This window comes from Thalassophryne amazonica, chromosome 16 (genome assembly GCF_902500255.1).
Source record: "Thalassophryne amazonica chromosome 16, fThaAma1.1, whole genome shotgun sequence".
Taxonomy (NCBI): domain Eukaryota; kingdom Metazoa; phylum Chordata; class Actinopteri; order Batrachoidiformes; family Batrachoididae; genus Thalassophryne; species Thalassophryne amazonica.
Genome location: NC_047118.1, coordinates 45,331,586 through 45,475,764, shown reverse-complemented (window position 1 = coordinate 45,475,764; position 144,179 = coordinate 45,331,586). Strand labels below are relative to the sequence as shown.

At 42.6% G+C, this 144,179-nt stretch overlaps 1 protein-coding gene, 1 long non-coding RNA gene and 1 pseudogene across 2 annotated transcripts; all 3 read left to right on the top strand.

Moving 5' to 3' along the window:
* The first annotated feature begins 12,813 nt into the window (after positions 1-12,813).
* On the top strand, positions 12,814-26,145 carry LOC117528714 (ornithine decarboxylase 1-like). Its single transcript, XM_034191352.1, has 7 exons — positions 12,814-12,915; positions 13,040-13,212; positions 13,305-13,521; positions 13,633-13,716; positions 23,264-23,411; positions 23,574-23,695; positions 25,894-26,145. Exons 1-7 carry the CDS (start codon positions 12,814-12,816, stop codon positions 26,143-26,145), a joined length of 1,098 nt encoding a protein of 365 aa, XP_034047243.1.
* A 29,129-nt stretch (positions 26,146-55,274) lies between these two features.
* Positions 55,275-75,997, top strand: LOC117527210. The gene is made up of 3 exons (XR_004565469.1): positions 55,275-55,427; positions 72,587-72,594; positions 75,987-75,997. It is a non-coding gene; the product is annotated as an uncharacterized LOC117527210 (long non-coding RNA).
* Positions 75,998-76,385: 388 nt separating this feature from the next.
* Positions 76,386-142,356, top strand: LOC117527209 (annotated as a pseudogene).
* Positions 142,357-144,179: the final 1,823 nt, after the last annotated feature.

The window sequence follows — 144,179 nt, the reverse complement described above, 5'->3', positions numbered from 1 at the left end:
GAGTCGTCCAGCCCCTCGTCGGAATTCCTTTGTCTGAGAAGTTGCTGAGAGACTGGCGCTTTGTTTGATCAAATTTTTTTCTAAACCTGTGAGACACATCGAAGTGGACAAAAAAAAAAGTCATACATTGGGATTTCCAGATTTTTTTATTTTTTTTAGATTATGTCTCACAGTGGACATGCACCTAAGATGAAAATTTCAGACCCCTGCATGATTTCTAAGTGGGAGAACTTGCAAAATCGCAGGGTGTTTAAACACTTATTTTCCTCACTATATATATATATATATATATATATATATATTAGTGTACTTCTCCATAGGACAAGTAACCCTGACAGTTTACTTGTCCTATAGGAAAAGCTGGTTGTCCGGACAAGGCGCAAGCCAAAGGTGTCACCTAGGGGTGTCCGGGCGCATGCTACTGTGGAAGTACTGAAATTGCACTTTTTCATAAACTGCTTCTCTCCTGTGTGGGAGATAAAATTCAAATTTCAGTGGTTTTAGATGCATTGAAAGCAAGAATAATAGAAAAAAAAAAATTACATTTATGTTGTAATATCAAAGTTCTTTTTTGTATTATTCTATCTGTTAAGAAAATAACATTGAAAAGTTTAAAAACACAATATTTGATGGACATAGCACGTGCTCTCTTCTTTAAAAATGACACACTGTACCTTTAGTCCAGTAAGAGTCCAGGCAGAGTTTGTCTGTCATGTTGACAGAAACGTTAATGTCCATGGTAGAGTAAGGATCAGTGTTCACTTTGGTCCTGAGATGGTCGTGGCTCTGATTGTCAGATTTATTTGGACAGCAAGACATAACTCACATACTCAGTGATTTCAGCAAAGGTCTTGGGATGAAACTATTGTGCGGATCAGTATTTAACAAAACTACATATTTTATCTATCATTTGATAAAACATTTCAGTCACTTCTGTTCCCTGGTATAATATTCACCCAATGGCATTTCATGGAGAAAAACTTGGGATTTTGCCCAAACAACAATGAGATGGTGCTCTTTTAAAATTTAACTTCATTACCAAGTTGTGGTTGAGGGGGAGGTTTCTACAGCAGACATATGTTAGCAAGATGAAAACCACACCCAAGTGCAGCCTATCATATTGATGATATAATTGTTGTGCAACCAGGCAAGACAAAACACAAACAGGAAGCCCTCACAGAGGTTAGTACATCACAGTCTTATAATTTAATCTTTAATGAGCTTGTATTTACAAAGCTAATGTATTCATAAGGATCTATTCAATTTGTCTGTATTTGCAGTTTCTTAAATTTATGTTGTACTTTATTGGCTTTTTATCGACTTTTTCATTCTCTGAAATATCCAAATATTTCTTTGTCTCATATAAAGTACTTTGCATCACCACTGGCATCAGACTGCTGGGAAGAAAAAAAACAAAAAAAACATTGGGACACCACAGGGACTGCTGTTTCAGTCTGTCATTGAAAGTGAATCAGAAACATTTTATTGCCATATGAGTGAACAAGTTCACAACATTAGGAAATTGCTGTGGTACGTGGTGCTAACATAAAAGACAATTCTGTGCAAAAAAAAAAATATAAAATAGAGCAGTTAAATAATATATAATCAAAACTTTACACTATAACAATGTTACAAAATGTACAGAATATATAATATATATGAGCTAAGATAAATATATACACAAGGTTGGGTAGGATTACTATATATATATATATATATATATATATATATATATATATATATATATATATATATCCATGTGTGATCCATGCAAACAGAGTACATAACACAGGGTTGTTAGTGGTAATGGCAACAATCTAAAGTTCTAAAAGTTCTTGTTGACGAGGCCAACGGCAGAGGGGAAAAAAACTGTTCTTATGGCAGGAGGTTCTGGTCCAAAGGGACCGCAGCCTCCTATCCAGGGTGAGAAGGATTAGCTTTGATCCGACCTGAACGCCCCAGTGTCCTGGAGATGTACAGGTCCTGAAGCGATGGAAGGTTGGAGCCAGTGAAGTGAAGGGCTGTGCAGGATATATATAAATTATATATATTAAAATTAATTATTTAAAATCATACAATGTGATTTTTTTTTTTTTAAACTGATTCTGTCTCTCACAGTTGAAGTGTACCTGTGATAAAAGTTACAGACCTCTCCATTCTTTGTAGGTGGTAAGACTTGCAAAATCGACAGCACCATATACGAGGGCTGTCCATAAAGTATAGGTCCTTTTTATTTTTTTCAAAAACTATATGGATTTCATTCATATGTTTTTACGTCAGTCATGCTTGAACCCTCGTGCGCATGCGGGAGTTTTTCCATGCCTGTCGGTGACGTCATTCGCCTGTGAGCACTCCTTGTGGGAGGAGTCGTCCAGCCCCTCGTCGGAATTCCTTTGTCTGAGAAGTTGCTGAGAGACTGGCGCTTTGTTTGATCAAATTTTTTTCTAAACCTGTGAGACACATCGAAGTGGACACGGTTCGAAAAATTAAGCTGGTTTTCAGTGAAAATTTTAACGGCTGATGAGAGATTTTGAGGCGATACTGTCGCTTTAAGGACTTGTCATGGTGCGAGACGTCGCTCAGCGCTCTCAGGCGGCGTCATCAGCCTGTTTCAAGCTGAAAACCTCCACATTTCAGGCTCTATTGATCCAGGACGTCGTGAGAGAACAGAGAAGTTTCAGAAGTCGTCGGTTTCAGCATTTTATCTGGATATTCCACTGTTAAAGGAGATTTTTTTAATGAAAGACATGCGGACGGGTCCGCGCGTCGGGACGCAGCCGGCGCGGTGCGGCGGCACAGGAAAAACACCTCCGTGTTGATAACCATTTGTAAAATCCAGGCGGCTTTTGATGGCTTTCAGTGGAGTGAGTATATGAGAAATTGTTTAACAGCTGGACATGTTCCAACTTGTCCTTAAGGCTTCCAACAGAGGTGTTTTTCCTGTGGCGGAGCGTCGCGGCGGCTGCGAGCCGACGCGCGGACCCGTCCGCACGTCTTTCATTAAAAAAATCTCCTTTAACAGTGGAATATCCAGATAAAATGCTGAAACCGACTTCTACTGAAACTTCTGTTCTCCCACGACGTCCTGGATCAATAGAGCCTGAAATGTGGAAGTTTTCAGCTTGAAACAGGCTGATGACGCCGCCTGAGAGCGTTGCGCGACGTCTCGCACCGTGGGAAGTCCTTAAAGCGACAGTATCACCTCAAAATCTCTCATCAGCCGTTAAAATTTTCACTGAAAACCAGCTTAAATTTTTCGAACCATGTCCACTTCGATGTGTCTCACAGGTTTAGAAAAAATTTTGATCAAACAAAGCGCCAGTCTCTCAGCAACTTCTCAGACAAAGGAATTCCTACGAGGGGCTGGACGACTCCTCCCACAAGGAGTGCTCACAGGCGAATGACGTCACCGACAGGCGTGGAAAAACTCATGCATGCGCACGAGGGTTCAAGCATGTCTGATGTAAAAACATATGAATGAAATCCATATAGTTTTTGAAAAAAATAAAAAGGACCTATACTTTATGGACAGACCTCGTATATACAAAAATCATCTGTATTTTTCCTTTCAGCAGTCTGAACTCTAAGATCTTCTAAACATCAAAATTATTTACTGCATTTGGATGTTGTTACGATTTAAAGCCAGGAGCCGATATAGGAAGATCCCCAATATGCAGACATCTGAGACTCAAAGGTGCATTCAAAAAGGAAGGGATTTATTTACAAATGGTTAAGTTAAACTCGGGAACAGGTGAGTGTCACAACAAAATCCAGACTAACCCAACACAGGGTGAGGGATTCCAAAGAGAGCAGTTATACAGATAAGTGTCTTCCAAAAGCAGATTTAACTCCACTCTGGGAGAGGGATTCTAAAAACCGCTGGTGTGGGGATGGTTTCAACAAAATACAATCTACTCGAAAGACAGGGTAAGGGAAAAGGCCAACAGCAAAAGGTGTGTCACAAAAAGGGGATAAACATTCACAAACCCAAGGAAATAAATACTCACAAAACTAACCATAAAAAAACAGAAAAATTCACAACCAAGAAGTCAGTAATTACATACCACTCTGCACAAACAAAACAAGGCAAACAGAGAAGGTTTAAATTAACTGACTAATGACTAACACCTGGGACAAGTTAACAGCTGCAAAAATCAAAGCTGACATGTAATGATTTGACTGAACAGAAGATGGCAGCAGAAACAAGGCATAAAAACAGTAAACAGTGAGTAACTCAAAACTAGAAATTAACAACCTGACACGCTTACTAAAGATACAGACAAATGCCACAACCACAGATAAACAAAGTAAAGCAAAATACGTAATCCACCTAGACCATAAAAACTGAAAGAACCATGAATAACAAAATAACATAAAGCAGAGGCGCACATATGGAAGCAAGGAGGGACATAACACACATGCACTAACGCAGAACAGAGAAGGACGTGACAGACATACAACCCTTGGAAGGAGGGAGTGAAGGAAATAACCAAAAGATTAAACACAAGCTATAAAGACTCACAACCGGGGGAGACAAAGACTGGCTTACACCATATATCCACAGACAACAGAAGAGTGACAGACTGTGAGAACACACCCACATACACACCAACATAGAAACGAGACATGATTGCACACAAGCCAACACACGCACATTAACCACAATGGGGACAACTAAGACAAGACCAAACATCTAATGCACAACACCCGTACGTATGCACACCGGAACAGGGAGGACTGAGACAAAACCCACAGACAACTGACAGCTCAGGGGGTCCGAATACACACAGCGACCAGTACAAATGCAGAACACATAAGGACTCAGACAAGCGACTGGAAAACATACACAAATGACAAACTAATAAAAACCACATACACAGATGACATCACAACAGTTGTCAAATCAGCTGTTTTGAGTGGTATCCGGACATTTGACCAACGCCCATTTGGCCAACAGGCATTTGGCCAAGGGGGGGGGGGCATTTGGCCAACAGACATGTAATTTGTGATGGTGAGGGTGATATAAGAGTGGTTTCTTTTGTTATACAACTTGGTGAGTGTGGCTTCCTTTTTTGCTATATTACATCTGGGTGAGAGTGGCATCTTTTTGTTATACATCTGGGTGAGAGTGGCTTCCTTTTTTGCTATATTACATCTGGGTGAGAGTGGCTTCCTTTTTTGCTATATTACATCTGGGTGAGAGTGGCATCTTTGTGTTATACATCTGGGTGAGAGTGGCTTCCTTTTTTGCTATATTACATCTGGGTGAGAGTGGCATCTTTTTGTTATACATCTGGGTGAGAGTGGCTTCCTTTTTTGCTATATTACATCTGGGTGAGAGTGGCTTCCTTTTTTGCTATATTACATCTGGGTGAGAGTGGCATCTTTTTGTTATACATCTGGGTGAGAGTGGCTTCCTTTTTTGCTATATTACATCTGGGTGAAAGTGCCTTTTCTTGTTATCATACATCTGGGTGAGAATGGCTTTGACATTTAGTGACTTGATCTAATGCAAATTCATATGATTTGAAACTGACATTTTTATCAAATGTGATATTCACAGTATTGTGTGATATTGACAGCATTTTTCAATTTTTATTGTTAACTAACAAATCAGCAGCAGCAAGGGCTGCTCTTGTAATAAAAACATTTATCTTAGGGTATCAAATTTAACAATCAGCTGCACAAGCCCACATTTCCTGGTTAATGTATTACATATCAAAGGACATAGTGAAAGGACAGATATTGTACTTCCTTTTACATGGATAAAATCATCATTATTCTTATCATTATGTGTTCTGTTTGTTGATAATAATAAAAGTCAATCAACAGACAATAAAACGTTGTTATGCAAAGTGTGGTTACCCAAAACATGAATTGAAAGTAGTAAAGAGTATGACATAAAATTGTTGGTTGGCCAAATTGGTGGCCATCATCAATTTAACCCATGACCTACTGACCTAATTTCAAATATGATGTCATATTTGGATTCCTCACTGTTATGTGTCGACGCGAGTTGAGGAGCGGACCTGCGTCTGACTGAACCCAGAACTAAATAACCAGAAAGCGGTTCCAGAAAAACAAAACAATTTTATTTTCCCCTTCTTGTGCAATACTCAGTGTACAACAAAAAGTGCGTTTATCTGGCGGAGTGAAGGACGGCGCGCTCTCCAGCGCCCAAAGGGATCGAATCCCGGCGCTTCTGGACTCACGTTCACCGCCAAACACCCCCCAGGTGGACACGACAAACCGACTCTGTAAAGGATAGAAAAGGTGAGGTAAGTCAGCAGCTACAACTAATATCCTTCAAAGGCACACACTATCAGCAACACATTCAGGTCTGAATTTAAGCTTTATGTAAATGAGCAGCTTCTCACAACAGGTGGAGGATCAGCTGTCCGCACGCCACGGTCGTGAGAAGTGAGCTGCACAACTCTCATCAATAGTCACATATACTGCGTAACAAAATACCAAATTACTGTTAACACTTATTCAGACAATCAATCACCTCTGATGTGTGCTGACAGCATGTGTCCCTCACCCGTCCTCCTTCACAGGCACGATGTGTCAAACCCAGGCGCGGTCCTCAGCGTCTCACAAACGAACATCACAAGGTCGAGTTCCCGGCAATTCTGCTTGAATCATTCAAGGCTTAAATGCAGAACACCATCTCATTATCTGCTTCAGCTGAAAGTCTTTAAGTCTGCACGTGAGCATCATCCACAGGTGCAGCGAGTCATTAGGCCTGCACATGAACATCCTTCACAAGTGCAGCCAATAATGTTGATGAGGGTGAAGGATTCTTCTGCCAGCACCTTCTCCACAGACAAAAACCAGTTTGCATACCACCTGGAGAGCAAAGAAAAGAAAACAACACAAAAACATCCAGCCACCCCCCAACACATAACACCTCACACCTGAAAACCTAGGTATAGACACCAAATTCACAGCCATATCTTGAACAGACCAGGAGATACAGCTATTTTCCGGAAACGTGGTTGGCCCCGTCGGCCATATTGGATTTAAACAGCAATAATGTACTGCTGTGACATCAATCCAACTGGATTATGTTCACCAGCTATTATCATGATAGATTAGTGAAAAAAATATCTGCTTTTCACTTGATAAGGATAAGATTTTAGGTACTTTGGTGGCCATATTGGAATTTTGGCGGCCATATTGAATTTGAGGCAAAATTCAAGATGGCCCCAGGTCTTATTTTAAACAGCATGTCTGAAACTACTAGAATCCACTGAGAAAACCTTGACTGGAAAAAATGGCCGATTTTACCTGGCATGGACCTGTCTATGTACTCCTTGGCCAAATATCCGTTGGCCAAATGTCCCGGATTCGTTTTGGGTGTGTCCTGATTGCTTACACAGACATTTCCAGTTCTGCTGCTTGCCCCCTCCTCTTTGCAAAACATGTTAATTCCTCTCAATATGTGAGAAGTTTCCATGGTAACACTCGGCCCTGCAGCCACACCCGCAGAGGTTGCTACCTGTAATGACAAAAACCAAACTGCCTGTTTGCATGAAGTCTCATCAGCCCAACATACTGTGGGCGCCAGTATGGGCCATCTCTGTGGAAGTAAATCTGTGCCATCAGAGTTTGAATTTGAATTTTTAAGGTTGAATTTTTTTAGCATCAAAACCAGTTTGAAGTTGAATTTCTAAGGTTGAATTTGTTTAGCATCACAATATTCAGCATCAAAAACGTCAGCCTAAACAAATTCAACCTTAAAAAATAGAAAAGCAGGGAATCGTATTGAAGTAATTCTGTGCCATCAGAGTTTGAAATTTAATTTCTAAGGTTGAATTTGTTCAGCATCACAATATTCAGCCTCAAAAAGTTTAACCTAAAAATTCAACCTCAAAACAATAGAAAAGCAGGGAGAAAAAATCAGGCCCTGTCTCAATCATCCAATGTTCAGCAATGTATCACGTCGTCGTCTTCTTCTTTCGATTTGGTCTTGGTGCCACATGACCAGTGGAGCAAAACGTGATTGGTTGAACGTTGAATGATTGAGACAGGGATCGGTTGTCTCTGCTTTTCTATTTTTTGAGGTTGAATTTTTTTTTTAGGATGAAGTTTTGAGGCTGAATATTTTGAGGCTAAACAAATTCAACCTTAGAAATTGTCCATAGTTACAGTCCTTCTCTGGTCCATAAATGGTTCCATCAACTTCAAAACCACATTCTCTGTCTCAGTTCCCTATGAGTCTGATTTTGCAAACACACACTGACATGGGGGTGTGTGCGCTCCACTCACGGGAGGCGTGACTTCCGACAGAAGCACCTGCGGTGATCTGTCATTCTGGACATTCCAGCTACACAACACCTACTGTGTTTGGACAGACATGGACTACCAACTGTGAGGTGCGTGTGTCTGATTGCTGTATTTACGTGGACATAAATAAATACATATATCGCTGTGGTTGTGACAAGCTGCAGCAAGCGAGCACATGCAAGGAGCGGACACTGGCAGCCCCCGAGGTTGAAACAGACCGTCAGATCAGAACATGCAGTGGGCAATCTGACCGTCATGTCACCCACATCGGCTCTGTTCCACATGACACATGTCTGTGTTGTGGCGCGCCGTCCACAAGACATGCGTGTTGGGCAGAACACGCGCGGCCGACTGGATGCACTGGGTCCACTGTTGATATTGCAAGTTTACCACCTACAAAAATTGTACACTTCAACTGTGAGAGACAGTATCTTTAAAAAAAATCACATTGTATGATTTTAAATAATTAATTTTAATATATATAATTTATATATATCCTGCACAGCCCTTCACTTCACTTTCAATGATAGACTGAAACAGCAATCCCTCTGGTGTCACACTTGCTGTTGTTTTGTGATACGTATTGGCAAACAAATGAGTGTGTTTTTCCAGCAGTCTGATGTTAGTGGTGATGCAAAGTACTGAGTGAATAGTGGCAAACAATCCAAACCAGTGACAAAAATAGGGAAAAACTGTCCAAAATTAAAATTAAAATTAATGAAAATTGTGTTAAGGAACCTGAACCTGGAGTAACTCGGAATTAATCAGAACACTAGAACTAACAGGAAAGCACGCAAAGGTAACAGGTAATCTCAGGATACTCACAAACAAAAGCAGGAACTAAAGTGAATCAACTGGCAACTAATTAGGGAACAGATGAAGGATGTAATAACAGGGGTAATGATCAGGGCCATTTGAGTAGTTTCTGTTATCATTATGATTTCAAAAGACTAAACACAGTTGTTTGACAGTAAATGGCTTCACCCAAGCACTAAGCATGAGTGGGGGAAAATGTGTTATCATTCATATTCTCTGAACAATGGCCAAAAAACAAAAATTCTGCAGGGGTATGTAAACTTTTGAACACAACTATAATTCCCTAAAAGTAGGTGGTTACATATGACAAGGACTGACACAAAGATTTTCACTTATTAAACACAAAAATACAGCATAACACATAATATAATGCAACTATGGCAACTCAAAAGGTACATTACTCCAAGTATATTAACCCTTTATCTACGGCGATGGCGCTCACGCCATATTTTCTATATCCGTGTTTTTTTTTTTTAACGTAACTCCGCCATAGTTTGTCCAATCCGAATGATTCAAAGTGCATTGTTAAGCTAACACCAAGGGCTTTCCAATGATATATGCTGTATTACGGTAAACGTAAGCCTGTGACATCATAACGCAGAGGAAAAACACGGAAGTTTCACACTAGTGCGCCGCTGATTCTCATTACCATAAGTTCTCATGTAAGCCCTCAATCTGAAAAATTTCAACACTGACAGCAAGCCAAGAACCCGTGCTTTCCAACAGTATGCTATATGTTGCATATATTATGGTAAAGTGCGTTCGGTGACTTTTGAAACGTGGAAAGAGTATGAAAAAGAGCGCAAAAGTGACAGAAAAGTACAGAGACAGACAGCAAACATAGATGTAGTAATTTTTGAGGAAAAGGCAGGGTGTTAGTGTCATTTGTGAAGGTGTGTGTGCGTGTTTGTGTGGGTGTGATGGCTCCATCAGCCACAAGCCACTGCCTGGTGCCAACAAGCAGAAACCCACCTTGCCAGCGATCCACAAAGGAGCGGCATTCTTGCAAGGTGTGCAAGAGGTCAACCTGCTGGATGTGCAAACTTTGTAAAATTGGCCTCTGTCTTCAGCCAGACAGAAACTGTTACAAACAATACCACACTGACAATGGACTGATGTAGTTTAGATCTAATTTTGATTCTTGGTTATATATTTGTATATAGTTTGACACTTTATTGTTTTATTCATATTGTATAATTTTACACAAAATGAGTGATCAATGAGTGATTTATTACACATTTTAATAATACAGATAATAATTGATATATTTATATATAGTTTTGCACTTTGTTGTTATTCATATTGTTTGGTTCTGCACTTTAAAATTGGTTACTTTTTGCATATTTTCGCCTTGCAAAATGTTTACTTTTGCACTGTTTCTGCACTGTTTCTGAGTTCTAGACACACAAAATGAATTATTTTGATTGTAAACACTTACAGCTTCCTGTTAAAAATGTGAAAACCAAACTTCGTTTACATAACTAGTAATACTGTGAGAAATCTTGGAGTCATTTTTGATCAGGATATGTCATTCAATGCACATATTAAACAAATATGTAGGACTGCTTTTTTGCATTTGCGCAATATCTCTAAAATTAGAAAGGTCTTGTCTCAGAGTGATGCTGAAAAACTAATTCATGCACTTATTTCCTCTAGGCTGGACTATTGTAATTCATTATTATCAGGTTGTCCTAACAGTTCCCTGAAAAGCCTTCAGTGAATTCAAAATGCTGCAGCTAGAGTACTGACAGGGACTAGAAGGAGAGAGCATATTTCACCCATATTGGCCTCTCTTCATTGGCTTCCTGTTAATTCTAGAATAGAATTTAAAATTCTTCTTCTTACTTATAAGGTTTTGAATCATCAGGTCCCATCTTATCTTAGGGACCTCATAGTACCATATCACCCCAATAGAGCGCTTCGCTCTCAGACTGCAGGCTTACTTGTAGTTCCTAGGGTTTTTAAGAGTAGAATTGGAGGCAGAGCCTTCAACTTTCAGTCTCCTCTCCTGTGGAACCAGCTCCCAATTCGGATCAGGGAGACAGACACCCTCTCTACTTTTAAGATTAGGCTTAAAACTTTCCTTTTTGCTAAAGCTTATAGTTAGGGCTGGATCAGGTGACCCTGAACCATCCCTTAGTTATGCTGCTTTAGACTTAGACTGCTGGGGGGTTCCCATGATGCACTGAGTGTTTCTTTCTCTTTTTGCTCTGTATGCACCACTCTGCATTTAATCATTAGTGATTGATCTCTGCTCTCTTCCACAGCATGTCTTTTTCCTGGTTCTCTCCCTCAGCCCCATCCAGTCCCAGCAGAAGACTGCCCCTCGCTGAGCCTGGTTCTGCTGGAGGTTTCTTCCTGTTAAAAGGGAGTTTTTCCTTCCCACTGTCGCCAAGTGCTTGCACACAGTGGGTCGTTTTGGGGTTTTTCCGTAATTATTGTATGGCTTTGCCTTACAATATAAAGCGCCTTGGGGCAACTGTTTGTTGTGATTTGGCGCTATATAAATAAAATTGATTTGATTTGATAACAATAATTTTTCACTAAAAAACTGAAAAAAAAATCAAGTTCGTTTTTGTGTTTTTTCTCATTTTAAATGCTAAAACTTACAAATAATGTGTACAAATAGTTAATCAGGTGTAATATCATTGAAATTCAGGTACTCTTGGAAAAGGGTACCAAAGCACACAAACATAGAACATTATTTCTTAATTTTATTGCTATAATAAAAAATTATAACCAATCATCCATTTATAGCCTCAGTAGGTAAAGGGTTAATAAGGATAACAGAAAATAAGCCCCTTCAACTTCTCCTTTGTTTCTAATTGGGATCGCCACAGCAGATCAGCGTTGTGGAGTTGTATCCTTCTGATACAACTCCACATTACATGAACACACACTGCAAACCAGTGCACTTAACCACTGGGCTTCGACCCCGATCTTGATAAAGACAACAGTGTTGCACCATAATAATGTAAATTCTAAGGATAAGTATCAAAATATCTTCAATGTCCCTTATCAGTAGTCTTCCTGGCAACAAGGAAACTCGACCCTGGGATGAAGCCCTAGTTAAGAATTCTTCCATAGTTAGGGTTAGGGGTAGAAGTAGGGTTAGACCCAGGCCCAGTTCACACTTGGGGCCAAGTTCACACCGGCCGACTCCTCCTGTATCCAACTTCCCGACTGTGGTTATTGTGTCTTACTAAATATATCTGTCATTATTATGCTTCTTTTGTCTAAACATGTCACTCTTTATCTCTTCCAGTGACATCAGAACCTACAAATCATTAGCCATGTCTGTTTCTTTCCAAGACAAATGGGACTTGCATGTCTTAGACAACGGAGCAACCATCTCTGATTTCATAGACAGAAAAATAACAGAGATCAAGTCAGAGGTTGGTATCACGTTCACCGTGGTGGTATTTGTAACTTCTCCATTTCTGTTCAATGTCACTCGATTATGAGACTTTCTTTGAGGTGTAGATGAAAAAGTTGAACATCCAGGAAATGTACAAATATTTCCCAGGCTTAGTAAGCAAGTAGAGAATGATTATAGACTGTCATACCATTGGGATTAAACAAACGGCACTAAATGGACATACACCCTGATGTCTATATTTATGAAATTTACTCTAGGGGATAGAAGTACCCTTCCTTGTGGGGAATCTTGACACTGTATTGGGGAATCACCACCGCTGGCTTCACAACATGCCTCGGGTCAGACCTTTCTATGCTGTGAAGTGCAACCCCAACCCGACCATTATCAGGATGCTGAGTGGTCTTGGTACAGGGTTTGATTGTTCCACTAAGGTAAGAATATATTTATCTCAGTCATTGTCTTTCTTCAAGTGTCTGGTCCCCTCTGTGCTCTACCTTTTGGAGTATGTCGACACTACTTAATGAATTCAAACACTTTTTTTTTGTTTGAATACAGAATGAGATACAGCTGGTCTTGTCCCTTGGAGGGACACCTGATGACATCATCTATGCGCATACAATAAAGCCACAGTTCCACATCAAATATGCCAAAACTTGTGGAGTTGAGAAGATGACATTTGACAGTGAGGAGGAACTCTTAAAAATTTCTCAAATTTATGCCACAGCAAAGTAAGTCAATAAAGTGTGTTGGTGTTTTTGTTTGTTTGCTTTGTTTTTGTTTTTGTTTTTTTATAACATGCCTGTTTTGATTGGTGTGCCAGATTGGTGCTACGAATTGCTGTTGATGACTCCAAATCGCTGTCGAGACTCAGCTCAAAGTTTGGGGCCAAAATGTCAACAGTTGGCAAACTGCTGGAGCGCGCTCGAGAGCTGGGCTTAGAGGTCATTGGGGTCAGTTTCCATGCAGGCTGCGTATGCACTGATCGCATGATTTACAAGAAAGCCATAGCAGATGCACGATGTGTCTTTGACATGGCAGTAAGTTCTTCATTACAAAATTTACATTTGCATATTTTAGAGTATATCCTCTGGTTAATTTTCAACCTTTTCTCAATAAAATCTCTTGTTGTGATGATTGGTCTCTTACAGAATTCAGTGGGCTTCCAGATGAGTCTCTTGGACATTGGTGGAGGTTTTACTGGAAGGGATGACATTGATGTAAATTTTGAACAGGTAAAGAGTTTGACTTTGCTAATCAGAATGATACACTTCAGTTCCAGCTCAGCAAACCTTCAAGTTGGTGCAAAGAAGACAGTTCTGGATAATCTCATGTCACAGAGCATGCACACTCCTGCTAACTCATCACTCACTCATTTTCAACCGCTTGTCCAGGATCAGGTCATGGGGGCAAAAGCTCCAGCAGGGGACCCCAAACTTCCTTTTCATGGGCCACATTTGTCTGGGGAATCCCAAGGCAGTCCCAGGCCAGTGTGGCGATATAATCGCTCCACCTAGTCCTGAGTCTTCCCCAGGGTCTCCTCCCATAGGATGTGCCTGGAACACCTCCCTAGTGAGGCACCCAGGGGGCATCCTCACTAGATACCTGAACCACCTCAACTGGCTCCTTTCACTGCAAAGGAGCAGTGGCTCAACTCTGAGTTTCTCACCCTATCTCTAAGGGAGACACCAGCCACCCTCCTAAGGAAGCCCATTTCAGCCACCTGTACCCGCGATCTAGTTCTTTCGGTCATGACTCAACCCTCATGACCTATAGGAATGAAGATTGACCAGTAGATCGAGAGCTTCGCCTTTTGGCTCAGCTCCCTTTTCGTCACAACAGTACAGTAGAGCGAATGCAATACCACCCCTGCTGCACTGATTCTCAAGCCAATGTCACGCTCCATTGTCCCCTCACTTGTGAACAACACCCAGAGGTACTTGAACTCCTTCACTTAGGGCAAGACTGCATTCCCTATCCAGAGTAGGCAATCCATCGGTTTCCTACTGAGAATCATGGCTTCAGATTTAGAGGTGCTGATCCTCATCCCAGCCGCTTCACATTTGGCTGCGAACCGATCCAGTGAGTGTTGGAGGTCACAGGCCAATGAAGCCAACAGGACCACATCATCTGCAAAAAGCAGCGATGAGACCCTGAGCCAACCAAACTGGAAACACTCCTCCCACCAACTACGCCTCGATATCCTGTCCATAAATATCACAAACAGGATTGGTGACAAGGCGCAGCTTGGTGGAGGCCAACCCCCACCAGAAACGAGTCTGACTTACTGCCAAACACAGCTCTCGCTTTGTGAGTGCAGAGATTGGATGGCCCTGAGAAGGGACCCCCTCACTCCATACTCTCGCAGCACCTCCTACAGTATCTCCCGGGGTAAACGATCATACAGCTTCTCCAAGTTCACAAAACACATGTAGACTGGATGGGCATACTCCCAGGCCCCCTCCAAGATTCTTGTGAGAGTGAAGAGCTGGTTGGTTGTTCCACGATCAGGATGGAACCTGCATTGTCCTCTTCAATCAGAAGTTCGACTGTCGACTGAACCCTCCTTTTCAGTACACTGGAGTAGACTTTACCAGTGAAGCTGAGTAGTGTGATGCCCCTGTAATTGGCACACACTCTCTGGTCCTGCCAACTCAGAAATGCAAAATCATTAATAGGCTGAAAACTGTCATCATGTCTGGGAGCATGCACACGACTCACTGCATCCACCACAGGACAGAACCATTTTGGGTTCTGGATGGCAACCACCCAGGCAGACAACCAATCCATCCACATCTCTCAAAATGAACCATCTATCTGCTGCAGCCAAGTCAAATGTGACTGTCTCCTTTGTTTTCTCAAGCCACTAGACTCCTCAACACTGAGGCACCTACCAATCATGCAAAATGATATAAACCACATATCCAATTGATACTTCTTGTCTGAGTCTCCCAACATAACTATCCATTTCATTCAAAGGCAGTCCAGCAGTACCCAAGGACTCTCTGAAGAGACCTCGTATCTCAGACATTCAGTCATTGCTTGAGGTCATTGGTTCATGTCCCAGTTTCATTACAGTAAGCTCCATAAAGACTTGAACCTTCCTTCTTTCACAAAGATACTGGCATCACCTAACACCTCTGTCCAGCATCATCAGGGCTCCACAATCTCTTCCCAGGCGTGTCTACCTCATTTCACATGTCTTTGGATTAAGGACTTTCTGTCAGATAGCTCACAGAGGCTCCCACATATCCACAGCTCTCACATATTCAGCATCAGTTCCCCCCAAAGCTGCATGCTGAGCCTGCTCTCTTCACCCTCTACACATCTGACTGCACCCCTATCCACACCAGCAACACGTCCATTAAGTATTTGGATGACACCACAGTGGTAGGCTGTATCACTGGAGGAGAATGTTCCACCTACCGGGAGGAAGTGGAACAGCTGACAGTGTGGTGTAGAGAAAATAACCTGCTCCTGAACACATCCAACACCAAGGAGCTAATCATAGACTTCAGGAGAAAGAAAACAGATATTCAGTCCGTTATAATGGGGGAGCTGTGTGAAAGTGTCAGTGACTTCTGCTGTTGTTGACTGAACATCCCCCCCAAAAAATTGGTCCGCCCTGCCTTAACTGCGCATGCGTCATTTCGGACCAGAGCAGCACGTCTGAGTCTGACTGTCTACACCCAAAGTGATCAAAGTGAATAATGTGTTTATTAACCATCAGATGGCAAAGTAAAAACTCGTAAATTATTCTAAAGTCAGTTTTAAGAAAATGAGGCGATAATCGGTGAGTCGCTACTGACGCTATGAAATGACGTAGGCACAGCAGCAGCTCATCTGACTCAGACGTGCTGCTGTGGCGCTCTCATCGGTGCCCCATCTTTTACTATGAAATAATGCTGAATTTATGTGGAAATGATTGTGGAATTATCCACTTCCTGAGAATCCTCACGAAAATAGCAGAAACCACAGATTGCTGGTGTCTTTTTACCACTCTACCATGAAGAGCATCTTCACATACTGTCTCTGTACATGGTTTGTCAGCTGCATGGGGGCAAACAGGAAAGCGCTCCAGAGGGTTACCAAAATGGCAGAGAAGATCACCGGGTGCCCTCTACCCACATGGAAGGACCTTCATGCCTCTTACTGTCTCAGGAGAGCCAACACCATCCTAAGAGCCCCTTCACACATAGTACTAATAAGTACAAATCAGGGCGAATCAAGGCGGAACAGCTCATATGAGCTAACCACAAAAACATTGAGCCGACGGGCAGGCATGAATAATGCCACTGTGACGGTTTTGTGCACGTGGGAACACAGTGCACTCACTTGGGTGATGTGACATTCAGATCGGCCGCTGCGTGTTATGATCTGATGGTCCGTTTCACCTGGGGTAGCCTGTCAATGTGCGCAGCGTGCAGTCACTCGCTTCAGCCCATTGCAATAGCAATATATGTTTTTATGTATGTCCATTGTCCACGTGAGGACAGCAAGCAGACACACGCACATCACAGTGGGCAGTTGTTAGTTCATGTCCGTCCGAACACGGTATGTGTTCTTCAGCCGTGACGTTAAGAACCAGAGATCTACACAGCCACTCCCCTGGGCAGCCACACCCCTGTCAGTTCAGCGCACATACCAACATGTCACTGTGTCTGTTTGCAAAGCCACACTCATGGGGCACTTAAGCCCCTTTCACACCGGGCCTGCTTCCAGTTGCATCATGCGGCATCATGACAACGCAGGAATGTCTGCATGAGGTGCGCACAACGGGGGCAGAGAGGAGGTGAGAACGCAGAGGAGAACCTGCAGACAGACTCAGCTGCAGCCAGTCTGTGTCCCCTCTGATTTCTCTTCTAGTTTGTAAGTCTTGTGCTAAGCTACAGGTCTGCGCTCTGAGTTCTGTCATAGTTTATCTTCTCTGACCGTGAGCTGCATCCACGTGCAGTATAAAAACAATCCTGCATGAGTCACACTTTGGGAACAATGGAACACAGCAGGATTCAGAAATTGGCGTCGGGTAACATTGTATTGTAAGGGTGTGGCTTCCAGTCACGTTGAGTGCTGTTGCTTTGCCCTGACTTGCGTTGAAACTACTTCCTTTCTGTATCGAGCACAGTCTGCCAAAAAATTAGACACGTTAATTTTTGGTGTCTGATTTTGCTTCGTCCTTTGCGTCCCTCATGGTGTTCTGGCATTGAGCTACATTGGCACAGGCAGTGGCTGGAGGAGCCCCTTCTCCAGCTGGTGTGTAGCCTTGCCCCTGGCGCCGATGGTACATGCCCGGATGTAGTCCCTGGTGTCGGCTTCGACTGACACCCACCAGAACCGCTGCCGGACCACTGCCACAGTTCTTCGCACCCCTGGATGGCAGGAGAGCTTGGAACCATGACAGAAGTCCAATACGGCAGTCCGAGCATCTGGTGGGACGTACAGCCTGTTGGGAGGACCACCTCCGGGATCTGGATGTCGCGTCAGGTCCTCCCTGACCACTCCCTCTACGTCCCACGTGAGGGCTGCGACGATAGTGGATTCCGGTATGATGGTGTCCGGTGGGTCCAACAGCCTTGCTCCAACTTCCTCTTCATGCACCCGGGACAGGGCATCAGACCGGATGTTCTTGGTCCCGGGGCGATAGGTGATCTTAAAGTTGAAGTGTCCGAAAAACAGTGACCAGTGGTCTTGTCTGGGGTTCAGATGCTTAACAGTCTGGATGTATTCCAGGTTCCGATGGTCAGTGAGAACCACAAATGGGACCACAGCTCCCTCCAACAGATGTCTCCACTCCTTGAGGGCGTCTTTCACCGCCAGGAGTTCCCGATTACCTACGTCATAGTTCCATTCAGCGGGGGTCAACCTGCGGGAGAAGTAAGCACAAGGGTGGAGAACACTATCGGACTCCCTGCTCTGGGACAGCATGGCTCCTATCTCTGAGTCAGAGGCATCCACTTCAACACTTAACTGGTGGTTAGGATCAGGCTGCACCAGAACTGGTACAGTCGAAAACCGGTGTTTCAACTCCCTAAACGCAGCTTCGCACTGATCCGACCAGGTGAAGGGGACTTTTGTGGAGGTCAGGGCTGTAAGGGGACCGACTACCTGACTATAGTCCTTAATGAACCTCCTGTAAAAATTGGCGAACCCTAGGAACTGTTGCAGCTTCCTACGATTTACCGGTTGGGGCCAATCTCTCACCGCCGCTACCTTAGCTGGATCGGGTGCAACGGAGTTGGAGGAGATGATAAACCCCAGGAAGGACAAAGAAGTGCGGTGGAATTCACACTTCTCGGCCTTCACAAACAGCCGGTTCTCCAATAACCGCTGCAGGACCTAACGGACATGCTTAACATGAGTCTCAGAGTCCGGGGAGAAGATGAGGATGTTGTCTAGATATACGAAGACGAATTGGTGCAGGAAATCATGCAGAACGTCGTTAACCAAAGCTTGGAACGTTGCGGGGGTGTTGGTGAGGCCGAACGGCATGACCAGGTACTCAAAGTGACCTAAGGGGGTGTTAAATGCCGTCTTCCACTCATCTCCCTTCCGTATCTGAACCAGATGATAAGCATTTCTAAGATCCAGTTTTGAGAATATTTTGGCTCCATGCAGGGGCGTGAACACTGAATCTAAGAGCGGTAACGGATATCGGTTGCGAACCGTGATCTCGTTCAGCCCTCTATAATCAATGCATGGACGGAGACCGCCGTTCTTCTTGCCCACAAAAAAGAAACCTGCACCTAACGGGGATGAAGAATTTTGGATTAGCCCGGCAGCTAATGAGTCCTGGATGTAGGTCTCCATTGATTCGCGTTCAGGACGTGAGAGGTTGCACAGTCTGCTGGACGGGTACTCAGTGCCTGAAACCAAATCAATGGCACAATCATACGGTCGATGCGGGGGCAGGGTGAGTGCCAGATCCTTGCTGAAGACGTCAGCAAGGTCGTGATACTCAGCCGGCACCTTCGCAAAATTGGGGGGGACTCTGACCTCCTCTTTAACTTCATCGCCGGGTGGCACCGAGGATCTTAAACACTCCCGGTGGCAGGTTTCGCTCCATTGAGCCACAACCCCAGATGGCCAGTCAATCCGGGGATTGTGCTTAACCATCCATGGAAATCCCAAAATAATCCTGGAGGTAGAAGGTGTTACAAAGAACACAATCACCTCCCTGTGATTTCCAGAGACAACCAAAGTTAAAGGCTGTGTCTGGTGTGTGATTTCTGGTAGTAGGGTGCCATCTAGTGCCCGCACCTTCAATGGTGAAGGAACGGCCACCAGAGGGAGCCCTACCTCCTTAGCCCACCTACTGTCCAGTAGGTTCCCTTCCGACCCCGTGTCGATCAGTGCTGGAGCGATAAGGGTTAAATCCCCACAGAGGATTGTGACTGGGAGTCGTGCACATTTGCGTGGGACACCCGTATGGTTAGTATGATTCACTCTTAGCCCAGTCTCTAAGGTTGAGCCTTGTTGTTTAACCGCCTGGGGCCCCTTATTCTGCGCATGCTCATTCGAGCCGCAGTAAACTCACTCTCCACGTGCCAGTCTCCTTTGTTTTTCCTTTTTCATCACTTTTGCCCTGCTTGTTTCGATAGCAACGTCAGCAGGGGGAGCTGGTATAACGCGGAGAGCCCTGGCTTTGGAGCGGGGAGAGGACGGCACTAACTCGGATCTGGATGGGAGAGGGACAGCACGCACCCGGCCACGCCCCTTCATCTTGCTCCTGCTTAAATTCCTCTAACCGATTGTCTAAGCGAATAACCAGATCAATAAGCTCATCTAAATCCCACGGCTGATCCTTAGCCCTAGGTTGTATCCACGTGGCGTCATCATGACGCCGCACAACGCAACTCGAAGCAGGCCCAGTATGAAAGGGGCTTTAGACAAATTTCACATCCAGCTTGATAGTGACTGTCTGCAGATTGTTGTCGTGCTAATAGCGTGAATGGCCACACATTTTATAAGGGCCATGTGAGCGGTGTTAGATATGCGTGCGTGTCACCTGGAATTTGGCCAGCACCTGCCGTGAGTGGGTTCGATGGGCTCTCACAGCGCACACTCTGTCTTTCAGCTCCTGGTGTGCGCAAATAGTTCTAGCAACAGGTGTACGAAGCGTTGGCGGCAGCTACGATTTTACACATATTGCATATGATTCCTGCTTCATGCGCACTTTGTGCGCAGTTCGACCACATTCGTACTATGTGTGAAGGGGCCCTAAAGGACTCATCCCACCTGGGCCACCCTCTGTTTGAGCTGCTGTCATCAGGCAGACGGTACAGGGCTCTCTCTCTCTCTCTCTCTCTCTCTCTCTCTCTCTCTCTTTATATATATATATATATATGTATATATATATATATGCAATCTCTTTTTTGCTGCTGCATTCTTATAATTTTTTTTTTCTTTTTAATTTGTGCTCTGGACATACCTTTTTCCTTCATCCATCCATCCATCCATTTTCTTCCGCTTTATCCGGAGTCGGGTCGCGGGGGCAGCAGCTCAAGCAAAGCCGCCCAGACCTCCCGATCCACACACACCTCCCCCAGCTTCTCTGGGGGAACCCCAAAGTGTTCCCAAGCCAGCCGAGAGATGTAGTCCCTTCAGCGTGTCCTGGGTCTTCCCCGGGGCCTCCTCCCAGTGGGACGTGCACGGAACACCTCTCCAGCGAGGCGTCCAGGGGGCATCCGGAAAAGATGCCCAACTCAACTGACTCCTTTCGATGTGGAGGAGCAGCGGCTCGACTCTGAGCTCATCCCGAGTGACCGAGCTCCTCACCCTATCTCTAAGGGAGCCCCCAGCCACCCTGCGGAGGAAACTCAACTCGGCAGCTTGTACTCGCAATCTCGTTCTTTCGGTCATGAGCCAAATCTCATGACCATAGGTGAGGATCGGAACATAGATCGATCGGTAAATCGAGAGCTTTGCCCCCCTACTCAGTTCTCAGTTCACCACGACGGTCCGATACAGCGACCGCATCACTGCAGATGCTGCACCGATCCGTCTATCGATCTCACGCTCTATCCGTCCCTCACTTGTGAACAAGACCCCGAGATACTTAAACTCCTCCACTTGAGGCAAGGACACTCCACCGACCTGAAGAGGGCAAAGCACTTTTTTCCGGTCGAGAACCATGGCCTCAGATTTGGAGGTGCTGATTTTCATCCCGGACGCTTCACACTCGCTGCAAACCGCCCCAGTGCACGCTGAAGGTCCTGATTTGACGAAGTCAACAGAACCACATCGTCCGCAAACAGCAGAGACGAGATTCTGTGGTTCCCAAACCAGACCCCCTCTACACCCTGGCTGCGCCTAGAAATTCTGTCCATAAAAATAATGAACAGAACTGGTGACAAAGGGCAGCCCTGGTGGAGGCCAACGTGCACTGGCAACAGGTTTGACTTACTACCGGCAATGCAAACCAAGCTCCTGCTGCGGTTGTACAGGGACCAGATAGCCCTTAGCAAAGGACCCCGTACTCCCGGAGCACTCCCCGAGGGACATGGTCGAACACCTTCTCCAGATCCACAAAACACATGTGGACTGGTTGGACGAACTCCCATGAGCCCTCGAGCACCCGATGGAGCGTGTAGAGCTGGTCCAGTGTGCCGCGACATTCATTCAGTTAAATTTTATTTTTCTTTCTTCTCCAGACTTTTTAAGTCTGCGTGTGGTTTACTCAGGTTTACATTTGCAGTGAATGGCTTGCACCGTAATTTTTGTTGCACTGGTTATAATGACAAATAAAGCTGTTGGGAAAGTGAAGTACACGGACCCACGCCAGGGGGCGTAAATGAACGGCCAATAGGAAGTCAAATAAAAGACAATTTATTATGCAAATGTGAAAACAAAACCAAATATGCTTCAGTCAATCAGTAATCAAAAAGGTGATGCATGGGCAGGCCCAAGGGTAGGAGACTCCTATCCAGAGGAGAGCCGGAAACCACGAAGTTCCACTGCCAACGGAGACCTGCAACACACCAGAGCCGCCAAGTCCTGATTCCCCCAGGTGGCCACCGCTCGTGGCTGTCAGACCTGGTACTGCTGGCAGGAACAAAAACAGGTTAAGGGTGGGTGTGTGAACACACAGCAAACAGTCAGCAACTCACAGTAATCCTCTTGTAGGAATAAATCCAAATACTCCCAGAGTGCAGAGGAAAACTGGAGGACGTGCAGTGTCAATTGTTATACTTAGTAAGTCAGAAGTGAGGAGTGGAGACGCCAACTCCTCCAACTTCCACAAACTCGGCTACAAGCTGCAAGTATAAGTCACAACTGCAAAGACTTCAGTTACAATGAATGTGCGTACGGCACAAAACGGCTGAGTTGGTTTACCTGCGTGGTAAGCTGATAACTCGGCAGAGTTATGGTGTCCTTCCCAGGCTTTTATGAATGGTAGTGATGAGTGATGACAATCAGCTGACAGCCAACGAGCACACCTGGTGACGTCAGAGAGGCCAACTGTCCGTGCGCCCTCCAAGGGCCAATAAGTGCCAGTGTTGCTGGGCGCCATCTGGTGGTGGGCCAGCAGTACCTCCTCTTCAGCGGCCCACACAACAAAAGTATCTGTATCTGTTAATGCCAAAGACCGAGGATCAAGATAATAAATATCACTTCGGCAAGTGAATGACCCCACAAGTTCAACAGTTTTGCCAAGTTTTTTGACAGATGTGCTACTTTAAATTTAGTTGTCATTCATATTAATAAACAGAAAATCAGTTTTGGAAATAGTGTTGATTCAATATTAGAGTGCATGCTTTTAATCAAACTGTCTGACTGTCTTAGGTTTCAGAATTCATTAATGCAGCACTGGATGAATATTTCCCATCTGACAGCGGAGTGCAGATTATTGCTGAACCAGGACGGTACTACGTGGATACAACCTTCACGTTGGCGGTGACCATCACTGGCAGAAAAGTTGTCACAGATGAAGGTGCTGAACACACCAGTGATGCTTTGATCTTTTTTGTTTTTAATCTCTAACTCCACTGAAGAGACAAAAACCAGCTGCATAAACATCAGTAAATGGCTGTTTAGAGAATTGGCTTTCAAACCAGTGGAACATAAGGGTGACAGTATTTTCACTTTTTTCCAGAGAGTGGAGACGCCAAACCTGAACAACAGATGGTGTACTTCATTAATGATGGCATTCATGGGACTGGGAGCTACCTTATATTTGACCCCGCATGTGGCAAACATTCACCGTACCCTCACAGGGTAATTAGTAATGTCCACTACAGTTCAGTGATCTGATCAAAGAAAATAATGGCCACAGTTTATTTTCAGTGAGTGTTTACAATTTTTGTGTATGGCCCATTAAAATGTTTTAAAATGGGACTTAGAATTATTAGTAATATGCTGTTGGTTGCAGCCTTGCAGGACATGCAGTCTGAAAGAGATTGAAGACTGCAAGGTGCTTACAGGGAAGAGTGTACAACCACAAATCAAAGAAATTGGGGACAGTATGTAAAATTATCCCATCCCACCCCATGCCCCCCAGATTGGTGCTACCATGGGGAAAAATATCCCATCCCTGTGTTTTTTCATGACAGCATGCTTTGTCTGTCACAAAAAAAAATTGAAGTGTTTTCAGGCTGTCAGGACCGTTTTTAAGGGTTTAGTGACAATGTGAATCAGTTAGGGTTTAGTGGCAGTGTGAATCAGTCTGACTCTTGAACAGTGTGCCAGTGCACTCTGAATGCAGCCTGTGGCAGTGGTGGGCAGAAAAAGAGAGTTACTGATCCATGTGACATTCTTTGGGCTGTGAATAAAAGTTTGTCTACAATAGGCAATGAAACAAGAGGTGTTTCAGGAAGTAGTTGAATAAAGTCTCTACGGCATTTCATTGCTGATCTGTTCATAGAAAAATTATGAAAAACAAAGTTGAATGCACCCACATGCCCGTTGATTCCAGAGGGTGAAATGTAGGAATGGATGTATATTAACAAATTACTTGAAGTTGACCAGAAATAACATGAAATATGTTGGGTTTATACTGTCTACAATTCAATAAAAGTTAAAGTAAATCTAAGAATCACTGCTTTTTTCCATACAGTCCAACTTTTTTTCTGATTTGGGGTTGTGATAGACAACCTCAGATGGCGGGTGGTAGAATGAGTTTGGAGATTAAGTAGAGTAACAGAATGAGAGATGAATCAAGGATCAGAAGGTGGAAGCAGAAAGAAGAAAACTATTGTGTGAAATAATTAATGCATGTCAGGATATCCCAACAGAGAACAGATTACAGCGACATTTAGGAGGCTTAGGAAGGAGAAAATAACCAATGGGCTAAACTCACAGACAAAGCTAGATAGCTGGGGCAGCATGTTAGCAATAAAAGGTACAAGTGGAAATATGCTGCCAAGGAAAGAGACTTTAAAAAAAAGACTGGTGACGTACTCTGAGGAACTGATAAATAATGAAAATGAGAGGGACAGAAGGTTGGATGATATAGAGAGAGTGAATTAGAAATTGCTGCGGATAAGTGAGGATTAAGTGAAGATTGTTCTGAAGAGTGGAAAGGTGGTTGGTTCACATGGCATACCAGGGAAGGAAGGTATGGGTACCTTTTGGAGAGATTGTAGTGGAGTTCATAACCAGATTGTTGAATAAAATCATAGAAAGTAAGGCAATGTCTGTGGAGCAGAGGAGAGGTGTACTGGTCCAATTTATATGATAAGAATGAGGATGATGTGTCGGAACTCCAGAAGCATAAAGTTGACCAGCCACAGCATGAAGTTATGGGAAAGAGGAGTGGAAACTAGGACGAGAAGAGATGGTGACGATCTATGACAGGCAAAATGGTTTAATGGTGAGACAGAGCACTATGATGCAATGTTTGCTTTGAGTGCTCATGGAGGAGACCTGGAAGGACCTGGGTGGAGGAGGCCAACAAACAGTCAGGCAGACATAAACTTGACCCAAATGATTGATGTTGGCAACTTGCCCTTGATGGCCAATTCCCCTCACCCACCCATATGTACGGTTTTGACCCAGTGAGCCTAACTTTTCCTAAAACAAACACTTTTATGCAGTTCTGGGGTTGACTGTCATCCACATATCATGTTTTGTGGAAATCAGACAAAGAACCTGAGAAGAGTAAGGGAACAACAGATAAACCAAAAGTTTGACATTTGACTCCAATGACCTTGACCTTGAAAGAAAGCCCTTCAAGGTAATTCTGGGGTCAGCCTACATGCACAAAGTAAGTTAGGTGGAAATTGCCCCATCCACCTTGGAGGAGCAGAAGAACAAACTCAGAACTCATATTATGGCATGACAAAGACAAATGGATATGATGCTTTAAATTTTGACCAAACAATAAAGTGACTGTTTTTTTGGTTAATCACAAAACTGGGATAAAGGCAAATAATTGCAACCAGCATGAGTTTTTTCTTTCTCTCTGCTGTATACAGTCTCTGCAGCGCAATGGGCAGACCTACAAGTCTGTTATTTGGGGTCCAACGTGCAGCGGCTTTGACAAACTATTCGACAACTGCTGGCTTCCTGAAGTACAAGTGGGCGACTGGCTTCTGGTCGACAACATGGGTGCTTACACAATTAGTCTTGCCACTGAATTCAATGGGTTTGAAAAGGCAGATGTTTGCACTGTTGTGACCACCAAGACATGGCAAACCCTGAAGCTCATGTTCACAGCTGCAGCATGAATCATTGACAAATGGATGTGTGGAGAGAAATTAAACAATTTTGATTTTTTTAAGATCTTTTATTGGTGATTCAGTCTGTACTGTTTTGCATGTTATTTTATATAGTTTCACTGCTTTAGAAATAAAATGGGATTTTTTTCTTCATTGTATAATTATGGGGACAATCATTTGAATTTCAGGGGCATAGCGAGGGTTTTCAAAAGGTACTGCTGGATAATTATTAATGATTCTAATAAATCATAGGGATTATATTTTTCCTCTCTCTCTCTCCACAGTAAGTTTATGTTAAAACATTCTGACCTGCTTATCATGTAACCTCAATAGTTGACATTCTTTCTATCTGACTTGATGTACAACACTGTTCCTATGAACTAAAAGTGCCTTAAGAGTTGGCTGATGAAATCACAGGTTAATAAATTCTCTGCTTTTACAGGCATACAAATATCCATACAACAAATCAGATCATAGTACTCAATACTGTTGTTTTGTTTTGTTTTGTTTTTCATTATTATTAAACCAAATTACATCCTGCATACATATTCTGTGAAAGTCTGGAAATCTTTGAATTTTAGTCTCAGCTATACGTTCAGACACATTTTTTTCTTTCTTCTTTATACTTACACTGCAAACTGTTTTCTTTTTTAATCAATCACTCCTTTTTGAATGTATCCTTGACAAATGGTTTGGTGGGCATTTTAATATATTTTAATATCAAGTTTTAAATAAATCCTATACCTCTAAGCTTCTGTTGTTCTTTATCATGCAGATATTTTCTCTGCAATTTAACACTGACCATGATTATTTTGCTTAGAACACGAGTTTTGTGGCACACCTCTGAGAATTAAAAACTATTTACTTTTGAAGATTTTTTCCACACTAAATCCAAATTTGCTTGTTGGGGGTTGTGAATTCCTAGGTTTTTCGAAAAAATGCAATTAAAATAAACTAAGGAGCTGGCAGACGTTATCCCATAAGGCACTGTGCTACCAGTGTAATAATGACATAATAATGTAATGTAATAATGCCCTTATTAGCCAGTGAAAGAATGCAGCTTGCACACGTGATCACCCCAAGAAAACAAAAAACAGACTGTTGTTTACAGATTTCAATTATCATTCCATTAAATTTTTTGGAACAGTTCCCCCAACATTAGATGATGCTGACTACATCAGAAAGGCAAAATCAGAAGTTCCTCCTCAAGATATCTACAGTACACACACACACACCGAACTACCCCGGCTGAGTGAGTATACAAAGTAAAAATGCACATAATCGAAAATACATGACCCAGCCCTCAAGTCAGGTAAGACCTGCAAATCAATGAAAATATTAAAGAAAATGTTGCCATTTATGATAGAACTTGTCAGTATTACCTCAATGTGTATTTGTTTTTTGTTTTGTTTTGTTTGTTTTTTTTTTTTTGTTTTTTTTTTGTTTGAGTTTGACTAAAAACACAATATCCTGTAGCTCCTGTGAAATAAAGGGAGGGTTGGGGGACTTCCACAGCAGAAGAACACATCTTCTGGCCAGTAGAGATGAAAAACTAATTATTTCTTTTTGTAAAGAAGTGAACTGATCTGGGGACCCAAAAATGGCAATTAAAGGACAAAGCTGTAAGTCAACTGCCTGCATAGAAAAAAGAGTGCAAAAATAACTTGACCAAAAATTTTGTAATCGGGGGCTGAGGAAAAAGGTCAACTGGCAGCGTGTGTTCAATCATCTACACATTTATCCTCTACCTCCAGGTAGATTTCACACAGTCTTAACTTTGATACATGGACTCTATGAATGACTTTTAACTGTATGAGTGTGAGGGGAGCACAAGACGAAACTGTACTTAGCTCACTAACAACTCTATCCCACCATTCATCACTGAGCCAAAGTCCCAGCTCCCCCTCCCAAGCAGCCCTTAATTTGGAGTTTGATTGATCACAGAGATCCAATATGCGATTATAGATTTCTGAAACATCCCCTCTTTGATGTCTCTCAAAAGAAAACAAGCTCTCCCATGATTGTACAGTGCATCAGGAAAGTGTTCACAGCACTTTACTTTTTCCACATTTTGTTATGTTACAGCATTATTCCAAAATGGATTAAATTCATTTTTCCCCTTAAAATTCTACTCACAACACCCCATAATGACAACATGTTTTTTTTTTTGTTGTTTTTTTTTGCAAATTTATTAAAAATTAAAACCTAAGGCATCACATGTACATAAGTACGTACACCGTTCACTCAATATTTTGTTGATGCACCTTTGGCAGCAAATATAATTATGAAAGGTGATTTCCACTCTCTTCTGACTTGGCAGATGCTGCATTAAACTTTGACAGGCTGTTTGATGGGCTGCAATATAAAACCTTACCACTAGATGTCCTCAAAACCAGCTTCAGCATTGTTAAATGCGCACTACAGCTTCAAGGTATAGATAGCCAGGAGAACAGCTTAAGAGAGAGGTATTTTAGCTACCACTGGAAATCTATAACTCTTCATGGCTCCATGTTGTTGTCAGTGAGCATTAGCTTTTGCACAGTGTTATTTTTAAAGCATGAAGAAAACTAAAGTATTTTTACCTGGGTGTTGTGAATCTTTGTGTATTCAGTAAATTCAGGTCCACACAGTTTTAACAGGAGTTTCTGGCCTTTAGCTTTATTGTGTACTTTGACTGTAGCCTGTATACAGTAGTGTTCAGAATAATAGTGTTATGTGACTACAAAGATTAATCCAGGTTTTGAGTATATTTTTGTTACATGGGAAACAAGTTACCAGTAGATTCAGTAGATTCTCACAAATCCAAGACCAAGCATTCATGATATGCACACTCTTAAGGCTATGAAATTGGGCTATTCGTAAAAAAAAAAAAAAAAAGTAGAAAAGGGGGTGTTCACAATAATAGTAGTGTGGCATTCAGTCAGTGAGTTTGTCAATTTTGTGGAACAAACAGGTGTGAATCAGGTGTCCCCTATTTAAGGATGAAACCAGCACCTGTTGAACATGCTTTTATCTTTGAAAGCCTGAGGAAAATGGGACGTTCAAGACAGTGTTCAGAAGAACAGTGTAGTTTGATTAAAAAGTTGACTGGAGAGGGGAAAACTTATACGCAGGTGCAAAAAATTATAGGCTGTTCATCTACAATGATCTCCAATGCTTTAAAATGGACAAAAAAACAGAGACGCGTGGAAGAAAATGGAAAACAACCATCAAAATGGATAGAAGAATAACCAGAATGGCAAAGGCTCACCCATTGATCAGCTCCAGGATGATCAAAGACAGTCTGGAGTTACCTGTAAGTGCTGTGACAGTTAGAAGACGCCTGTGTGAAACTAATTTATTTGCAAGAATCCCCCGCAAAGTCCCTCTGTTAAATAAAAGACGTGCAGAAGATGTTACAATTTGCCAAAGAACACATTAACTGGTCTAAAGAGAAATGGAGGAATATTTTGTGAACTGATGAGAGTAAAATTGTTCTTTTTGGGTCCAAGGGCCACAGTTTGTGAGACGATCCCCAAACTCTGAATTCAAGCCACAGTTCACAGTGAAGACAGTGAAGCATGGTGGTGCAAGCATCATGATATGGGCATGTTTCTCCTACTATGGTGTTGGGCCTATATATCGCATACCAGGTATCATGGATCAGTTTGGATATGTCAAAATACTTGAAGAGCTCATGTTGCCTTATGCTGAAGAGGACATGCCCTTGAAATGGGTGTTTCAACAAGACCATGACCCCAAGCACACTAGTAAACAAGCAAAATCTTGGTTCCAAACCAACAAAATTAATGTTTTGGAGTGGCCTGCCCAATCCCCGGACCTAAATCCAATTGAGAACTTGTGGGGTGACATCAAAAAAGCTGTTTCTGAAGCAAAACCAAGAAATGTGAATGAATTGTGGAATGTTGTTAAAGAATCTTGGAGTGGAATAACAACTGAAATGTGCCACAAGTTGGTTGACTCCATGCCATGCAGATGTGAAGAAATCATGAAAAACTGTGGTTATACAACTAAATACTAGTTTAGTGATTCACAGGATTGCTAAAAAAAAAGCAGTTTGAACATAATTGTTTTGAGTTTGTAGCGTCAACAGCAGATGCTACTATTATTTGTGAACACCCCCTTTTCTACTTTTTTTTTACTAATAGCCCAGTTTCATAGCCTTAAGAGTGTGCATATCATGAATGCTTGGTCTTGTTGGATTTGTGAGAATCTACTGAATCTACTGGTACCTTGTTTCCCATGTAACAATAAGAAATACACTCAAAACCTGGATTAATCTTTTTAGTCACATAGCACTGCTATTATTCTGAACACTACTGTATATACTGGACAAAGCCTGTGTGACATCACCCACAGGCTTTCAATAGGGACCTGGAACAGTCAATATGAAGCAATATGGGCACTGCCAAGTTGGTAGCAACAGCTGCTCTGATTCTGGCTACATCACGATGAAAAGGCAGAGCGTGGGTGGCTCAGTGTGTGACAAAAGATGTCTGAACACGCTCCATCTTCGAGTTCAAATCAGCTAAGCTAACAGGCTAACCTTGGTTCGGATGTTTATTAAATCATATTTTTGGGGCCTGCGCAATTTTTCTGTGAAGGCTCTCAGTTGTCCAGGTGGTTTCCATAGTAGAGAAGCTTGAATCTTAGACTGGACTGGGTTGCTTGACACGAGAACATTTCGCTTCTAATCGTAGAAGTGTCCTCACCCAAAATTCTTGCTCTGGTAGTCTGACTTCTGTATTGACTCTTGTAAAGAAGAATAACAGAAGCCAGCAACAGCTGGAGTTTTAAACCTAACCAGACCCCTCCTACCGAGATGCAGACTGCTATTGGCTAGTGACTAACAATTGCTCTAATTAGCACCTATTGTGCTCTAGTTAGCACCCTCCTGATAACAGGGCAGCTGTCCCTCCTAACGATGGGACTGATGTCTCTCCTGACAACTTTCCTGATGACATAAATGACTCATTACTATGAACAAAAGACTGAAACTTCTTTGACCTGAGGACCCCATTGTAAACAGGGGACAAAGCGTGTCTCAGAACGCCTCCCCGGTTAAGGCTGGGTTTCAACTGTTTCACATACAATGCTTCTTTTACTCCCCTCTCAAACCATTTCTTTTCTCTGGCTAAGATTTTAACTTCCTTGTCCTCAAACGTGTGGTTAGTGTCTTTAAGGTGGAGATGAACTGCAGATTGAGGTCCACCGGTGCCCTCTCTGCGGTGCTGGTATAGCTTTTCGTGCAACGACTGCTTAGTCTCACCTATGTAGTGTTTGTTACAGTTTTCCTGACATCTGATAGAATACACTACATTGCTCTGTTTGTAGCTAGGGATCCTGTCCTTAGGGTGAACTAATTTCTGTCTCAAGGTGTTAACAGATTTAAAGTAAACTGGGATTTTATGCTGTCTGAAGATCTTCTCTAGTTTTTTCCCTACTCCTGCTAAATAAGGGAGAGACACTCCTCTCCTTCTTGGCTGCATTTCCTGTCTGTCTGGTCTCTTTGTTCTTTGGGACTTTTGCACTTTATCCAGGGACCATCGTGGGTACCCACATACCATAGCCCTTCCATTTTTAGTTGTGGGCATCTGTAGGGCTCTGTGTTGAAGAGTCCTGATCACCCCGAGCTTGTGTTCTGGGGTGATCAGGGCTCAACATTAAATATGAGTTTCCCTCAATGTGAAAATTGCAGCAGGGACATCTCAGATGTGTAATGAAGTTTCACCACACTAAAATACAAACAAAACAGACACAGTCCTCCACAACAGCAAGCAGCCCCATCAAACAGACAATGAGCTACCGACATTACGAGAGGATGAAGACGCTGGGTTCAGCGGCTCTCATTCAAACTGATAAAATTATGGCTTAAATGTCTTAAACTAAGAAGTCAGAAAACAATTCACCCCTCCATAGAGTTGTCATAGGAGGGGGAGACTATCTACACAGTAAAATCACCAGTGTTAAATTAACACCGTCAATGAACATATGGTCCCACTCTGACCAGAGTGGGACCATATGTACACTGGCGGTGTTACTTTAACACTATCAGTGTTAGTTTTACACTGGTGAATTTACTGTGTATAGAGGCCAAAACTGTTTTTGTACCAGGTTGTAAAGTTGCTGATTTCTGCTCTAAAGTTGGACATTTTAAAATGGTCTCTTATGGTAATTTGCTGTTTTGTAGCAGCCTCAAGTGGCAGTGGACACATCACGCAACAGGCTTTTTATATGCCAAGCAAATAACTTGCATGTATGGTGCATTTGGAAAGTATTCACAGTGCTTCACTTCTTCCACATTTTGTTATACTACAGCCTTATTCTAAAATGGATGAAATTCATTTTTTCTATCAAAATTCTACATGCAATACCCCATAATGACAATATGCAAAGGGTTTTTTTTTTTTTTAGATTTTTGCTGATGGCCAAGTAGTTAGTGCACTTGGTTTCAGTGTGGAAGGTTCCCGGTTCAAACCTCACCCCTGCCACATTTGTCACTGTAACATGGAGTTGCATCAGGAAGGGCATCCGGCATAAAACTTGCCAAATCAACATGGAGATCCACCTTGGATCTGCTGTGGCAACCCCGAGTGAAAACAAGCAAACAGCTGAAGGGACTTACGATTTAATTAAAAAAAAACAAACAAAAAAAAAAAAACGAAGGAATCACATGTACTTAAGTATTCACAGCCTTTGCCATGAATCTCAAAATTGTGCTCAGGTGAATCTTGTTCCCACTGATGATCCTTGAGATGTTTCTTCAGCTTAATTGGAGTCCACCTGCGGTAAATTCAGTTGATTGGATATGATTTGGAAAGACACACACCTGTCTACATATGAGGTCCCACAGTTGACAGTGCATGTCAGAGCACAAACCAAGCATGAAATCAAATGAATTGTCTGTAGACCTCTGAGACAGGATTGTCTCGAGGCACAAATCTGGAGAACAGTACAGAAACATTTCTACTGCTTTGAAGGTCCCAATGAGCACAGTGACCTCCATGATCCACAAATGGAAGAAGTTTGGATCCACCAGGATGATGAAAAAAGGCCAGCCTAGAGCTGGCCGCCCATCAGTGAAGCATGGTGGTGGCAGCATCATGCTGTAGGGATGTTTTTTAGTGTCAGGAAGTGGGAGACTAGTCAGGATTGTATCAATGTACAGAGACATCCTGGATGAAAACCTGATCCAGAGCGCTCTTGACCTCAGACTGGGGAGACGGTTCATCTTTCAGCTGGACAATGACCCTAAGCACACAGCCAAGATATCAAAGGAGTGGCTTCAGGACAACTCTGTGAAATGTCCTTGAGTGGCCCAGCCAGAGCCCAGACCTGAATCTGAATGAACATCTCTGGAGAGATCTGACAATGTGCGCCGACACTCCCCATCCAATCTGGTGGAGTTTGAGAAGTGCTGCAAAAAGGAATGGACAAACTGCCCAAAGATAGGTGCACTGAGTTGTGGCATCATATTCAAGAAGACTTGGCTGCAATTACTACGAAAGGTGCATCAACAAAGTATTGAGCAAAGAATGTGAATACTTACTGTAGATACATGTGATTTCTTAGGCTTTTTTTTTTTTATAAATTTGCATAATCTCAAACCGATTGCCTTAAACCATTTGAGTTTGCTAACTTTAAATAAAATAATTTTCAAAAATTTAATTGTTAAAGTTTTCGTAACTTAACAATTTATAGTTAATTAAACTTATGTAAATCTAGTTTATGTTTTTCAATAAAAAAAAGTGACAAATAAATTTCTGCCTAAAGTATTTGCATTACATTTTGGATTCGATTTTTTGATGCATTCTTTGGTTTACGTGTTGACTCTGCGTTGTGTTGTTATGACTCCGCCCATTCGCTCCCCTCAGGACGCAAACTCACGATCTCCGGCATGGAAGTCGGACTCTCTAACCAGAAGGCTTATGAGCTGTTGGGAGTGAGGTTTACGAACTACATCTGCACAGCGACACCTGCTGGCCTCTGTTACATAAACTCAAATAAAATGAGTGAATGGAATGCACTGTAAATACATCACCAACACTTAATTGCCCCAAAACTATAAATGCACTTAAAGGAACTGAGTTGTTATGACAACATTTCATTTTTGAGTTAGTTTAATAAATGGAAATGAGTGACTATAACGTTTTTCAAAGTTTGAGTTACATTAACTTAATTATTGTATTAAAACGGAGTGTTCGGTTTAACAGTGTGGAGTATTGTGTGTAGAATTTTGAGGAAAAAAATGAATTTCATCAATTTTTGAATAAGACTAACATAAAATGTGGATAAAGTGAAGTACTCTGAATACTTTCTGGATGCACTGTACATATTTCCCTGAGAAAGACAAAAATGACCTTTCCTTTGTTTGACATTCAAGAATGAGGTTTATCAACATTCTGGATTGACTGAAAGCGCTGCATTTATTTATCAGTAAAATTAATTCTTAGGAATGCAACTTGCCTAATAACTGTGTGCACAACTGTTTATTTATATATATACTGCAACTCTTCCTGTGACCAGCAGGTGTCATCCTTTAACTCTTGAGCACGTCATCACATCAGCTGAGCTGTGGCGGGTCTGTTGTTTTGCGTTTGGCCACGCCCCTTCGTGAATTATTCATAACCTCCTGTCGACCGGGGGAGGCTCGTGCCACCGGAGCCTTCAGACATGAGCGCGTGCTCATTGCATGAAACAAAAAAATGATGATGATGATGATAATGAAATCATCCGCTTATTGACAGGAAACTGCTAATATCCGGTAACCAGCGAGGAATTTTAAAGAGTGGGAACCATTCTCACCCAGTACGCGACGGAATTATAACGGAAACCACACCGAAGCTTTGGTGTCACCCCGACCGTGACTGACCTATTATCTGTCTGCCAGACGCTTTTCTTCCAGCCGCTGCTTTCAGGACAAACAGGTACGAACGGTTATTGTTCATGTTTGTTATTTTATGAAAACGAAAAGCTTTAATATTAAATTAAAGCCTGTGTGATAATATTTATTATTAGTAATGTTATATGCTAATTTACATAATAGTAAAGCTGATAATAATACATTATCGGCATTACTATTATTATTGTTGTTATATACTTAACACTAATTTACATAATAGTAAAGCTGATAATAATATATTATCAGCATTGCTATTATTATTATTGTTATATACTTAACACTAATTTACATAATAGTAAACCTGATAGCAATGCATTATCAGCATTGCTGTTATTATTAATAATATGTATATATATTTTTTTAATTATTGTTGTTGCAAGCAACATATGTTCTCGTACACGTACAGACCCTGTGTTGACTGTAGTCGTTCATTCACTTTTATTTTTGTTGTGTTTCAACACCAGACAGGAAAAATCAAGTTTCAAAACTGTGACTTAATGAGGCCCCAATTAGCAGAGCACATGATGCCGTCCTTTTAATACAGACTTCAGAACAAAGTTCTGAAGTCCAGGTGTTTCAAAGGTTTCGAAACATTCCGGAGCACTGTTTCAAGTTTGCAATCATTAATTTGCAGTACTGACAAAAAGATCCCAAGCCACACATGCTATTCATTCTTTAATTCTGATTTTATTTTGCTGTTCTGTTGTGTATTTTGTCTCATATTTTCTCTGATAAATTGTTTGATGACTTTGATGTGAAGGTGGCACCCGGTCTGCACCACCTACAATATGTTGATCCTCATTTGATCCACAGAAATTTTGTTTTAATTAAGCTTCTCGAGTGTGAGTATTTTCTGCTCCTCTCTATAATTTGTAGTTGTAAAGTGAAGAATTGGGAACACTTTGGCCTCAGGAGGAAGCTTGTGTGTGTGTGTGTGTGAGAGAGAATGACTTCAGTCTTCCCGCCCTGGCTGTGATTTCCCTGTTTTTGTCCCACATTTGGCCAGACCCACTTTGATTGTACGGAGCTGGATGTCTGTTTCAGCCAGCTGGTGGATAACAGTTGTTTTGGCAGGAAACAGAAATCCTTTGTGTGCAAATGACAGGATTATCTGTCACAACACTATGTCTGTTATTAATCTGCATCACTCTATGTGGCTGTTTGTCTTAAGAAAATCTTCAGTACAAGCATGAAGCTTTGAGATAAGATCTGTTATGGACTGCATGAATGAAGCTTTTTCTCTCCAATTCATCAAGCACATACTCACTGATGACGAATGAGAAGTTTTAAATGTGGACTGGCAACACTGATTAGTGATAGGCAGACAGATCCACAGTCAACTGTTTCATCTGTCAAAAAAACAAAAACTCCCGCTCCCGCTGTCTTTTCAGTTCAAATATGCATATCAATTCACAAAGTCACTGCAGAGGTGGGACTTGGGGCCCTATCTTCCACATGGCACAAGTGTTGTGAGTTTCTACCCAATGCTTTCAGAACTAAATCATGAGTCCACCTGACCAGAGCTGGTTATTTTGTATTGTCTGGCACCACAAAGCATTTGCACCAAAGACCATAAAAACCTGATTTAAAGTCCAACGCAGTGTATTTCTGGTATTAAACGACACAGTAGTCAATCTGCATTCACATGTTGACAGCATACTGGTCGTTATAGCTAATGATGGATGATGATGTGGGACGCAATCATCTTTCTGTATTCTCAAGATGGATAATAACTGACTTAATTGAAAGATACATTACGTTTTTGTGTTTTGCACATAATATTGAAACAGGAAGCTCTGGCTTTGACGGTTGCTTAAATTGTTAACTTATAGGTATGCTACAGCTTCATTTCCTTTCTGTAATATCAAATAATTATTCCTGCATGCTTGATATAAACCCAGATATGTCTGCACTTAAATAGTCCGTCTCTTTCCGCCGGTCTTTCCCCCATCCTGAAAAATAAAACATCATCCGGTTTGTTGTTGCTGTGGCAGGTGGAAAAAGGTGACAAATTTTAACTTTTGCCATGTTCACAGCCATAGACTGGTGTCCTGTCCAGGGTGTACCCTGCCTCACGTCCTGTGACGTTCTGTGACAGCCAGAGGTGGTGGAATTTTCCATCATCCTCTCATTGGGAAAAAAAAAACACCAGGTTTACCATCTGCTGCTGACAGCCAACATGCAAATGCAACATCAGAAAGCACAAAGAAAAGCACAATTTTCACTGCAGACCAAATGACATACCACAGACCGCCTTTGTCACATGGTGAAATTATCAATAAAGAAATCAAATTGCATTTCTGAGACTGCATAACTGATTACCACCATTAATGTGCCTTTGACCAACACCCTCAACCCCCAGTGGATGTGGAGGATGTTATTTGCTGTCAGTGCAATCACCTTGTTGTGAAAGTGTCGTGACACGGACCCACAACAGGGGGCGTTAATGAACGGACAATGGATAAGCCAAAAAGTAACAATTTAATGTTGTGAATCACACAACGACGTACAGACAATAACAATATAGTGACTGTCAATCATACACCAGGTGACGTGTGGGCAGGCTCGACGATAGAAGACGCCTGGCGAGGGAGAAGCCGGATCCACACAGCTTCCACCACCAACGGAGCTGAAGAACACCGGAGCCGCCAAGCCCTGCGCCCCAGGTGGCCGCTGTCTTCAGCAGTCAGACCTGGTACTGCTGGCAGAGAACAGAGACAGTCCAGATGAGTGTGAGGTCGCACACTCAGTAATCCCACAGTCAGTGTTCAGTAAAGGAGGGAGAACCTCCACCTCCAATCACACACTCGTGCAGCTCCTGTCTAACCACTTATCCGGTTGGAGTGTGAAGCGAAGCCGTCGCTGATCACACCAAACGCCAATCCCACAGATAAGGACACACCACAGGATAACGGCTGCAAGAGAAGTTCAGATTATTACTCAACGCTTCGAGTCAGCAGAGAAAATACCTGATTGGTAGCTGATTTCTCGGCGGGGAGGTGGAGTTGCAGTCCGGCCTTTATGGTGGTGGTGATGAGTAGTGGATGAGTGACAGCTGGTACGGATGATGAGTGACAGCTGTCACTCCTGGTCGCTCGGACGCCTTCTCGTGCTTGAAGCCCGCACTTCAAGCAGGGCACCATCTTGTGGTGGTGGGCCAGCAGTACCTCCTCTTCAGCGGCCCACACAACACACCTTTGTTTAATAAAATTTTTAAATCAGAACATGCGTTTCAAAATCACAGACATGTTGACACATAACTTCCAGTTTGGTTTGAATTTTCAGGCTCTATGTTGGTGTTATAGTTAATCTTTTCACTTTACATTTTTCATTTGCCAACAAGAAGTGTTCAACTTGGGCCATTGTGGATTTCACCCCAAAGATCCTTAAACTTGATAATGTAGATCCAGATTCATTTTTTGATGATTCTTTGGACACTGAGATTGCCAACATTTGTGCTTCTACCTTTGGTAGTGAAATGTAATACTACTACTACTACTACTACTACTACTACTACTACTGTTTTCATGAATCCAAAATACTGCAAATAATGAAAGCATGATAAGCATTAAAAACTCAACCAACTAAAACACTCTACTCTCTTTACCTTTAACATTTAGTTATTTGAATGAACAACTGTCCCATGGTTTTACAATAACAGCATGTTCATCAATTCATCATTCATTGATTATTATAATCTATGATGCCTGTGTAATCATGTTTTTGGTAATAAAGGTACACGGTTATCAGGTTTTTCTTCAGCTGGAAAGATGTGTTACTTTCTTTTAATAAAAACAGACACAATTATCTAAAATATTTGTTTTATCTTTTAAATAAAAGCATTTTTCAATTTCAGTTTTGTTCTTTTACTGGCATAATCATGAAAAAACCCACATAATACAGAAATAATAACATACTTAAAGCTTTGCACAGCACTTCACCTATCAACTTACAGTGGCTTGCAAAAGTATTCAGCCCCTTGGTATTTCACATATTTTAATTTGTTCATGGCATTTTAAATACAAAAAGTAAACCAGGCTTCTCAATATAAAAAATTTCTAAAATTGTCTTCCTTAAACTCAAACTGAAAGTAAATCTCTAGAACCTGACATAAATTAATTAAAAATGTAAAAGCCAAGATGATGGTTTGCATAAGTAATGGGCCCCTTTGGTATAATACCTGTAAATAATCAGTTTTATTGCCAGTTTTCTTCAGACAAGTCAGGGGATGGATACATGAACATTTCCAAGTCACTGCATATGTCTTGGACTTACATCAGCTATGAAGAAATACAAACAATATGGCACTCTATGGTAAATCTGTGTGGAGTAGACAGTTCTGAAAAACTAAGTGACTGTGCAAGAAGGAGAAGAGTGAGGAAAGCCACAAAGACACCTAGACAACCCAGAAGTTATAGGCTTCTCTGGCTGTGATTGGAGAAATTGTGCACAGTGCAAGTTTTGGATTTTATTTCCCCAGTTATACAGCTTCATGATGAAGTGGAGCAGAGGAGGATTTTCTTAAAAAGAAGACCTGAAAGTTCACCTACAATTTGCCAGAAGGTACATCTGAGATGCAAACCAAGATTTGATGTTTTAGTGAAAGAAGACTCTCGTCTATATCACTTCATCATGAAGCTGTATAACTGGAGATACAAAATGCAGAATTTGCACTGTGCACAATTTCTTCAATCACAGCCACAGAAGCCTAAAACTTTTTCTGGGTTGTCTGGGTGTCTTGGTGGCTTTCCTCACTGTTCTTCTTCTTGCACAGTCACTCAGTTTTTGAAAACTGTCTACTCTACAAAGATTTACCATAGAGTGCCATATTGTTTGTATTTCTTCATAACTGCTGTAAATAAAGTTCAAGACATATTCAGTGACTTGGAAATATTCATGCATCTATCCCCTGACTTGTCTGAAGAAAACTGGCAATTAAACGGATTATTTACAGGTATTATACCAAAGGGGCTGACTACTTATGCAACCCATCACCTTGGCTTTTATATTTTTAAATAATTTATATCAAGTTGTAGAGATTTACTTTTAGTTTGAGTCTAAGGAAGATCATTTTAGAAATGTTTATATTGAGAAGCCTGATTTACTTTTTGTATGTGAAATGCCATAGACAAATTAAAATGCGTGAAATACCAAGGGGCTGAATACTTTTGTAAGCCACTGTATGCAGTAATGGATTTTTGACACCTGTTATTCTGCCTAGTTAATATTTTTACTACAAATCCTTCAATATCTTTATGCAGGAGGCAGACCATGTTTGTTATTCACAGTTTCTCTCTGATTTTTTTTCCTAGACAGTGGCTAGTTCAGATGAGTTTAATCCCACAATAATCTGCCTAACCCTGTAGTTCGTAGTCTGGGTTTACCACTGCTCTGATTAAATGCCCCCCATCATGTCAGTCATTAGTTTAATTAGATCACTCACAGAGAGTCAGTAGTGCTAATTAAAGGAATCCACATGATAAGAACATTAAAGTCCATCTGAAAATGTCCAGTTAGGGCTGAAACAATTGGTCATTAAAAAAAAAAACAGCCTGTCAGCTCTTTTCAAATCACAGCTGATGATTTAACTTATTCCATCTTGTGAAAATTTGCCTTTTTGTATAATGTAAAAACCTGTAATTTCTTTATATTTGGGGTGGTCTCCTAATATATCATTTAGTATCCCAAAATACTTTGCCATTTTTTTCAGTACTTTCAGACATTTATACACATGTGCACTTACGTACATGTACACTTGTGCTCCTGTGTTTGTGTTGGTAAAACTGAGGTCAGGTGCAGAGCTGGTGCATTCATATCGTCCATCACCAGAAAGCATTTGTGCAGTTATGCATCACAGGACCATGAAAATGAAGAGAAAAATGAACAATGAAATATCACAATAAAACATTAATAACTCTGTTTGGTACTGTATTTTCATGCTGCATTTCTGCCTTCCTGCAGCAGGCGGCAGGTGGTTGAAGGGGGAAGGTTGGTGGGGTTCAGCTTTTATGGGGGCTGGTTATTAACAGAAATATAGACTGCTAATAATACATCTTTAATATGCGTACCAACCCCTGCTTTGACAATCAAAACCAAGTATAAATGCTAATCACACACTCCCGCATTAACAGAAAAAGAAAAACTCACCCAATCAAAGTGCACGACAGCAAACCTTTAGTTTAATACAAAACAGTTTTATCCCCCGCTGGACCAAAGCTCCAAAGGGGGATTATGCCATGGTGATTTTTGTCCGTCCATCTGTCTGTCTGTCTGTATGTCCGTCCGCCCATCTGTCCCATAAAGGGTATAAGTGTTCTGAAATCAACTTCTCACACACTTTTAAGAGGAATTTTGTGAAACTTGGCACAAGTCCTTGCTATAGGTTGGTAATACACACATTTTCATAGTGTACCATTTGACCAGATTAATAAAGACTCCGTCAGTTTCATGCTTGAGTGCCTGCTTTTACAAGATTGGCACATTTTGGCAGAGTTATTGCCCTTGAATAACAAACCAAGACACTGCCAATTTCATGAGCTGGTGCCTGTATTCTGACATCAACTTCTCACATTTTTAGGAGGATTTTTGGGTAACTTGGTACAATTCCTTGAAATGTTTTCAGAATGTATCAAGCACTTGTACCACAGCAGCATTTTCCAGCAAGGGATATTATGCTCTCAGAGCACTCGTGTTACCTTTGAAAGTGGTGCTGGTGATGCATCTTGGTACTTCCATTCATTCAGGAATTTACATGTGAGGTCCACCATCTCATCATTACATATGAGTTAGTCACACTGTCATAACAATGTCCATGGTCTGTCCTTACAGATATGTTATCAGAAAATACTTCTGTCTGAGGTCACTGGACAGAATGACCTTGGTGACAGAGTCACTGGACAGTGCGGTTCTGTGCTGTTGTGGATGCAACTGCAGCACCAGCACATGCTGTCAGACTTGACCTGACTTGCTTAATACCAAAGTGCTGTGCACCTGGTGCACGGTTGTTTGAAGGGAGTGACAGGTGACTCTCTGATTGGTTGAATTTATGTTCAGCTCACAACCTGCTCTTCACTAATGAAGGTGATAAATCCAACCTCCTTGTGCCCACCGCCCATCTTTGTATTCATTTAATGTGCCCTCTTAAAATCAATGAGAACTTCAGCACACCCCAAAAGCATTTGCACCATGCTGTTGCACCATGTTAATAGGAGATAGTATAAGTAGAGCTGACACCGTGTGATTTAGTTCTCCACTTTAATTTTCTAAATGCATGAATGACTGCACAGGCTGCCTGATGGCATCTTTGATGATGTTTTGAGCTTTCTGAACTGTTGTGGCAGCGCTGTGGATATTCTATGGCAGTAATTTTGGATAATGCCCTTACAGTCATTTTGAGGAGTTTGCTGCTGTAAGCAGATCAATGAATACTGCCGTATCAGCATGCTGACACTGTGCTTGTGATAAAGGCACAGCCGGTCACAGTTTACTGTGTTGTTTTATGAATCTAATATGATACAGTGTATCAGCAGAGGTTCTTGAAGTGATTTAGTTTCAGGTCTTCATAATTACTGTAGGGACAAAACATCCCACTGAAAATGAGTCAAGAAGGAACTTCTGTAGTTACTTAATGTAACTACCGGACAAACAGACTTGTGAAAACAGATTTGCATAGTTTGTTGGTCACACATATACTTGTGTCCAGATATGGTGGCATATTTATTTCGGTGAAAGTTGCTGATCAGCACTTATGTGAATATGACGGCCGCTCCCTATTTCACATTCTACATGAATGGCTGCCTACTGGTCCACATGAATAAAACAAGAATATTATGTTCTTGCTCTTTTTGAAATTAAATGAGATGTTTTTTAAACTGTCAAATAAAACATTTTGAACTTGTGATATTAAAGGATTATTAATCAAGTGTGATGTCTGTACGAGGAAATATCAGACCGAGCAAACAACGTTAATAATTCATTTATTATATGGCTATTATATATATAAACACGCAAACTTACATTATTGCCCAAATATGCTGCTGATGGTGTTAAGCTCGTTTGCTTACTTCACCTCCATAAAGAACTTGCTAACAGATGATCTGGTCATTAGCTGGTAATCTTTCAATCCATGTGTTTTTTCTGATGCTGTTTAGAAATTTGTGGAGTATGTTCATGTCCGACTTGGTTTTTCTAATTCTGTTTTTAGCTTCCTGGTTTGTAATGAAAATATGCGTTGCAGACCGATTGTCATGGAAACCGATCCGATATGGGAAAATATCTGACCGGCACACTCAAAAAATGGCTCTTTGGATGACCTCAATTCAATTATGTGTAGGATTTCCATCTAATAAATATATGTAGCCCCAACTCAAATAAAGCACATCCATGCAATATAATGGAATTTAATTGAGTTGGGGCTACATATAGCACATCTATGCATAAACACATCCATGCAAGATAATGCAATTTTATTGAGTTGGGACTACATATATTTATTAGATGGAATCCAATCCAGTGAGCCAGTTTTTTTAGTGTATCACACAAACAAATGACTCATTGGATGAACTCAATTCAATTATGTGCAGGATTTCCATATAATAAATATATGTATAACCAACTAAATTGAATTAAATTATCTTGTGTGGATGTACTTTATTTGAGTTGGGGCTACATATATTTATTAGATGGGAATCCTGCACATAATTGAACTGAGTTCATCCAATGCATCACATTTTGTGTGTGTGTGTGTGTGTGTGTGTGTGTGTGTAATCAGCCAATCAGGGTACGAGTAGGGTCGCAGCTATATAATAATTGGGGCAGGGGTGAATCTAGAGATAAATTCATGGGGTGGCAAGCAGGGACAGGCACTATTATGTGGGTTGGCAATGTAATGTTTATGTATTATGCTATTATAGGTCAGGAATCTGGATTATAGCATCACAAGTCCAAGTTTCATATAGCCTAGAACAGCGGCCTGCAAGCTTTTTGCACCACAGACCAATTTTCATGTAACGTTAAAACAACATTTTTGCAGACCAATATTGAAAAAAACTATAAACAATGTGTGTAAAAAATGCGTGAGTGGAATGGTAATTTCAAGCGCTCCAGTGGGCGTCATAGATCTGTAAATTGTGTTTTCATGGTCACAAAATGAACATTGCTGTAGTAGTGCAGCAGATAACCAAAACAATTGTTCAGTTTGTGATAAAAGCATGAAATGTGGCACACATGGGAGAGGTTATTCCAGACAAAACTTGGAAAGAAATCCTATGCCGGGTTCATAAATCTTCCATTTGTGCGAAACATTGTTTCACACAGTGTAGAATTTTGCATCGCACCCATTACACTAAGGCCAGGCTTGCGAAAATATTTGAAGGGACATCTTCAGCCTGTGACCGTTGTCAACAGGACCCTGCGGATTATTTTCACATGTTCTGGCTTTGCCCGACTTTAAAAAATTTCTGGTGTGAGGTCTTCCATACATTATCTAAAGTGTCTGGTATTACACTTGCCCCTGTGGCGATTACTGCACTTTTTGGAGTTTATCCCTCTCTGCCTGGGCTCTCCCCCGTATACAGGGACATGATTGCCTTTACAACTTTATTAGCAAGAAGGCTAATGTTGTTGCACTGGAAATCTGCTCGTCCACCTACTCACATTCAGTGGATTAGAGATGTATTTCCTTAAGTGTGAGAAAATTAGGCTCAGTGTATCTGGTTTGCAACATAAATTTGTCAATATTTGGAATCCCTTTCTGGCGTATGTAAGTAATCTTTCTTTTCAGAGTGTCATAGTTTGAAAATTTTTTGTAGCATCCCTTTTCTTTTGGTGTGTGGCTTATGATTGTTGCTTTCTTTATTGTTCTATTCAATATAATCTGTGGGCACGTATGGTGGGTTTGGGGTATATGTTCAACTGTTGAATTTTTATATCTTGTGTTTCAGAACTGTATTTGTGTTACTGAAAAACTATAAAGTTGGGGAAAAAAAAGAAATGTGGCACACATATTCTAAATTAACTAATGTTTATTTTCAGATATGGAGACATCCTGGAGGTGACCTCTAATGAGCTACAGGGGTCAATAAAGAATTACACAGGGGTCAAAATATAAAAATTCTCCAATCATGTTGAAAACTATACCACACTATTTGTGTGATCATAAGGATTCCAAAAATGTATAGTTTGGGCTATCCATGACTGAATGTTCTGGAGTTATGGGGTAAAAACAGCAAAAATGGTGACAAAGGTCAGTTTCAGTTTGTACAAGGGTGAAAAGTTAAAGTAACTTCAGTTTTGGTAAAAAGTGATGCAAATTATTGGTTGAGTGAATAGGATTAATAAATGGAATAGTTTTGACTATGTCGAATGCTTGGTCTCCAAAGTAAAGGTCAAACAAGGTTGACGTCCATGGGATTCTATGACATGTGACATATGTTACCTCGTAACATGATAACTAAGCGTGACAGATGGTGCAAACTATTCCTTTTTAAAATACTATTAACTAAACCAATAATTTGCATAATTTTTTACCAGAATTGGAGCAAGTTTAATGTTTGACCCCTGTACAAACTGAAACTGACCTTTGTCACCATATTTGCTGTTTTTACCCCATAACTCCAGAACATTCAGTCATAGATAGTCCAAACTATACCTTTTGGAAGCTGTGTAATCAGATAAATAATGTGGTATCCTTTTCAATATGATTGGGGCATTGTTAAAGTTTGACCCCTGTGTAATTCTTTATTGACCCCTGTAGCTCATTAGAGGTCAGCTCCAGGATGCCTCCATATCTGAAAATAAATATTAGTTAATTTAGAATATTTGTGCCACATTTCATGCTTTTATCACAAACTGAATGATTGTTATGGAAATTTTAGGGTAATTGTATGGTAACGGAATTACAATCTGACCTAAATGTAGTCGTTAGATGCAGTATGTCCAGATTTTGCTGCTGTTGTAATTCCGTTACCATAGAATTGCCCTTTAGCTAAGATGCACCACTATAGTAGAAAACAACATTTAATCAAAAGACAGCAGAGAAGCTGTATGAGTCTTACCTGAGCTGAAGACTCACAGAAACACACCTCAAGGGTGTGTGTATCAGCACTTGTCCTCTGCTCATCCTTATGTACTCTGTCCTCTGTCTATCCTTCTGTCCTCTGTTCATCCCTCTGTCCTCTGGCTTCTGTCCATCCTTCTGTCCTCTGCTCATCCTTCTGTCCTCTGTCTTCTGTCCATCCCTCTGCCCTCTGTCCATCCTTCTGTCCTCTCCTCACACCCTCTTCTCTTGTTTCCAATGTTCCTCTAAATCCACAACAAAGTGTTTTCTCCCCTCAGCAATAAAAAAGTGCTCCACTGTCACGTTATGAAATGAAAGTGAAACCTAAAAAGCATACGAGGTCTCTTAGATAATAAACCGACCCTTTTATTTTTTTTTAACTATATGGATTTGAATGACATGCGATTACACCAATCATGCTTGAACCCTCGTGCGCATGCGTGAGTTTTTTCACGCGTCGGTGACGTCATTTCCCTGTGGGCAGGCCTTGAGTGAGATGTGGTCCCGCCCTCTCGGCTGAATTCTTTTGTTTCACACGCTGCTCGAGACGGCGCGTGTTGCTTTATCAAAATTTTTTCTGGACCTGTGAGGAATATCCGAGTGCACACTATTCGAGAAATTAAGCTGGTTTTCGGTGAAAAGTTTAACGGCTGATGAGAGATTATGGGGTGGTTCTGTCGCTGTAAGGACTTCCCACGGAGCGGCACGGCCTGCATCGCTTCCGGGTGCCGTCGTCGGCCTGTTTCGAGCTGAAAACATCCTAATTTAAGGCTTAATTCACCCAGGACGTCGTGAGAGAACAGGGAAGATTCAGAAGAGGCCGGCATGAGGACTTTATGCGGACATTCCACTGTTTAAGGACATTTTTTAATGAAAGACGTGCGCGCAAATTCGCCGAGTCGTTTCTGTGACGACTCGGCAAATCTGTGTGCGCCGCGACAGGAAAAACACCTCCGTGTTGAAAACCATTTGTAAAATTCAGGCGGCTTTTGATGGCTTTCAACAAGTGAGCAACTGAGAAATTGTTTAACAGCTTGGGCATGTTCCAACTTGCCCGTTAAGCTTTCCAATGGAGGTGTTTTTCCTGTCGCGACCCCCCGCGGTTGGGTCCGGCCCGACATGCGACTCTGCCCGCATGTTCTTTCATTACAAAATGTCCGTTAACAATGGAATGTCCGAATAAACTCCTCATGCCGACTTCTTCTGAAAGTTCTCTGTTCTCTGACGACTTCCTGGGTCAACCAAGCCTGAAATGTGGAAGTTTTCAACTTGAAACGGCGAGACGCTGCCGCCTTGAAGCGCAGATCGCCGTCAGGCGCCGTGGGCCGTCCTTACGGCGACACTACCAGACCAAAATCTCTCATCAGCCGTTAAAATTTTTACCGAAAACCAGCTGAATTTATCGAATGGTGTCCACTCAGTTGTGCCTTACAGTTTTGAAAAAATTTTGATCAAACAAAGCAGCAGTCTCTGAGCCATTCCTAAACAATGAAAAAACGACGAGAGGGTGGGCGACTCCTCACTCAAAGACTGCCCACAGGCGAATGACGTAACCGACAGGCGTGAAAAAACTCTCGCATGCCCACGAGGGTTCAAGCATGTCTGATGTAATCACACGTGATTCAAATCCATATGGTTTTTGAAAAAAATAATAAGGTCGGATACTTTTCTAATAGACCTCGTACATTGCCACACGCGTGCACGGACGTTTGTTAACATAACACGACTTTAAGGTTGGACAAAACATCCCTAATATCTATGAGAGACACGAGTAAAGCTGAAGTCTAGCTACAACAAAAGTTTTGCCGGCTGATGTGACCATTGTTGATGTCCGTCCTTGTTTTCAGTTCACCTGAAACGACGAGGGAAACAAGAGGTTCCGCCCTAATAAAAATACCACTGAAAACTTATTCCTCATTGTTTATTAATTTATACTTGGTGAATGTATCAATTTTATATTTCTTTCTCCGCAAAGTTTTCCTGGCAGCCGTGTGTGCTGGCGTGTCGTCATGTCTTTTAGGGAAAGTTCGGCGTCACAACAGGTGGGGGGGCGTGAAGCGCAGCTTGTGCTGCATTCAAGGGCGCTCAGAGAGCACAGTTTTCGCCGGTTAAAGTCATTCGCGAGGTCCCTTATTTGAAAAAAATGTCACCCACTTCTTATTGGGATGGCAACTGGGGTGGCAAGAGCTATTTTTAGGGTGGCAGTTGCCACCCCATGCCACTCCAGTAGATCCGCCCCTGAATTGGGGATGTTTTTTATATTGTTGGTAGAGGAATAGTTTTATTCACAGTTCATCCTTATGGATGATAAACCTTATGGAACTACTGTATGTGGACATTTATCATGCATTATGACTGTAATAACTGCATTTCAATTTTTCAAATTTTTTTTAATGCTTCAGCCCGACAGAACAAACATGTTCACCTCCAATGTATCATTCCACCAGTGAACAGTATTGCATATTGGGGAATAAAGGTGGGGTGGCACCAAAGAGGGCAGAGCTTGGACATTTATGAAGTCTGTTTGTGCCGTTGCAATATACTGTGCTTTTGGCTCTGACTGAGCTGGGGCATACACTGTAATCAGTGAACTTTTTTGGGGAGCTGAAATGACCATTCATGATCCAATGCTCAAGTCCCTCAATTTTGAGGATCCCAGCAATTGCCAGATGGCTCCTTTTGGCAGATGGGGTGTCTCCCAACACTCTGGGTGGCTGCCATCCAAGAGTCAAGGTGGCTGTGTAGTACACAGTAAAGGAAAATTGAATGTGAAAGTTTCTGACCAAGGTGTATGAACATTTATGTCTTCAACTGTACATGGAAAATAGAAATGCAGTATACAGCCTATGTATTTCAAAGAGGTCATTGCACTTGTTTCCAAACAGAAGGGTCCCGGTTCAAGACTATCTGTGCCCATTCTCCATGTAATGTGGAGTTGCTTCAAGAAGGGCATCTGGTGTAAAATGTGCCAAATCAACCTGCAACTACAACCAACTTTATCCATGTCAGGAATGGTTTTTAATCTTGCGTGAAATCCCTCCATACAGTCACATTTTCAGTTTAGAAACCTCAGTGCAGGTGAGGGTTTGGATTTCTGGGTGGTCCCAAAAATACCAAAATTGCAAAACCATTTCTTCTTGCTGTTACTTGGTGCTGTCATGGCAAAATGACTTATAGAGGCTTTTGAAGTTTTCTTCAAAGAGTGTAAAAGTGAGAACAGTTTACAGTTTGCATAAACAGAATGTAAATGGTGAGCATGTCAGCTGGGCTTTTGTTTTCTGATCTACAGGAAGGCAACACCCACAGGCCACAGACACGCCCCTTCAGTGTGTGGGTTGTTGAATGCGGTCTGCTAAAGGCAACACTGCCTGTATTTTGTTGTTGCTAATAATGTCCACACACCATACAAATTTCAGCAATCTCATTCCATGATGTCAGATACCAACAGTACACTTTTTATCAGGATTGGGCAATAGTACCTGTGGGCATGAAGACAGTAAGAGTTACTTCAGTCTGGCATTTGTCCCCAGAGACTTTGACCTTCACCCTAATGATTGATCCCTGGTTGACTTTGCCTGGGCAATTTTGTGACGCATTTGGTCCAAATCAGGCTGAAAATCAAACCCTGTGACCTTGACCTTTGTCCAAATTAATTCTTTAAGGGCAGTTTTGGGGTCAGTTTGGTAGAAACTAGCAAAAGGACCTGGGAGGCGTAAGTCAACAATCAGACAGGCATGACCTTGGTACCAGTGTTTGATTTTTGGCAAATTTGGTCTTGTTGGACAGTTGCAGAACTCATCTCCATATGTATGCCTTCTTTGGTACAAATTGAATGAAAAACGTGACCTTTGATCAGTGAAAAAAATTTCATATAAATTTGATCTTTGACCCCAGTGATCTTGGCCCTTGCCAAAGCAATCTCTTTAACAGCAATTCTGGTACTGATGGGCATCACCATGTCAAGTTTGGTGGGAATCTGTCAAAGGACTTGTGAGGAGTAGAGGAACAAACAAATAAACATTACTAAAATTACAGACAAACCAAATTTTTTATCTTTGGCAAAAATGACCGTGACCTTTGCCAAAACAAAACCTTTAAGGGTAGTTGTCGGTTTGGTCTTCATCCACATACCAAGTTTGGTGGGTATCCACCAAAGGGCCTGAGAGGGGTTGGGGAATAAACAGAAAAAAACATTTCTCAAATTGCAGCGTCATTCAAAATGAATCCACCCTGCTGTGACACATATATGAAGAAAAGCCAGAAAAATAATGGAATGTTTTGGAGAAACTGTCTTTGAGGTTGAAAGATATTACAAAAGCTACTTCTCTGTGCCAAGTGTAACTCCCCCCCCCCCCCCATGTACATGAAAGCTACACTGGTTAAGGACATGAGCAGTGATGCTCATAGCAGGTGCTGTGAAAATGTTTGTAGCTCCTTTAGCTTTTAAATGTTTTAATTTGTTCTTGACATCACATTTGAAACAAAAACTCATTATGTTAAAGTTGTTCAAATTATGCCTTTTAAACTAACAGTTTCGAAAATCTCATAACATGATACCAAAAATGTCAACAAAAGAAAAATTTGAAAGCCAAAAGGCTTGTGCCTGCATTAGCAAAGTCAAGTCAAGGCTGGGAGAATATGCTGGTACCTCACTTTGTTGAATCCACAAGTCCACCCCGGTAGACATTAGCAAAACACAAGGGAATTGTTGTTTTCACTGGTTTTGTTTTGTTTGTTTTTTTTTAAGCCAAGTTAGGAGATGGATACATGAACATTTCCTACTGAACATGTCTTGAATTTAATTTATATCCAATATTATGAATGCCTCCATTTTCAGAGCCCACAGTTGGAAAACTAAATATAAGGATACTTATTAATACCAGTCCTCATTTTTACAGCCAGTTTTTTGAGACAAGTAAGGGAATGGATACATGAATGCTTCTGTCATGATTCTTTCTCCCCTACACACTTCTTGTGTGTTCCCTCAGCTGTCCTTTGTGTTGATTATCCTCAGCTACCTCTGATCACCATCATTACCTCCCAGTGTATATGTTGACTCTCTTTACTTCCTCCTTGCCAGATTGTGTTGTTTCCATGCTGAGGTTTCCCATGTCTACAGAGTTTTCTTGCTTTAACGTTGCTAACTTTTGCTAATTGACCCTGTTTTTCCCTCTTATGGCCCTTTCATACCATGCACGCCACGCGATCATTCTGCCACATCCACTCATGTTTTTTGCAAAAGTGGATGTGGCAACAACACATCTGGATGCATAATGGGGACAGAGATTTCCACATCACTGTCTGGCTTTTTGAGTGTCCGGTAAACAATGCCGACAATCACCTCATGGATTTACAACAGGAAAAAGCAAAGCACTCAGTCTGCGAGTCATAACCGCAAGATTAGGGGCAAAAAGCAGAAGAATGTGTGATGGACATCACTCTGCTGGGAGGAGCCTTGTTCTGCTACTGTTCGGAGTGAGGCCGGGCAGAGCTGAAGTGGTTGGCCCGGCCAGAGACCCACAGATCCCGTCAGAGAGAGAGAGACAGTCGCTGGTATGATCGAACAAACACACTTAATCTAAAATTCTTCACTTTTGGATATATGTACACAGACCCAGTTTGAGCAACGGAGCTTCTGCAAATTTGTCTGAGGTGAGTGAGTAATCTGAGAAATCAGCGTCACCATACTTCACTCACTCTTGAACCGCATCTGGATGGAGGAACAGGTCCCCAAAGACGGGAAGCAAGGCAGGCTAGTGAAACTACCGAAGAAGGGTGACCTACCCAAATGCACAAACTGGAGAGGTATCATGCTACTGTCAACCGCAAGCAAAGTTCTCACCAGAATACTCCTGAACTGCACAGCTGATGCAATGGATAATGAACTGAGAAACAATCAAACGGGCTTCAGACCAAACTGCTCATGCTGCAACCAGATTGCTACACTACGCATCATTGTGGAACAGTCGCTAGAATTCAACTCACAACTGTACATGACGTTTGTGGATTTTGAGAAGGCTTTCGACTCGGTCGACCGCGAGACAATGTGAAAGCTACTGGCACACTATGGAGTACCACAAAAGATCATAAACCTCATCAAGCTGTCCCACATCAATCACACGCCAAGCAGTGGACTAGAACCCACAAGGACATAGGAGAAGAGGCCGACCAAAAATGTCATGGAGGAGAGGACTACAGAGAGATATCAAATGAGGAAAAATGACATGGGGAGAAGTGAAGGCGCAGGCTGCAAATTGAGTCCTTTGGCGCAGACGTGTTGAGGCCCTATGCTCCAGAGCAGCCGAAGAGGACTATGTAAGTAAGCAAGTGAGTAATCTGAAAATAAAACATAACAAAACATGACAGAACATATTACTGCACCACTGAACACTGAAGTTTTATCGGATAACGTTAGCTTAGTCTTTAGCCTTTAGCTGCAGAATCAATCACTCAGTCGAGCTGAGTGAATGATTTACATTTATAAATTGTTTGATCTGTTTTTATTTTTACCAAATAAATCTACACAATAGTTTTTTAATTGTTACTGCTGTACGTAACTACAAGAACATTCTCAACTTTATGTAACATAGATCTTTTATTTTAATTATTAATTATTTTTAACTATCTAGTAATCAGACCTTAAAGAAAATAGCAGAGAACTGTTTCATATTTCTTTATATTTTAAGAAATATATTTCTTCACTTGTCCCACATCAGGAACATTTCAACATTTGTTGTGCAGAGAACCTAGTAAATACAGATGCACTTCAAAACTTCCAGTGATGGAGCTGAACATCAAAATCTGAGGTCCAGAAGGAAGAAGAGAACAGCTCTGCTCTTCAAAATGTGAGGAAAGTGTCTCCAAAAACTCCACCAAAGAGGTTGAAGCTGTGGAGGAGACAGTCATCTTGTTAAATGTCCTGAGGGTCAGGCTCACCTGTTGTCTTTGAAAACTCACACCTGCTACTACACTTCTAAATGAAACACAGGCCCTTTGAAGAGCAACCATTTTATTATTTGAAAAAGCTGTTTCCTTTAACATTTTAACATTAAATGAATGAATCATTAAACATATCCATGAAGTCAAAGTTCAGTCAATAGGACGCTTGCACAGGTAGAAGCTCCGCCCCATTGTGCATAATTTAAAAGTATTCACAATCACTAGAATAGTCAAATTCATATTTTAGTAATTACTCTGTAATGATTACAGCATTAAAAACAATCACATACTTAATGGGGATGTCATTAAATGTTGAAATGACTAAATTAAAAATGATTTCATCATAAGGTTTATGTCACATTGAGAAATTCTAATTAACAGACACACTGCAGTCATTGTTACTGTTGTGTGGGCCGCTGAAGAGGAGGTACTGCTGGCCCACCACCACCAGAGGGCGCCCTGCCTGGAGTGCGGGCTCCAGGCACCAGAGGGCGCTACCGCATCATGGGAGTAATCTGGGTGACAGCTGTCACCCATCACCAAACACAGCTGTTTCTACTCAGCACCGAGGTATATCAGGAGGACGGCGTCTCCACCTCAGTGCCGAGATATCGCCTAAGACCAAGGTAACATTCTCTGCAGCATATTCTGTGATTGATAAACTTGTTAAACCTTTCAGGACTGGTGACTACTGAGACCCTCCTTCCTTGGATAAGTACTCACCTTCCTGCTGAACTTTGCTAAGAGGTGGAGGCGGCTTCTCCCCTCTCTGTACTGGGTGCGTTCATCCACTCCTGTGTGTTCTTGCTCTCTCCTGCCAGCAGTACCGGATCCGACGAGCGGAGGCAGTGGCCACCTGGGAATTCGGGACTTGGCGGTTCCAGTATTTCCGGGGTTCGGTGGCAGTGGAGATCTGGGTGGTTCCGGTTCGACTGAGACGGACGTCTCCTATCTTCGAGCCTGCCCACACGACACCAGCGGATTCGACCCTAAACATTGTGTTTGTTATACTACTCGTGCTTGTTTCAGTAGTAAATCTTGTTTTTTACTTCCTCCATTGTCCATTCATTGCGCCCCCTGTTGTGGGTCCGTGTTCCTACACTTTCACAACAGTTACATCATTTCATGTTGTGTTTAATAAATAATTATATTTATTTTCAGTGTCTTTTTTCCAGGTTGAAATGCAGATATGAATGAATGAATCTATCAGACTTAAAAATGTACACATTACTTTTCATGCTATTTTATTTGTCTAAAAATAAGTGTCCAAGGTTTCTTTATCAAGAAATGATCTCATTTGAAACAACAACAACAGACAAGTTATGATTTTAATTTACAGATGAACATCAAATATTTCTAAAGAACCTTTTTTTTTACTTAAAGCTATTTTAATTACAAGTTTTCTTATGTAAGAAGTGTTTTTAACTTCTAAATGTACAGTAATCATAAATTAATTTTGAGGTAAAAAAAAATTGTAAGGATTTTCTTGTATTCAAAGTGTACTTATCACAGTACACATGGATAAAGACTGCTAAATGCTGTCTTATCAATAATTATCCAATAGAGATTTGTGTCTCATCATAATCCATTTTTTCTGTGTTCATTCAATAGTGGATCAGCATTGGGTCAATTTCATTTTCAAGCTGGATGGATGAAGTCAGTACTGTTTTAGGCAGGAGTTCTATCCAAACATTTTATGCAGCCCCAGCAGTCACGGTCAAATTTTTCATCATCCTCTGACAGGAAACAGTGATTCATCCAGTGTACAGTCTGTCACATACTTACTTAAGTGAATACGGTATCAAAAGCGCTTTTTTTTTTTGTCATCATCTGCATCATTTTTTAACAGAATAGAACTACTTCAATCATCTATGGAGCCATAAGAATGATGCTCAGCAAAGCAGAAGTGAAGTCAGATCAGTGGATTTTTTTTTTAACCTGAACTCTTCAGACCAGTCTCCAAAGAGCCTAAATAGAGATAATCTGCTTTCAATTGGGCTGAAACTATTCATTGTTAAGGACCGAATGATCTAAACTGCTTCCAAACTACTACTAGTTTCAAACCAGGTATTAGCTGTCTCCCAAATGACTTCACACATTGTTAATCCCCTGGTAAACTGGTTTAAACTGTTTCTTTGTCTTACAGCTGCTCCTGTTAGGTGCTGCCACAGCAGATCATCCAGTTCTATCTCACCCTGTCCTCTGCATCTTTCTCTGTCACACCAACCACCTACATGTCCTCCCTCAGCATATCCAAAACCCTCCTCTTTGGCCTCCCTCTCCTCCAGCCTGGTGGCTCCATCCTCAGCATCCTTCTTCCTATATGCCCTGGGTCCCTCCTCTGCACATGTCCAAACCATTTCAATCTCACCTCGCTGACTTTGTCTTCAAATCGTCCTTCCCGTGCTGTCCCTCTCATATGTTCATTCCTAATCCTGTCCATCCTCATCATGCCAAAAGAGAATTGCAGCATCTTCAGCGATGCCTCCTGTGTGTTTGTTAGTGCCACCGTCGCTAAGACATTACTTGTAAACTTTCCCCTTCACTCCCGCCACCTTTCTCCACCCACTCCACCCTGCCTGCACTCTTTTCTTCACCTTTCTACCACACTCTCCATTACTTTGGATAGGTGACCCCAAATATTTAAACTCCTCTACATTCACCACTACTTTCATCTTTCTGACTATCCCAGTTCATTTTCACCAGCCTCTTCCTCCTTATACTTTTCTGAACATCTCCATTCCACCACCAAGTCTTTGTCTTCATTCCTCTGTTCAGATGTCACATCCGGTACCTTCCTATGGCTGTCTCCCTCACATCTGCAGTATTTTTCCACTTGTCCAAAATCACTTCAGTTCCATCCATTGCCTGTGTCACCTCTTCCCTGAATTTCACACGAGTCTTCCTCCTTCAGCTTCCACCATGTGATGCTTGGTTCTGCTCTTAAGGTCTTCCTCTTCAAAGTAATTCTACAAACCACCATCCAATGCTGTCTAGTTACACTCCCCTGCCACCACCTTATAGTCTCCAATTTCTTTTAGGTTGCATCTCCTACATAGAATGTAGTCCACCTGTGTGCACCTTCCTCCATTATTGTGTGTCACCCTATGCTCCTCCTCAAGACAGCCATTTCTATCCTTTTGCAAAATCTACCACCATCTGCCCTTCTACATTCCTCTCCTCGATGCCACATCTATCCATTACTTCCTCATCACCTCTGTTCCCTTCACCTACACACCCATTGAAGTCCACTCCAGTCAGTCCTCTTTCACGCCTGGGTACGCTCTCCGCCACCTCATCTGTCTCACTCCAGACATCTTCTTGCTTCTTCATCTCACAACCTATCTGTAGGGCATATGCACTGATGACATTCATCATCACTCCTATTTCCAACTTCACACTCATCACTCTGAGACACTTGCTTCACCACCAACACACTCTTAATATATCATCACCTTCCTAAAACAATGGCCTAAATCATGACTTAGGCTATTATTTTAGGAAGGTGACAATATTCTTCCTTTAGAATGACCCCAATACCATTTCTCCTTCCATCCACACCATGATACAACAGTTTGAAGCCACCTCCCTTCCACTTCATCTCTTGAACACATAGTATGTCTGTTTTTCTCCTCTCCATCATGTCAACCAACTCTTTCCCTTTACGTCATAGTGCCATCATTCCAAGTCCAGATGCTCACTTCCACACTTCTAACTTTCCTGATCTCCTTCTTCCTTCAGACATGTCTTCCACATCTTCTTCTTTTTGTCCCAACAGCAGCCCAATTCCTGCCAACACCCTGTTGGACAACAACAAAGCTGGCGGTCATTGTTAAACTGGGTCTCAACTGATCCCATGTACCAGACCAAACGGTCTCCCCCTAACAGTCAGTCTGCTCTGCCTTCACTGCACATGCTTCATTAGCCGGGGTTCACGGATTATCACCTCATTTCTGCTTAAAACTGAACTCCAGTCATCATCTATCTCAGCAACAGATATCTGAAGCTTTTATACAACAAACATTTCCACATAAATTCAGCATTATTTCATCATAAAAGACAGAAGAAGCGATCAGAGCACCGTGGATACACAAGCTACTAGCTGATGTGTTCACTGCACGTCAGTCATTTCAAAGCATCAGAGTTTTGCCTCGTTTCTGCTTAAAATGGCTTTGTTTCTGCTTAAAAGTAACTTTAGAATGATTTAAGAGGTTTTACCTTGTCATCTGATGGTTATAATCCCATTAATCTGTTTGATCGCGTTGGGTGAAGAGACTGTTTTAGACGAGCGGCTTAGCTCCGTAATAACGCATGCGCATTGGAGGCAGGGCGGACCGAATTTTAGGGGCGGACCGCTCGGTCTGTGACACCGGTATGGAAATTCGACTTATAACCTGCATGTTTTATGTGGTAAGATTTATACTGGATACCCTTCCATGCTCAATTTTTTTCGGCCTTGGGAGTGGCACTCTGGCTGTACACCCCATGTGGTTGAGATTTGAAACATTTATAGTGAACACCTGCCTCCTTCTTCCCTCCTCATTTACTGGACTTGGGACCAGCACTCAGAATGTACGGGCTGTATGCTCCATGTGGCTGAGTTTGGTTTAAACTGTGTGTATGTATATGTATGTATATATATGTTCCAGTAATTTAATAATAAAAATAATTGACAACAATGAAGATAATCAATGGCATTGCAGAAGATGTTTCACATAGAAAACACATTCTGAGATGGGAAAAGTTAAAGGAGATCAGTCAGATGGAGGAGTAACTGATGGCAGATGGTGTGTGTGTGTGTGTGTGTGTGTGTGTGTGTGTGTGTGTGTGTGTGTGTGTGTGTGTGTGTGTGTGTGTGTGTGTGTGTGTGTGTGTGTGTGTGTGTGTGTGTGCGCGCGCGTGCATGCACACTGACATATACACACACATGAAGGAGCTTCTTTCCACGTCATCACTGAGTCACATTTACTGGCTGCAGACACGAGTGACTCATAACAGTTTCTCACATCACTTTCAATATTGTGTGTTTCATTCATTCTTTTTAAAACCTGGTTTTATTGTTGGTTTACAGTCAGATCCAAAATGAAGAATAGATTTTGAAATAAAGGACACAGACACAGCCCTAGGACCTTTATTATTGTGATTATTATTATTATATAATGTTTAATTGATTCTATGTTCTTTGTAGTTTTGGGTATAACAGCACCCCACCGCACTTTAAAGGCAGATAAACAAGATAAACAGACTCCCATTCTTCCATATCCACAGGCTCTAGATTGGGTAGTGTTTAGAAAATAGGTGGCTGACATTTTTCAAGGGTGGTAATAAATTAAACAAAGACTGTATAATAAGTTAGAATGGCATGTGAGTCCAGAATGTTTTTAGAACATTAAATGTCAACAACGTTTAGAAGAGAAATGCAACCCTTTTATTTCCTGCTAATTATGTAATTTTTTTTTACGTGAATTTACTGTCTTAATGTATTTATAAATTGTTTAGATTCTGGTTATCATATACACACTGTTATTATTATCAGTATTATTACTATTATTTTATTATTACAGTACTTCTATTTTGACATTTGATTTTGAAGTGGACAACAATGGAAATAAGTGTTCTCACTTTCTTGTGTCATCCATGTATTTGTAACATATTTACAATTATGTGCTTACATTAAACTTACTAAATAAAGCCATGCACGCATGCACTCACACTTTTAATATAAAGATGATTTACTGGCCTCTGCTGGAATGGCATGTGAGACCAGAATGTAATTACCAACATTAGCTAATATCCTATCAACATTTCATTTTGGTGGTGTTTATCCTTGACCCAAAACACATAAGCATGCCAAACTGCAAATGTCAGCTCTCCGCGGTTTCTCCGTGATCGAAGTTACACCCACACAGAGCTTTTTGTCTTTTCTGCATTCTGCCACAAGCAGGTGCTTCTATTTGTAGACATGCAGAAACAGAGATGGCCGCAGAAGACATCAAATGCAATACATTTTCCAATCATGGTAACAGCAACATGACACTTAACTAAACTGACTAAACTGAATGAACCGAACTACAAAAACAATAAAACAATAACACTAATAACACTGTTAAACTAACATGAACCACAATAACATCATTTATAATGCCAAACTCCCATGATGCATTTCAGCACAACATCCATTGTTTACTGGTTTGCTAAAAATGCAAATTTCTCCAAAAATATTAGTCCTATCAACTTTACGTTTTTGCAGTGTTCATCCTTGTTCCAAAATACATAAGCATACCACATGGCAAATGTCAGCTCTCCCCGGTTTCTGCATGGTCGAAGACATACACATGCACGCACGCACACACACAGAGGTCAGTTAGCTATTATAATGTAGATATACCCAGTGGTCTCAGCAGTAATAGGAGCAGTAAGAGCTGTAAACCCAAAATTGCAGGAGTGGCTCCAGTAGATTCTAGGCACAACATCAGAGGTCTCTGTACAGAAGAGTGCAGTCCTAGGAACAGCTAAGATATTGCGCCGAACCCTCAAACTCCCAGCCCCCTGGTAGACGACCCGAGCGTGAGGAACACACATATCACCCTCCCCGGGGGGATATTTTCTTTTTGTATCCTTCCATTTTCTATACCCACTTTCTCTAATTAAGAGTTACTAGGGGAGGGGGAGCTGGAGGCCTATCCCAGCAGTCACAGGGTTCGAGATACCGTACACCCTGGACAGGACGCAGTCTATTGCAGGGCCACATATAGACAGACAAATATATTCACTCACATTTAAAGTGTGCAATTCACCTAAAATGCATGTCTTTGGAAGACAGATGAAGCTGGAGCACCCAGAGGGAACCCACACAAACATGGGGAGAACATGCAGACTCCACACAGAAAGGATCAGGCGGGAAGCAATCCTAGGACTTTCTTGCTGTGGGGCAACAGTGCTAACCATTGAGCCACCATGATTCCCTAACATATTATGAATTTGCCTTTCCAGTGCTCCTGTTTGAGTGGGGTCGCCACAGTGGATCCAGCACCAACCCATATTGTGATTTGGCACAAGTTTTACACCAGATGCCCTTCCTGACACAACTCCAGTTTTACCTGGAGAAACACACACAGTCCCTGGTCTTCCGAAGAGATCTCCCATCCAAGTACTAACCAGGACTCACTCTGCTTTGTTTCTGAGATCTAACAGGATCAGGCTGACACAGAGCAGACTGGCTGCCATGAATGTTAATATACTGTAGTTATTTATAATTAAATATATATTTTAGCCATTACCACACTAAAGAAATGATCAGTAATGCAGAATTTTCTTTAGCTTGATCGTTGCTAATTAAACAGCTTCAAAGAAAAATCTTTTGTCTTTTGTCTTTTTGCATTCATAGAAGCAATCCTGAGTTTTCCTCAGAGAGAGCCTTTACTTTTTGATGCAAGCATGACAAATTATTATTAGAATTATCCACTTCTTATTAAGAATAAATTAAAACGCACACTCACCGTGCACGCATACACACACACACACACACACAGAAAGGCTGTGTTTTCTATTGGTCTCTGTGTCAGTTTCATAGTCAGACATAAAGGGGCCGTATGCATGCTCCACTTTCCCGAGCACTGTCTCATTTGTCTTTGCTGAATTTACATATAAAGCCAACATTTGTTTCTTGTAGACACACATACTGTCACTTTAATTTATGTGCTGTTCAGTCTTGCATGCATGGTTTTGTGCTTTTGTGGGTGCAACCGTGGTTCTAAGACTCAATCCCATCATTCCTGCTCGCGGCTTGCCTGTCATCATGGATTAGCACACTGACACACATTTCCTGCACACGCACAGCTGAGCAGCTACTGTTTGTCCTGTGTTCCGGCTGTCATATCTGCACAGGGCAAGACGACATCTTGCTGTTGCACCTGGAAGTCTTTGTGTTTTTTTCCCCTCAGGCAGAGACAGAGTCTGTTGTGTATTACTGCAGACTAAAAAAACACAGTTATTACAAATACTCTGAGTCATAGGATCATCATATCAGCTGGGTGATATGATCTTTACAGTGTTGTAAAGACTCTATCTTTTTAGGTCCATAGGGAAGCCTATCCCAGCACAACATTAGGCAAAGGATGCAAAGTCATTTTACACAATAGTTATTGCGTTAAAACAGGATTTTTGGAAAATTTCAACATGATGAAAACAAATATCAGATATATAATAAATAACAAATATCACTGAAAACAAGGATAAAGGTATTTAATAAGATCTGCAGCAAATTGCATACTTTGTCTGATCACTTCTCCCATGCGCACGTGCAAACACACGCACATAAAAACAGGATTCATGTCAATTTGTACACATTTTTTTATTTTTTTTGGTGGGGGGGGGGTCATGCTATGCACAGCTATTTTAAACATCTCCATTCTCTTGCTACACCCTTTTTTTTGTTCTAACATCTCAATTTTATGATTGTCATGTGAGGAAAATAAAGCACATCCTCAGACAGCGTTTTTGTTGTGAAAGTGTAGTGACACGGACCCACAACAGAGGGCGCAAATGAACGGTCAATAGATGAGCCAAAAAATAACAATTTAATGTTGTGAAGGTGCACAACGAACATACAGACAATCTCAGAATATGATTACAGTCAATCCACAAAGGTGACGTGTGGGCAGGCTCGAGGATAGAAGACGTCTGTCCTGAGAAGAGCCGGAACCACACGATTTCCGCCGCCACCGAACCTGGTGAATACTGGAGCCGCCAAGTCCCGAATTCCCAGGTGATCACCATCCCCGACTGTCGGATCTGGTACTGCTGGCGAAGAACAAAGACAGTCAAGTGTGGGTGGGTGTAACAACAACGGTGGGAATGCCACCTCCACCTCTCACTCAATATTCTGTAGAGTACCGCAGTGATTCCTCAGGGGAAAAGAGTGCCGTCCTGCACTCACTCAGCTTCCACAGAAAGAGGAACCGGTACTCCTGCAAACACTCACAATATACAGATATATTGCAAAACACAAATGGCTGAGTCTATTACCTCCAAAGAAGTACGATATCTCGGCAACGAGGTGGAGATGACGTCTGGTCTTTATGGAGTGAGATGATGTAGAGTAGATGGGTGACAGCTGTCAAGAGATAATGAGTGACAGCTGTCACCCCCGGCTGTGTCCGTGGTGGCAGCGCCCTCTCGTGCCTGAAGCCCGCACTTCAGGCAGGGCGCCCACTGGTGGTGGGCCAGCAGTACCTCCTCTTCTGGCGGCCCACACAACAGGACCCCCCCCTCAACGGGCGCCTCCTGGCGCCCGACCAGGCTTGTTCGGGTGACGGTGGTAGAAGTCGGCCAGGAGGGCCGGATCCAGGATGAAGCTCCTCTTCACCCAGGAGCGTTCTTCGGGTCCATACCCCTCCCAGTCCACCAAGTACTGGAACCCCCGGCCCATCCGACGGACGTCCAGGAGCCGGCGCACCGTCCAAGCCGGCTCCCCGTCGATGATCCGAGCAGGAGGCGGCGCCGGTCCGGGAGCACAGAGGGGTGAGGTGTGGTGAGGTTTGATCCGTGACACGTGAAAAACCGGGTGGATTCGCAGTGAAGCCAGGAGTTGGAGCTTCACTGCGGCAGGACTGAGGACTTTGAGGATCTTGAATGGTCCGATATATCTGTCCTTAAGTTTCGGGGAGTCCACCTGGAGGGGGATGTCCTTTGTGGAAAGCCACACCTCCTGCCCGGGCTGGTATGCAGGGGCCGGGGATCGCCGGCGGTCTGCATGGGTCTTCGCCCTCGTCCGGGCCTTCAACAAGGCAGAACGGGCGGAGCGCCACACCCGACGGCACTTCCGCAGGTGGGCCTGGACCGAGGGCACACCGACCTCTCCCTCCACCACGGGAAACAACGGGGGCTGATGCCCCAGACACACTTCAAATGGGGAGAGGCCGGTGGCAGAGGACACCTGGCTGTTATGCGCATACTCGATCCAGGCCAGATGTTTACTCCAGGCCGTCGAGTGTGCGGACGTCACACAGCGCAGAGCTTGCTCCAATTCCTGATTGGCCCGTTCTGCCTGTCCATTGGTCTGCGGATGATACCCAGACGAGTGGCTCACAGTAGCCCCCAGTTCCCGGCAGAAGCTCCTCCAGACGTGTGAGGAGAACTGGGGACCACGATCAGAGACGATGTCGATGGGTATCCCATGCAGACGGACGACGTGGTGGACCAGGAGGTCTGCTGTCTCCTGGGCTGTTGGGAGCTTCGGGAGGGCCACGAAGTGGGCCGCCTTGGAGAATTGGTCCACTATCGTGAAGATGGTGGTGTTGCCCTGGGACGGCGGGAGGCCCGTGACGAAATCCAGGCCGATGTGGGACCAGGGGCGATGAGGCACAGGTAGCGGCTGGAGAAGTCCTTGGGACCTTTTATGGTCTGCCTTGCCCCTGGCACAGGTGGTGCAGGCCTGGATGTACTCCCAGACGTCGGCCTCCATAGACGCCCACCAGAAGCGCTGCCGGACAACTGCCACGGTCCTTCGCACCCCTGGATGACAGGAGAGCTTGGAACCGTGACAGAAGTCCAAGACTGCAGCCCTGGCCTCTGGTGGGACGTACAAACGGTTCTTCGGACCTGTTCCTGGGTCCGGGCTCCATGCCAGGGCCTCCCGGACGATCTTCTCCACGTCCCAGGTGAGGGTGGCCACGATAGTGGACTCAGGAAGGATGGGATCCGGTGGATCCGACAGTGCGGTTTTGACCTCCTCTTCGTGTACCCGGGACAAGGCATCTGACCTCTGGTTCTTGGTCCCGGGGCAATAGGTGATCCGGAAGTCAAAACGCCCGAAGAACAGTGACCAGCGGGCTTGCCTGGGGTTCAGCCGCTTGGCAGTCCTGATATACTCCAGGTTCCGATGGTCAGTGAAAACCGTGAACGGCACAGACGCTCCCTCCAACAGGTGTCTCCACTCCTCAAGAGCCTCTTTCACCGCAAGGAGTTCTCGATTGCCGACGTCATAGTTCCGTTCAGCCGGGGTCAACCTGCGTGAAAAGTAGGCACACGGGTGAAGAACCTTATCGGTCTCTCCGCTCTGGGATAGCACGGCTCCTATCCCTGAGTCAGAGGCGTCCACTTCAACCACGAACTGGCGGCTAGGGTCGGGCTGCACCAAAACTGGCGCAGTAGAGAACCGTCGTTTCAACTCCTTGAACGCGGCTTCGCACCGATCCGACCAGGTGAAGGGGACTTTTGGAGAGGTCAGGGCTGTCAGGGGGCTAACTACCTGACTGTAGTCCTTAATGAACCTCCTATAGAAATTAGCGAAGCCGAGGAACTGTTGCAGCTTCCTACGGCTTGTTGGTTGGGGCCAATCTCTCACCGCCGCAACCTTGGCCGGATCAGGGGCGACGGAGTTAGAGGAGATGATAAACCCCAGGAAGGACAAAGACATGCGGTGAAACTCGCACTTCTCGCCCTTCACAAACAGTCGGTTCTCTAACAACCGCTGCAGGACCTGACGTACATGCTGGACATGGGTCTCAGGATCCGGAGAAAAGATGAGAATATCGTCCAGATATACGAAGACGAATCGGTGCAGGAAGTCCTGCAAGACGTCGTTAACCAAGGCTTGGAACGTCACAGGGGCGTTACCTCCTCTTCTGGCGGCCCACACAACAGTTTTAGCAGCAGTTAAGCTTTTCGTTTTATGTATGTTGTGGTCAATAACGTTATTTTCAGACTTAAATCTCCAATATACATACAGTAAAAATGGCTTCAGTGCCTTGAACAACGAAACCAAAAATAGATCAATAAAATGAATAAATAGATTTTAAAAAACACGGGAGCTAAGAAACAAATATCCTTGCTGTGGAGGTCATTGAATGAAACATCCTCAGATCAGCTCATGATGGATACAGCAATGATTTACATCGACCACAAGTTTGTCGCATTTATTTCGGTTGAACACCTCATGTTTATTCAGAATCAAAATATATTTGTGGGGGCTGTTTATCAAAACAATATACAGAGGTGTGCGTCCTTAGAGGAGACAAGAACTCGGTCTGTCCATATTGAGTTATCCACTCACCAAAAGGTTTGCTGTGGCTGAGTGTCGAAGTCCCATTTTGATGATGGATAGCACAGGATCAAAAGCTCATCGGGCAAGTGCTTTTGAGGAGTTTATAACAGCATGTTGCTACCTACGCAGCATGTTTTCTGAGATCAGAGAACGGCAAAGAATGGAATCTATCTGGATTTGGTCTGCTAAAGTCTCTTTCAATCACGGGTGTGTTTTGAATGAATTATATCAATCGGATTATCAGCTAGTACAGTTGATACGGAGTTGGGCTACCAATATGCAGACCTAACTCCCACTTACACTAACTGTCTGTGTCCTTGAACATGACACTTCATCTGCATTGTCGTAGTCCACCCAGCTGTAAATGGGTACCAACCTTGACCGGGGAAGTAACCTGAGTCAGACTGCTGCCCCCTTGAGACAGAAGAACTTCTCTCCATCTCTTTGTAGTGTTCTGCAGTTTTTCCCTTGCCATTGTAGCCTGGATCTACAATCACTGGAACAGATTTTTTTTTTTTTTAAATATCAGCCTTTTCTGTGATACAGCACATACAGGGAACATTCCTCACATTCATGGAGCACTAACCCAGAAGACACTGCACCTGATAGTCTGCTCGTAAAACATGCCACTGTTTCAGTGCTAAGCATTCTAAATTCCAATTATTGATTATGAATGCATTAGGATAAGCAAATCCTATCTCTCTCTTGCTATCTCATACATTTAAATTTCAGCTTGAGTCCTTAGGATTTTACATGCTTAGTTTCTGAAATGCAGTGTAAGGGCAAACAACTCCCCAGAGATTTTCTTCATGTGCACAGTGACACCTCCTTTCCCAACTCTTTTATCTTATCTTCGATCTGTGTGATTTATCGATTTCTCCCATTTGATCCCAGAGGAGAGACCACAAGGAAAGATGTTTCACAGCCTGTACCTCTGTCCTTCATTTTCACATTGCCCTGTTTTGGAATCAGTCTTTCAAGGTTATGTTATGGGAAGACACCAGACTGCAGAGGGAGAAGGGACAAAAGTAATAATTTTGTTGGTCTGCAGAGGGGGACAGAGGTCTGGTATGCTGTTGGTATAAAACCATTGATATATTTATCTCAGTCTTATAACTCTCTGTAAAAATGCTCTTTCTTACACTCACACATGGAGATTTTATTTTTCCTCCAGGGGTTTGTCTGTGTCCGTGTGCATGGGGGTGGGGGCAGGGGTTATGAGGAAGAAGCGTAATTTTCTGCTCTGATGGCAGACTCTTCCAGTGAGTAATTGACTTAATTAAGAGACAGAGTGAGAAAGAGGGCAGACAAAGAGGTCTTTAGTATTATATCCTTTTCATCTAATTTGCTACAATTTTGAGACATAATCCATCTGGAATGTCAGCAGTTTTCTCCCAGAAGGAAGAAATATGTTTACATTTTACAAATTAATTTCATGAGTAGGTGTGTGATGAAAAGTCACAGGGTTATTCTACTACAATCACCCATGATCCAAAAAAGTGCAAAAACAGGATGAAACCGCTTAGTCCGTCTTGCCTCCTAACAGGCTAATTATAAAGTGCTGACCTGGCAACTGGCTGGCTAATAAAGTGCAGACCCTCCTGAAGATGAAAGAAAGGAGCTGCGCCCTCAGCCAGACATATGCTTTACCACAGTGGAACTCGATCAAACACGTTTCAAGATGTAGTCACTACGAATACCCTGTTTAAAGAAATTTGAACATGATTGAAGCCGTTAAGACCATGAATACCTGGAATTTACTATCAACGGTTTCGAGAATTGGAACAGTTCAAAAATTGGATCCCGATTGTGCCGATGATGGTTGTAACTACTACGTATATCAAGTTTGTCCAAGATTGACAAAGATGAATCAAGAAGTTACTCTGATGCTTTAAAAGGTACCCTGAATTGCTGTTCAGGATTAACACCCCTATTCCACAGGGCACTGTCTGATTGCAATCTTCCACGATACAAAAAACTGGATGAAACGGCTTACTTCGACTTGTCTCCTGTCAGGCTGCTTTATAAAGCACAGACCTGGCAACCCCCTCAAAAACAAAAGTAAAGCTGCTCTCGGTGTCACCAACCAAACGGACCCCCTAAAAATCGGTTCGCTTTTTGCATCTGCACATGCGTCATTAGCCGCGGTTCAATCAATCAATCAATTTTTTTTTATATAGCGCCAAATCACAACAAACAGTTGCCCCAAGGCGCTTTATATTGTAAGGCAAGGCCATACAATAATTATGTAAAACCCCAACGGTCAAAACGACCCCCTGTGAGCAAGCACTTGGCTACAGTGGGAAGGAAAAACTCCCTTTTAACAGGAAGAAACCTCCAGCAGAACCAGGCTCAGGGAGGGGCAGTCTTCTGCTGGGACTGGTTGGGGCTGAGGGAGAGAACCAGGAAAAAGACATGCTGTGGAGGGGAGCAGAGATCGATCACTAATGATTAAATGCAGAGTGGTGCATACAGAGCAAAAAGAGAAAGAAACAGTGCATCATGGGAACCCCCCAGCAGTCTACGTCTATAGCAGCATAACTAAGGGATGGTTCAGGGTCACCTGATCCAGCCCTAACTATAAGCTTTAGCAAAAAGGAAAGTTTTAAGCCTAATCTTAAAAGTAGAGAGGGTGTCTGTCTCCCTGATCTGAATTGGGAGCTGGTTCCACAGGAGAGGAGCCTGAAAGCTGAAGGCTCTGCCTCCCATTCATGGATTAAAACCTCACTTCTGCTTCAAACTGCACTCCAGTCATCATCTATCTCACCGACAGATATCTGAAGCTTTTGTACAACAGTCATTTCCACATAAATTCAGCATTATTTCGTCATAAAAGGCTGTGGAAGCAATCAGAGCGCCGCAGCTAAATGAGCTGCTAGCTGATGCGTTCACTGCGCGTAGGCCATTTCAAAGTGTCGCAGAGTTTCTGCTTAAAACGGTCTCATTTCTGCTTAAACTGACTTTAGAATGATTTAAGAGGTTTTACCTTTAACATCTGATGGTTAATAATCCCATTAATCTATTTGATCACTTTGGGTGAAGAGACTCTGTCTTAGATGAGCGTCAGAGCTCCAAAATGACGCATGCGCAGATGTAAAAGGCGGACTGATTTTTAGGGCGGACCGTTCAGTCCGGCTCCATTCCAGCCAGCACTGCATCAAACACTGCTGTTGCTTCAAATTTTTACTCCGATGGAACACAGTCAAACGGGTTTCAAGCTGTACTCACTAGGACTACCCCGTTTAAACATATTTGAATATGATTGAATCTGTTAAGACTATGAACACCAGGAAGTTACCACCTAATGATGCCGATTCAGCGAATCGGAGTGAAATTCAAAACGGGTGTCGATGATGGCCGTGACTACTACGTAAACAAAGTTTTTTCAAGATTGACAAAAGATGGATCAAAAAATTACTGTGATGCTTCAAAAGGTGCCCCATTTGCTATTCAGGATGAAACAGGAAGGAACAGCATTCTGTGGAATAGCCCTGTTACAGAGGAACCGGTCTTGTGACAGATTTGCATTGTGGTCTGTCTTCTGTAGTCCCATGGAAGCAGAAGTCTGCCTCTGAGCTTCTTTATTACTCTTTGTGAGATACACTTGAAAATCTGTGTCAAAAATCCCTGAACTCTTACAGAATACAACAACATAAACAAACTAGATGACAGAACGCAGATACTTCCAGCATAGTTCAGCAGTGGTCTGTTTGTCTGTGGTTAATGGTGCTGAAATGCATGTAGTGGTGCTTCCTCTCTAATGGTATGGTTGTAAGAATTGGATGCTAAGCGTTAACCTACACTGGATGTCTTAGATACTAGGTCTCATCGGAGGATCCTGGAGTACTGCTGGAATGACTTTGTGTCAAACAAAGCATTACTTAGGGGCACTCAGATAAGGATTGCCACTTGCATTGTGAAGAAATGTCAGCTACAGTATCTTGGTCATGTAGCACATTTCTCTGGACGCGCTCAACCATATGGCTTTCTCAGTTTTGAGGACCACAGTGACTGGTAAAGGCCAAGGAGATCCCCAAGTGTCACTTGACTGCAGCAGATAGATAGATCGTTAATTTAGGGAGTTTGGCATGGATGTGTTCCGCATCAGCGCCTGACCTTGACCTTAATCTGTACACATTGTAGATATAACGTCTCTGTCATAAAATATTCTCAAGTAATGGCTGTTGAAAAAACTTCATTCTCATTAATATGCAAATATATGCACCAGATAGCCATAAAAATCTAATCATCTTAACTATTCCCTGGGGTGTGCCTTTGATGTAATTATGAAGTGTCTACCATGTTTTGATATTGGGATCCGTGTTCACAGGAATGAGTCCACACACAGACACACACTGGCAATAACCTTTCATTTCAGCATTAACACCTTCATTTCCCCTTCACATTTCACACTTTTTCTTTCTCCTGTGGTGATGGTGATGAAGCATCACATGTTCAGAGGCGATAGAATATCCACTTGGGTCATTAGATTTTGTCTAGTAGGTACCAAGTGGACGTCAAATCCTCATAAATGACCACAGAAGCATATAACAACTATTGATCAGGGTTTGACACTCTATATTCTCAATAACAGATTGCTTAGCAACAGCAGATGGTTGCCTAGCAACAGTACTGCCTGTGTGCACACAGGGTGTGTTGAGACATCAAGCAGGAATGAGAGAGGTGTGTGTGTATGTGTGCGTGTGTGCCTATGGGTGAGAGTGTACATCACTTTCCAGCCAGTTAACCAAATGAGCTATTCTGCAGAGTCAGCGACTTAACACACATGCAGAATGTAACAGGACATGGATGTGCCTGTGCACAAGCAATGTCAAATTTGAAGCTATCCACATATGGATGCATATTTTGTTCAGATGAATGACAGAGAGGGCGGTAGACATCAGGTTGGAGGCATCATTTTATGTAAAGACAACAAGATTGAGACTGAGTTGGTGGGGTATTTTTAAATGAAAGGCTTTCATCAAAAGACAATCTGTAAAAACTATAAGGTAACAGTACAGGCGGAGGCGGAGGTTGTAATTCAAGGAGCTGAAAGAACTGACTAGAGCCTTATGTGTTTGACACTAATTCATGCAGATTAATTCTTTGTGATTCAGTGATACTGTATTGTACAGTTCTGTATGGCCTTGAAATTTGCTCACTTCTGTCCAAAATTGAACCACTTTATCCTTAACACACAAACCTTCCCACATTTATAATACATATTAGTTTAGCACTGTTTGAATTCTCTTGATATATGAATGTTCATGAGTTCAATGGTACAAATATTTCTTGAGGTGAATTAAATATCACCGGATGAACTATTCGTTCCATTGAAAGAATGACAAAGCATTCATTATTTGTTTTATATAACGGCGAAATCGATCCTTGTCATTTGATATTTTACTAATTTATAAACAACAGAAAAGAGACTTACTTTTTGGTGCTCTTCACTTGTGCTTAACAGTCCAACACAAACTTTAAACAGGAGTCCAAAATTGTTCTCAGTCAATTTGCAAAAAACAACGATGTAGTCCGTGATGCCATTTCGTGTACAGACTGCCGTCTGCTTTCCACACTTCAGCAAAAAATCACATCAGAAAGTTGTTCAGCTTTTCATCCTACCTTCATCGTCTTCATCCAAACAGCTCTTCATGCCTCCAGACGGCTTACAGCATGGTGATTTAGTTTTGTGTGTGTGTGTGTGTTAGAAGAATTAGCACCGTCAATTAGCTCCTTCAGATCATCGTCCACCAGCAAAACAAACTCCACTATGTTTCGCTAAATGCCGGCCCCGGTAGTGTGAGCATGCGCAGTGGTCAGAGTGTGCAATAGCACATTTCATATAGTACAAAAATTGCAGGCTAAAAATAACTATTGCACGGTCAGTGAAACAGTGGCAAATGGTATGAATCAAGTGACAAGGATCCACTCGTTATATAAGTTATATAAGTATTTATATTAGTGTTTAATAATAGCCACAGGTGTATGTTAAATCAATTCTTTATTCTACACATATGTTGGCATTGAACCTAAATTTTGTCTTTGGCATGTGACCTTGAGTTTTAACATCAAATTGCTTTGTGCTCAGATGACTCTCAGTCATTCCACCAAGTTTGATCCAATTCAGATCAAAAGACTTTGAGTTATTTTCTTCAAAAATGGATGAACACTTTGGTCCAAAAACACTGCCCCCTGTAAAACAAATGGTAGAGAGACATCAGTGTCCAGTGTCAGGCCAGGTCTAGGAGCGAAGCATGTATTGGTGCCGCACCTTGTAATATCCACCACACTACGAAACTGTTCTAGGTACCATATGACAACCACCCAGACAGACAACCGGTCCATCCCCACCTCTTGAAATAACCATTTATCTGTTACAGCCAGATGAACCATGGGCAGCAAGAGCACCAGTGGTTCAACGCCATGGGTGGTTAGGGTTTGAGGGCAATGCAAAAGGAAGTGGTCAAAACAGAAAGTGGGAGAGATATTGTGAAACACAAAACAAGAATTGGGGAAGGTGTGTGGGGATATAAAAATCATCATTTATGTTTTTAATAGAGCAAAATGCAATTTAAAATGGGAATTTAAAGTGTATTAGAAAATGCATAGATTTCCATAACTAAAATGACAATGGCATGTTCATATTCTTTATTGTTTTGCACTGACTGTTGCAGAACCAACCAAGTGCACGTTGACCTCAACTACAAGTTTGTGGTTTTGAACTTTGCTCTGGTTTTCTGGGGGACATAATTGCATTTGTTGTTTTTAAGTACATCATATTTTATACAGGTATTTCATCACAAAAGATTAGTACAGCAGAGCAGAGAGTATCATTTTGTGTTTGCTCACAGCTCTGCAGCTGATGTTTTTTGTAGTGCATTGTTTTCTGAAATACTTGTAGCTCTATGATTGGAAACAGTTGTGATACCATCGTATCATTGTGTAATGTATGGCCTTCTTCAGATGCAGAAAGTTATCAAATTTAACAGAATATTGGTCTTTAACTCATTGTTTCTCTCACCAGGTGCTTTTCTGTAGGTGGAATTCTGACCTGTGGTTGTGAGCAGTCATGTTTCGGAGCAGCCTGAAGATGCTGCTGGGTGGGAAGGGACGTAAAGGTCACCACACTGGTCAGTGTAGCCGGCATATAGTGCATCTGGAAAGTATTCAGTGTGTTTCCCTTTTTCCACATTTTGTTATGTTACTGCCTAATTCCAAAATAGATTAAATTCTTTTTTTTTTTCCTCAAAATTCTGTACACAATACCCCATAATGACACCATGAAAAAAAGTTATTTTGGAATTTTTGCAAATTTATTAAAAATAAAAAAGAACCTAAGAATTCACATGTACATGCATATTCACAGCCTTTGCCATGAAGCATACAAATTTCCACTGATCATGCTTGAGATGTTTCTACAGTTTCATCCTGTACAGAGTCCACCTGGGGTAAATTCAATTGACCGAACATGATTTGGAAAGGCACACACATGTCTACATATAAGGTCCCACAGTTGACAGTGTATGTCAGAGCACAAATAGAGCATGAAGTCAAAGGAATTTTCTGTTCACCTCCGAGACAGGATTGTCTCAAGACACAAAACTGGGGAAGGGTACAGAAGCATTACTCATACTTTAAAGGTCCCAGAGAGCACAGCGGCCTTCACCATCTGTATGTGGAAGACATTCAGATCCACTAGGACTCTTCCTAGAGCTGGCCACCTGTCTAAACTGAGGGAATGGGAGAGAAGGGCCTTCGTCAGGGAGGTGACCAAGAACCCAGAGGTCACGCTGTCAGAGCTCCAGCATTACTCTGTGGAAAGAGGAGAACATTCCAAAAGGACAACTATCACTGCAGTAATCCACCAATCAGGCCTGTATGGCAGAGCGGCCAGACGGAAGCCACTCCTTAGTAAAAGGCCAGCCCTGTCTCACGTTTTTTTTTTTTTCGTGCTCCCCTCACGAAATGAGTCAAATTTTTGTGATGGTTTTTTAACTCACTATTACTAACCCTACTCCTACCCCCAACCCTAACCTTAACCATAACCTAATCCTACTCCTTCTCCCCACCCTAACCATAACCACCCCGACTCCCCCGCTTCACTTCTAATTTCGTGCTGCCATCACAAAATGAATTAGAATGAATTTGTGCTGCCATGATGAAAATGAGGTGCTTTTCGTCAAAATATCACGAACCAATAGATTAATGAATATTTTGTGCTGCTGAATCACGACGTGCCGTGAGACCAGGTTGTAAAAGGCACATGGCAGCCCACCTGGAATTTGTCAGAAGGCATCTGAAGGACCTCAGACCATGAGAAACAACAATCTCTGGTCTGATGAGACAAAGATTGAACTCTGAATGAATGCCAGATGGCATGTTTGGAGGAAACCAGGTACTATCCCAACAGTGAAGCATGGTGGTGGCAGCATCAGGCTGCGAGGGTGTTTTTCAGCAGCAGGAACTGGGAGACTAGTCAGGATTGAGGGATGATGAATGCAGAAATGTACAGAGATTCTGCTCCAGAGCACTCTTGACCTCAGACTGGGGTGACAGTTCATCAAGACAATGATCCCTAAGCACACAGCCAAGATATCAAAGGAGTGGCTTCAGAACAACTCTGTGAATGTGGATGAGTGGTCCAGCCAGAGACCAGGCCTGAATCTGATTGAATGTTTCAGCAGAGATCTGAAAATGGCTGTGCACTGATGCTCCCCATCCAACCTGATGGAGCTTAAGTGGTGCTGCAAAGTGGTATGGGCAAAACTGCCCAAAGATAGGTGCACCAAGCTTGTGGCATCATATTCAAGAAGACTTGAGAATGTAATTGCTGCCAAAAGTGCTCCAACAAAGTATGCAGCTAAGGGTGTGAATACTTATGTACATATAAATTGTTAGTTTTTTTTATTTTTAATAAATTTGTAAAAAATTGGGAAAAAAAAAACTTTTTTCATGGTGTCATTATGGGGAATGTGTGTAGAATTTTGAGTGAAAAAATGAATTTACTCTGTTTTGGAATAAGACTGTAATATAACAAAATGTGGAAAAAGTGAAGCGCTGTGAATACTTTATGGGTGCACTGTACATACTGTGAAAGTATGGTAGGGATTTTTTTTAATCAAGGAACGTTACATCACTTGGTTTGTCTTTATAGGTGGCAGTTGCATTGAGCCAGAGATGTCAGATGTCAAGATGATTGAAGGATTCACTCGTTCACTCCCATCTTCACCTCTCCTCAACCTTCGACTGACCAAGAGAACTGGTAAGATCTATCTGTCTATCTATCTATCTATCTATCTATCTATCTATCTATCTATCTGTCTGTCTGTCTGTCTGTCTGTCTGTCTGTCTGTCTGTCTGTCCGTCTAGCCATATTAAAAAACACAGGGATATCACATTTTCTAATACTTTTTCTCATTGAGTAATTTTGAAAAACAAATAATGTAACAATATATCTGGATGTATATACCACTACATAAAAGCTGACATTTCAAAAACCTTCTTCTCTTATTAATTTTTTGATCTCAAACCCAAATATCTTTAGCATAGGAAAAATAAAATGATATGGCTGGCCCTGTTGTTCAGATATTTTTGAGGGGACTGTACCTGTCTGGGGTTTACTTCACATTTCCCCTGTTTTTACTGGAATGGACTTCTGCTTCCCAGCAACTCTAAAATAGGATATGTGGGGATGGATGGATGGATGGATGGATGGATGGATGGATGGATGGATGGATGGATGGATGGATGGATGGATGGATGGATGGATGGATAACTTGGTCAACATGCTGGGTATCATTTACTAGGCAATTAATGGGTCGCTGAAGAACTCTGCTACTTGCAGTATTACAGAATTTAGGTCCCTCATATTGTAGCTGCTAGTTATACACATGCACACGCTCAACTATGAACAAAATGCAGATGATTCTCAGATATTCTAATGATTAGGTAGATAGTGTGTTAACATTTTCCTCAGCAAAAACAATTTTACCTCAGTTACAAAGGCACAAATGTAACAAATGATATATAATACATTATTATCTATGGACATTTTCTCATTAAAAACTCAATGACAAATGAGTATGATTGTATCAGGAAGGTCATCTGGTGTAAAAAAAAAAAAGTCATAATAACCATGCACATCACAAATAGAATTTCCATACCGGATTGGCGAAGCCTGGTTTAACAATGACCACTGTCCTGCGTTGTTGCCCAACAGGGTGTCAGTGGAAACTGGGCTGCTGCTGGGTGAAGAAGAAGATGAGAAGGAGAGTGTGACCAGGGACACAGGGAGAGGAGGAAATTCAGAAAGATCAGAAGTGGTTTCAAATTGTTGTATCATGGTGTGGATGGGAGGAGAAACAGTGTTTGGGTCATTTTAAAGGAAACGTATGTTTAGAGATGGTGGTGCAGGATATGTGCAAGGGCAGTCTGACAGTGAGATGAGATGTGCTGTGGTAATGACAGATGCATTGAAGGTGGAGGAAGGATTACATCAAGGATCAGCTCTGAGCCTTTTCTTGTTTGCAGTGGTGATGGACAGGTTGATGGACAAGATCAGACAGGAGTCTTCATGAACTATGTTGTTTGCAGACGACATTGTGATCTGTAGTGAGCGTAAAGAGCAGGTTGAGGTGAGCAGGGAGACATGGTGATACGTTCTGAAGAGAATGGGAATGAAAGTCAGTCAAAGCAAGACTGAGTAGATGTGTGTGAATGCGAGGGAGCCTAGTGGAATAGTGCGGTTACAAGGAGTAGATGTGGTTACGTAGTGAAGGGGAAAGCCTTCAAGACAGTACCAAGACCAGCTGTTTTGTACTACTTCGAAACGGCAGTGGCAACAAAACGGCAAGAAGCAGAGCTGAAGGTGACAGAGCTGGAGATGCTATGATTTTCCTTAGAAGTGATGAGGATAGCTAAGATTAGGAATGAACATATCAGAGGGACAACACAGGTTGGACAGTTTGGAGACAAAGTAGGAGAGGTGAGATTGAGATGGTATGGACATGTGCAGAGGAGGGACACAGGTTATATACAGAGAAGGATGCTGAGGATGGAGCCACCAGGCAGGAGGAAAATGGTTGTCAAAAATTCACAAAGCCAAAAGTGGCATCTACAAATGTCTCATTTTATTCGACAAATACCCCAAAACTACCAAATATTCAATTTATTGTCATATCAAACACAGCAAATCATTATATTTGAATATGTGTAAGAGCGATTGCAAATATCGTACTCGCCTTCCTGTTGATGAAGACCTTTAGCAGATGTTTAGAGCTGAAGCAGTGTTGATGAAAACTGTAAAACGGCTGTAACACGGTGAAACATAACAGAATCACAAAGAAAAACACTCATAAACACACAGCTGTGACCTGTTACAGTGTCTGGCTGCAGACAGGGGGCACTGACCTTTGACCCTTCATTTGAACATCCCTGTGTGCTTTAGCGAGAGAGAAAGCACAGAAATGTAAGTTAAGCCTCTGCTCGCCTCTCCTGCTGCTCCTCCTCTTCCTCCTCCTCAGGGTTGAGCTAACACACTTCTTAAGCGTTACCATGTGGGGCCTCTCTCTCTTTTTCCTCCTCTTTCTCCTCCCTCTCATCTTCCGTCTCCTGAGTCCCCTCATTTGTTCTTCTCTCTCTCATTAGTTCTGCTCGACGACTTTGGGTTGGCCATCTGTAAATGACTTTTTCCTGAAGTTCTCCAGTGGATGACAGTTGGTCATTTTTCCCTGCTGCTCTACTTTTTGTGACAGCACGTCTTCTTTTAGACTGGATATGGCAACCAAACTTCAAAATATATTCATCTGAAGCAACTAAAATGGACAAAGCTGCTTGGAAACCTTAACCCCAGCATTACTTTTTTTGCTTGTTGTGTTTTATATTATTTTTGAGGAGGCTCTGCAATTTTCCTGAAAGGACAAAACAAGCAAATATCTACTGTGAGTCTTCTGAGTGTCGCTGTGTGTAATTAAAAGCACATTTCAGCTTGAATGATAAAATAATTGTGTTCCAGACTGAAGTGGCTCATATTTAATCCAGTGTGATCTGTGGTCCGTTTTTGAAGCATTTTCTTGACTCCAACTGAGTCTTTCTCCAGCGTTCTTCTCTCTTGGCAGTTTGAGTTTTAAAGTTTTTTGAAGCGTCTATACCATTGCTCGACTTGTAACAGAGGACTGTGCTGAAATCTCTCCTGTGTGTATGTGAGGCTGTGTTTTCGGTTGGAGGAGGGGAGGTATGATGAGACCAGATATGGAGACTCGTCTGTTGAAAGAAGACTTCATGAAACACTTGGAAACTTAATATTCTTCTGAGCAAAGGGGAAAACGTTTAAGAGCTGCATTCTTTATTTTTGTTCTTCATGTTAAGTCGGCTCGACTTATGAATGAAAACAACTCAGCTCTTGACGGATTGGGATAAAAAGGACAAAAACAGTGGATTACAGCTCCATGATCTCTTCTGAGTTGTGTCCAGGAATTAAGATTTTGAAGCTTGAATCACTGTGAGTTTGTGTGGATTCCAGTAAAATTTAAAAAAGCACCTTTACTGACTTCACGGGGTGCTGAATCGGTCTACTGCCTGTGCATATCAACTACAGTTTTTCTGGGTCAGATCAGAAGAATCTGAGGTGCAACTCTTTCAGAGAATATCTTCCCCATCACTTTATCCCTCTTTATTTTTGTCTTACTCTCTCCTTTGTGTCTTATCTTGGTACTGGAGGAGGAGCCTAGCACCAAAAAAGAGGAGTCATGGGTGGTGATGTCATGATGTTTATTTAATTTTTTTTGCATCTTCTCAAAGAAACTTAATGGAGACAAAGAGTAACTCAAGAACAATTCAACAGAGTATTTTGTCAAAGTAATTATTGTTTTCTGGGCAGAACCAGCCCTTTGATTTGACAGTCCTCCCACCCTGCATGGAAGCAGTCCAATCAGCACTCTGCTGGCAGCCATGGACTGCACCGCGGACATTTTGAAAGCATGTGCTCGTTCCAGAGGCAAGTGGTGTCGGCATGAAAGTTCCTCTGTCTGTCACTTGTGGAGACCACTGGGTGGCTGCAGTTGTTATGGAGACATCATGGCAACAGGCATTGTTAGCCGAGCCTGCTTCCCTCTGCGTCGTTTGCTGCATTACATCTGCTGTTGTCTCTCCCATGAGGAGAACTCTGATCTGCGTCGAAATTGGATGGATCATCCCATGGACATAAGAAGAGAAGAGCGAGGTGAGACTAAATGACTCTCTCTCTCTGAGGGGCCAAACTCCAGAATTACTGAGGTAATGTCAGGGTTTGGGGCTGTCAATGTCATATTTTATCTTACACTGAAAAAAGTTAGCGTGATTTAAACATACACATGATCAGAATGTCCAAAAAACATTATTTTCTTAAGTATAGTGCATCCGGAAAGTATTGACAGTGCTTCACTTTTTCCACATTTTATGTTACATCCGTATTCCAAAATGGAAATTTATTTTTCCCTCAAAACTCTATGCACAACACCCCATAATGACAACATGAAAAAGTTTTTTTGTTGTTGTTTTTTTTTTTTTTTTTTTTCAAATTTATTAAAAAAAAAAAAAAAATAAGAAATCACATGTACAAATTTATTCACATCGTTTGTTCAATACTTTGTTGATGCACCTTTGGCCACAATTGACAACCTGATCAACTCTATGCGAAGGAGATGTGTTGCACTGCATGAGGCAAAAGGTGGTCACACCAGATACTGACTGGTATCCCCCCGCCAATAAAACAAAACTGCACCTTTCAGAGTGGCCTTTTATTGTGAGCAGTCTAAGGCACACCTGTGCACTAATCATGGTGTCTAATCAGCATCTTGATATGGCACACCTGTGAGGTGGGATGGATTATCTCAGCAAAGGAGAAGTGCTCACTATCACAGATTTAGACTGGTTAGTGAACAATATTTGAGGGAAATGGTGATATTGTGTATGTGGAAAAAGTTTTAGATCTTTGAGTTCATCTCATACAAAATGGGAGCAAAACCAAAAGTGTTGCGTTTATATTTTTGTTGAGTGTACATTCTCAGGTCTTCTTGAATATCATGGCACATGCTTGGCACACCTATCTTTGGGAAGTTTTGCCCATTCCTCTTTGCAGCACCTCTCAAACTCCATCAGGTTGGATGGGGAGCGTTGGTGCACAGCCATTTTCAGATCTCTCCAGAGATGTTCATTCAGATTCAGGTCTGGGCTCTGGGTGGGCCACTCAAGGACATTCACAGAGTTGTCCTGAAGCCACTTCTTTGATATCTTGGCTGTGTGCTTAGGGTCATTGTCCTGCTAAAAGATGAACCGTCTCCCCAGTCTGAGGTCAAGAGCACTCTGGAGCAGATTTTTATCCAGGATGTCTCTGTACATTGCTGTATTCATCTTTCTCTCAGTCCTGACTCATCTCCCAGTTCCTGCAGCTGAAAAACATCTCCACAGCATGATGTTGCCACCACCATGCTTCACTGTAGGGATGGTGCCTGGTTTTCTCCAAACATGGTGCCTGGCATTCACGCCAAAGAGTTCAGTCTTTGTCTCATCAGACTAGAGAATTTTGTTTGTCATAGTCTGAGAGTCCTTCAGGTGCCTTTTGGCAAATTCCAGGCGGGCTGCCATGTGCCTTTAACTTAGGAGTGGCTTCCATCTGGCCACTCTACCATACAGCCCTGATTGGCGGATTGCTGCAGAAATGGTTGTCCTTCTGGAAAGTACTCCTCTCTCCACAGAGGAATGCTGGAGCTCTGACAGAGTGGCCATTGAGTTCTTGGTCACCTCCCTGATTAAGGCCCTTCTTGACATTCATGGCAAAGGCTGTGAATACTTATGCACATGTGATTTCTTTTTTTAATCAATTTGCAAAAAGTTCAAAAAAAACTTTGTTCACATTGTCATTATTGGATATTGTTGTTGGGAAGGTGTCGTAACACGGACCCACAACAGGGGGCGCAAATGAACGGACAATGGATAAGAAAAGGAGTAACAATTTAATGTTGTGAAGGCACACAACGGAATACAGACAGAAAAATACTGGATGCCAATTGTACACAAGAGGACTGTGGGCAGGCTCAAAGATAGGAGACCTCTGATGATCGAAGAGCCGGGGCCCACACCGCTTCCACCACCAACGGCCTGAAGAACACCGGAGCCGCCAAGTCCTGAGTCCCCAGGTGGTCTCTGTCCTCCGTTGTCGGCCCTGGTACTGCTGGCAGACAAGAAACAGATGACGGTGAGTGTGAGTCCTCACACCCAGCAACCTTTACACACGATTCCTCCGGGAGGGAAAACCTCCACCTCCAGATACGTATCACTCGTGCAGCTCCTGTTTGTCCCTCTTCTGGATGGAGTGAGAGAAGAAGACCGTCGTCTTCTCACTATCCGCCAATCCAATCTCCAAGCAGGCTTTACAGGTATACGGCTGCACACAGATCACAATTTGAAAAACACTGAATAACAGCAGAGAAGAATTACCTCTAGTGGTAGATGATTTCTCGGCGAGGAGGTGGAGTTGTAATCCGCTTCTTATGTGGTGGTTGATGAGAGACAGCTGGTGTGGTTGACAAGTGACAGCTGTCACTTCCAATGGCTCCGGCGCCCTCTCATGCTTGAAGCCCGCACTCCAAGCAGGGCGCCGACTGGTGGTGGTGGGCCAGCAGTACCTCCTCTTCAGCGGCCCACACAACAATTGTGTGGAGAATTTTGAGGAAAAAAATAACTTAATCCATCTTGGAATAAGGCTGTAACATAACAAAATGTGGAATTAGTGAAGGCTTCCGGACAACCATCTCTGCAGCAATCCACCAATCAGGCCTGTGTGGTGGAGTGGCCAGACAGAAGCCACTCCATAGTAAAAGGCACATGGCAACCTGCCTGGAGTTTGCCAAAAGGCACCCTAAGGACTCTCAGGCCATGAGAAACAAAATTCTCTGGTCTGATGACACAAAGTTTAAACTTTTTGGCATGAATGCCAGGTGTCATGTTTGGAGGAAACCAGGCACCGCTCATCACCTAGCCACTACCATCCCTACAGTGAAGCATGGTGGTGGCAGCATCATGCTGTGTGGATGTTTTTCAGTGGCAGGAACTGGGAGACTAGTCAGGATTGAGGGAAAGATGAATGCAGAAATGTACAGAGACATCCTGGATGAAAACCTGCTCCAGAGCACTCTTGACCTCAGGCTGGGGTGTCAGTTCATCAAGACAATGACCCTAAGCACACATCCAAGATATAAAAGGAGTGGCTTCAGGACACCTCTGTGAATGTCCTTGAGTGGCCCAGCCAGAACCCAGACCTGAATCTGATTGAACATCTCTGGAGAGATCTGAAAATGGCTGTGCACTGATGCTCCCCATCCAACCTGATGGAGTCTGAGAGGTGCTGCAAAGAGGAATGAGCAAAACTGCACAAAGATAGGTGGGCCAAGCTTGTGAAATCCTATTCAAGAAGATCTAAATGTTATGTGTCGGACGCAGCTCGGAGAACCGACCAGCGTTTGAAGGACCCAGTATGAAATAAGCAGAGCACGGTACAAAGGCTAACTGAATTTAATACATAACAGTGATACAAAATATACAACAAAAAAACAACAAAAGAAAGTGTGGTCTGGCGTGGTGCGCTCCCAGCAGCACTAACGGTCCGGAGCCAGAAGCTGTTCGGACCCAAGGACCCCACCGACACCCCCCAGGTGGCCGCAACAAACCGAGTCTGTGAAAGAAGGAACCATTATGTGAGTCCACACTCTACACACAGAACACTTAAAGGTGTACAAACAGCAAACACTTCCTGGCTTGATTACTAATCAGCTTCCCAACCTGCAGGCATGGAACATCCAGTTCACAAAACTCCACTGCAGTGGAAGCCGATACATGACTAACATACAGCTCAATATAATAAAGGTGTGAGGGACACCACATTTACTGACTGTATAAATGTTAGTCACAAAATCTAACGTACCTCAGGAAGTGTGCTGACGAGCGTGAGACCTCACCCCCTCCTCTTTCACAGACCGTGCATCAAACCCTGGACGTTCTCTGCATCCACTGATGATGAGATGGCTCCCGAGACGACGATCTCACCCGTCTGGTCACAAGGTCGAGTCTCTGGCAAATACACACTGTATACTCCAGTCTTAAATGCCACCATGTTCCAATCCATATAGATGCACCTCAGCTGTGAGTCCTGACGAGCCGCAGGTGATCAGGGTGAGGTCCTGATAACCTCAGCAACACAGCCACTCAGTCCCAAATGCAAGCCACCTGGAAGGAGAAACAAAGGACAGAAACAAAAAGGCAGCCAGGCCCCCCCAGCCATATAACACTAAACCTGTAATTACTGCCAAATGTGCATCTACAAAGTATTGAGCAAAGCGTGTGAATACTTTGTACATATGATTTCTTTGTTTTTATTCTTACTAAATTTGCAAAAATTTCAAAAAGTTTTTATTGTTGTCATTATGAGGTGTTGTGAGTCGAACTGTGAGGGAAAAATTAATTTCATACATTTTGGAATAAGGCTGCAACATAAAATGTGGAAAAAGTGAAGTACTGTAAATATCTTCTGGATGCACTGTATATAGGCCCTGGGTCCCATTGGTGTTGTGCTTATTTCTACATTGATTCTGTAGCATAAAGTGAATGACTACCTGAAAGGCCCTGTCTCCCATGGTGGAGAGCTTGGATCTGGGCTGGTGCAGGCGGTAGGTGGACGTGGTGGAGCGGAGGGTTCTTGGGGCGGTGGTGAGGAGTTCACTGAGGTAGGCAGGGGCAGTTCCATGTATGCACAGGTGGGTAAGGAGACAGAATTTGTACTGAATTCTTTGTTGAATGGGCAGCCAATGAAGGGATCTGAGGACTGGAGTGATGTGATCATATTTGCGCCTCCTCGTCAGGACCTGGGCAGCACAGTTCTGAATGTGCTGCAGCTTTTGTAGACTTTTGCCAGGGATCCCGACGAGGAGGGCATTGCAGTAGTCCAATCTGGAGGAGACAAAGGCATGGACCAACTTCTCTGCATCGGGTTGGGAAAGGGAGGGGCTGAGTTTTGCAATATTTTTAAGGTTGAGGAAAGAGACCTTGCAGAGGTGACTGATGTGGGAGTCGAATGTGAGATGTGAATCAAATCTGACACCAAGGTTTGTAACGGATGAGGACAGGGAAATGTTATGGTCAAAGATCGAGATACTGTTTAGGTTCGAGAATGACTGGGTTTGATAAGGGGTACCAATAAGGATGGCTTCTGTTTTGCTGCTGTTTAGTTGAAGAAGGTTATCAGTCATCCATGCCCTTATCTCCTCCAGGCAACAGTGAAGTGCAGATGGCAGAACTGTGGTGGAAGTGGAGTCCATTTTTATATACAGCTGTGTGTCATCTGGAAACAATGGAAAGAAACCTTGTGTTTATTGATTATCTGACTGAGTGGGAGCATGTACATGGTGAAAAGGGTCGGCCCAAGGACCGAGCCTTGAGGCACTCCGCAGCTAACTGTATGAGGTGATGATTTGGACTGTCCTAGGGTCACAAACTCTGTCCTGCCCGTGAGGTATGACCCGAACCAGTTGAGTGTGGTCACAGAAAGTCCAACTATAGACTGAAGGCGATGGAGTAGGATGGTGTGGTCCACGGTGTCAAAAGCAGATGATAAATCCAGTAATAAGAGGAGTGATGGTGAGCCCTGGTCCGCAGTCATAAGCAAGTCGTTCATGATGCGGACCAGGGCTGTCTCTGTACTGTGAGCTGATCGGAAACCGGACTGAAATTTTTCATACACATTATGGATGTGAAGATGACTGTGGAGTTGGGCTGCTACAACTTTTTCCAGGACTTTGGAAAGGAACAGCAGGTTTGAAATGGGTCTGTAGTGGGCCAGGATTTTGGGGTCGAGTGAGGGCTTTTTCAGATGGGGGCGAATGGCAGCAGTTTTGAGAGCTGAAGGAACCTGACCGGAGTGTAATCACTGGTTAATTATTGCTGTGGTTAATGGACTGATGGCTGTAATGTGAGATTTTAATAGTGCTGTGGGGAGAGGATCCAGCAAACAGCAACAGCAAAAATAGGTAGCATGAATTGAACCCAAGTATATTTTGGTTGCATAATTCCTTACGCACTTACTATATAGTAGATAAACAGAAAGATCCTTCCTTACTGAGATTCTTTACTGAAGATTCACATGACCATTGTAATAATATGTTTCACATCCTTTGAATTTATTTTTGATTTTGGTGTTCGGAACCACCTGTTGGCATTCTAAACCAGTTTAAATTTGATAACAATGCTCAGAACAGTTCCACACATCTGGATGTTCCAAACCTCTGGGTGTGGAACTGGGTGTGTGCATGCATGCATGCTTGCTTGCATGCATGCTTGCATGTAACTGCGATCCCAGTGAAACTGTGCAGAGCTGACATTTGCGTTTTGGTATGCTTATGTATTTTTGGTCCAGGATGAATGCTGTGAATACAGAAAGTTGATAGGACTAATATTTTTGGAGAAATTAGCAATTTTAGCTAACCAGTAAACAATGGACATTGTGCTGCAATGCACCATGTTGTTATTGTGGTTCATGTTAGTTTAACAGTGTTGTTACTGTTATTGATTTATTGTGTTTGTAGTTCAATTGGTTTAGTCAGTTTAGCTAAGTCTCATGTTGCTGTTACCATGTGTGAGTTAAGGTTCATGTTGCCGGTACCATGACTAAAGCACTTAACTAAAGCACTCCTTCTGCTGAATCACCTCTAAATTATTTACACATTATTCACTTTGCGTGTTTTTAGGAATCCGCTAGCTTAGCGTAGCTACTAGCTCTTAGCCGATTTAGCATGGCGGCTTCTCCTGTCTCTCCCGCACTTTTCTGCTCTGGGTGTGAAATGTTTAGTTATTCCTCGGCCTCCTTTAGCAGTAATGGTACTTGTAATAAGTGTAGCTTATTCGTAGCTTTGGAGGCCAGGCTGGGCGAATTGGAGACTCGGCTCCGCACCGTGGAAAATTCTACAGCTAGCCAGGCCCCTGTAGTCGGTGCGGACCAAGGTAGCTTAGCCGCCGTTAGTTCCCCCCTGGCAGATCCCGAGCAGCCGGGAAAGCAGGCTGACTGGGTGACTGTGAGGAGGAAGCGTAGCCCTAAACAGAAGCCCCGTGTACACCGCCAACCCGTTCACATTTCTAACCGTTTTTCCCCACTCGACGACACACCCGCCGAGGATCAAACTCTGGTTATTGGCGACTCTGTTTTGAGAAATGTGAAGTTAGCGACACCAGCAACCATAGTCAATTGTCTTCCGGGGGCCAGAGCAGGCGACATTGAAGGAAATTTGAAACTGCTGGTTAAGGCTAAGCGTAAATTTGGTAAGATTGTAATTCACGTCGGCAGTAATGACACCCGGTTACGCCAATCGGAGGTCACTAAAATTAACATTAAATCGGTGTGTAACTTTGCAAAAACAATGTCGGACTCTGTAGTTTTCTCTGGGCCCCTCCCCAATCAGACCGGGAGTGACATGTTTAGCCGCATGTTCTCCTTGAATTGCTGGCTGTCTGAGTGGTGTCCAAAAAATGAGGTGGGCTTCATAGATAATTGGCAAAGCTTCTGGGGAAAACCTGGTCTTGTTAGGAGAGACAGCATCCATCCCACTTTGGATGGAGCAGCTCTCATTTCTAGAAATCTGGCTAATTTTCTTAAATCCTCCAAACCGTGACTATCCAGGGTTGGGACCAGGAAGCAGAGTTGTAGTCTTACACACCTCTCTGCAGCTTCTCTCCCCCTGCCATCCCCTCATTACCCCATCCCCGTAGAGACGGTGCCTGCTCCCAGACTACCAATAACCAGCAAAAATCTATTTAAGCATAAAAATTCAAAAAGAAAAAATAATATAGCACCTTCAACTGCACCACAGACTAAAACAGTTAAATGTGGTCTATTAAACATTAGGTCTCTCTCTTCTAAGTCCCTGTTGGTAAATGATATAATAATTGATCAACATATTGATTTATTCTGCCTAACAGAAACCTGGTTACAGCAGGATGAATATGTTAGTTTAAATGAGTCAACACCCCCGAGTCACACTAACTGTCAGAATGTTCGTAGCACGGGCCGGGGCGGTGGATTAGCAGCAATCTTCCATTCCAGCTTATTAATTAATCAAAAACCCAGACAGAGCTTTAATTCATTTGAAAGCTTGTCTCTTAGTCTTGTCCATCCAAATTGGAAGTCCCAAAAACCAGTTTTATTTGTTATTATCTATCGTCCACCTGGTCGTTACTGTGAGTTTCTCTGTGAATTTTCAGACCTTTTGTCTGACTTAGTGCTTAGCTCAGATAAGATAATTATAGTGGGCGATTTTAACATCCACACAGATGCTGAGAATGACAGCCTCAACACTGCATTTAATCTATTATTAGACTCTATTGGCTTTGCTCAAAAAGTAAATGAGTCCACCCACCACTTTAATCATATCTTAGATCTTGTTCTGACTTATGGTATGGAAATAGAAGACTTAACAGTATTCCCTGAAAACTCCCTTCTGTCTGATCATTTTTAATAACATTTACATTTACTCTGATGGACTACCCAGCAGTAGGGAATAAGTTTCATTACACTAGAAGTCTTTCAGAAAGCGCTGTAACTAGGTTTAAGGATATGATTCCTTCTTTATGTTCTCTAATGCCATATAACAACACAGTGCAGAGTAGCTACCTAAACTCTGTAAGGGAGATAGAGTATCTCGTCAATAGTTTTACATCCTCATTGAAGACAACTTTGGATGCTGTAGCTCCTCTGAAAAAGAGAGCTTTAAATCAGAAGTGTCTGACTCCATGGTATAACTCTCAAACTCGTAGCTTAAAGCAGATAACCCGTAAGTTGGAGAGGAAATGGCGTCTCACTAATTTAGAAGATCTTCACTTAGCCTGGAAAAAGAGTCTGTTGCTCTATAAAAAAGCCCTCCGTAAAGCTAGGACATCTTTCTACTCATCACTAATTGAAGAAAATAAGAACAACCCCAGGTTTCTTTTCAGCACTGTAGCCAGGCTGACAAAGAGTCAGAGCTCTATTGAGCTGAGTATTCCATTATCTTTAACTAGTAATGAGTTCATGACTTTCTTTGCTAACAAAATTTTAACTATTAGAGAAAAAATTACTCATAACCATCCCAAAGACGTATCGTTATCTTTGGCTGCTTTCAGTGATGCCGGTATTTGGTTAGACTCTTTCTCTCCGATTGTTCTGTCTGAGTTATTTTCATTAGTTACTTCATCCAAACCATCAACATGTTTATTAGACCCCATTCCTACCAGGCTGCTCAAGGAAGCCCTACCATTATTTAATGCTTTGATCTTAAATATGATCAATCTATCTTTGTTAGTTGGCTATGTACCACAGGCTTTTAAGGTGGCAGTAATTAAACCATTACTTAAAAAGCCATCACTTGACCCAGCTATCTTAGCTAATTATAGGCCAATCTCCAACCTTCCTTTTCTCTCAAAAATTCTTGAAAGGGTAGTTGTAAAACAGCTAACTGATCATCTGCAGAGGAATGGTCTATTTGAAGAGTTTCAGTCAGGTTTTAGAATTCATCATAGTACAGAAACAGCATTAGTGAAGGTTACAAATGATCTTCTTATGGCCTCGGACAGTGGACTCATCTCTGTGCTTGTTCTGTTAGACCTCAGTGCTGCTTTTGATACTGTTGACCATAAAATTTTATTACAGAGATTAGAGCATGCCATAGGTATTAAAGGCACTGCGCTGCGGTGGTTTGAATCATATTTGTCTAATAGATTACAATTTGTTCATGTAAATGGGGAATCTTCTTCACAGACTAAAGTTAATTATGGAGTTCCACAAGGTTCTGTGCTAGGACCAATTTTATTCACTTTATATATGCTTCCCTTAGGCAGTATTATTAGACGGTATTGCTTAAATTTTCATTGTTACGCAGATGATACCCAGCTTTATCTATCCATGAAGCCAGAGGACACACACCAATTAGCTAAACTGCAGGATTGTCTTACAGACATAAAGACATGGATGACCTCTAATTTCCTGCTTTTAAACTCAGATAAAACTAAAGTTATTGTACTTGGCCCCACAAATCTTAGAAACATGGTGTCTAACCAGATCCTTACTCTGGATGGCATTACCCTGACCTTTAGTAATACTGTGAGAAATCTTGGAGTCATTTTTGATCAGGATATGTCATTCAAAGCGCATATTAAACAAATATGTAGGACTGCTTTTTTGCATTTACGCAATATCTCTAAAATCAGAAAGGTCTTGTCTCAGAGTGATGCTGAAAAACTAATTCATGCATTTATTTCCTCTAGGCTGGACTATTGTAATTCATTATTATCAGGTTGTCCTAAAAGTTCCCTAAAAAGCCTTCAGTTAATTCAAAATGCTGCAGCTAGAGTGCTGACGGGGACTAGAAGGAGAGAGCATATCTCACCCATATTGGCCTCTCTTCATTGGCTTCCTGTTAATTCTAGAATAGAATTTAAAATTCTTCTTCTTACTTATAAGGTTTTGAATAATCAGGTCCCATCTTATCTTAGGGACCTCGTAGTACCATATCACCCCAATAGAGCGCTTCGCTCTCAGACTGCAGGCTTACTTGTAGTTCCTAGGGTTTGTAAGAGTAGAATGGGAGGCAGAGCCTTCAGCTTTCAGGCTCCTCTCCTGTGGAACCAGCTCCCAATTCAGATCAGGGAGACAGACACCCTCTCTACTTTTAAGATTAGGCTTAAAACTTTCCTTTTTGCTAAAGCTTATAGTTAGGGCTGGATCAGGTGACCCTGAACCATCCCTTAGTTATGCTGCTATAGACGTAGACTGCTGGGGGGTTCCCATGATGCACTGTTTCTTTCTCTTTTTGCTCTGTATGCACCACTCTGCATTTAATCATTAGTGATCGATCTCTGCTCCCCTCCACAGCATGTCTTTTTCCTGGTTCTCTCCCTCAGCCCCAACCAGTCCCAGCAGAAGACTGCCCCTCCCTGAGCCTGGTTCTGCTGGAGGTTTCTTCCTGTTAAAAGGGAGTTTTTCCTTCCCACTGTAGCCAAGTGCTTGCTCACAGGAGGTCGTTTTGACCGTTGGGGTTTTACATCATTATTGTATGGCCTTGCCTTACAATATAAAGCGCCTTGGGGCAACTGTTTGTTGTGATTTGGCGCTATATAAAAAAAAAATTGATTGATTGATTGATGACCATCTCTGCTTCTTCATGTCGAAAATTAGAAGCACCTGCGTGCAGCAGAATGCGAAAAAGACAACAAGCTCTCTGTGCGTGCATCCGTGTGTGCGTCCGTGCATGTGTCAGTGCATGCATGTGTAACTTCAGTCACAGAGAAACTGTGGACAGCTGACATTTGCCATTTGGTATGTTTATGTATCCTGGGTCAAGGATGGACGCCGTGTTGATAGTACCAATATTTTTGGAGAAGCTATGAATATTATCTAACAACACTGAAAAATGGACATTGCAAACTATATTCTGGACTCACATGCCATTCCAGCCAGGGGGTGGAGTTTAAATCATCTTTATATTAAAAGTGTGAGTGTGTGATTTTATTTTGTAAGTTCAATGTAAGTGCATAATATACTTGGAAATACGTTAAAAATATATGGATGACACATGAAAGTGACAACACTTATTTCCATTGTGGTCCATTTAAAATCAAATGACAAAATAGAAGTAATAATAAAACAATAATAATGCTGATAATAGATAACAAAAAAATTATTTTATATTTTATATTTTATAAATACATTAAGACAGTAAATTAACATTAAAAATTACATATCTAAAAATATTCTGGACTGACATGCCATTCCAACTCATTATACAAGCTTTGCTTAAATTAATACCACCCTTCGAAAAAAGTCAGCTACCAATTTTATAAACACTACCCAATCTAGAGCCCATGGATCCCCAACGGGCAATGTACGGGCTTATGTATTTTGGGTCAGTGTTGAATGTCGCCAAAACGGAACATTGATAGGACTAATATTTTTGGAGAACCTATATGTATTAGCTAACATTGCTAACTACATTCTGGACTCACATGCCATTCCAGCAAGGTGGGGGGGGGGGGGTCATTTTTGTATTAAAAGCATGAGTGTGAGCATGCTTTTATTTAGTAAGTTCAATGTAAACACATAATATAGTTGTAAATATGTTAAAAATACATGAATGACACATGAAAGTGGAAACACTTATCTCCATTGTGGTCCATCGCTCTACATCCACGGTGCTGTAACCCACAATTTTTCATATATCTTTTGAAATTTTTTTCATATCCTGATAGACAAAAACTGATTCAATTTTCTAGGTCATAGGTAAAAGTCAGGAAAGATCTTGGAAAATTGGAAAAATCCCTGTCCTTTAATATTGAACAAATTTAAAAAAATCCATAACTCTGTCAGAAAAGATCAAATTTCTTTCATATTTGAGAGCGTCATGAAGATGGTATCCTTTATCGACTGACAAAGTTTGAGCCGGATCTGATTTGGATGACAGATTTTGTGGCTATTTAAATTTAATATTGAAAAGCCAATTTAATGTATATTTCACATTATATCTTAATCAGATGTGCCCCAATCACTCTCATATTTGAAACTGAGGTGTAGACACACAAGGGGTGGCACTCACTATCTCCTCACAAAGTTTGATCCAGATCTCATCCAGATTGCGGATTGTGTGGACACTAGAACTTAATATTGACAAGCCCATTTGGTGTACATTTTGCATTATATCTCAATCAAAAGTGCCTTAATCATTCTCATTTGTGACAATGAGGTGCAAACTGGCACACTCAATGAATAGACTAGGTTTGATCCGCATCTAATTCGTATTGCGGATTTAGCGGATATTTGATTTTAACATTGAAAAGGGCTTTTGATCTATATTTTGTATTATATTTTAGTTTATGAAAAGCCACTTCTAACAGGACTGTGACCATGAAAATTTTTTCCAAGGTAAACATTTGTTGGCGGAGGTGTGTGCTCTACGTGCGCTGTGCTCTAGTAATCTATATGTGTTGATTCAGGCATAAGAGGAATCTCTCACTAATCCGAGGCTAAGTAATAATCCTGCCTGTCCAAATGAGATGGATGGAATCATTGAAAACATAAGGAACCAGAGTCCTGTCACATTAATCTGATAGATGCCCAACTTCTCCTGGTGATCTGTTTTGGGCTAACTGAAGAACCACTAAATTTGGAATCACTGTATTGTTTTTTTAAAGGAAAGAAGGAAGGGCAGTTTGGGAAATCAAAAGTAAATGAGGAAGGAAGGAAGGAAGGAAGGAAGGAAGGAAGGAGTTTCAAAATAAGGATGTAAGAATGAAGTGAATTCAAGAAAATAGGAAGGAAGGATGGGATTGAGAAGTCTCAATGGAAGGAGGAATGAAGCAAGGGGTAAATGAAGGAAAAACAAAAGGATGAAAGGGAGGGAGGTAAGAAGGGGTAAGAAATTGAGATTTGACAAGGAAGGAACGAAGGGGTGAAGTGGTAAAAAGCTGGAGAAGAAAGGAAGGGTGGAATAGAAGCAGTACAAGGGAAGGAAATGAAGATGTAAGGAATGAAGGTGAGGAAGAAGGGTAAATAGAAGGATGGACTGATTGACCCCAAAAATTCAGAAGCTACCAAGACTGAAAAGTTAAATTTTCTGCTGTCTGATCTTTCCATTTTATTTTTATTCTTCTATAAAGGAATCACACACCCTGTCATTGACTGACCACACACACACACACACACACACACACACACACACACACACGTACACACTCGTGCGCACACAGAGTAAATAAAACCAATACAAAGCAGGCGGAGAGGACATTGTGTGTGTGTGTGTGTGTGTGTGTGTGTGTGTGTGTGTGTGTGTGTGTGTGTGTGTGTGTGTGTGTGTGTGTGTGTGTGTGTGTGTGTGTGTGTGTGTGAGAGAGAGATTTTGTTTAACAGTCAGCAGTTTATAGCTGTAATTACAGACTGTCAGAAGGACACAGTCTGAGCTTTGGGATTGTGGTTTACATTTTTGGACAGATCCACTGTCACACTGTTGGAGGCGTGGCTGCAGGGTAACTGGGCAGGACTTGAGAAACCGGCATTATATTCTAAATTCCAGTCTGTTTCCTCCATTATCTTTTTTTACTGACATTATTGGTGCTACATATTGCATTTTGGGGGGGTTGGGGGGGTTTTTGTACAAAAATGTTGAAGAGGAAATCAAATATGCTACATTTTTATGTTGTGTGAAATGAACTATTCAGAATAAGTCAGTTCATTTTTATGTGCATTGTGATCAATTGAATTCCAAGTTGCTCCCTGTGAGCAGTGAGTGACCAGCCATCAGTGTGTGAGTGTGTATGAATTAGTGTGACATATCACTGGAAACTGCTTTGAGTGTCTACATCAGATGGAAAAGTGTTTCATAAATATTAATATTTTCTGTATTGATCTACAGACGCTTGATGGGTGAAAATACCTTTCTGTGTGCATACTCACGTAAAACCAGCAAGTAGCAACAGAGAGCAAGCATGGAGGGTTCATGGCTTGTTTCTTCCCTATGTTTAATTACCGAACAGCTCTTTGCAGGCACAGAATATATCCAACATCAGATCTGCAAGTCAAGATTTGGGCAACATGTACAAACCTGTAACATGCAGGTTGATGCTATTCAGATGACATTTTATTTCCCAGTCTTCTATGCAAAGTCTGAGTTGCATGGCTGAAAATGTCAAAATTCTGAATAGAATTCGGTTTGCGGATTACAGTTGAACTCTGTAATGTGGTTTGTTGATGAACTTCAATTCAATTTCAGTTTATTTTCATTTATATAGCTCCAAATCACAACAGAGTTGCCTCAAGGCGCTTCACACAAGTAAGGTCAAACCTTACTAACCCCCAGAGCAGCAGTGGTAAGGAAAAACTCCCTCTGAGGAAGAAACCTCAAGCAGACCAGACTGAAAGGGGTGACCGTCTGCTTGGCCCATGCTACAGACACAAATGACAGAACAATTCACGAAACGAATATACAGGAAATGCTGTTGGTGCACAGGACAGGAGGGTCTCCAGCACAAATGCCACACCCATCTTTGGATGGAGCTGCACCTTAAACAGAGAGAAAAAAAAACTGAATCAGGCATCAGAAAGACAAGAAATAAGGTATAAATTGTCAGCATTAAACAACAAGAAAAACAGGAAATATTAAGGTAATCGCCGGCCACTAACCCTAAGCTTCACTAAAAGACCCAGAATTTAGGTAAAGTTGAAGCCGTGGCACGCTCTGTTTCCTAATAAAATGAATTAAAAGAGTAAAAAGCGTAGAACTATACTATGCCAGTATGCTAGCCATATGAAAGGGAAAATAAGTGCATCTTAAGTCTGGATTTGAAAATCTCTACAGAATCTCACTGTTTTATTAATGCAGGGAGACCATTCAACAGAACAGGTGCAATAAGTACAGTATAAGAGAAAGCTCTGTGACCCGTAGACTTCTTATTCACCCTAGGGACACAAAGTAGTCCTGCACCCTGACAACGCTGGTACGTAGGGTTTAATTAGGTCAGCTAGGTAAGTAGGTGCCAGTCCTTGAAAAATTTCATAGACTAGTAGCAGAACCTTAAAATCTGATCTCACTGGGACAGGATGCCAGTGAAGAGATACCAAAATGGGTGTAATGTGGTTGAACTTTCTGCATCGTGTCAAAAGTCTGGCTGCATGATTTTGAACCAGTTGGAGAGCCCTAATGCTGGACTGTGGTAAACCAGAAAATAGAACATTGTAGTAGTCCAATCTAGAAGAGATAAACGCATGGATCAGGGTCTCAGCATCAGCCATAGACAGAATGGGATGAATCTTCGCTATATTTCACAGGTGGAAGAAAGCAGTCCTCGTAATATTTCTAATGTGGAGGCCAAACTTCCAAACAGATGGCCATAATGAACTCCATGATCTCACGGAGACCTGTTAGTTAGTAATGTGTAAATGCAAAAAACTGGACACAACGCCCACATGTGCATGCCTTTCATCCTAGTCACCCCCCCCCATCCAGATGATGAAACCGACTTGGGACCGCCCCCCTCAGTGGATGAAGCTGCCGATGCACTGATGACCAGGCTGGGCTTCTTGTTGGGAGAAAAGCTGATTGGCGAAGACCCAGCATCACCTTACCAGCCCCAGGATGACGGACAGGTGGCTGATATGCGCGCGCACACACACACTGAACGAGACAGGAACTGCATTTGGCTGCAACTGCTATTGCAGTTGTGGTCAGACATTTACATACACTCATCATAGACATGAATGTCATGGTAATTTTGGGCTTTTAATCCAAATATATATACACATATTCATTTAAAGCCAGAAACAAATTTGCTGAGTGACCCAAATGTAAATTTGTTGGGTCAACATGATGAATTTGCATTCCTATTACTTAATTACCATGGTTCAGGCCAACAAGATTTGTAAGGGTAAACATAACAAAAAAAAATGTAACTAATGTAATTTTCTTGGGCCATTTAAGCTTGTTTGTTATGATGATGAGTTATTTAATCTAATAGGGTAGTTACAACTACGTTTTAAAATAGTACAGTTGATTAAATAAATTGTGTTCTTCCAACAATGTTAAGTTGACATGTAACTACTATTTTGCCAGTTCAACATGCAGAGCCACCTTGGATTTGCTGTGTCGACCCTAAATGCAAACAAGGGAACAGCTAAAGGGACTTACTTTTATTGTTACATTTATCCTTACAACTCTAGTTGGCCTGAACCATGGTGATTAAGTAACAGTGGCGCAAATTCAGAATGTTGACCCAACAAATTTACATTTATGTCACTCAAGTAATGCATTTTACTTGGGTGGAAATACTTTCCAAAATTTTATTATGTTCACTGAGCAAGTTTATTCATTTATGTATTTTGAGTGAAAGCTGGGTCCATGCCAGGAAAACAACTCATTTAAATGCAATTCTGCCAAGATCAGTGGTCAAATATCCAGCCAAAATTATGCCAGAAGCTCATTGATGGCTACCATCTCATCACTTTTCGCATGCTGCTCCTTTCTGTGTGGAGTTTACAGCAGCACTACTTCTCTAACAGCAGTTTGGAGACATAGCTTGCATTCATACCAAGCACAAGATCATTCACTCTCTTTCTGTGCAGTTCATGTAGAAAAATAAGTCATGAATGCTGATGGAAATGGTTCAAACCAATTGGTATTTCACAGATATTCCAAAAGTTGTTGTCACCACTTTTTTCAATATCCTAAAAAACAAATGCTAGAAACAGGTCTGTAGTTACTCAGAAAACCCAGATTAGTAAAGGTTGTGTTCAACCGCCAGCTGTCATTACTATTGCTTTAATTTATTATTCCTAAAGCCCCTTTCACATTGGGGCCAACGTAGAGTTGTGAAATACGGTGTATCAACTACGCTGAGTTATGCAGCCTTACATGGCAATACACTGAGGAATGCAAAGGGGTCCGCGAAATGGACGCAAAAAATTAAACATGTTTAATTTCTTAATTTAATTTTTTTCGCAGACTGTCAGTGTAGAGCTCTCTCTCTCTCTCCTGCTCTCACGCTCTCCCTGCATGGAACTTATGGAGCCATTCCCACGTACTAGATGCGCGGCACCACAAGCCAGTGTGAAAGGGGATTAAATGCAATAATGTGCATCCTGGATATATCCCATGCAGGATGCATATTATAAATAGTAAATTGTTTGTTCACAGAATTACATGTTATTGTGTCTGTTTCATTCTTGCCTGCAGAGGATCTCTCCTTCCTCTAGTCTTGCCAGTGGAAGCACCTCCCCCTGCTCCACACCACAGCCTCCTGTTGGAGGAGAAGGTACCACCATGTCAGACCCTTCCAATCCCATCTCGATCACCTCCCCCACCTCAACGCTGGAGAGCAGAGACAGCGGCATCATAGGTGATATTAATGCAGCTTTTATTGGAGACTAAAATAATGCAGTGTTTGTTTAAGAAAAACAGCTTTTAGCTGTTACCCTCACAGGCGTGTGTATATTAGCCAGACTTTGCTTCTAGTACAAAAGAAGTCACTATCTTCAAAGTCAGTGAAAAGTCCATCTCAGTCAGTGGTGCAAAAACTGATGTGTTGATAAAACATGACTGGATGAGGGATCAGAAGTAAAAAAGAGAAAAATGCATTTGTCTGACTGTCTGCAGCAACATCTTCAAAAGCAAAGAGCAATTGCATTCAGACTTGATGAATAAATTCAGTGGACCATCTCCTCACAACCCGTCATGTTAAGGTTGAAGGTCAAGGTCAAAACAGATGTCATTGTTTAAAAAGCATTGATGACCACATCTGAGGAACTCGATGAGATATTGAAACATGGTTTTCTGGATAGAACTCTGGGGAAAACAAATATATTGCACCTCTGATGTCATTGATGTCACGTGATGACATCAAGCAAAGGAAGAAAAATAAGCTGCTGATGACAAGGCACTGCATTGACAATGAGTGAGCAGGGAGCCTCTGGAGGAATAAAGTGAGAAAAAGATTTCAATACACATTTGGTGTGTGCTGATAGCAGTAAAATTCAATTATGGAGACAAAATAAGAAATTGAAAACTCCTCTTTTTTTTCTTTTTCTTTTTTTTGCTTTTCCTAACAGTATGTCAGCAATGATCACAGACAACAAATAAATGTCTGTTTCTCTGCCTTTTAGCCACACTAACGAGCTGTTCGGCTGAATCTGCGGCTGGCCGGGAGGTCAGCGGGAAACATCAAAGCGACGCTTACCATGGCAGCAGTTTTCAACTCTGGCAACAGGGTGGTCAGCCGAAAGTGGCCTCCTCTTCCTCTTCTTGTATGGTCTCAGCGGGAAGCATCAACGACAGCTTCCTGTACAAGGGGGAGGACAAAATGGCTGGCTCCACATATAGCCTGAACAAACTCCACCCAGACAGAGGCGCTATCTCCACTCACCCCTCTGGCTCCACCCACTCCATCCCTCTCTACCTCATGCCCCGCCCCAATTCAGTTGCTGGTAAGATGACCAATGTACTCTCTATTATCCCGCTCTAACGGGCAATTACAGCCTTTCCTGTTAGGAAGGAAACACATGGTCCACTCCTCTCTGTCTCTCTCTCTCTCTACCTCTCCCTCTCTCTACCTTGCTCACTCTTTCTCTTTGCTACTCTGAAAATGCAAAGAAAACTCATGTCTTTTCCAGTAATTACTTTTATCGTTTATCTATTTGTCTTTTTAAAATTAAAACATAACACTTTGGGGATGGAAGGAAATGACCCGTACAATGTGTGTCAAAATGCAGACACACATAGGATAGAGACTTGAGCCAACATTGTGTGTGGTCTCGCAGAATTGTAAATGGATTGACTGGATACATGTGGTGGTGAGTTGTATCCTGTTTTCTCTGCAGTGAACACAAGCTCTTCGTTTTTGACATTCATCAACATTTTCTTGTCTTGTTTAATTAGATTTAAAAAGGCTGGATAGCACTTCTTTGTCAATATCACAGCATATAAATACAACTTGTTGTTCTTAACATATCATTTTAACCCTCATGAATGAAGCTCTCCTGCTTCTTAGTAAACTTTTCATCAAATATCTATTAATAGATCATACACAGTGTTCTACACAAATATATGTCTTGTATTCAGAAAGCTATGATTGTTCTGAACATTTTGATATGCAACAGATGGGCAGTATTTTAATAGAAAGTATGTTAAAAGAGGAATTTCTTAAGGTGTAGTAAAACCAAGAAAATGGCAGTTGGAGCTGTAATGGAAAGGGAGGCTTAATTTTATTTGAAAATTAAGTTTTGTTCGCCATTCGTATTGGTGTCTTAGCTGTTCTTTGTATACCATGTAAATTATTTTATTATTATCATATTTTTTCATAAAGAATTCCACAATGCAACATAATGCAACAGGATCTTGGTCGCGATACATATTATTGGCCTCTTGGACCAACATTTGAACTGAAATAATCAAAAGATAGTTTCATGCATATTCATCCTTGAATGTCACTTTTTGAAACATTGTCCATACCTTGAAAAGCATTAGCACCTGAACCAGAATACTTTGTAATTGTCACGGTTTTGTTTTAATCATGACAGCATTTTCAAAATGTTTGAAAATTTAGTTTTCCTACCACCTAAAATTACATCCTTTGGTAATCCCTTTCATGGAGCCCATAACGAAATACATGCTGTGACAGATATTGGGGTGGAGGTGGCTTTCTAGAAGCAGATAGAAGATTGTGCTGAAGTTATACTGTAGGCATGCTACATTTGTTTTTATACACATCACATTGTACAAGTCTGCATACATCACCAAAGCAGGTGCTTGATCATATTTATGGGCACACGTTTATTTGCTAAAATTAATGACTGCGACCATCCTGATGTAGACTGCTGGAAGTGAGAACAGAGATTAACATTGAAAATAGACCTAGTTTTTTCAGTGTTACATTTTTAAGCTTGAGCAAATTTTCACATAAAACAAAAATACTGATAAATAGTACAAAAAAGTTGTTCCCTTATGTTCAGAGGCCAGAGAACCAGTTTTAGTAATATTTAATATTTAACACCAGTTTTGTGTGTGTGTGTGTGTGTGTGTGTGTGTGTGTGTGTGTGTGTGTGTGTGTGTGTGTGTGTGTGTGTGTGTGTGTGTGTGTGTGTGTGTGGTTAAAAAAGGGTTGTGGAGTACAGTGACTTGCGTACATTTGTCAACAAAGTCAAGGACATTGAACATTGAAGAAATGTTCAATGTCCTTGACTTTGTGGATACATTTTTATCTGTCATGAAATCAATGGATGTGTTGGTTGTAGCTCTCAAGCAAGTATGTAAGAAGCCAGTGCCTGAAGTTGCAACTGTCTTGATCAAGAATAAGATGCTGAAAGAATGCAGAAGAATAAGAGGTTTTCTGTGGCTTCCCGGACTCAGCCATCAGCAGTGTGTTTGTGTTTGTGTCTTGTGAGAGTGTCATATGTTGCCTACCTCTGCAATCACATTGATATCTCTATGAACTTTGTCTGTGAGGCCAAAAGACATTTGGGAAGAGCTTAACGAATCATAAGATTGCTGCACACAGTTATATGGTGATTTCTGAAGACAAATGTTGACGACTCCTCCTGGTGCTTCGAGGTTTACTGTATGGTTGTGAGATCTGAAGACTTGCCACTTAACTAAGACTTAACTGTATATCATTGGTTCTAGGTCTCTTCAGAGAATACTTTAAGACTATTGCCATAACTTTGTCTCAAAACAATAGTTACTTAAGGGGACCCAGATTTGATGTTCATTGGGAGGGAACATTAGATGTGACACGGCAGCTACAGTGGGGGAAATAAGTATTTGATCCCCTGTCAATTTTGCAGGTTTTCCCACCTACAAAGAATGGAGAGGTCTGTATTTTTTTATTGTAGGTACCAACCTGGTCTCATGGCAAGTTGTGATTCAGCAGCACGAAATATACATTAATCTACTGGTTTGTGATATTGTGACAAAAAGCGCCTCATTTTCGTCACGGCAGCACAAACTCATTGTAATTCATTCTGTGATGGCTGCATGAAATTAAAAGTGAAGCGGGGGGTGGTTATGGTAGGGTGGGGGGAAAGAGTAAGATTAGGTTATGGTTAAGGTTAGGGTCGGGGGTAGGAGTAGGGTTTGGAATAGTGAGTTTAAAAACCCCGTCACGAAAATTTGACTCATTTCGTCACAGGAGCACGAAAAAAAATGTGACACTGGGCTGTAGGTACACTTCAAATGTGAGAGACAGAATCTAAAAAAAAATCCAGAAAATCACATTGTATGACAGGGCTTGACATATACCAATTTGTCCCACTGACCCACAGGCCAGTAGAATTTAGAAGTTAGTGGCCCACAGTGTAGGAGCTGTTGTGAAAGTGTAGGAACACGGACCCACAACAGGGGGCGTAAATGAACGGGCAGTGGATAAGCCAAAACAGTAACAATTTAATGTTATGACGTGCACAACGGAATACAGACAATAACAGGTTTGGAAAAACAGTCAATTATATGTTGAGTGACGTGTGGGCAGGCTCGAGGATAGGAGACGTCCGTCCAGAAACGAGCCGGATCCCACACGGCTTCCACCACCAACGGATCTGAAGAACACCGGAGCCGCCAAGTCCTGGGTCCCCAGGTTGCCACCGTCTCCAGCTGTCAGACCTGGTACTGCTGGCAGAGAACAGAAACAGTACAGATGAGTGTGAGTACGCACACTCAGTAATCCCTCAGACTGTGTTCCTTAAGGAGGGAGAACCTCCACCTCCAATAACACATTTGTGCAGCTCCTGTGTAACCATTTATCTGGTTGTGGTGTGAGGCGAAGCCGTCGCAATTCACACCAAACGCCAATCCAGCAGACAAGGAAACCACCACAGGAAAACGGCTGCAAAAGAGATCAGACTATTACTCAGTTTAACTTCAGCAGAGAAATTACCTCTATGGTAGCTGATTTCTCGGCAGGGAGGTGGAGTTGCAGTCCGGCCTTTATGGTGATGGTGATGAGTAGTGGATGAGTGACAGCTGGTGCTGATGATGAGTGACAGCTGTCACTCCCGGTTGCTCCGACGCCCTCTCGTGTTTGAAGCCCACACTTCAAGCAGGGAGCCATCTTGTGGTGGTGGGCCAGCAGTACCTCCTCTTCAGCGGCCCACACAACAGGACCTCCCCCTCAATGGGCGCTGGCGCCCGACCAGGCTTGTCCGGTTGTTGTCGGTAGAAGTCGGCCAGGAGGACCGGGTCCAGGATGAAGCTCCTCTTCACCCAGGAGTGTTCTTCAGGTCCATACCCCTCCCAGTCCATCAAGTACTGGAACCCCCGGCCCTTCCGACGGACATCCAGGAGCCGGCGCACGGTCCAAGCCGGCTCCCCGTCGATGATCCGGGCAGGATGCGGAGCCGGTCCAGGGGCACAGAGTGGAGAGGTATGGCAGGGCTTGAGACGTGACACGTGAAAGACGGGATGAATCCAGCTTCACTGCAGCCGGACTGAGGACTTTGAGGATGGTGAAAGGTCCTATGAACCTGTCCTTGAGCTTTTGGGATTCCACTTGCAGGGGGATGTCCTTTGTGGATAGCCAAACCGCCTGCCTGGGCTGATATGTAGGGGCCGGGGCACGCCGGCGGTCTGCATGGGCCTTGGCCCTCGTCCGGGCTTTGAGCAGGGCAGAGCGGGCGGTATGCCACACCCGACGGCACCTCCTCAGATGGGCCTGGACCGAGGGCACCCCGACCTCTCCCTCCACTAGCGGGAACAATGGGGGCTGGTACCCCAAACACACCTCAAACGGGGAGAGGCCAGTAGCAGATGATACTTGGCTATTGTGAGCATACTCAATCCAGGCCAGATGGTTGCTCCAGGCCATCGGGTACGCGGAGGTCACGCAGGGCCTGCTCCAAATCCTGGTTCGCCCGCTCTGCCTGTCCGTTCGTCTGGGGATGGTACCCGGACGAGAGACTTACGGTGGCCCCCAGTTCCCTGCAGAAACTCCTCCAGACCTAAGAGGAGAACTGTGGACCACGATCCGAGATGATGTCCGATGGAATCCCATGCAGACGCACGACGTGGTGGACCAGGAGGTCTGCAGTCTCCTGGGCCGTCGGGAGCTTTGGGAGGGCCACGAAGTGGGCCGCCTTGGAGAACCGGTCCACTATTGTGAGGATGGTGGTCATGCCCTGGGACGGCGGGAGGCCCGTGACGAAGTCCAGGCCGATGTGAGACCAGGGGCGATGAGGCACGGGCAAAGGCTGGAGGAGGCCTTGGGCCTTATGGTGGTCGGCTTCGCCCCTGGCGCAGGTGGTGCAGGCCTGGACGTATTCCCGGACGTCGGCTTCCAGAGACGCCCACCAGAAGCGCTGCCGGACCACTGCCACGGTTATTCGCACCCCTGGATGGCAGGAGAGCTTGGAACCGTGACAGAAGTCTAGGACTGCAGCCCTGGCCTCTGGTGGGACATACAACTTGTTCTTCGGACCAGTCCCCAGGTCTGGGTTCCGTGTCAGGGCCTCCCGGACAGTCTTCTCCACGTCCCAGGAGAGGGTGGCCACGACAGTGGACTCGGGGATGATGGTTTCCGTTGGGTCTGACAGCTCGGTCTTGACTTCCTCCTTGTGCACCCGGGACAGGGCGTCAGATCGTTGGTTCTTCATCCCGGGGCGATATGTGATCTGAAAGTCAAAACGCCCGAAGAACAGTGACCAGCGGGCTTGCCAGAACTGGTGCAGTCGAGAACCGGCGTTTCAACTCCCTAAACGCGGCTTTGCACCGATCCGACCAGGTGAAGGGGACCTTAGTGGAGGTCAGGGCTGTCAGGGGGCTAACTACCTGACTGTAGCCCTTGATGAAACTCTGGTAAAAATTTGCAAAACCGAGGAACTGTTGCAGTTTCCTACAGTTTGTTGGTTGGGGCCAGTCTCTCACCGCCGCAACCTTGGCCGGATCAGGGGCGACGGAGTTGGAGGAGATTATGAACCCCAGGAAGGACAAAGAAGAGCGGTGGAACTCGCACTTCTCGCCCTTCGCAAACAGCCAGTTCTCCAACAACCGCTGCAGGACCTGACGTACATGCTTGACATGGGTCTCAGGATCCGGAGAAAAGATGAGTATATTGTCCAGATATACGAAGACAAACCGATGCAGGAAGTCCCGCAAGACGTCATTAACCAAGGCCTGGAACGTCGCGGGCACATTGGTGAGGCCGAACGGCATGACCAGGTACTCAAAGTGACCTAACGGGGTGTTAAATGCCGTCTTCCACTCATCTCCCTTCTGGATCCGAACCAGGTGGTACGCATTCCTAAGATCGAGTTTGGTGAATATTTGGGCTCCATGCAGGGGCGTGAACACCGAATCCAACAGGGGCAACGGGTATCGATTGCGAACCATTATTCCGTTCAGCCCTCTATAATCGGTGCATGGATGGAGTCCGCCGTCCTTCTTACCCACAAAAAAGAAACCTGCACCCATCGAGGAGGTGGAGTTCCGGATCAACCCGGCAGCTAATGAGTCCCGGATGTAGGTCTCCAATGATTCGCGTTCCGGACGTGAGAGGTTGTACAGCCTGCTGGACGGGTACTCAACGCCCGGGATCAAATCAATGGCGCAATCGTACGGTCGGTGCGGGGGAAGAGTGAGTGCCACATCTTTGCTGAAGACGTCAGCAAGATCATGGTACTCCTCCGGTACCGCCGTCAGATTGGGGGGGACTTTGACCTCCTCATTAGCTGTCACACCAGGCGGAACTGAGGATCCTAGACATTCCCGGTGGCAGGTTTTGCTCCACTGAGCCACAACCTCAGACGGCCAATCAATCCGGGGATTGTGCTTTATCATCCAAGGATAACCCAAAATCACACGGCAGGTGGACGGTGTTACAAAAAACACAATTTCTTCCCTGTGATTACCAGACACAACCAACGTCACGGGCTGTGTCTGGTGTGTGATTAGAGGAAGAAGGGTGCCATCTAGTGCCCGTACCTTTAAAGGTGAAGGTAGAGCCACTAGAGGGAGCCCGACTTCCCTTGCCCATCTGCTGTCCAGCAGATTCCCTTCCGACCCCGTGTCTACCAGTGCTGGGGCGTGAAGGGTCAGATCCCCACTCAGGATCGTATCTGGGATGCGTGCGGATTTACGGGGTTTCCCTGCGTGCGTGTTATGGCCCACCCTTAGCCCAGTTTCTTAGGGCAGGCGTTGTCGTTTAACCGCTTGGGGCAGTTCCTCTGTAGGTGCTCACTCGAGCCACAGAAAAAACACTCCCCGCGGGCCAGCCACCGTTGTCTGTTATTTGATTTGACTTTGGCGCTGCTCGTGTCCATAGCTTCGTCAGCAGGGGGAGCTGTTGCCACACAGGAGACTCTGGCTGTGGAGCGTGGGGACGGCGGCACCCTTTCGGACCCGGAAGGAACAGGGACGGCTCATGCCCGGCCACGCCCTCCGCCCTGCTCCCGACGATGTTCCTCTAATCAGTTATCTAATCGTATAACCAGATCAACAAGCCCATCAAAATCCCGCGGTTCGTCCTTAGCCAGCAGGTGCTCCTTCAGGACCGGAGACAGTCCGTTTACGAAGCTGGCGCGGAGTGCAATGTTATTCCAGCCGGACCTCGCAGCCGCGATGCAGAAGTCGACTGCATACTCCGCTGCACTCCGACGCCCCTGTCTCATTGACAGCAGCACGTTCGAAGCAGTCTCGCCTCTATTGGGGTGATCAAAAACCTGTTTAAACTCCCTCACAAACCCAGTATATGTCGTTAGAAGCCGTGAATTTTGCTCCCAGAGCGCCGTAGCCCAGGCGCGTGCCTCTCCTCGAAGCAAATTTATTACATAAGCCACCCGGCTAGCGTCTGACGTGTACATGACGGGACGCTGTGAAAAGACGAGCGAGCACTGCATCAAGAAGTCCGCGCACGTCTTGACACAGCCTCCGTACGGCTCCGGAGGGCTTATGTATGCTTCAGGGGATGGTGGGGGGGTTCGTTGAATGACCAGCGGAATGTCTGTCTCTGGCACTCGGTCAGCAGGAGGAGGTGCTGCAGCAGCGCCCTGAGCATGTGCTTCCACCTGGGCGGTGAGAGCCTCCATCCTCCGATTGAGAATAACGTTCTGCTCGATAACTAAGTCCAACCGAGCAGTAAAAGCGGTTAAGATTTGCTGCAGCTCACCTAACACGCCTCCTGCTGGCGCCTGTGCACCTCGTTCTTCCATTGGCTGTTCAAGCGATGGGTTGACGCCCTCCGGGATCCATGGCGCTGGCCGAGAAACCCTGTTGTGAAAGTGTAGGAACACGGACCCACAACAGGGGGCGTAAATGAACGGGCAATGGATAAGCCAAAACAGTAACAATTAATGTTATGACGTGCACAACGGAATACAGACAATAACAGGTTTGGAAAAACAGTCAATTATACGTTGAGTGACGTGTGGGCAGGCTCGAGGATAGGAGACGTCCATCCAGAAACGAGCCGGATCCCACACGGCTTCCACCACCAACGGATCTGAAGAACACCGGAGCCGCCAAGTCCTGGGTCCCCAGGTGGCCACCGTCTCCAGCTGTCAGACCTGGTACTGCTGGCAGAGAACAGAAACAGTACAGATGAGTGTGAGTACGCACACTCAGTAATCCCTCAGTCTGTGTTCCTTAAGGAGGGAGAACTTCCACCTCCAATAACACATTCGTGCAGCTCCTGTGTAACCACTTATCTGGTTGTGGTGTGAGGCGAAGCCGCCGCAATTCACACCAAACGCCAATCCAGCAGACAAGGAAACCACCACAGGAAAACGGCTGCAAAAGAGATCAGACTATTACTCAGTTTAACTTCAGCAGAGAAATTACCTCTATGGTAGCTGATTTCTCGGCGGGGAGGTGGAGTTGCAGTCCGGCCTTTATGGTGATGGTGATGAGTAGTGGATGAGTGACAGCTGGTGCTGATGATGAGTGACAGCTGTCACTCCCGGTTGCTCCGACGCCCTCTCGTGCTTGAAGCCCGCACTTCAAGCAGGGCGCCATCTTGTGGTGTGGGCCAGCAGTACCTCCTCTTCAGCGGCCCACACAACAGGAGCACTGGCCCATGGTTTTGCGTGCGAGAGTTCATGATATTCCACCCTAAAATCCTGCAAATAAAACTGCCTATATAATATAAACCAATCCAGAAAAACATAAAATAGTCTATGGACCATGAAGTTAAAAAAAATAATAGAATTTATCAGAGGGCATTCTCAAGTGTAAAAAAATAAAGTGACTCATAAATTTAGAGGGCATTTTTTAGCAACCCTCAGAGTTGGCTAACTCACAGTCAGAAATGTAAAATACAGATGTAGGTCCATATCAAAAAGTATGCCTTGTCTGGATTGGAGTTATTGATGTAAAAATTGAAAAAAATATGCTTGGCTCCTTTGCTAATGTTGTCACCGTGGAGTTTCCACAAAGGCAAGCTGGTTAGACTTTTAAACTAGCTTCAAAACAGCCGGGGTCTACCAGGACCAAGCATATACTTTACTCACTTGTCAGCATACGATGGATAGGCCCTACAGATTTGGCAGAAAACCTCATTCTTCTCTTGGTCATGACCAAGCCACTCTCTTCCTCTTGTTTCTTTCATATAGTCTGTCTCTCTCCCTTAACTCATCATCACTAAGCTTCCTCTTCTGGCCAATTCCTTTAGCAAAACTCTTTCCTGGTTGTTGTCCAGATTTGGGTGGTTGTAGTGTAAACGTATTTCAGTTTGAATTTCAAAGCATTATGTTAGATTTGTGTCTTGTTTGTCTTCGTTTCCTGCAGCTTCCCGCGCATTTAAAGATGCTAACGAACAATGCAGAGGATCGGTGATGGAAATGGCCGAACGCACGCTCCACGCATCGACAACATACATGTCAGACATTTCCTGTAGTTCTTGACCAAGTTTTCACACATTGCAACAGGGATTTTGGTCCACTCCTCCATACAGATCTTCTCCATATCATTCAGATTTGGAGTTTCAGCTCCCTCCAAAGATTTTCTATTAAGTTCAGGTCTGGAGACTGGCCAGGCCACTCCAGGACCTTGAAATGCTTCTTACGGAGCTCCTCCTTAGTTGCCCTGGCTGTGTGTTTGGGGTCATTGTCATGCTGGAAGACTCAGCCACAACCCAATACTCTTACTGAGGGACGGAGGTTGTTTACCAAAATCTCACAATACATGACCCCATCCATCCTCCCTTCAATACGGTGCAGTCGTCCTGTTCCCTTTGCAGAAGAGCACCCCCAGAGTATGATGTTTCCACCCCCATGCTTCATGGTTGAGATGGTTTTCTTGGGGTTGTTCTCGTCCTCTAAACACAGCAAGTGGAGTTGATTCCAAAAACCTATTTTGGTCTCATCTGACCACATGTCCTTCTCTCATGCCTCCTCCGGATCATCCAGATGGTCACTGGTGAACTTCAAATGGTCCTGGACATCTGCTGGTTTGAGCAGGGGGACCTTGCTGCTCTGCAGGATTTTAAACCATGACAGTGTAGTGTGTTACTAATGTAATCTTTGTGACTGTGGTCCCAGCTCTCTTCAGGTCATTGACCAGGTCCTCCTGTGTAGTTCTGAGCTTTCTCAGAATCATCCTTACACCACGAAGTGAGATCTTGCATGGAATCCCAGACCGAGGGAGATTGACAGTCATCTTGTGTTTCTTCCACTTTCTAATAAATAATCATAACAGTTGTTGTCTTCTACCAAGCTGCTTGCCTGTTGTCCTGTAGTCCATCCCAGCCTTGTGCAGGTCTGCAGTGTTGTCCCTGATGTCCTTAGACAGCTCTTTGGTTTTGGCTATGGTGGACAGGTTGGAGTGTGATTGATTGAGTGTGTGAACAGGTGTCTTTTATACAGGTAACAAGTTCAAACAGGTGCAGTTAATACAGGTTAAGAGTACAGAATAGGAGAGCTTCTTAAAGAAAAAACTAACAGGTCTGTGAGAGACAGAATTCTTGCTGGTTGGTAGGGGATCAAATACTTATTTCATGCAATAAAATGCAAATTAATTATTTAAAAGTCATACAATGTGATTTTCTGGATTCTTTTTTTAGATTCTGTCTCTCACAGTTGAAGTGTACCTAGTATAAAAATTACAGACCTCGCCATTCTTTGTAGGTGGGAAAACCTGCAAAATTGACAGGGGATCAAATACTTATTTCCCCCACTGTATGTAATACATTTTCTGAGCATCATCCACTACAGTGGTGCCTTGTAGCTTATGATCCCACCAAATGAATAAGACAAAGGGGACAGCTATGTACAGTAATACCTAGTTTAGGCCTTTTTACTATTTTGATTATTCTAAAGTGTATTGTTAGTAGCCCAGTAGCAGACTACAGTGTTGGCATTCTAGGTTGTGCCCGAACAATCTTTGAGACTTGGAATGATAAAATCATCGGGACACACTAGACAAATTCTAGGGTAACCGTAGAAACTTCTGTCTCCTCTTTAAATCTGGAAACCCTTCAGGAGAGGACCATGTGTTACTGCTGATGCTTTGGTTGCTTTCCCAAAGTCAACATCTTGTGCATCAGCTTGTTTTCTATGGTGTGGTTGTGACAAAATCACCACACCATGTTTATTTTGTGTGGTTTCCTGTATTGATTGTTATGGAGTATATTTTATAGCTCTGACCATTGACCAATCTATTTTCAGTGCAGTTAATGTTGGCTGCTTGCAAAGGAATACTGTGGGTTGTCAATTATCAAACAGCAGACTGTCCTTCCTTCTCTTTCTTTAGCCACTAGCTCTGCACACCTTGAAGATCTGGCCTATCTGGACCAGCAACAGAGGATAATCCCTTCAAGAACTTCACTCAGAATGCCAAGACAGAATTCTGGGAGTCAGCAGGATCACAGAGGTACACATGTACCATGTTCAAGTACATGAAAATAGAAAAACACAGACATGAACAGTTTGGGGGGAGTAACTAGTTATATATAATGGAATTCCATAATTAAATTACAAAATAAATGTAATTGTAATCCATTACCGTTTCTGAGGAAAAATACAGTGCATCTGGAAAAGTATTCATAGCGCTTCACTTTTCCCAAATTTTATTCTGTTACAGACTCATTCCAAAATGGAGCAAATTCATTTTTTCTCTCAAAATTCTAGTCATGACACCCCATAATAATGAATGAAGAAAGATGACCCGTTGCCGCAGTCTGAGGTCAAGAGCGCCCTGGAGCAGGTTTTCATCCAGGATGTCTCTGTACCTTGCTGCATTCATCTTTCCCTCAATCCTGACTAGTCTTCACTGTAGGGATGGTGCCTGGTTTCCTCCAAACATGACGCCTGGTATTCACGCCAAAGAGTTCAGTCTTTGTTTCATCAGACCAGAGAATGTTGTTTCTCATGGTCTGAGAGTCCTTCAGGTGCCTTTTGGCGAACTCGAGGTGGGCTGCCATGTGCCGTTTACTAAGGAGTGGCTTCCATCTCGCCACTCTACCATACAGGCCTGATTGGTGGATTGCTGCAGAGATGGTTGTCCTTCTGGAAGGTTCTCCTCTGTCCACAGAGGAATGCTGGAGCTCTGACAGAGCAACCATCTGGGTCTTGGTCACCTCCCTGACTATGGCCCTTCTCACCCGATTGCTCAGTTTAGACAGGCGGCCAGGTCTAGGAAGAGTCCTGGTGGATCCAAACCTCTTCCATTTACGGAAGATGGAGGCCACTGTGCTCATTGGGACCTTCAAGCAGCAAAATGTTTCTGCAGCCTTCCCCAGATTTGGGCCTTCAGCCAATCCTGTCTTGGAGGTCTACAGTCAATTCCGTTGACTTCATGCTTGGTTTGTGCTCTGACATGCACTGTCAACTGTGGGGCCTTATATGTAGACAGGTGTGTGTCTTTCCAAATCATGTCCAATCATCTCAATTTACCCCAGGTGGACTCCAATTAAGCTGTAGAAACATCTCAAAGATGATCAGTGGGAACAGGATGCACCTGACCTCAGTTTGCCACTAGATTTATTGACTTTTTGACCTTGATCTAGCAACTAGCGATAAATCTGGTAACTTTTTTCCACACAAACCGGTCAGTTCTATAACAATGGAATTGACTGGAATGTTGTTGCTCGGGGGACACAAACATGGAGGACACTGGGAGATGCAGGGGAGGAACAGACGTTCTCCATGCACTCCTTATTCAAGTTATATTGAAAAAGTTTTAATAAATGGTGACAGTTGTCATTGTTGTATGCCAGGTTTAAATGTATGTTGTTGTTGTTTTTCACCTTCATTGACCAGTTTAACATATTTGCTTGAAAAGTGGTTCCACTACTTATTACATTTTTAACAGCATATCTAGTAATCTGTAACCTAATACATTTCAAAAGTAACCTTCCCAACACTGTAATACTTACATAAACTGTCTCACAATCCTCTTCCCTTGCAGTTTGTTTTACGTCATCTCTCAACCTGAAGCCACTCTACTTTGAGGTTCCCAGTCTATCGTGTGATTGGCTGTTTACTGGCAGGGAGTGGCTCTTCCAGGAAGTGGATGCCTGTCTCAGCAGCAGTGACCCATCAGTTAATCGTGGTGTGGTGATTGTTGGCAACATGGGCTATGGAAAAACAGCCATTGTCTCCCATTTGGTGGCACTCAGCTGTCATGGAAACCGCATGTCGCCAAAATCTGGTGGCAACCAGATCACACTCAAATGTAAGAAGACACAAAGCAGAAAGACAGGATGCTATGAATGCAGATGAGATGTTTCTAATATTTTACATCAAGTTACTGATGTTAACCCAAAACAACAGCTCAGAATAGCTAGCACCTTGAAATTACAGTCACACTCATTTATGCGACTTGTGTATGGATTCATCGTGACTAGAATGAGAGATACTTCATGCTGAGACAGTCTCAGAATGAAATAGTGCTAGTGTTATTCTGAAAATATTACTGCAACATCATGAACGGGTGACATGGTGGATTAGTGGTTAGCACTGTTGCTTCACAACAAGAAGGTCGTGGGATTGCTTCCCACAGTGCCCTTTCTGGGTGGAGTTTGCATGTTGTCTCCATCTTTGCTCTGGTTTCCTCCCATTTCCAAAGACATGCAGGTTAGGTGAACGGGTGACTCTAAATTGACTGCCAGTGTGAATGTGTTTGTCTGCCTACATGTGACCCTGCAATTAGGGATGGGTATTGATAAGATTTTATCGATATTAATGCCATTATCAATTCCGCTTATCAATCCGATTCCTTATCAAATCCCTTATCGATACTTCTTGTGAATTTTCTGTGTCCTAAAAGTAGGCTTTACAGGTTTTCTATGTAAACAACATTTTAAATTGGTCACTGGATCCTTGATCTCTGAGCTGAGCTCAGTCGGCTGCTGCACATCAGCGCAGGATGTTTGGTTTTGGGAGGAAAAAACGTTTTTGATCGATTGCCCTTTGTTGTATTACAAACATTTGGAAAGAGGTGTTCAATTGATTTAAACTGAGTTTTGCTTTGAAGTTTTGAAGTATGTAGAGAAATGATCATTTTCCTGACAAACGCCCCCCAAAAACAACGGCCACTCTGAAGGACCCAATAAGGGAATCGTTGAAGCAAAAGGCTATTGATATCGGTGGATCAAATCATTTCTTAATGATACCCAAAAAGAACCGGTCCTTGATACTCATCCCTAGTCACACCAAATTAGTTGTAAAATGTGTCATGAAGAGGAAAAACATATTATTAAGTCAAACCAGTCTATAACGTATTATTTTTGATTTTTTTGATATTTTTTGATTTTTTGTACACTGCCTCTTGCCCAATGACCACTGGAACTGGCGCCAGCTCCCCTGTGACCCTCCATTGGTATAAGCAGGTGTAGAAAATGAATGAATAAATGGACATCATGAACAGTATATTTGCTAGGTGCTTAAATTGGTGGCAGAGGTTCATAAAAGTCACAAAGCAGGGGCACTCAGATCCAAAAACAAAACAACTTCAGGTGTGAGGTAAGAAGGCTGTCAGTGGTTCATAATACACATTTGCCTCCATTTAACTGTCTTCTGTATTATTCATTGTGGAGGACAGAAACAAAGTAGTACTAACATTCCACAGCCACAGTGCCAGAGACCCCTTTCCCATATGGAACTAGTTATGGAAAATAATCATGTCAGAAACAGGAGAGATTTATATTCCCACATGAGTTTTCCTCATTGAGGATTCCTGTATTTGTTTCTTTGGCAAACAAGCAAACAACCAGTTGGGACAGTACAGCCTAGTAACAGGACAGGATGATCTTTTTAATAATGTGTGAAATGGGCATTTTAAAAGAACACAAACAACTTTTAGTACATGTGAGAAAGAAACTTTCTGGACATAAATTGTTTGTATTTTAATTTGGATTTCAATTGTAGCAGTATTCTAATATTATTCTGTGCTCCCACTGCAGATGGAGAATCTATTCCTTTGTCAAATGCTTCCCTCAGAAGAGGAGAAGGAGAAGATGATGGAGGAGGAGGTGGCTGTACTCAGAATCCAGAGATGAAGAGGAGACAGGAGGAGGCACTGAAGAGGCTTGCAGCACAGGTAGCATAGCTTGTACCTCTAAAACAGACATATCACAGAATAGATTAACAAGGGGATAAGTAGTTGGACTACCAATGTAGACCAGGGTTCGATTCATGTTAGTACATGCTATCGAGAAAGCCTCAGGGCCTATACAGGACTTCTTCTTTAATTGAAATTTAACAACTGTACTCTTACACATACTGAAATTCACAAATTAATTCAACAATATTCTGATCACTTCTCTCTTTCTTTGTCTGTGTTTCCAGGTAGTTTCATATCATTTCTGCCAGGCTGACAACTGTTACACATGTCTGGTTCCGGAGTTCGTCCACAACATGGCAGTGATGCTAAGTGACGCCCCTCAATTGTCTGCCTATCGGGAGCTACTTTATCGTTCACCACAGCTACAGAGCACCCTAAGTCTTCGCTCCTGCATTCAAGATCCAAATTCTGCCCTCCAGAGAGGAATACTGGAGCCACTGGATGCCCTCTACAGAGGTAACTATCCAACAAGTGGCAAACTAAGGAAGAGTTAACATGCCAGGGTACCATACCATCAGTTCATATTCAGTGTGACTTGATGTAGCAGCCACAGGTGTTAGGAAATACAGTGAAATTGAAGATATTTGGCTTAGTCTCCTGTAGGTGTATACCTCGTTTGTGTTTTGGGGAAGTAGTATCTGAGTTACCATTTCGATGTTCTTCTGAATATTTCAGGGGCCCTTTTATTGGGTGGGATGGTGAAGGTTTTTAGTCAGTGTGTCTCATACCTGGATCAAGATGCAAGTCAGTATCCTGTGTTATGAAAGTTTGGAAAGTTCGAAAGCAAAGATGATCTTGATTCTGCCATCCACAAACTACAGCAACAGGAGCAAAATTTATTCTCCACTGTTCTATTTCACTAATGTCTTTTGCTTTGATTTCGTTCCTTTATTGTTGATTCTACAGAAAGGAAGCTGCATGCGGACAGCGGGCGGCTTATTATACTGATTGACGGACTAACGAGGCAGAGTTCCACGCCCAGATTACGGCGATACACTGACTTCCTTTTTGTCTCGTAACATCCTGAATTTTCCTTCCTGGTTGAAGGTCATTACCACGGTTAGGACGAGTCAGCAGGGTAAACGCCTATAATGTATCCACAACAGTGTCATCAGGTTAAATTCAAACTCTTTACATTATAGTTCTGCAAATTAAGGTGCATTTTCCAGCTTCACAATGTTTAACATGATGTGCGCTGATCTGTAAGACTTCATGATGTGGTACGGCATGATGTGTCGTCATGGGCCGGGCAGACTCATAACTCCATGTGACCTTCTGCCAACTAAACGTGAGTATTCCAGGCGATATGTGAGGGGAAAAACGTGGCCCATACTAGACCAACAGGCTGTCATGAACACAAGACAAAGTCCACCAGACTGCAACCGAGAGACAGTCAGGATCGTGTGGCCGTTCATATTCATTGTCCAAATTCATAATGATGAAAAACGCATAATACAGCCTGTATTTAAGATGTTGGCATGCTTTCCCTCATACCAAACAAGCAGTAGATGCATTATGATGACCTTTTGTCTGGCATCATAACATATTTGTGACATTTTGTACTGACATGATGACAGTATGTGGGGATTCTTACTGTCATTTTGTTGGTTGAGATGAGGTCATAGCATTTTTCACACTGCTATGGTGTAGCAAAATAATAATAATAATAAAAAAAAAAAAACAGGCTTATTTAGGGTCTGCTCCTTTCTCTGCTCCTGACCAAGGCAGTTGGTCTCCGGGCGACGGACTGTAGCTCCCCACTGCTCCTAGTGGCTGGATTGTGTCTAACTGTAATTAGGATGAGTTAAATGCAGAGGACAAATATCATATGTATATATGTGCAATGACAATAAGGCTCTATTCTGTTCTATTCTAGTAACACCAATTGAGTGAGGTGTCATGACAACATGGTGGGTGGGCACAAACAGCCACGCTTATAGATCTTGAGAATCCTTGAAAGTAGAAACCCAGTTAAGATAATTAAGTTAATTAATGTTCTGATATACAAATATTGTTTTCATGTTGTCTCCTGTTTTGAAAAATGGAGAGCCGGAGACCTGCACAGTTATTCCTTGAGGAAGTAACAGTTGTCTTCATCATTGCTAACAGCTGTGATGTTGTTTCACAGTAAATGATTAGCATAGTGGCTAATTAGCTGAAGCTTGCTCTTCATCATCATCGGAGCTAAGCTGCAATCACTGTGTAAACACATTGGCCATCAAAAGCAATAACACTGTTGTTTAAATGTGCACCTCGGTACAGTCCAATCTAGTGTTCAATTGCTAACCGGTTTTAAATTTCCCATTTGGGTTGACAGAAGATTTGGTCTCGCCTCTAAACTCTTGACGGTTGTTTTCTGAACTATTTATTTGCACTTCAGACATTTTTATACCTCATTAACATACCTTATTTGTTCCCTTTCTGTTCTGAAACAAATTCCATTGATTAGTTTGGGAGATATTTCACAAACAATATCAGCTTAGCTGCCATGTTCGTCCAAACAAGAGGAGGGAGGATTCATGGTACTGTCTTAAAGGAAACAAATCTCAGTCGACAATTGTGTTCCCTAAATGACATTTCTCAAACAAATTTCTCCAGATATAGAGAAACGTTCTAATTAGGGTGGCTTTGACAGTGATGTGATGTGCATTTATAAAATCTGTCTCTCTCTTTGTCAGGACATCACTTGTTCTTTGCCTTTCCAACACATCAGTATCGACAGAATGGAAGAGAACAACGCCATAGAACAGGACCTGCAGGGTAAAATGCACATATCTTTGACTAATTTTACTTTCATTTCATTGTGTTTGGTGAATGGTGGCTATTAACAAGTCATTCTATCCATCTGTCTGCATTTGTGCCTGTGTGTCTGTCTGTGCATTTGTCTAAATGTTTGTTTTGACATCTATCTGGTATCCATCTACGCATTTGTCTGCCATACTCTATGTGTGTTTTTCTGTGCGTTGGTCTCAGGGTTACCTGGCATGAGGATTCATAGCAGTGCTGAGATCCAGAACAATGTGTCCCTAAGCAATGGTCGTCTTGACAACACAGCACTGGTTAAACTGATCACTCATCTGAAGAGCCTTAGTAAAGGCTCATACCTTTACCTGAGACTGATCCTTGACCTGATCGAAGGAGGCTTCCTTGTTTTGAAGAGCTCCAGCTTCAAGGTAACCCAGTCGTTACCTCACATCAGAACAATCACCATATAAATGGTGACATGTAGCAAATTGTGGCAGAATTATAATTTGTCCTTTGTGTTCAACTTTATAGTAAACCTGGTCCTCATCACCCAAAGTCAATACCATTATCGATTCCGCTTATTGATCCAACTCCTTATCCATTCCCTTATCAATCAATCAATCAATCATTTTTTTTTATATAGCGTCAAATCACAACAAACAGTTGCCCCAAGGCGCTTTATATTGTAAGGCAAGGCCATACAATAATTATGTAAAACCCCAACGGTCAAAACGACCCCCTGTGAGCAAGCACTTGGCTACAGTGGGAAGGAAAAACTCCCTTTTAACAGGAAGAAACCTCCAGCAGAACCAGGCTCAAGGAGGAGCAGTCTTCTGCTGGGACTGGTTGGGGCTGAGGGAGAGAACCAGGAAAAAGACATGCTGTGGAGGGGAGCAGAGATCGATCACTAATGATTAAATGCAGAGTGGTGCATACAGAGCAAAAAGAGAAAGAAACAGTGCATCATGGGAACCCCCCCAGCAGTCTACGTCTATAGCAGCATAACTAAGGGATGGTTCAGGGTCACCTGATCCAGCCCTAACTATAAGCTTTAGCAAAAAGGAAAGTTTTAAGCCTAATCTTAAAAGTAGAGAGGGTGTCTGTCTCCCTGATCTGAATGGGAGCTGGTTCCACAGGAGAGGAGCCTTCAAAGCTGAAGGCTCTGCCTCCCATTCTACTCTTACAAACCCTAGGAACTACAAGTAAGCCTTGCAGTCTGAGAGCGAAGCGCTCTATTGGGGTGATATGGTACTACGAGGTCCCTAAGATAAGATGGGACCTGATTATCAAAACCTTATAAGTAAGAAGAAGAATTTTAAATTCTATTCTAGAATTAACAGGAAGCCAATGAAGAGAGGCCAATATGGGTGAGATATGCTCTCTCCTTCTAGTCCCCGTCAGTACTCTAGCTGCAGCATTTTTGAATTAACTGAAGGCTTTTTAGGGAACTTTTAGGACAACCTGATAATAATGAATTACAATAGTCCAGCCTAGAGGAAATAAATGCATGAATTAGTTTTTCAGCATCACTCTGAGACCAAGACCTTTCTGATTTTAGAGATATTGCGTAAATGCAAAAAGGCAGTCCTACATATTTGTTAATATGCGCTTTGAATGACATATCCTGATCAAAAATGACTCCAAGATTTCTCACAGTTTACTAGAGGTCAGGATAATGCCATCCAGAGTAAGGATCTGGTAGACACCATGTTTCTAAGATTGTGGGGCCAAGTACAATAACTTTCAGTTTTATCTGAGTTTTTAAAGCAGGAAATTAGAGGTCATCCATGTCTTTATGTCTGTAAGACAATCCTGCAGTTTAGCTAATTGGTTGTGTGTCCTCTGGCTTCATGGATAGATAAAGCTGGGTATCATCTGCGTAACAATGAAAATTTAAGCAATACCGTCTAATAATACTGCTAAGGGAAGCATGTATAAAGTGAATAAAATTGGTCCTAGCACAGAACCTTGTGGAACTCCATAATTAACTTTAGTCTGTGAAGAAGATTCCCCATTTACATGAACAAATGTAATTCTATAGACAAATATGATTCAAACCACCGCAGCGCAGTGCCTTTAATACTATGGCATGCTCTAATCTCTGTAATAAAATTTTATGGTCAACAGTCTCAAAAGCAGCACTGAGGTCTAACAGAACAAGCAACAGAGATGAGTCCACTGTCCGAGGCCATCTAAGAAGATCATTTGTAACCTTCAACTAATGCTGTTTCTGTACTATGATGAATTCTAAAACCTGACTGAAAACCTCTTCAAATAGACCATTCCTCTGCAGATGATCAGTTAAGCTGTTTTTAACAACTACCCTTTCACGAATTTTTGAGAGAAAAGAAGGTTGGAGATGGCCTATAATTAGCTAAGATAGCTGGGTCAAGTGATGGCTTTTTAAGTAATGGTTTAATACTGCCACCTTAAAAGCCTGTGGTACATAGCCAACTAACAAAGATAGATGATCATATTTAAGATCAAAGCATTAAATAATGGTAGGGCTTCCTTGAGCAGCCTGGTAGGAATGGGTCTAATAACATGTTGATGGTTGGATGAAGTAACTAATGAAAATAACTCAGACAGAAACAATCGGAGAGAAGAGGTCTAACCAAATACCGGCATCACTGAAAGCAGCCCAAAGATAACGATACGTCTTTGGGATGGTTATGAGTAATTTTTTCTCTAATAGTTAAAATTTTGTTAGCAAAGAAAGTCATGAAGTCATTACTAGTTAAAGTTAATGGAATACTCAGCTCAATAGAGCTCTGACTCTTTGTCAGCCTGGCTACAGTGCTGAAAAGAAACCTGGGGTTGTTCTTATTTTCTTCAATTAGTGATGAGTAGAAAGATGTCCTAGTTTTACGGAGGGCTTTTTATAGAGCAACAGACTCTTTTTCCAGGCTAAGTGAAGATCTTCTAAATTAGTGAGACGCCATTTCCTCTCCAACTTACGGGTTATCTGCTTTAAGCTACAAGTTTGTGAGTTATACCACGGAGTCAGGCACTTCTGATTTTAAAGCTCTCTTTTTTAGAGGAGCTACAGCATCCAAAGTTGTCTTCAATGAGGATGTAAAACTATTGACGAGATACTCTATCTCACTTACAGAGTTTAGGTAGCTACTCTGCACTGTGTTGGTATATGGCATTAGAGAACATAAAGAAGGAATCATTTCCTTAAACCTAGTTACAGCGCTTTCTGAAAGACTTCTAGTGTAATGAAACTTATTCCCCACTGCTGGGTAGTCCCTCAGAGTAAATGTAAATGTTATAAGAAATGATCAGACAGAAGGGAGTTTTCAGGGAATACTGTTAAGTCTTCTATTTCCATACCATAAGTCAGAACAAGATCTAAGATATGATTAAAGTGGTGGGTGGACTCATTTACTTTTTGAGCAAAGCCAATAGAGTCTAATAATAGATTAAATGCAGTGTTGAGGCTGTCATTCTCAGCATCTGTGTGGATGTTAAAATCGCCCACTATAATTATCTTATCTGAGCTAAGCACTAAGTCAGACAAAAGGTCTGAAAATTCACAGAGAAACTCACAGTAACGACCAGGTGGACGATAGATAATAACAAATAAACTGTTTTGGGACTTCCAATTTGGATGGACAAGACTAAGAGTCAAGCTTTCAAATGAATAAAGCTCTGTCTGGGTTTTTGATTAATTAATAAGCTGGAATGGAAGATTGCTGCTAATCCTCCGCCCCGGCCCGTGCTACGAGCATTCTGACAGTTAGTGTGACTCGGGGGTGTTGACTCATTTAAACTAACATATTCATCCTGCTGTAACCAGGTTTCTGTAAGGCAGAATAAATCAATATGTTGATCAATTATTATATCATTTACCAACAGGGACTTAGAAGAGAGAGACCTAATGTTTAATAGACCACATTTAACTGTTTTAGTCTGTGGTGCAGTTGAAGGTGCTATATTATTTTTTCTTTTTGAATTTTTATGCTTAAATAGATTTTTGCTGGTTATGGTAGTCTGGGAGCAGGCACCGTCTCTACGGGGATGGGGTAATGAGGGGATGGCAGGGGGAGAGAAGCTGCAGAGAGGTGTGTAAGACTACAACTCTGCTTCCTGGTCCCAACCCTGGATAGTCACGGTTTGGAGGATTTAAGAAAATTGGCCAGATTCTGACATGAGAGCTGCTCCATCCAAAGTGGGATGGATGCCGTCTCTCCTAACAAGACCAGGTTTTCCCCAGAAACTTTGCCAATTATCTATGAAGCCCACCTCATTTTTTGGACACCACTCAGACAGCCAGCAATTCAAGGAGAAACATGCGGCTAAACATGTCACTCCCGGTCTGATTGGGGAGGGGCCCAGAGAAAACTACAGAGTCCGACATTGTTTTTGCAAAGTTACACACCGATTTAATGTTAATTTTAGTGACCTCCGATTGGCGTAACCGGGTGTCATTACTGCAGACGTGAATTACAATCTTACCAAATTTACGCTTAGCCTTAGCTAGCAGTTTCAAATTTCCTTCAATGTCGCCTACTCTGGCCCCCGGAAGACAATTGACTATGGTTGCTGGTGTCGCTAACTTCACATTTCGCAAAACAGAGTCGCCAATAACCAGAGTTTGATCCTCGGTGGGTGTGTCGTCGAGTGGGGAAAAACGGTTAGAGATGTGAACGGGTTGGCGGTGTACACGGGGCTTCTGTTTAGGGCTACGCTTCCTCCTCACAGTCACCCAGTCAGCCTGCTTTCCCGGCTACTCAGGATCTGCCAGAGGGGAACTAACGGCGGCTAAGCTACCTTGGTCCGCACGACTACAGGGGCCTGGCTAGCTGTAGAATTTTCCCACGGTGCGGAGCGAGGTCTCCAATTCGCCCAGCCTGGCCTCCAAAGCTACGAATAAGCTACACTTATTACAAGTACCGTTACTGCTAAAGGAGGCCGAGGAATAACTAAACATTTCACACCCAGAGCAGAAAAGTGCAGGAGAGCAGGAGAAGCCGCCATGCTAAATCGGCTAAGAGCTAGTAGCTACGCTAAGCTAGCGGATTCCTAAAAACACGCAAAGTGAATAATGTGTAAATAATTTAGAGGTGATTCAGCAGAAGGAGTGCTTTAGCTAAGGCACGTAAAGATTACACTGGGAAACAAATCGTAATCTAGATAACTAGATCAATCTAACTGCGCAGATTAAACAGCTAACAGATACAGAAAAACACCGCTGTGCTCCGGAACAGGAAGTGATACAATACCGCAGTGAGAGCCAACCACCAGATCACAAGAGGTATTATCAATACCTCTTGTGAATTTTCTGTGTACTACAAGTAGGCTTTACATGTTTTCTATGTCAACAACATTTTATTGAGCCTTAAAGTAAATAAATATGAAATTGTTCACTGGATCCTTGATCTCTGGACATAAATAGAAATAAACAGAATCTGTAATTTTTGTCAAAAGCATTTCCTTTCAGACATTAATGGCATGAAGGTCACTCCATACTTCTGAGCTGAGCTCAGCTGCGCTGCATGTCAGGATGTAATTCATAAAGAAGGCAGGACATCTCATTTTGGGAGGAAAAAATGTTTTGGTTGATTGTAGTTCATTGATTGTTTTACAACGTTTGGAAAGAGGTGTCATTTGATTTAAAGCGGCGATTTGCTGTGAAGTTATTAATTCCAACTGGACTCTTAACTTGAGTCGGCAGAGAGTGGCGCAGCATTTGGGGCTGTGCGAACGGAACGGAGGACAATTCTCATTTCTTGCCAGCAACAAGACAGAATGATCATTTTCCCGACAAACACCCTCAAAATCAACGGCTGCTCTGAAGGACTGATAAGGGAACCATTAAGCAAAAAGGCTATTGATATCGGTGGATCGAATAATTTCTTAATGATACCCAAAAAGAACCGGTCCTTGATACTCATCCCTAGTCACACCAAATTATTAGTTGTAAAAATGTGTCATGAAAAGGAAAAAAACATATTATTTAAGTCAAACCAGTCTATAAGTTGTATTATTTTTTGAAATACAGTGCTACTGCTTGATGCAGCAAGAAGCAAAATGTATTTAATTGACACAGTATTTATTTATAACATTGCGGTTGGCATCCCGCTTAATGGTACAACCCCTGGCAAAAATTATGGAATCACCGGCCTCAGAGGATGTTCATTCAGTTGTTTCATTTTGTAGAAAAAAAGCAGATCACAGACATGACACAAAACTAGTCATTTCAAATGGCAACTTTCTGGCTTTAAGAAACACTATAAGAAATCAGGAAAAAAATTGTGGCAGTCAGTAACGGTTACTTTTTTAGACCAAGCAGAGGGAAAAAAAATATGGAATCACTCAATTCTGAGGAAAAAATTATGGAATCATGAAAAACAAAAGAACGCTCCAACACATCACTTTTGTTGCACCACCTCTGGCTTTTATAACAGCTTGCAGTCTCTGAGGCATGGACTTAATGAGTGACAAACAGTACTCTTCATCAATCTGGCTCCAACTTTCTCTGATTGCTGTTAACAGATCAGCTTTGCAGGTTGGAGCCTTGTCATGGACCATTTTCTTCAACTTCCACCAAAGATTTTCAATTGGATTAAGATCCGGAGTATTTGCAGGCCATGACATTGACCCTATGTGTCTTTTTGCAAGGAATGTTTTCATAGTTTTTGCTCTATGGCAAGATGCATAATCATCTTGAAAAATGATTTCATCATCCCCAAACATCCTTTCAATTGATGGGATAAGAAAAGTGTCCAAAATATCAACGTAAACTTGTGCATTTATTGATGATGTAATGACAGCCATCTCCCCAGTGCCTTTACCTGTCATACAGCCCCATATCATCAATGACTGTGGAAATTTACATGTTCTCTTCAGGCAGTCATCTTTATAAATCTCATTGGAACAGCACCAAACAAAAGTTCCAGCATCATCACCTTGCCCAATGCAGATTCGAGATTCATCACTGAATATGACTTTCATCCAGTCATCCACAATCCACGATTGCTTTTCCTTAGCCCACTGTAACCTTGTTTTTTTCTGTTTAGGTGTTAATGATGGCTTTCGTTTAGCTTTTCTGTATGTAAATCCCATTTCCTTTAGGCGGTTTCTTACAGTTCGGTCACAGACGTTGACTCCAGTTTCCTCCCATTCGTTCCTCATTTGTTTTGTTGTGCATTTTCGATTTTTGAGACATATTGCTTTAAGTTTTCTGTCTTGATGCTTTGATGTCTTCCTTGGTCTACCAGTATGTTTGCCTTTAACAACCTTCCCATGTTGTTTGTATTTGGTCCAGAGTTTAGACACAGCTGACTGCGAACAACCAACATCTTTTCCAACATTGCGTCATGATTTACCCTCTTTTAAAAGTTTGATAATCCTCTCCTTTGTTTCAGTTGACATCTCTTGTGTTGGAGCCATGATTCATGTCAGTCCACTTGGTGTAACATCTCTCCAAGGTGTGATCACTCCTTTTTAGATGCAGACTAACGAGCAGATCTGATTTGATGCAGGTGTTAGTTTTGGGGATGAAAATTTACAGGGTGATTCCATAATTTATTCCTCAGAATTGAGTGAGTCCATATTTTTTTCCCTCTGCTTGGTCTAAAAAAGTAACCGTTACTGACTGCCACAATTTTTTTTTTCCAGATTTCTTATAGTGTTTCTTAAAGCCAGAAAGTTGCCATTTGAAATGACTTTAGTTTTGTGTCATGTCTGTGATCTGCTTTTTTTCTACAAAATTAAACAACTGAATGAACATCCTCCGAGGCCGGTGATTCCATAATTTTTGCCAGGGGTTGTATGTTACCACCACCTTCTGCTACAGAGTGTGAATCACAATACCTCATTCAGTATATGGGAGCAGATTGTCACACACATAGGCAGTGTCATCTTCTAGCCTTAGATGATAATGCAATATTTTTTTCATGTATCCTCCTGACTATATATATATATATATATATATATATATATATATATATATATATATATATATATATCCAATGTCATCTACAGTCTGTTTAATACAGGTTTTGTTTTTTTGGTTAAAGTCCATCACTCCATGATGAAAGGTTCGTAATTAGTGGAATGTGTAAATCTAAATGATTTATGTTGTATTTGCAATTAGTAAGTCATTTATTTCACTCACAATGAAACTGATTTGAATGATCTGCCTGGTGAATATGTTTTCTGTTTTTGTCATGCATTTGAAACCAATTGCAAATACTGAAATGTGTGTGTTTGTGTGTACAGGTGGTTCCTGTCAGTCTTGCAGAAATCTACCTGCTGCAGCTCAACATACGTTTTCCCACCCAGTCGTCTTTTCAGAGAGTTCTACCTCTGCTTAACGTGACTGTGGCATCACTGCAGCCGCTAACCGACCAGCAGGTACACACCATCAATCTGTGTGTGTGTGTGTATGTTTATGAGCATGCATGTGTATCATAAATGTCACCTTCTGCAGCATTACCCACCTAAATAACATTGCACTCAATGTGCATGTGTCACAGTCATAATTTTGAACAAATAGGAGTAACTACTTGTGATTGGTGAGATTCTTTGTCCAAAATCCAATGGATCATTTGTTTGGTTCTCAGATAAACATTTTGCATCTTTGCAAATAAGTTGTTTTTCTGCTCTTTCTGCAAAATATAAGTAAATGTACCAGGATTTTTATCTGTGTATGTCAGTAATGAGAAAGTACTACCTAACTGTAGTTGTACTGGTGTTTTTTTAGTATGTGTTCTTTTATTGTGTCCATATGCATGATACTGGTGATGCCCTTGTCTCTGTAGCTGTTTGAGGTGGTGAATGCGGGCGCCCTGACTGGAGGAACTCTGCAGTGGGCAGAGTTTGTGCAGCGGTTGGAGCAGCTCTCTTCTTTCCTGCTGAGGCGCAGCGATGGCAGCAGAATGCTAAGCCACGCCTCCTTCAGGGAGTGGCTGATGTGGAGGGAGGAAGGACAGGATGACAGGTTCCTCTGTGATCCCAGGTATATGGATGCACAGCGAGAGAGGAAACAAACAAGACAAAAGAACACTTCATGAAGCTCAGTGTTCCTGTGCTCTCTCTCTCTCTCTCTCCTCTCTCTCTCTCTCTCTCTCTCTCTCTCTCTCTCTCTCTCTCTCTCTCTCCTCTCTCTCCTCTTCTCTCTCTCTCTCTCTCTCTCCTCTCTCTCCTCTCTCTCTCTCTCCTCTCCTCTCTCTCTCTCTCTCTCTCTCTCTCTCTCTCTCTCCTCTCTTCTCTCCTCTCTCTCTCTCTCTCTCTCCTCTCTCTCTCTCTCTCTCTCTCCTCTCTCTCTCTCTCTCTCTCTCTCTCTCTCTCTTCTCTCTCTCTCTCTCTCTTCCTCTCTCTCTCTCTCTCTCTGTGTGTGTGTGTGTAGGAGTGGTCACACTCTCTTGGCTTTCTGGCTGTGCAGACAGGGGGGAAAGTTAAACCGACAGCAGACACTGGAGCTGGGACATCACATCCTGAAGGCTCACATCTACAAGGTAAGTACACATGTGCACACACTCGCTGAGTGGTTCCCAGCTACAGTATCTTCCAGCTGTACCATCTTTTGTTACACATCCAGGGTCTGAGTAAGAAGCTTGGCATTTCATCATCAGTTCTGCAGGGGCTGTGGTTGTCCTACAGCACGGAGAGCTTGAGCTCTGCTCTCACATCACTGCGTAACCTCTACACCCCCAACATCAAGGTAGTATACTGTACCACCACATCGTATCACCATCGTATCACCACAGCCAGACATTTGGACTAACAGGTGGATGCTGGCTGTCTAGGTGAGCAGGTTGCTGATTCTGGGTGGGGCTGATGTGGATTACTGTACCAATGTCCTCAACAATGCTCCCCTTCTGTGCGTCCATGCCCACCTTGGCCACAGAGATGCTGTGGCACTTCTGCTTGATCATGGAGCTCAGGTACACTTTATTTGCCATAAACAGACTTGCTCCTTGTGATTCCTTTGGGAATGTGGATTATTCACTTGATCACTATAACTGTAATATCAGTCATGTCCAACACTACTGCAGCAGCAATTTGACATGGCAGCAATGATACCAAACACAAAGACTCAAAGTCTAAGACCTGGGACCTCATTTATAAACTGTATTTTGGCATAAGAACCTTGTGTACGCCTTTTCCACACATGAACTGCAGTTTATAAAGGAAGAGTATGTTGTGGGGCAGCACGGTTGCTTAGTGGTTAGTACTGTTGCCTCACAGCAAAAAGGTCATGGGATCGATTCCCACCTGTGGCCTTTCTGTGTGGAGTTTGCATGTTCTCCCTGTGGGTTCCCTTTGGGTGCTTCCTCCCACTTCCAAAGACATGCAGGTTAGGTGGCATGGACACTTTAAATTGTCCATAGGTGTACATGCAGGTATGAATGTGTTTGTCTGTTTGTATGTGGCCCTGCAACAGACTGTCCAGGGTGTACTCCGTCTCACCATGACTGCTGGGATAGGCTCCAGCCCCCCATGACCCTTAGGTGGAGTAAGCAGTTGAAGATGAGTGAGTATGTGGTGAGAGTGTGTGTGCCTCATGTTTACAGTACTTCAGATGATACATTCATACTTTTTTCAGTGCAAGTCAGGCCTGCTATGGTGAAGTTGATATTAGGTGATGAGTTACAAGGAAAATCTGCAACACCTTTGTTGGTCTTACAAAAACATGTTTGGGTGGACAGTGCGGTCATCATGGTTTTTTGCTGTTTGTTTTTGCCAAAAAGTTTAAAATTCCTTGTCTTGTCTAGGTGGATGCTCAGTCACATGATGGCTTAACTGCGCTGGGATTGGCTGCTGCTGCTGGAAATCTGGACATCATCTCCATGCTAACCCAGCACAAAGCAAAGGTATTTATCTCCTTGTTAAGGCACCTTGACATTTGCACAAATTTGATCCCTGCACTGGCATGCAATCTGGCGTGCCAGTAAGTAAACGTGCGTGAACTGTGCGCAACTGTGTGCCAGTGCACTAAGAAAATTTTGAAATGTTCAAAACTTCTGGCATGCATTAATTTCTTGAAATCGTCGTGAACATTGCACAACCTATTTGAAAACACTGCGTGTCACTGCATGCCAACGTGTGTCATTGCATCTCATTGCGCGCAGGGCATCTGAACGATTATGACGAGATGTTACATCTATAATAAACATAATTTTACAGATACATTATCTAACTCATGAGAAGGAATGAAAATGAAACTGTTTTACCAATCCATTATAATATATACTGTATATTAGAAATAATTACTTTTGAGACAAGATTCTGCAGCCGATCTGCTCTGTGTCAGCCTGATCCCGTCAGATCTCAGAAGCTAAGCAGTGCAGGACCTGGTTAGTACTTGGATGGGAGACCTCTTTGGAACACTAGTGGCTGTGTGTTTCTCCAGGTAACACTGGAGTTGTGTCAGGAAGGGCATCCGGCATAAAACTTGTGCCACCTACCATTGCGGATCTGGCTGTATCCGCTGTGGCGACCCCAAACACAAAAAACGGTTTCAGCCAAATGAACAACAACAACCTTTGAGAAAAGATTCTGAATGCGTTCTCCACCACACAACAAGCACGAGACAACCTGCAGCTGTAGATGATTTCTCTGTGATTCTGGGAGCAATGAGAGAATGGTTTCATCAGCCAATTTGTGAGAGCAAATGTGTCATCGGCTACAAAATGATTTTTTTTATATAGCATGGCGCCCAGCAGGACAAAGCAGAACACATTGACACGAGGAATTGCACGGCAGTGCAGGGATCAAACTCGTGTAATTGTCAAGGTGCCTTTAGTCTCTAGTATTACAAAGTTAACTGGGTTGTCGTTTACGTTTACTCCCCTCTGTTGTTCCGGATGAGAATGTACTATTTTCAGTCTAGTGTGTATGTGTGTGTCTGTCTGTCTGTCAACAATGTAGATCTAAATGTTTTACTCCAATATGGACCAAACTTGGTGGATTTATCCATGGTCATCCAAGGACAAATTGATTTGGTTTCAAGAAAAATGGAGTAATAGGCAAGACAGAATTTGGGCCTCATTCTTAAATAAAGGGATACTTAATATTCAGTAGCTATTTTGAGGAATTGGTTTATGCAGTGTTTCCCATTCCCTCAGGAACCTCTAACCTGGACATTTTTTTTATCTCTCCTACTCTGCGAACAGCTGATTAGCTCCTCAAGTGTGCTCAGTCAATCAAGAGCTAAGAGACACTGACAGAACCAATAGTCCAGGGGTGGGCAACTTGTTCCAGAAAGGGCCAAGAGGGTTCAGGTTTTTTCCACTGATTCCACCAGGTGATTTCACTGATTAACTAATTCCATCTGCTCAAAGTGATATTAATCACTTTGAACCGTTGTCTCAACGAGACAGCAGTTCCTTTTTTAAAGTGAGGGCAGTACGGTGGATTAGCGGTTAGCACTGTTGCCTCACAGCAAGAAGGTCATGGAATCGATTCCCACCTGTGGCCTTTCTGTGTGGAGTTTGCATGTTCTCCCCGTGTTTGTTTGGGTTCCCTCCGGGTGCTCCAGCTTCCTCCCACATCCTAAGGCATCCAGGTTAGGTCAGTTGGAGACTTTAAATTGTTCATTTGCATGTGAGTGTGAATGTGTTTGTTTGTCTATATGTGGCACTGTGACAGACTGGCGTCCTGTCCAGGGTGTACCCGGCCTCATGTCCTATGACTTCTGGGATAGACTCCAGCCCCCCATGTGCCTGAATTGGAGTAAGCGGTTGAAGATGAGTGAGTGAGTGAATGAAACATTGCATTTTATAGCACTCTGTAATCTCCCTGACAAGCTTCCTGATGAAAAAGTTCACAGTTTTCCCGGCTTTCCTCCCAAACACAGCTATCATTTGTGTGAAGCACCTTTGAATCAAAACATTAAATGTAGTTTCATCCAAGCTGTTTATTATTGTAGTACTGAATGATTTTTATGAATAAAGCTGTGACAAAAATGTGCATACAGGAATACAGGTGACGGTGCCAATGTTATCTATTATATATTGTCTTGTTGTTCTGATTGTCACGTTTAAGGGACTGTGTCCACCTTTCTTTGGGCAGGTCACAGACATTTGTCTCAGTGTTATCCGGAGATTAAGTCATGTCCATGTATTTACATGGAGGATCATGCACGCCCGCATTAAAAAGTGCTGCTCCCCACGGTGTTCTGCATGAGTGGCATGTGGAGTACTCAGTGCACATGCACCAAACAATGTAACAATAGTCTGTTAGCTGTGGGTAGAGCATAGACAGAGAGAAACTGTATCAGAGGACCAGTATTGGGACCCACTGGGTTTCACTATGAATCACAAACATGAGGCATAGACGTAGACTAGTCAACACCCTGTGGAAGCTTATGTGGATCCAAACAAAGAAAATCACCTATTGATTTGCAGAAGGACTTGAAATTGACACATCTTGTATCTCTGGGGAAATTTAAGACAGTTATAAATCACAGGTGAATTAGTTCAATTGGATCTTGTGACTTCACTGTATAATCTCCTTTTTTTCTGCAGAGTGTGAAGCTGAGACTGTATTTTATTTGTGTTTTGTGTGTTTGCCATAATCTCTTTTGTGCTGCTCTTTTGGCCAGGTCACTCTTGAAAAAGAGGTTTTAAATCTCAATATTGGTCAAATGATTTTTAACCTTAGGTAACGTTGAAAGATCATAAGTGATTGTGACACAATTACATTTCATCTGCAACACTGATCCCGAATTTATGCCTCAACGTGCAAGAATATAAAGTGAAATGTTATGTTATGATTAAGCTCACATCATCATGATTTCGTAAGGAGAGAGAAATATTTCTTAATTTATGCTGTACAGAAGCTGACATCTTGCAGTAAAACATGAAATAGGAATGATGAATGCACACTGAACCTTGTACTGTTGTATCAGTGAGTCAGTGTCAAACATGTAAGTCACAGGCTCAAACAGATCACAGTAAAGTACTTCAAATGAATTAGAAGCCCAGAGAATAAGTATTTATAGCTGCTTTTGTCGATGCAGGTGGGTCATGTGGATAAGTCAGGTCGTTGTGTGTTGGTGCACGCGGCTCACCGGGGCCACATGGAGGCACTGCACTTCTTGCTGAAGTGTGCAGACTGGAGCTGCACTTCCTGCTGTGGCCAGAGGGGGGTGAGCAGGAGCCAGGCTCTGCAGCAGGCTCTGATTGCAGCCGCTGGAATGGGCCACACAGAGGTACACACATAAAGATTCCAGTTGGTACTTTATGAAAATACATTTATGAATATATTCACGTGGGGAGCACTCTTACAAAATTGTATCTGTGACTGTGTGTGTGAAGATCGTGTCATATTTGCTGTATCCTCCTGAAGAAGATAAGGTAGAGGAGGAGAGACCTGAGATGAACACTTCTGACAGTCTGTGGGGAGAGACAGGTACTTTTCTTATATGAAAAAAAAAACAAAACCTGAGGTCAAATATGCAGTTTTATTTGATATTAGTGAAAGTCATTTTCCATTTCGTGATGATGAAATGTCCAAGTTGATGAGCTCATCTCTGTCATGTGATGTGTGCAATACTCGTAATGTTTTTGTTTTTTCACTTTTTAAAAATCATTTTATGATGGGTCCACAATGTTCAGCACTATAATTGATCATCTTGATTAGAGGCTGATGCACATTAAAGTGGTTATAATTGTGTAATGTGACACAAAGTCTGTGTTCTTACGTCAGCTCTGACTGCAGCAGCAGGGAGTGGCAAGATGTCTGTCTGTAGGCTTCTGTTGGATCAGGGGACTGCTGTTGATCAAGTCAACAGGCGCGGTGTCGCACCTCTGTTCAGCGCTGTGAGGCGAGGCCACTGGCAGGTACAGTAAGAAACACAGACTGGACAGAGGTTTTAGTTTGATTCGGACACTAGAGTGTTCAAATTCTCTCTTTAGCATCTATTGTAGCTTTGATTGAAAAGCAATGCACTCATTCAAGTGTACATTTCCACCAAGACCTAAAACACCTTGTGAGTCCACATATTGTTGCGTGTCTGCCCCAGAATGAAACTGCATTTACCATAGACTGTTCTCAATATTTTCACAAAGTGTCATTAAAAAACCCATTACATAAAAAATGCATATATTCCAATGCAAACCCTTACTCTTATTGAGTGTTGTTAGAAGGAAAGGTGATGTAACACAGTGGTAAACATACCACTGTCCCAGCTTTTTTGAAATGTGTTACAGGCATCCATTTCAAAATAAGCAAATATTTGCACAGCAACAATAACATTTATCAGTTTAATCATTAAATATCTTGTCTTTGTGGTGTATTCAACTGAATATAGGTTCAAGAGGATGTGCAAATCATTGTATTCTGTTTTTATTTACATTTCACACAATGTCCCACCTTCATTGGAATTGGGTTTGTATAAATGATTTATATTTTCTGCCACTAGATGTAAATTTTGCACCACACATCAAGACAGAAACAAAGCTTCTCTCCTTGGCCACTCCTCCTCAACCCTTCCCCCTCCTCCTTCTGCATTGTGGCAGGTGGAGCCTTTTAATAGGTCCAATGTGGAAGCAGGGCTATGTTGATTGTGTGAGACCACATTCTTGCTCAGAGGCATTTTTAGCCTCTGAATGTGACTGTTGGACATATTTCTGAAAATTTACTACCATCCGCCATCTTAAAAATAATTCAGTAGCTACGCAGTGAGTAGTGAGCACGCTTGTCTCTGTATAAACATAGGGAGCGCCATTGGCATTTTGTCTGAGAATGCTTCATTTTCTTTGTGTTTCTGTATCCTTATCTGTTGGTCAGGTGGTGGAGATGTTACTGAAACACGGAACGGACATAAACATCGTTGACCAGCAGGGTCGAACAGCTTTGATGACGGCAGCCTCAGAGGGACACTTGACTACTGCCCAACTGCTGCTGGATCATGGTAGACTCATTGAAAAAACAATTGTTCTTTGTGTTGCACACATGAATGATGACATCAAGTGTGTTATGATTGAAGTTGTTTACTCGTGGGTTCTGTAAAAGACAGACATTTATATTGTGTTACAAAATGAGCAGTTCTGTCCTGCTTCCAACTCTGCCGCCCGAAGTACTTCTTTGGCACTTGCAACAGAATGTTATATTACAAACGTGACCAGAAATTACATCACAGGTATGGACACTAGTTTAAACCACTAACACATACTTACCCAGACAGCAAATGGATCCGGGCTGGATGTAGTCCAACATCCGGTACCAATCCTGAAAACGGATCTGGTCCAGACAATTTTTGCACCCTGGCCCAGATCCGGCACAGCTCCACTTTACAATTCTGGAACAGATCCGTACCAGATCTGAACTGGATCCACGAAAGACCAACAGTTTACAGCCCATATCTGGCACGGATCTGGGACAGATGTGGTCCACATCTCAGCACCATGGCAGGAACATGGGGTTAGCATAATGATAAGCAATTTTATCTGCACTCAGCAGAAACTATCCATTAGCGGTTATAAACTCAGGGCTGTGAAAAGTCTGCGGATCATGGGTGGGGGGGTGTTAGTGTGTACTCTGTAATCGTGATCATCACTGAGGTTTTTTTAATGTTTTAATGTTTAGAAGTCCACGGACACTGATCTGTGTGTTACAGATACAAATCAGTTTCCTTGGATCCACGGAACTTACCGCTGTAAAACTTGTTCTGCCACGGTGCTGTGATGCGGCCCACATCTGTCCCAGATCCGTGCCAGATATGGGCTGTAACTGGTTGGCCTTTCGCGGATCCAGTTCAGATCTGGTCCGGATCTGTTCCAGGATTATTGGACTACATCCGGCCCGGATCTATTTGCTGTCTGGGTAACTAAATTACATCTTATTGGCTGGAGTTCTAGTCTAGCTTTATTATTTTACTTACATTTAGGCACAATAGGTTTATACAATCACACTCAGGGAAACCCCGTGGTTGTTCTTATTAACCCGCAACAGTTAGCTTTGCTTAGCTTAGCTTAGCTGCTGCTTTAATCTCTCTTAACCACGTCACACACATAACGGAGATAACTGGCTGACATTCCCACCATTATCCACAGTTCCCATTCTCACTGTACTTCCCATATCTTATTACCTAACTCCTGTAAGCTTACTTGTAAAAGACGGACATTTATATTGTGTTACAACATGAGCAGTTGTGTCCTGCTTCCAACTCTGCCGCCCGAAGTACTTCTTCGGCACTTGCAACAGAAGTGGAAGCCACGCTCACCTAAGTAGCTACTCCCCCTAGTGTCAAGTTAGGGCTACTGCTCCATTTCCGTAATGCCCGACAACACAGGTCTAGAATGATAACTGTAGCAAGATGAATGACAGAAAACAGAAAATAAACAAGATTATATAAACAAAAATAGGGGGTAGCTTCTCCTTATCCTTACATTTGTTTCTGAGATGAAATGGTGAGGGTGCTGCCATACAAGGCAGCACCCTCACATCGGGGTGAATGTGAGACATTATTATAAAGCGCTTTGAGCGTCTGATGCAGATGGAAAAGCGCTATATAAATGCAGTCCATTTACCATTTACTAATTTTCTCTCTGGTGTTCTCTCTCTCTCTCTCTTCTGTGTTCAGGAGCCCTCTCTTGAGCATACAGACAGGGAGGGCTGACCGCACTCAGCTGGGCATGTCTGAAAGGCCAGCTACACTGGTGCAAGAGCTAGTGGAGAGAGGTGCGGCCACAGCACACGTTGACCGCAGTGGTCGAACACCACTCGACCTTGCTGCCTTCTGTGGTGACCCTGAAGTGGTGCGTGAATGCATGTAGTGACATCATTTCCTGTTGTTCACATCCAGCTTGTTTCATCCTCAAATCCCATCAGACCAGAAGTCTCAAACTGATTCCAGAAAGGGCCAAGAGGGTGCACTCCACCAGGTGATTTCACTGATTCCATCTGCTCAAAGTGATGTTAATCAGTGAAATCACCTGGTAGAGTGGGTGGTTGCAAAGAAAACCTGCACCCGCTTGACCCTTTCTGGAATCACTTTGAGACTTCTACATCAGACTATGAAAAGAACATGTTAGTTTGATTCCAAAACCGTGAGGGGCTGGAGATTTTTGATGCCCCTAAAACATTTAAATCAGGCCTTTGAAATACTTTGGCTGTATTAAAAAAGATGGGAAACTTCACAAAGGGGCAGGTCATTTGTAAAGAATGCTGTGCTGCTAAACCATGCAGCCGCTGTTGCTCCACTTGGGTATTCCTCAGATTGTAAACCTCCAACAAAACTCTGGTGAGAAAAGTACCTCAACTGACTTTTGCCAAGGCGGTACTCTGTCAATAAGTACTGTTTACTTTTTAAGTTCTGACAGTGTGATGAAGCAGGTTCCACATATGAGGGAACTTCTTATTTTCTATTTAAATTTTTGGTATAATTTCTTTGCATCATATTGAATCACATAGTATCACACCAATTGCATTCTGAGAATTGAATTTCCATCAAATACAAATCAAATCACATCGAATCGGGAACAGGGGCGAATCATATCGCATTGTATCATCATGTATCGCTATATGTATCGTATCACTGGTAGTGTATCGAGATGCGTATGGAATCGTTGTCAGTGATGAGATTCACATGCCTATTCCCGATACTTTGTATTACTAATTTGTGGGGGCTGGGGGTGGGGGGATAGGTCATCTCGTGATGACGCTTGTGTTAAATGCCGCTGAAAAACATGCATGTCTGAATCAGTTAAATGTTTGTCTATTAGGTGCAGTACTTGGTGGGACCATGGTGCGTTGGTTGAGCATGTGGACTGCAGTGGGATGCGTCCTTTGGATCGAGCGGTCGGCTGCAGAAACACCTCAGCAGTGATCGCCCTGCTCAAAAAGGGAGCCAAAATAGGTACACCATGTTTCCATTACTCATCTTCTGTCACAGCAGAGAAACTATAAACTTGTACAATAACATGTTGTACCACCACACTGTGTGCGTAGGACCAGCAACCTGGGCTATGGCAACCTCTAAACCTGACATCTTAATGGTTCTGCTCAGTAAACTGATCCAAGAGGGAGACAAACTATACAAGGTATAACTTTAACCACACGGTGTGTTTGCAAAAACACTACGCAACAGCATGACAGTTAAAACAACCGGCAACAGGAGAGGAAAAAGCAGTTTCCTTTCCATCAGACACAGGTCATGGATTGATAAGCAACACAAGGAAGCTCACACCCCACCAAAAATACAAATGACCTTCAATGCACGTCTGTGGACTAGCTACAACAGTGCTATAAATTTAAATGTGTGCATCCTGCTGCATCAGCTGCATCCGCCTCCAGTTTGTTTGTGCATGAAATTGTAAATTCTTCAACAACAGTTTGTGACCAGATGTCATATGCATCCATCAGCTCTACACCATGGCACAGATTTGTGTGTATATGTAGACATGTGTGTGTTTTGTGCCTAGCAGCAAGGCAAAGTGAGAGAAGCTGCTCAGTCGTATCAGTCGGCTCTCCAGAAGTTTCCAGGAGACGAACTGAAGACATTCAGACAGCTGAGAGTGTGTGTGCTGCTCAACCTGTCACGCTGCCGCCGCAAGATGGACGTGAGTGTTGGAGAAAATGTCACCTGTCATTACGTCAGGACAGCAGCTTGTTACGTTGTAGAATATAAAGTCTTTATTTTATAATCTGCAATGTGATACCTTTTTGAAAATCTTATTTGCCAGTGTCACAGAGGCTATGTTTGCACCTGTCAATCAAACAAAATTTGATTAATGCAGATTAATGATACAGACAGTTTTTTAAAGGGGTCATACTGTAGTGCAGCAGATAACAGAATATTTACAGAGGAATCCTTCACATCTGGAAAGAAGCACCAAAATAGGCACAAATACCTCTTAGACATTACTCTTTTGAAAAAACTGGGTAGCCACTTGAATTTTCAGTAGACGGCCAGGTAGGGGTCAATTGAAGAATTACACAGGAGTCAAAATTTAAAAATGTTTCAATCATATTGAAAGCTATACTACATTATTTGTCTGATCACAACGATACCAAAAAGGTATAGTTTGGACTATCTATGACTGAATGTTACGGCGTTACGGGGTAAAAACAGCAAAAAATGGTAACAAAGGTCAGCATTAGTTTGTACAGGGGTCAGATGTTAAAGTTGCTCTAAAGATTGTAAAATGTGATGCAAATTATTGGTTGAGTTAATAGGGTTTTAAAAAGGAATAGTTGCACTATGTGGCATGCTTAGTTATCATGTTACAGGGTAACATATGTCACATGTCATAGAATCCAATGGACGTCGACATTGCTCTACCTTTACCTTGCAGACCAAGAATTCAACACAGTCAAAACTATTTCATTTATTAATCCTATTAGTTCACCCAATAATTTGCACCACTTTTTACCAAAATTGGAGCAACTTTAAGTTCTAACCCCTGTACAAACTGAAATTGACCTTTGTCACCATTCTTGTTGTTTTTACCCCATAACTCCATAACATTCAATCAATCAATCAACTTTTTTCTTTTATAGCGCCAAATCACAACAAACAGTTGCCCCAAGGCGCTCCATATTGTAAGGCAAGGCCATACAATAATTATGAAAAACCCCAACGGTCAAAACGACCCCCTATGAGCAAGCACTTGGCAACAGTGGGAAGAAAAACTCCCTTTTAACAGGAAGAAACCTCCAGCAGAACCAGGCTCAGGGAGGGGCAGTCTTCTGCTGAGACTGGTTGGGGCTGAGGGAAAAAAACAGAAAAAGACATGCCGTGAAGGGGGGCAGAGATCGATCACTAATGATTAAATGCAGAGTGATGCATACGGAGCAAAAAGAGAAAGAAACAGTGCATCATGGGAACCCCCCCACAATCTACGTCTAAAGCAGCATAACCAAGGGATGGGTCCAGGGTCACCCGATCCAGCCCTAAATATAAGCCTTAGCGAAAAGGAAAGTTTTAAGCCTAATCTTAAAAGTAGAGAGGGTATCTGTCTCCCTGATCTGAATTGGGAGCTGTTCCACAGGAGAGGAGCCTGAAAGCTGAAGGCTCTGCCTCCCATTCTACTCTTACAAACCCTAGGAACTACAAGTAAGCCCGCAGTCTGAGAACGAAGCGCTCTAATGGGGTAATATGGTACTACGATGGTCCCTAAGATAAGATGGGACCTGATTATTCAAAACCTTATAAGTAAGAAGAAGAATTTTAAATTCTATTCTAGAATTAACAGGAAGCCAATGAAGAGAGGCCAACACGGGTGAGATATGCTCTCTCCTGCTAGTCCCCGTCAGTACTCTAGCTGCAGCATTCTGAACCAACTGAAGGCTTTTTAGGGAACTTTTAGGACAACCTGATAATAATGAATTACAATAGTCCAGCCTAGAGGAAATAAATGCATGAATTAGTTTTTCAGCATCACTCTGAGACAAGACCTTCTGATTTTAGAGATATTGCGTAAATGCAAAAGGCAGTCCTACATATTTGTTTAATATGCGCTTTGAATGACATATCCTGATCAAAAATGACTCCAAGATTTCTCACAGTATTACTAGAGATCAGGGAAATGCCATCCAGAGTAACGATCTGGTTAGACACCATGCTTCTAAGATTTGTGGGGCCAAGTACAATAACTTCAGTTTATCTGAGTTTAAAAGCAGGAAATTAGAGGTCATCCATGTCTTTATGTCTGTAAGACAATCCTGCAGTTTAGCTAATTGGTGTATATCCTCTGGCTTCATGGATAGATAAAGCTGGGTATCATCTGCGTAACAATGAAAATTTAAGCAATACCGTCTAATATACTGCCTAAGGAAGCATGTATAAAGTGAATAAAATTGGTCCTAGCACAGAACCTTGTGGAACTCCATAATTAACTTTAGTCTGTGAAGAGATTCCCCATTTACATGAACAAACTGTAATCTATTAGACAAATATGATTCAAACCACCGCAGCGCAGTGCCTTTAAATACCTATGACATGCTCTAATCTATGTATAAAATTTTATGGTCAACAGTATCAAAAGCAGCACTGAGGTCCAACAGAACAAGCACAGAGATAGTCCACTGTCCGAAGCCAATAAGAAGATCATTTGTAACCTTCACTAATGCTGTTTCTGTACTATGATGAATCTCTAAAACCTGACTGAAACTCTTCAAATAGACCATTCCTCTGCAGGTGATCAGTTAGCTTGTTTTACAACTACCCTCTCAAGAATCTTTGAGAGAAAAGGAAGGTTGGAAATTGGCCTATAATTAGCTAAGATAGCTGGGTCAAGTGATGGCTTTTAAGTAATGGTTTAATTACTGCCACCTTAAAGGCCTGTGTGTACATAACCAACTAACAAAGATAGATCTGATCATATTTAAGATTGACGCATTAATAATGGTAGGACTTCCTTGAGCAGCCTGGAGGAATGGGGTCCATAAACATGCTGATGGTTTGGACGAAGCACCATGAAAATAACTCAGACAGAACAACCGGAGAGAAAGAGTCTAACCAAATACCGGCTATCACTGAAAGCAGCCAAAGATAACGATACATCTTTGGGATGGTTAGGAGTAATTTTTTTCTCTAATAGTCAAAATTTGTTAGCAAAGAAAGTCATGAAGTCATTACTAGTTAAAGTAATGGAATACTCAGCTCAATAGAGCTCTGACTCTTTGTCAGCCTAGCTACAGTGCTGAAAAGAAACCTGAGGTTATTCTTATTTTCTTTCAATAGTGATGAGTAAAAGATGTCCTAGCTTTACGGAGGCTTTTTTTATAGAGCAACAAACTCTTTTTCCAGGCTAAGTGAAGATCTTCTAAATTAGTGAGACGCCATTTCCTCTCCAACTTACGGGTTTATCTGCTTTAAGCTACGAGTTTGTGAGTTATACCACGAGTCAGACACTTCTGATTTAAAGCTCTCTTTTTTTCAGAGGAGCTACAGCTCCAAAGTTGTCTTCAAAGAGGATGTAAAACTATTGACGAGATACTCTAACTCCCTTACAGAGTTAGGTAGCTACTCTGCTCTGTGTTGGTATATGACAATTAGAGAACATAACGAAGGAATCATATCCTTAAACCTAGTTACAGCGCTTTCTGAAAAGACTTCTAGTGTAATGAAAACTTATCCCCACTGCAGGGTATTCATCAGGGTAATGTAAATGTTATTAAAAAAATGATCAGACAGAAGGGAGTTTTCAGGGAAAATACTGTTAAGTCTTCTATTTCCCATACCATAAGTCAGAACAAGATCTAAGATATGATTAAAGTGGTGGGTGGACTCTTTACTTTTTGAGCAAAGCCTGGATAGAGTCTAATAATAGATTAAATGCAGGTTGAGGCTGTCATTCTCAGCATCTGTGTGGATATTAAAATCGCCCACTATAATTATCTTATCTGAGCTAAGCACTAAGTCAGACAAAAGGTCTGAAAAATTCACAGAGAAACTCACAGTAAACGACCAGGTGGACGATAGATAATAACAAATAAAACTGGTTTTTGGGACTTCCAATTTGGATGGACAAGACTAAGAGACAAGCTTTCAAATGAATTAAAGCTCTGTCTAGGTTTTTGATTAATTAATAAGCAGTCACAGATAGTCCAAACTATACCTTTTTGGTATCGTTGTGATCAGACAAATAATGTGGTATAGCTTTCAATATGATTGGAGCATTTTTAAATTTTGACCCCTGTGTAATTCTTCAATTGACCCCTACCTGGCCGGCCTACTGAAAATTCAAGTGGCTACTCAGTTTTTTCAAAAGAGTAATGTCTAAGGAGTATTTGCGCCAACTTTGGTGCTTCCTTTCCAGAAATGAACATTGATACAGTTATCTGCTCCACTACTGTGCAAAATCATACGTCACGGGAAGTCCATATTTGGACTCACACTTTTCATGTGAGCCACGCCCACTAGCCAGTCTACATCCTGTGGTAACACACTGAGGGGGGCTGTGTGAGAGAAGGGAAACTGTTCAGCCTATGGCTGCCACAATAACACCAGGGATTAAAGTTCTCCGTTGCTATGACAGACTTCCGTCAACTGAGCTGCCAAAAGGCTGGGTTTGTGCTGACGCAAAATCAAGGCTGGACGCGTATAAACATTCAGAAATTGATTTTTAGAGTAACACCTATGTTTTGTTTTTGTTGTTTCTCATGGCAGCGAGACCCTGTGTCTGTTCCTGTCATTCCTCAGTGTCCTGTCTGCAGGAGGAGATGGGGAGGGGCAGGGGGCGGTGTGTGAGACACAGCAAGCAAAGAGCAGAGCTTTATAAACATTTTAAAACTTTTCTTTTCTTTCAAAGTCTGCTCTGAGTGTGTCTGTGAGTATTCTCGCTGTGGTTAGCCTAAAAACACAGCTGCATTCCCGCGCCGCATGACAACAAACATAAATGTTTTTTGTGCGTGCGGGTGTGACTGTGTTTGTCTATATGTGGCCTTGGGTGACTTGTGGTGACTTATATTAACTTACTAAAATGACCCTTTTCAAAAACAGAAGTTTAATATTGCAGTGTAGCTATCTCTCACGTTCTTCATCTGATATCCCATCATGTATTTTGAGTGAAAATGGCGTTTTTTTTCCATAGGATTTTGGCCTTGCTGAGGAGTTCGCTACCAGGGCACTAGAGCTGAAAGCCAAATCCTATGAAGCATTTTATGCACGAGCCCGTGCCAAACGTAGTAACAGGTAACTGTGACATCATAAGGGTAAAAAAGTACTAAACTGTCCCTATAGCCCAGAATTCACTGCATGTAACTGAATCACACCTGAGGGTAGCCTATCCAAAGTGTCAGAGTCCACCACCAGTGCAGTAAAGTATTAGTAGTAGTTGTTATATAATGACTGGGTGGATCCTTGTCATTTGATTGGTGCTTTGTGTGCCAGATATATATATATATATATATATATATATGATTGGAATTTTGGAGTAGCTTGGTCAAAGGTCAAAGGGAAACATGGTCCGGAAAATATGTCTTATTTGTATATCTCAACAACGTAGAAAGCATATATTGATCAACAAAATATTTGTGGTTTGTTATGATTGACTTCATAATGAAGTCACATATCCTTAGGGCTGTTTTACTAATATTGTGGTGTGTAGAGTGCACAGGCTATGAATCAGCCCTCTGAGTTTTTTTTTTCTTTTCTGGTCAAGTTCAATTATCTCATAGTACTGAACAAAAACAGGCAACAGGCAAATAATTCTTCTGATGTTTATGCAGGGGAATAGTTTCAGCTGGTTTCTAAAGGGAAAATTCTCACTCCAATTTAGAGAACAGAAATTACAAATTTATTTTTGAAAAACAATGAGGGGTAAAAAACAAAATACCATAGTACTGTGAAACTGCCCTTTGATTATTATGGTGTTTTTCCTTTCTGTCATCTCTACTCGCTTACCATGCAGGCAGTTCCATGCCGCTTTAGAGGACCTGATTGAAGCCAGCCGCCTGTGTCCATCCAACCGGAGATCAGCGCCTGCTGGCACGGGTCAAGGAAGAGTGTCGGCAGGTTGCACGAGAGCAAGACTCTCCTCTTCCTTCTTCACACCAGGTTTATCAACAACACCCGGACATCAAGGAGGTGAGCTGCCGAGATTCAAGAGGTCTGCAGATGCAGGACAAGAAGGCAATCCGTGAAGAGGAGGAAGAGGAGCAGGAAGAAAAGTCTTCCAGTAACTCGTATGTTATTCAAGACCCGGATCGCCACTGCCCCCCCAGTATCCCATCATCCTCCTCCCTTTCCCCCACAAACATGTATGGTAATGTCTCCATTCCTGCCTCACCCTCCTCTTCCACTCCTTATCATTCTGGACCTCCTCATTCCTCCTCCTATCACCCTCCTCCCTCTCAAATCCAGTATCAGCAGAGAGCCAGCCCAATGTCTGAAAGAGGACCTCCATTGACAGGAGTTGAACATACTGGTCTACACCAGAATCCACAGTCTTCCTCAGCCTCCCACCAGTTAGACTATTCCCACCAGAACCAACAGCACCTTAACATGTCCAGTCAGAGGTCCTTTAGGAAGACTGCCCAAGGCCAACCAGCTCAACCACTAAAAATTCAAGGTGGCAGAACCAGTCAGCCAGGTTCTTCAGCTCACATAAGTGAAGGGAGTCCACCTTACTCGCAGTTTGCTCACTTACCCTACGAATTGACAGAACTCGGAGAAGCGGCTTGCCCAAACCTCCTTGATGTCAGGTCCAGCCTGCAGGTCCAGGCTAGTCGGACCTCTGGAGCTTCATATCCACAGGACAATGTGGACGTTGATCCGGTTGGTCAGGCGAGACGAGGACGAGGGGAGAGGGTGGGGATAAATCGATTCGGCCAGCCCCGTCAGCTGAGCCACAACCAGTCAAAAGCAGCCCACTACCCTATGGAAATTACTGAAGTAACATGTTCCCCTGATAGTCCACCATCATCACTAAATTATCAATACCACCACCAAGGGGGATTACGGCGCCCACTCAGTGCACACCCCACTGCCACATCTGCTCCACCCCCCAGGCCCCTAATCCACTCCCACAGTGTCAGCGTGCATTTCTCCCACAGCAGTGGCAGCCTCGCAGGAGGACAGCCAGCTAATATGAACCCAGGCTTCAAGACCTCATCCTCCAGCCAACACATGGACTTACCTTCAGATCTGGCATCTGTAGGAGGTGTTAGTGGTTCTGATGATCACCACTTTCTGGCCTCCTCTCCACAGTCAGAAATAAGCATGGCTGGAGGGGAACCTATCCTGGAGAGGTTGGACGTTCTCAGAGAAACACTCCTTTTATGGGCCTTGTTGACAAGACAGCGTGGGCGCACCCACAGTATCAGCAACAGGCAACGACTGCTTCAGATTCCTGTCTGTCCCCTTCTCGTTCCTGGGCTGTGTCTTCAGTGGACATGGTCGTTACATCTCCGAGCAAAACCCCTGCTAGTCAGCCTCAGTTCTCCTTCCTCGCCTATCACAACCGCTAGCAACAACAATGCCCACAATGGTCACCACCTTCCTGACAACTGTTATGACATATTGCCAGGCAGCAGCCCTTCAAGATGATGGCTCAGTGCAGGTTGCCAGTCAGAATCCCTCCTACCTGCACCTGAAAATGGCCCAAACTCTGCCAGTGATTCATAGCTACTCACCCAGAAAGCTTGACGGACAAAAAGGCCCCACCTCCCCCGTCAAACCAAAAGACCCTTTGTTGAGGTCCAATGTATAGAAAGAGATGGGGAGGGAGCGTAAATGATGAACATTAGAAATATTTGTTTCTACATGATTTCTTTAAAGAGTAAATGTAGTTAAAATGGACAATTAAACTCTGAAACAAAAGATATATATGTAAGTTCAATTTAGAACAAATTGTTTGACAAACGGGCAGTTTAGTGATTTAAGCAGATGGAGAATTAATGAAGGAAAGGGCAAAAAAGATGAACGTCACAACCAAAGCAGAAAGATGAAGAACATCATGAAGGGGAACTAAAAAAATGTTTAACAGTTACAGATGGCATTGAGAAAGTTGAGGTATTCCTGGGGAAAAAGTCTTTGATCACCCATAATGCACTGTTCCAGAGTGTCAAAGCTGAGAGAGTGTGAGACTCTAAACACTGGCATTTGGTCAGGAAAGCACCTTTTAATAAAAGATTTTTATGTTTGTAGTTGTAAAGAAAAACAAGTCCAAGATACAGGAGCTGAAATCTGGATTGTGTAACTACAGGATCTACGCACTTAAACACACTTCACATTACAATAACTCTGTCCAGCCCTTATGCAGAGCACATGGCTTGATAGCATAGGAGCTAGTTTGCCAATATGTATACTGGGGATTGATTCCCCCATATGATACCTATTTGTGTCCTTGGACAAGATGCTTATTCTGCATTGTCTCAGTCCAAAGTGGACAATGGCCTTGGCTGAGGCGGTAACCTGAGTTGGACTGGCATCCCATCCGGGGGAAGTCGTAAACGCTCATCCGCTTCATGCTATGGAATCCAGAGGTAAGCACCAGCAGCAACAGGCCTCGAGGCCTATATACCACTTACTACTTCCTCTCTTGATTCCAGGCTACCCATCTGTGTCCTTGAACGAGACACTTGATCTGTATCATGACATCATTCCAGTACACGCAGCTGTAAATGGGTACTGGTCTTGGCTGAGGAAGTAACCTGTGATGAACTAACCTCCCATCCATAGGGTTGTAGAATCTCATCGTCAAGCTCCGGTATCCAGGAAAAACCACCGGCCCGTGGGCCTCAGGGCCTGTGTAGGACTTACTTTTTGTCTAGACATTGTTTAAATATTCTTTTTGTCTATATCAGAATAAAATTTCAACTTTTCCTTGGCACATTTAACCAAAACAGAAAACTTGAAGATTGGGCTAATATGAAGACCATTATGGTGTAATTCAATTAAAACATTATTTAAAAAGTGAGGCTCAGGTATCAGTGTGGATTAGGGTTCTGACAGGTTTTAATTTGGTCTGGACCAAAGCTAAATTTAATCCTACCAGGAAATACTGAATGTGACCTAGACTGATTTAAAATGGATTTTAATTTGGACTGTGACACACACCTCAGTGATCCCATATTAAGCCATACTGTCAGTGACGAAGAAAATGCTGTCAATGAGTCACACTGAATTGCTAGATCTATCGGCAACATTGTTGTGTATATACGGTGCATCTGGAAAGTATTCACAGCGCTTCACTTTTTCTACATTTTCTTACATTACAGCCTCATTCCAAAATTTTAGTTTTTTTCCCCTCAAAATTCTACTCACAACACCCCATAATGACAACATGAAAAAATCTTTTTGTTTAAATTTTTGCAAATTTAGTAAAAAAAAAAAAAAAAAAAAAAAAAAAAAAAAAAAAAAAAATTAGAAATCACGTACATAAGTATTCACACCTTTTGCTCAATACTTTGTTGATGCACCTTTGGCAGCAATTACAGCCTCAAGTCTTCTTGAATATGATGCCACAAGCTATCTTTGGACATTTTTTGTCCATTTCTCTTTGCAGCACCTCAAGTTCCATCAGGTTGGAAGGGGAGCGTCGGTGCACAGCCATTTTCAGATCTCTCCAGAGATATTCAATCGGATTCAGGTCTGGGCTCCTGCTGGGCCACTCAAGGTTTCTCTGAAGCCACTCCATTCATATTTTGGCTGTGTGCTTAGGGTCATTGTCCTGCTGAAAGATTAATCGTCGCCCCAGTCTGAGGTCAAGAGCTCTCTGGAGCAGGTTTTCATCCAGGATGTCTCTGTACATTGCTGCATTCATCTTTCCCTCAATCCTGACTAGTCTCCCAGTTCCTGCTGCTGAAAAACATCCCCACAGCATGATGCTGCCACCACCATGCTTCACTGTAGGGATGGTGCCTGGTTTCCTCCAAACA

What these genes read in the sequence shown, in the direction of transcription:
- LOC117528714 (XM_034191352.1), top strand. Translation starts at nt 12,814, where the DNA reads ATGCCTCGGGTCAGACCTTTCTATGCTGTGAAGTGCAACCCCAACCCG. An exon ending in CAAATTTATGCCACAGCAAA is followed by an intron (nt 13,213 to 13,304) that starts GTAAGTCAATAA and finishes TTGGTGTGCCAG; the next exon opens with ATTGGTGCTACGAATTGCTG. An exon ending in TTGATGTAAATTTTGAACAG is followed by an intron (nt 13,717 to 23,263) that starts GTAAAGAGTTTG and finishes TGACTGTCTTAG; the next exon opens with GTTTCAGAATTCATTAATGC.